We start from the raw sequence: 144,179 nt of genomic DNA, 5'->3' as shown, positions 1-144,179 counted from the left end.
TCAAACACTAGAGACTTGTCAAATTCCATTAGTACCAGGCAACGATATTTTCCAAAGATTACAATCATGTTCAAATCGCAAAGCATTGAGACAGACATTGAGTTGAAGCCAAGGGATTCAACAAACATGACTTTATCCATGTGTTGATCCTTTGAGATTGCAACTCTACCTAGACCCAATACCTTACTTTTACCAGTGTCAGCAAATGTGATGTGGCTCTTGTCAGATGGACGTAAGGTTGAGTCCATAAAGAGACTTCTTTTGCCAGTCATGTGATTTGTACACCCACTGTCAATAATCCATTCTGAAGACTGTGAAGTCGCTGGTGTCGTACCCTACAGTGCAGTTAGGGGGATAGGCTTCACGAAGAGTATTGTGAAGCAAAAACATTTGACGAACCAGTGGATTATGAAAACTTAGATCCAGATTAGGACTAGTAGGGAGAGTAGCATGCGATTCAGGTACGAAATACATAGTGATGCCATTCGGGCATTTGATCTTGCGCCCCACAAGATTTTTAAGGTCCCCAGCAATAGCGTAAGAAGATTTTGGTTTTCTGCTGGAGACCTTTCCCTGCAAAAGAGAGTTAAGCTTTCTTAACCACCCACACCTTCAAGGGTGGCTTAGAAGCAATAAGTCTAAGTGCAGCATCTGAGAATTTTGGCTTTGGAGCCCTGGCAAACAGTCTAGCAGGCGGGCAATAGTACTCATAAGAATAAGCAGAATAGTTCTTGGTCATATGAGCATGACGGTTTGAAGAACCGCTCTCATATGCCTTTGGACCATATGAAGCCTTTGGTCTGAGGTTTGTCTTCTTCATGTGAGGTGTCATGAGGACATTCACAGGAAGATTCTCCAGACACGTTTTTGGAACCCAGATCTTCTTCATAGGCGGTCCATTCCTGCAGTTAGTACCAATGTACCTGGCAAATACTTCACCATTCTGATTTTTAAATAGTTTATAGTTTGCATCAAATGATTCATCAATGATAATAGGATCAGCACAAGTGAAGCCAGATAGATTGGATGGATCTGCTGAGGATTCCTTTGCAGCAACCAATGTGGTTTTGGGGTACTGCTCAGGTTTCCGGTAAGATCCATGTGCATTAATTTTCCTCACGAACCCAACACCCTCTTGAAGGAAATATTCCCTAGAGGCAATAATAAAGTTATTATTTATTTCCTTATATCATGATAAATGTTTATTATTCATGCTAGAATTGTATTAACCGGAAACATAATACATGTGTGAATACATAGACAAACAGAGTGTCACTAGTATGCCTCTACTTGACTAGCTCGTTAATCAAAGATGGTTATGTTTCCTAACCATGAACAAAGAGTTGTTATTTGATTAACGAGGTCACATCATTAGTTGAATGATCTTATTGACATGACCCATTTCATTAGCTTAGCACCCGATCGTTTAGTATGTTGCTATTGCTTTCTTCATGACTTATACATGTTCCTATAACTATGAGATTATGCAACTCCCGTTTGCCGGAGGAACACTTTGGGTACTACCAAACGTCACAACGTAACTGGGTGATCATAAAGGAGTACTACAGGTGTCTCCAATGGTAGATGTTGGGTTGGCGTATTTCGAGATTAGGGTTTGTCACTCCGATTGTCGGAGAGGTATCTCTGGGCCCTCTCGGTAATACACATCACATAAGCCTTGCAAGCATTATAACTAAGATGTTAGTTGTGAGATGATGTATTACGGAACGAGTAAAGAGACTTGCCAGTAACGAGATTGAACTAGGTATTGGATACCGACGATCGAATCTCGGGCAAGTAACATACCGATGACAAAGGGAACAACGTATGTTGTTATGCAGTCTGACCGATAAAGATCTTTGTAGAATATGTAGGAGCCAATATGGGCATCCAGGTCCCGCTATTGGTTATTGACCGGAGACGTGTCTCGGTCATGTCTACATTGTTCTCGAACCGTAGGGTCCGCACGCTTAATGTTACGATGACAGTTATTATGAGTTTATGCATTTTGATGTACCGAAGGTTGTTCGGAGTCCCGGATGTGATCACGGACATGACGAGGAGTCTTGAAATGGTCGAGACATAAAGATTGATATATTGGAAGCCTATGTTTGGACACCGGAAGTGTTTCGGGTGAAATCGGGATTTTACCGGAATACCGGGAGGGTTACCGGAACCCCCCGGGAGCCAAATGGGCCTACATGGGCCTTAGTGGAAAGGTGAAAGGGGCTGCCATGGAGGGCTGCGCGCCTCCCCCCTCCCCTAGTCCTATTAGGACTAGGAGAGGTGGCCGGCCACCTCTCTCTCTCTTTCCCCTAGGACTCCAACTGCGCCTCCCTCCTTGGCCAGCCAGCCCCTCCCCTTGGATCCTTTATATACGGTGGCAGGGGGCACCTCTAGACACACAAGTTGATCCTTGAGATCGTTCCTTAGCCGTGTGCGGTGCCCCCTGCCACCATATTCCACCTCGGTCATATTGTAGCGGTGCTTAGGCGAAGCCCTGCGACAGTAGAACATCAAGATCGTCACCACGCCGTCGTGCTGACGGAACTCTTCCTCGACGCTTTGCTGGATCGGAGCCCGAGGATCGTCATCGAGCTGAACGTGTGCTAAGAACTCGGAGGTGCCGGAGTAACGGTGCTTGGATCGGTCGGATCGGGAAGAAGACGTACGACTACTTCCTCTACGTTGTGTCAACGCTTTAGTTGCGATCTACAAGGGTACGTAGATCAGACTCTCCCCCTCGTTGCTATGCATCACCATGATCTTGCGTGTGCGTAGGAAATTTTTTGAAATTACTACGTTCCCCAACAGTGGTATCAGAGCCGAGGTTTTATGGTTTGATGTTATTTGCACGAGTAGAACACAAGTGAGTTGTGGGCGATACAAGTCATACTGCCTACCAGCATGTCATACTTTGGTTCGGTGGTATTGTTGGACGAGACGACCCGGACCAACCTTACGCGTACGCTTACGCGAGACCGGTTCCCTCGACGTGCTTTGCACATAGATGGCTTGTGGGCGACTGTCTCTCCAACTTTAGTTGAACCAAGTGTGGCTACGCCCGGTCCTTGAGAAGGTTAAAACGGAGTCTATTTGACAAACTATCATTGTGGTTTTGATGCGTAGGTGAGATGAGTTCTTGCTTAAGCCCGTAGCAGCCACGTAAAACTTGCAACAACAAAGTAGAGGACGTCTAACTTGTTTTTGCAGGGCATGTTGTGATGTGATATGGTCAAGGCATGATGCTGATTTTATTGTATGAGATGATCATGTTTTGTAACCAAGTTATCGGCAACTGGCAGGAGCCATATGGTTGTCGCTTTATTGTATGCAATGCAATCGCGATGTAATGCTTTACTTTATTGCTAAGCGGTAGTGATAGTCGTGGAAGCATAAGATTGGCGAGACGACAACGATGCTACGATGGAGATCAAGGTGTCGCGCCGGTGATGATGGTGATCATGACGGTGCTTCGGAGATGGAGATCACAAGCACAAGATGATGATGGCCATATCATATCACTTATATTGATTGCATGTGATGTTTATCTTTTATGCATCTTATCTTGCTTTGATTGACGGTAGCATTATAAGATGATCTCTCACTAAATTATCAAGAAGTGTTCTCCCTGAGTATGCACCGTTGCCAAAGTTCGTCGTGCCCAGACACCACGTGATGATCGGGTGTGATAAGCTCTACGTCCATCTACAACGGGTGCAAGCCAGTTTTGCACACGCAGAATACTCAGGTTAAACTTGACGAGCCTAGCATATGCCGATATGGCCTCGGAACACAGAGACCGAAAGGTCGAGCGTGAATCATATAGTAGATATGATCAACATGACGATGTTCACCATTGAAAACTACTCCATCTCACGTGATGATCGGTTATGGTTTAGTTGATTTGGATCACGTGATCACTTAGAGGATTAGAGGGATATCTATCTAAGTGGGAGTTCTTAAGTAATATGATTAATTGAACTTAAATTTATCATGAACTTAGTCCTGGTAGTATTTTGCAAATTATGTTGTAGATCAATAGCTCGCGTTGTTGCTTCCCTGTGTTTATTTTGATATGTTCCTAGAGAAATTGTGTTGAAAGATGTTAGTAGCAATGATGCGGATTGGATCCGTGATCTGAGGTTTATCCTCATTGCTGCACAGAAGAATTATGTCCTTGATGCACCGCTGGGTGACAGACCTATTGCAGGAGCAGATGCAGACGTTATGAACGTTTGGCTAGCTCAATATGATGACTACTTGATAGTTTAGTGCACCATGCTTAATGGCTTAGAATCGGGACTTCAAAGACATTTTGAATGTCATGGACCATATGAGATGTTCCAGGAGTTGAAGTTAATATTTCAAGCAAATACCCGAGTTGAGAGATATGAAGTCTCCAACAAGTTCTATAGCTAAAAGATGGACGAGAATCGCTCAACTAGTGAGCATGTGCCCAGATTGTCTGAGTACTACAATCGCTTGAATCAAGTGGGAGTTAATCTTCCAGATAAGATAGTGATTGACAGAATTCTCTAGTCACCATGACCAAGTTAGTAGAACTTCGTGATGAACTATAGTATGCAAGGGATGACGAAAACGACTCCCAAGCTCTTCGTGATGCTGAAGTCAATGAAGGTAGAAATCAAGAAAAACATCAAGTGTTGATGGTTGACAAGTTTCAAGAAAAGGGCAAAGGGAAGAAGGGGAACTTCAAAAAGAACAACAAGCAAGTTGCTGCTCAAGTGAAGAAGCCCAAGTCTGGACCTAAGCCTGAGACTGAGTGCTTCTACTGCAAAGGGACTGGTCACTGGAAGCGGAACTACCCCAAGTAATTGGCGGATAAGAAGGATGGCAAAGTGAACATAAGTATATTTGATATACATGTTATTGATGTGTACTTTACTAGTGTTTATAGCAAACCCTCGGTATTTGATACTAGTTCAGTTGCTAAGATTAGTAACTCGAAACGGGAGTTGCAGAATAAACAAAGACTAGTTAAGGGTGAAGTGACGATGTGTGTGTTGGAAGTAGTTCCAAGATTGATATGATCATCATCGCACACTCCCCTATACTTTCGGGATTAGTGTTGAACCTAAATAAGTGTTATTTGGTGTTTGTGTTGAGCATGAATATGATTTGATCATGTTTATTGTAAAACGGTTATTCATTTAAGTAAAAGAATAAATTGTTGTTCTGTTTACATGAATAAAACCTTATATGGTTACACTCCCAATGAAAATAGTTCATTGGATCTCGATCTTAATAATACACATATTCATAATATTGAAACCAAAAGATGCAAAGTTAATAATGATAGTGCAACTTATTTGTGGCACTGCCGTTTAGGTCATATTGGTGTAAAGCGCATGAAGAAACTCCATGCTGATGGGATTTTGGAATCACTTGATTATGAATCACTTGATGCTTGCGAACCATGCCTTGTGGGCAACATGACTAAAACGCCGTTCTCCGGAACAATGGAGCAAGCAACAGATTTGTTGGAAATCATACATACTAATGTATGTGGTCCGATGAATATTTAAGACTTGCAGCGGGTATCATTATTTTCTGACCTTCACAGATGATTTGAGCAGATATGAGTATATCTACTTGATGAAACATAAAGTCTGAAACATTTGAAAAGTTCAAAGAATTTCAGAGTGAAGTAAAAAATCATCGTAACAAGAAAATAAAGTTTCTACGATCTGATCGCGGAGACAAATATTTGAGTTACGAGTTTGGTCTTCAGTTAAAACAATGTGAAATAGTTTCACTACTCACGCCACCTGGAACACCACATCATAATGGTGTGTCCGAACGTCATAACCGTACTTTATTGGATATAGTGCAATCTATGATGTCTCTTACCGATTTACCACTATTGTTTTTGGGGTCATGCATTAGAGACAGCTGCATTCATGTTAAAAAGGGGCACCATCTATATCCGTCGAGACGACGCCTTATGAACTATGGTTTGGCAAGAAACCAAAGTTGTCGTTTCTTAAAGTTTGGGGTTGCGATGCTTATATGAAAAAGTTTCATCCTGATAAGCTCAAAACTCAAATCGGAGAAGTGCATCTTCATAGGATATCCAAAGGAAACTATTGGATACACCTTCTATCACAGATCCGAAGGCAAGACTTTTGTTGCTAAATTCGGAAACTTTCTGGAGAAGGAGTTTCTCTCGAAAGAAGTGAGTGGGAGGAAAGTAGAACTTGACGAGGTAACTGTACCTGCTCCCTTATTGGAAAGTAGTACATCACAGAAAAATGTTTCTGTGACACCTACACCAGTTAGTGAGGAAGCTAATGATGATGATCATGAAACTTCAGAACAAGACACTACTGAACCTCGTAGATCAACCAGAGTAAGATCCGCACCAGAGTGGTACGGTAATCCAGTTCTGGAAATCATGCTACTAGATCATGATGAATCTACGAACTATGAAGAAGCGATGGTGAGCCCAGATTTCGCAAAGTGGCTTGAAGCCATGAAATCTGAGATATGATCCATGTATGAGAACAAAGTATGGACTTTGGTTGACTTGCCCGATGATCGGCAAGCCATAGAAAATAAATGGATCTTCAAGAGGAAAACGGACGCTGATAGTAGTGTTACTATCTACAAAGCTAGAATTGTCGCAAAAGGTTTTCGACAAGTTCAAGGTGTTGACTACGATGAGATTTTCTCATTCATATCTATGCTTAAGTCTAGCCGAATCATGTTAGCAATTGCCGCATTTTATGAAATCTGGCAAATGGATAAACAAAACTGCATTCCTTAATGGATTTGCTAAAGAAGAGTTGTATACGATGCAACTAGAAGGTTTTGTCGATCCTAAAGGTGTTAACTAAATATGCAAGCTCCAGCGATCTATCTGTGGACTGGTGCAAACATCTCGGAGTTGGAATATACGCTTTGATGAGTTGATCAAAGCATATAGTTTTATACAAACTTGCGGTGAAGCCTGTATTTACGATAAAGTGAGTGGGAGCACTACAACATTTCTGATAAGTATATGTGAATGACATATTGTTGATCGGAAATAATGTAGAATTATTCTGTAAAGCATAAAAGGAGTGTTTGAAAGGAGTTTTTTCAAAGAAAGACTTCGGTAAAGCTGCTTACATATTGAGCTTCAAGATCTATAGAGATAGATCAAGACGCTTGATAAGTTTTTTCAATGAGTACATACCTTGACAAGATTTTGAAGTAGTTCAAAATGGAGCAGTCAAAGAAAGAGTTCTTGCCTGTATTATAAGGTGTGAAGTTGAGTAAGACTCAAAGCCCGACCACGGCAGAAGATAGAAAGAGAATGAAAGTCATTCCCTATGCCTTGGCCATCGGTTCTATAAAGTATGTCATGCTGTATACCAGATCTATTGTATACCCTGCACTGATTTGGCAAGGGAGTACAATAGTGATCTAGGAGTAGATCACTGGACAGCGGTCAGAATTATCCTTAGTGAAATAAGGATATGTTTCTCGATTATGGACGTGACAAAAAAGTTCGTCGTAAAGGGTTACGTCGATGCAAGTTTTTGACACTGATCCAGATGAATCTAAAGTCTCAATCTGGATACATATTGAAAGTGGGAGCAATTAGCTAGAGTAGCTCCGTGCAGAGCATTATAGACAAAGAATTTTGCAAAATACTTACGGAACTGAATGTGACAGACCCGTTGACTAAAATTATCTCACAAGCAAAACATGATCACACCTTAGTACTCTTTGGGTGTTAATCACATAGAGATGTGAACTAGATTACTGACTCTAGTAAACCCTTTGAGTGTTGGTCACATGACGATGTGAACTATGGGTGTTAATCACATGGTGATGTGAACTATTGCTGCTAAATCACATGGCGATGTGAACTAGATTATTGACTCTAGTGCAAGTGGGAGACTGAAGGAAATATGCCCTAGAGGCAATAATAAAGTTATTATTTATTTCCTTATATCATGATAAATGTTTATTATTCATGCTAGAATTGTATTAACCGGAAACATAATACATGTGTGAATACATAGACAAACAGAGTGTCACTAGTATGCCTCTACTTGACTAGCTCGTTAATCAAAGATGGTTATGTTTCCTAACCATGAACAAAGAGTTGTTATTTGATTAACGAGGTCACATCATTAGTTGAATGATCTTATTGACATGACCCATTTCATTAGCTTAGCACCCGATCGTTTAGTATGTTGCTATTGCTTTCTTCATGACTTATACATGTTCCTATAACTATGAGATTATGCAACTCCCGTTTGCCGGAGGAACACTTTGGGTACTACCAAACGTCACAACGTAACTGGGTGATCATAAAGGAGTACTATAGGTGTCTCCAATGGTAGATGTTGGGTTGGCGTATTTCGAGATTAGGGTTTGTCACTCCGATTGTCGGAGAGGTATCTCTGGGCCCTCTCGGTAATACACATCACATAAGCCTTGCAAGCATTATAACTAAGATGTTAGTTGTGAGATGATGTCTTACGGAACGAGTAAAGAGACTTGCCAGTAACAAGATTGAACTAGGTATTGGATACCGACGATCGAATCTCGGGCAAGTAACATACCGATGACAAAGGGAACAACGTATGTTGTTATGCGGTCTGACCGATAAAGATCTTCGTAGAATATGTAGGAGCCAATATGGGCATCCAGGTCCCGCTATTGGTTATTGACCGGAGACGTGTCTCGGTCATGTCTACATTGTTCTCGAACCGTAGGGTCCGCACGCTTAACGTTACGATGACAGTTATTATGAGTTTATGCATTTTGATGTACCGAAGGTTGTTCGGAGTCCCGGATGTGATCACGGACATGACGAGGAGTCTCGAAATGGTCGAGACATAAAGATTGATATATTGGAAGCTTATGTTTGGACACCGGAAGTGTTCCGGGTGAAATCGGGATTTTACCGGAATACCGGGAGGGTTACCGGAACCCCCCGGGAGCCAAATGGGCCTACATGGGCCTTAGTGGAAAGGTGAAAGGGGCTGCCATGGAGGGCTGCGCGCCTCCCCCCTCCCCTAGTCCTATTAGGACTAGGAGAGGTGGCCGGCCACCTCTCTCTCTCTCTTTCCCCCTTGGAGTCCTAGTTGGAATAGGATTGGAGGGGGGAGTCCTACTCCCGGTAGGAGTAGGACTCCTCCTGCGCCTCCCTCCTTGGCCGGCCAGCCCCTCCCCTTGGATCCTTTATATACGGGGGCAGGGGGCACCTCTAGACACACAAGTTGATCCTTGAGATTGTTCCTTAGCCGTGTGCGGTGCCCCCTGCCACCATATTCCACCTCGGTCATATTGTAGCGGTGCTTAGGCGAAGCCCTGCGACAGTAGAACATCAAGATCGTCACCACGCCGTCGTGCTGACGGAACTCTTCCTCGACGCTTTGCTGGATCGGAGCCCGAGGATCGTCATCGAGCTGAACGTGTGCTAAGAACTCAGAGGTGCCGGAGTAACGGTGCTTGGATCGGTCGGATCGGGAAGAAGACGTACGACTACTTCCTCTACGTTGTGTCAACGCTTCCGTTGCGATCTACAAGGGTACGTAGATCAGACTCTCCCCCTCATTGCTATGCATCACCATGATCTTGCGTGTGCGTAGGAAATTGTTTGAAATTACTACGTTCCCCAACACCTCTTTCCTAGGGTTTCGATTCAGAATCTGCTTCTTGAGGACATCACACAATGTCTGATGTCCTTTGAGACTTTTGTACATCCCTGTTTCAAGCAATGTCTTCAACCTAGCATTCTCATCAGCAATAGCAGTGGTATCCTCAGCAGAGGGGTTAGTTACCACTTCAACAGTTGAAGATATCGCAATAGTAGCAGCAGTAGAACATCCAGCAACAGAAGTAGCGTTGTCATGCTCAATGCATTTAAGGCACGGTGGTTCAAATCCTTCCTGAGCGGAACTAATCTGTTCGGCTCGAAGTGACTCGTTTTCCTTTTGAAGATCTTCATGATTCGCTCTCAACTTCTCAAGATCTTGCTTCTTTTGAAGATAATCATAGGAAAGCTTTTCATGAGTAGTTGAGAGAGTCTCAAGACGATCTTCGAGTTCCTGATACTTAACATGAAGATTTTTTATGTCTTCAATTAAGGATTCAGAACGAGTCATTTCAGCACCCAACAGATCATCGCTTCTGTCTAACAGTTTTTGAATATGTTCCATGGCCTTTTGTTGTTCAGTTGCAATTTTAGCAAGTGTTTTGTAGCTGGGTTTTGAATCACAATCAGAGTCATCGTCACTGGATGTTTGATAGTGAGTAGTGCGTGTGTTTACCTTGGCACCACGTGCCATGAAGCAGTAGGTAGGAGTAGAGTCATCCTTGTCATTTGCATCGGTGTTGGTGATGAAGTCATTGTCTTCATTGTTGAAGATGGACTTGGCGACGTAGGCTGTAGCCAGACTCGCAATGCCAGAATCAGACTCCTCCTCAGACTCCACCTCTGCCTCCTCAGAAGCAGACTCCTCCTCTGAATCCATTTCCTTGCCAACAAACGCGCGAGCCTTGCTAGTTGAGCTCTTCTTGTGTGATGAAGACTTTGAGGAAGACTTGGAAGAAGACTTTGAGTATTTCTTCTTCTTGTCGTCGGAGTCATATTCCTTGCTCTTCTTCTTCTTTCTGCTCTCATTGTCCCACTGTGGACACTCAAAGATGAAGTGTCCAGTTTTCTTGCACTTGTGACATGTTTTCTTCTTGTAGTCATGAGCAGAAGCTTCATCATTCCTTGAGCTTGATCGTGAAGACTTCCTGAAGGCTTTCTTCTTGGTGAATTTCTGGAACTTCTTCACTAGCATTGCAAGTTCCCGTCCAATGTCTTCAGGATCATCAAAACAGCTGTCAGATTCTTCTTCAGATGAGGACACAGCTTTTTCCTTCAAGGCACGAGTTCGCCCATAGTTTGGACCGTAGATATCTCTTTTCTCAGAAAGCAGAAACTCATGTGTGTTGAGCCTCTCAAGTATGTCAGATGGATCAAGTGTCTTGAAATCTGGACGTTCTTGAATCATCAGGGCTAGGACGTCAAACGAACTGTCAAGTGATCTTAGCAGCGTCTTGACGATTTCATGTTTGGTGATCTCAGTGGCGCCGAGGGCTTGAAGCTCATTTGTGATGTCAGTGAGCCGGTCAAATGTGTGTTGGACATTCTCATTGTCATTTCGCTTGAAGCGGTTGAAGAGGTTGCGAAGAACACTGATTCTCTGATCTCTCTGGGTTGAGATGCCTTCATTGACTTTGGAGAGCCAGTCCCAGACCAGCTTGGATGTCTTCAAGGCACTCACACGGCCGTACTGTCCCTTGGTCAGATGACCACAGATGATATTCTTGGCAGTAGAGTCCAGTTGAGTGAATTTCTTGACATCAGCAGCAGTGACACCTTCTCCAGCCTTGGGAACGCCGTTTTCGACGACATACCATAGGTCGACGTCAATGGCTTCAAGATGCATGCGCATCTTATTCTTCCAGTAGGGATATTCAGTTCCATCGAAGACGGGGCACGCAGCGGAGACTTTAATTATCCCTGCAGTTGACATAGCTAAAACTCCAGGTGGTTAAACCAAATCACACAGAACAAGGGAGCACCTTGCTCTGATACCAATTGAAAGTGCGTTATATCGACTAGAGGGGGGGGGGTGAATAGGCGATTTTTATGAAAGTCTTCAAAACATGAAAGTTATGAAGACAAACAGAAAGGACAAGCCTATCACTATGCAGCGGAAGTTAGATTACACAAGGCAAGCCATGGTCAAGTATACAATATAGTGAAAGCACAGTGATAAACAGCTTCAGTGTAATGAGGATCAGATAGGAAGAAGTTATGAAGCCAAACAAATCATACAGTCAAGTTGTGAAGACAAAAGATAAAGCAAGCATGCAATGGCTTCACAATGTGTAATGGTAAGTAAAGGGAGGTGACGATGAAACCAGTGACACGCTGAAGACAATGATTTGTTGGATCAGTTCCAGTTGCTGTGACAACTGTACGTCTGGTTGGAGCGGCTAGGTATTTAAACCAAAGGACACATAGTCCCGGACACCCAGTCCTGAACACGCAGCTCAGGACACCCAGTCCTCATCGTTTTCTCCTTGAGCTAAGGTCACACAGACCTCGCCCAATCACTCTGGTAAGTCTTCAAGGTAGACTCCCAAACCTTCACAGACTTCGTTCACCGGCAATCCACAATTTCTCTTGGATGCTCAGAACGCGACGCCTAACCGGCTGGAGGATGCACAGTCCTCAAGTGTAATAAGTCTTCAGATCACTCAGACAAGAAGACTTAAGTGATGCCCAATTACTCTGGCTCTGGGTGGTTAGGGCTTTTCTCCTCGCTAGGGATTTTCTCTCAAAGGCTTCGAGGTGGGTTGCTCTCAAACGACAAAAGTCGTGCACTGAAATCTGAGCAGCCAACCGTTTATGGTTGTAGGGGCGGACTATTTATAGCCACTTGGCAACCCGACCTGATTTGTCCGAAATGACCCTGGGTCACTAAGGAACTGACACGTGTATCAACGGTCGAATTTCGAACTCACACGGCAACTTTACTTGGGCTACAAGTAAAGCTGACTTGTCTGACTCTGGACAAGATTTTCTCTCATTGTCTTCACTCGAAGACATAGGATTTGAATTAGGCATCACTTCAGTCATCCTGACTGGTTCTCTTGGACCCCACTTAACAGTACGGTGGTTCCTATGACACAACATGAATGAAGTAAAACTACGAAGAATCTAAGTCTTCGAGTTCCATAAGCTTCATGGGGAGTCTTCACATGTCATTGTCTTCAACATGAATGTCTTCATAAACCACCATTGTCTTCAATGTCTTCGTACATTTTTAGGGGTCATCTCTGGTAGCTAAACCGAATCAATGAGGGACTTCTACCTGTGTTATCCTGCAATTCTCACAAACACATTAGTCTCTCAACTAGGTTTGTCGTCAATACTCCAAAACCAACTAGGGGTGTCACTAGATGCACTTACAGTACCGTTTCAACTTCGAAGGTCTCCTCGAGCTTAATGCTGAAGCGCCGACCATCGTCCAGGTGAGGCCTGTCGCACTGACCTCGATCGTCGTGGCACCAGTCGCACTCCCCCGGGAGACTTCCGTCGTCCGATGATGACATTTCCTATACGTTCATAATTCAAAGACTAAATTAGATCATTATTATTCAACTAATCATATGCATATGCCTTGCATAGTGCTCTCCAATTTGAGCATTCAATAAGAAAAATCAAATCGCAAAATAAAGTAGTATTCAAATTAGGATGCATTCAATTATAAGAAAAACTACATCATCTCCATGTGTCCATACATCGAATATTATCACTAATACATGTCGAATACTATCATACATATCACCAGTACAGCTAGAACCGTAGCGCTCGACGGGTATCGGCGCGGGCGGTGGACACCCAAAGGGAAGGAACCATCACAGGATCATAGCTCCAGTGAGATCGCTGAAGAACCTGCCAGGTATTCTCGAACCTGCCCTCCAACGCAACCATGTAGCGACGGACGTGCTGGTCCTCCTTGCTGACTCGGTGACGTACCACCTCCGCGGTGTCCGGAAGCCTCGGCACCGTCACTGGCCCACGCAACCGCCACCAAACAAGGATCGGGTCAACGACGGGCTGGCTCCTCACCAAGCTACGCCCCCCGGAAGGTAGCGCCTCCCAGTACCACCCCGGCGGAGCCCAGTCCCGGACATGGCCCATCTGGTCAAGCAGGTGTCGTCCTCCGCCGACTCGACGACGAGGATGCGGGATAGGCATCGTCGATGCGGGAATAATTGCTTTAACTAAAGAAATAAACTAGTTCTATTAATTTTCTTGCTAAAAATAAACTACTTCTATAGTAAAATAAACCAGTTTTATTAAATCAACTAGTTCAACTACTAAGCACTTACTATAAATAGAATAATGTAGTACTTACTAAAAATAAACAAGTTTACCTAGTTCTAACTAATTCCATTAAACACTTTCTAAGTAGTACTAATTACTAAAAGTTATCGGGGAGGGGGGTATATCGACAACGACATACCCGATAACAAAAATAAGAAGAGAAAGAAGAAGAAAAAGAGGAGAAGAAGAAAGGAATAGAAGAGGAAGAAGAAAAAAGAAGAAGAAGAAGAAGGAATAATAGAGGAGAAGAAGAAGAATTCTTCTTCTTCTCCTCTCTTACTTCTTCTTCTCCTCTTTTTTTCTTCTTTTTCATCTTCTTATTTATTTCTCCTGTTATTCGTCTCCTCCTCTTCTTATTCTTCTTCTTCTTCTCCTTCTTCCTGTTCTTATTTTCCTTTTTTCTCTCCTTCTTTTTCTTCTAAATATGAGCATATACGTAAATTGACAGAGATAATTCTATGAACAAAAAAATCATAAAAATTCTATGAACAAAATAAAAATTCTATGAACAAAATTACAACAAAAAATTGATAAAAATTCTATGAAAAAATTGACATATTCTTTGCATATATATGAACACACAAACTTTTGCATATGCAACAATAATATCACCAAAAAAATGTATGAACAGTAAAAAATTCTAACTTCTGCATCTAAACTATACATCTAAATTAACTACAACAATTCAATTAACTATACATCTAAACTAAGCATCTAAATTAACTACAACAACTCAATTAACTCTACATCCTAAATTATGCATCTAAATTAACTACACATCTAAATTAGGAAATTACGCAACGGCGGGCCGGGGCGGCGATCGAGGCGCGGCGACGGTGACGGTGATGGGCGCAGAGACGGCGAAGGTGAGGGGGCACGGCGTCGGCGGCGAGGAGGCAGGGGGGCACGGGGCGGCGACGGGCGATTAGGAGGCAGGGGGCGGCGACAGCGACTGTGAGGGGCATGGCGTCGGCGGCGAGGAAGCAGGGGGGCATGGGGCGGCGACGGCGTCTGCGGCCGCGGGACGGCGTCGGAGGCAGGGGCGACGGCAAGGCGCAGCCTGACGGCGTCGTCGGGCGGGGAAGAACGAACTGAATGAAAAATTTCACAAGTGCTACTTATATAGACGAAGCATTGGTCCCGGTTCGTGACAGAAACCGGGACGAATGCCCCCCTTTAGTCCCGGTTGGTGCCACCAACCGGGACCAAAGGCCACTTTTCGGCATCCCAAAGGGCGGGAAGTGGCGGCCTTTGGTCCCGGTTGGTGGCACCAACCGGGACTAAAGAGGGGCAATGGTGCCGGTTCGTAGCACTAACCGGGACCAATATCATGCACCTGCCAAAACCGCGGTGCGGTGGGATGTTTAGTCCCACCTCTCTAGCTGAGGAGCGGCCACACCTGTTTATAAGCGCTGCCTCGCCATCTCCATCGAACTCCTCTAAACTGCAGGCCTATGGGCCTAATCTCACACCGCTATGCCTGTGGGCCTGCTGGGCCTTCTGCGGGCCTGAATCCTGGCCTGGCCCATGGATGGGCTTCTAGTCGTATTCAGGCCGTGGTGGCCCAGTAGGTGGCATTTTTTTCTTTTTTCCTATTTATTTTTTCATTTCTACTTAGAACTAAATACTTATAGTTTTTAGTGATTTCTTTTTTGTTTTAGGTCACAAAAATTATGAACTTTCTGTTAGTGCCATTAGTTTATGAATTTTTTAAATTTGAATAGTTTAAATTTGCTATTTATGTGAATAGTTTAAAGTTGAATAGTTTAAATTTGCTATTTAGGTCACAAAAATCACAAAAATTTGAATAGTTTAAATTTGAATTTTTTAAAATTTGCGTGAATCACTAGTTTATGAATAACTTTACTCAATTTGGTAATTTTAGTTAGTCATAACAAATATTATAGGCATTTTTTTGCTATTTATTTTTTCATTTCTACTTAGAACTAAATACTTATAGTTTTTTAGTGATTTCTTTTTTCTTTTAGGTCACAAAAAATAAAAACTTCTCTGTTAGTGAACATAGATGTACTTATAGAGAAAATTAAACATAAATTCATAATTCATTTCTATTTATGAATTTATGTCCAATTTTCTCTATAGATACATCTATTTTTACTTTGAGAGGAGCTCAACAACGCAGAGAGGGACGGGCTTATAAACAGGTGTGGGCGCCTTTCGGTTGGCGAGGTGGGACTAAACTCTGGACCAACCCTTTAGTCCCGGTTCGTGGCACGAACCGAAACTAAAGGGGAGTCTTTGGTCCCGGTTCGTGGCATGAACCGGGTCCAATAGTGGTGGACCAGGAGCCAGGCCCATTGGTCCCGGTTCGTCCCACCAACCGGGACCAAAAGGTCCAGACGAACCGGGACCAATGGCCCACGTGGCCCGGCCGGCCCCCTGGGCTCACGAACCGGGTCCAAAGCCTCCATTGGTCCCGGTTCTGGATTGAACCGGGACTAATGGGCTTACCCGGCCTGGACCGTTGCCCCTTTTTCTACTAGTGTATAGATGTCAATTTCTCCGGACACAAAGAAAGAAAGAAAGAAATGTCCAGCCAACCTTTGCATCGTTAAAATTCAACTCTGTTTTGCCATCGAGCAACACCAGTGGGGACATTAAAAGTAGAAAAAACACATGGTGTGTACACACTGTAACAAGAAACACACAAACATGATCACACCAGCAATGAAGGCAGTCTTCTACAAGGTTTCCTGTGGGCCGTGGCAGGGTACATCAAATTTCCGCCAAGTCGCCTCAGGTCGTTCGGTAAATTATTACAGTCCATAAGCCTGCGATGATCTGGTTCAGCTACGCTGCTATAATCCATTGTATTTTTATGTATAATATTACCATCAATGTTGGCACTGGCACTAGAGTAGACAGCATGTAAAGGAAAGCGCTGCTCAATAAACTGCGTGGCATGTATAGATCAGCACAGCGGGGACGGTCCTCCGTTCCATGTTCAAATCTGCCTGGCAAAGCAGCAGCAAGGGAGGGATACGAAGTACTCCGTCCGTTCTAAAAAGTTAGTGCTAGATATATTCATTTAAAGGACAAGCTTGTGACAAGCTTTTTCGGACGGAGGAAGTACTAAATTACTCACAAATTACTAGTGAATATTTTCAGAGGATGACCCAACTAGTTCAGAAAACTAAATCACTCACAAACAGAACCAAGTACATGAAGATGAAATATTAACTTTAACGCTAAAGTAAAGCAGGTGAACAAGGAGGAGACAGTACAGTTACTAATTCAAACAGCAACAGCTTCGTTCTCCAGAGCCATTTTCTTGGATGCACGATCAAGGTGGTTGTGTGTCATAACTCATGACTCCGGGCCCGTAAGTTGCCATTAGATTGAAGATAACCACTGGGTGTTGATTTCTTCAGTTAACAACATGACAAGTGTCAGTTTCTTCTTCAGAAGAAGATGCAGTCTGGTTGTTCCTGACAAGAAGGGAGATGTATAGGTAATTGGCATGGTTCTGCCTGCCAGGGTCAGAGTAGTTTGTGCTACACCAAATGCTGAATCACCGAAATACTAACCATTGCACGCGCGGTATGAATGTGAATGGTGTACTCATGGAAGCAATTTCTGAATGACATCACAAGGCTGACAGGCTTCAGATATACCACCCAGCTGCAGTCTACGCTTCAGTGTTTCTCTTCAGATATACCACCCAGCTGAAGAATGTGAATGATGTACTCAATGGAAGCAATTTCTGAATGACATCACAAGGCTGACACGCTGCATGGCTTCAGATATTACACGCACTGGTAGCAAGTCAATCCATCACCTCCTTCATAGCCGATTCTGAAACGTCTTCAAGCACTACTAGAAAACGGGCCTTTTGTCCCGGTTCGTAAGAGCCTTTTATCCCGCTTTCAGAACCGGGACTAAAGGGTCGTTACTAATGCCCTGACCCTTTAGTCCCGGTTCTAACCAGAACCGGGACAGATGGGCCTCCACATGGCCTGTGTGGTGAGCCCAGGCAGGAGGGCATTTGGTCCCGGTTGGTGGCACTAACCGGGACCAATAGGCCTCCACGCGTCAGCATTTCTGTGGCCGGGGTTTTTGTTTTTTTTGAAAGGGGCTTGTTTAGGGGTTTGGGGGTTAATTTAGTTTGTTATTAGCTAGCTAATAGAGAGAAGTGTCCTCTCTTATATCTCCGTGCTTGGTTTATACGTACCAACGTTATGCTATGCCTAAACATGGCTTAGATTGAAGTGAAGGCAACATATGTGGTGCATGTCGAAAGTAATACTAATTAATCCTAACTTGATCAAGTTTGGATTAGTACGACTTTCGACATGCACCACATGCATGTTGCCTTCACTTCAATCCAATCCATGTTCATTTCACCCACTGATATATATATATATATATATATATATATATATATATATATATATATATATATAATAACTCTTCATGCTCACATCATGCATCAATAATAATAAGTCCTACTAATCATCATGATAGAATTTCTACTCGTTATTATAATAACAAGTCATACGATCATCATCCTCATAGTCATCGAACCCAACCCTACTTAATTGTTCTTAGCACATGATCATCAGTATTAGGTAGGACCTAAATACCCTCTTTAAGGTAAAATAACATAAAACAGTATAGACCCTGACTCTCCATTATGGAGAATGAAGATCATCATGTCTTTAATTCTTGCGCCCCGCTTCCTTTTGCGTCGAAGAACCTCTTTACGAGTGTCCATACATTTTTTCCATTCTCTGATTTGCATGTCTCCACTTCTTTTAGAAATCCGGTATGGACAGTTGAGATTCATAGGATGACCTGGATATATGTTCAAAACATCAAGGCGACCATGCTCATACATCAGATGAGGCACACAATCCTCTGAGATTATCTGTTGAAAAACATAGTAATAACTTCATAGTTAGCAATGAAGTACTAGCTTTATATAGAAGTATGCAAAAGATGCACGCATGTCGTAATAGTAAAAAATCTTACCAGGGTATCTTCATAGTAGTTACCGTAGTTCAACACGTGCACTAGTGGCACGTATTGACCATAATGTTGAGCAGTTCGATTGTAGATATTGTAATTCTCAAGATCATTACAAAATCCAACCAGATGAGTTTTCTCCTTGTAAGTTAACTCAGAGCCATCAGTGTAGTAAGTTCTATCTACCATCTTCTGCACATTCTTTGATACTTCAAAATAAGCTGTCAACTATTTTGAAATGAACAATATAAATTAGTTAATAATTAACTATGTTTTAGAAACTCACATAGCGGTAGAACTGGAGGCGTATCAAAAAGGACCCAAATGTCCATATTGTCTTGCTCGATTTCAGGATCACCAAGATTCATGGTGACAAGCATACCCTCATCAAAACCATACAATTTGCAAAATGCTTCCCAATTTTTGCAATCAAAATGGGTTACGCTCTCAGCATTATACAACTTTACTTCAAAATCCACATCATGATGGGTCCTTAAGTGAATTTTCTTCGTTTTAAAATTTTCATGGTCTTCAAAATCCATCCTCTCCAAGACATAGCGTCTTGCATGGCATGGGATAAACTATACTCGAATTGTAAAAGATGAAAAGTCATGCTTAATTATGAAAAAAAACACTTGTCGTCGTTGCGTACCGTTTCAACTTCGAAGGTCTCCTCGAGCTTAATGCTGAAGCGCCGATCATCGTCCAGGTGAGGCCTGTCGCACAGACCTCGATCATCGTGGCACTAGTCGCACTCCCCCGGGAGACTTTTGTCGTCCGATGATGACATTTCCTATACGTTCATAATTCAAAGATCAAACATGTACAATTATATATATATATATATATATAGGGATTGACTATTCGTCACCCTGGGTGAGGAATAGTTATTCTTCACCCTCTCTATTTTACAATCAATGGACCGTAATTTTACGTTCTGTAAATTTTGCTTTATTTCCGAAGTAAAAAGAGACCGTAAGAAAATATATAATCGTCGGAAAAAATATTTTATGTTATGTAAAATTACAAATGTAAAAACATAGTGTAAAATACACATAAACTGTAATTTTTCTTGTCTTATAACCTATATTTTATTTTCTTATGTCAAATTTTACGTCGTGAATCGATAGGAATGTAACTATTTGAATTCCAAACGTAATTTAATTATGAAATGATCGTAATATTACCTTGGGTGAAGAATAACTTATTCTGCACCCTGGGTGATGAATAGTAACACTATATATATATATATATATATATATATATGTACTACAAAAACTAAATTAGATCATTATTATTCAACTAATCATATGCATATGCCTTGCATAGTGCTCTCCAATTTGAGCATTCAATAAGAAAAATCAAATCACAAAATAAAGTAGTATTCAAATTAGGATGCATTCAATTATAAGAAAAACTACATCATCTCCATGTGTCCGTACATCGAATATGATCACTAATACATGTCGAATACTATCATACATATCGCCGGTACAGCTAGAACCGTAGCGCCCGATGGGTATCGGCGCGGGCGGTGGACACCCAAAGGGAAGGAACCATCACAGGATCATAGCTTCAGTGAGATCCCTAAAGAACCTGCCAGGTATTCTCGAACCTGCCCTCCAACGCAACCATGTAGCGATGGACGTGCTGGTCCTCCTCGCTGACACGGTGACGTACCACCTCCGCGGTGTCCGGAAGCCTCGGCACCGTCACTGGCCCACGCGACCGCCACCAAACAAGGATCGGGTCAACGACGGGCTGGCTCCTCACCAAGCTACGCCCCCGGAAGGTAGCGCCTCCCAGTACCACCCCGGCGGAGCCCAGTCCCGGACATGGCCCATCTGGTCAAGCAGGTGTCGTCCTCCGCCGACTCGACGACGAGGATGCGGGATAGGTATCGTCCATGTCGATGCGGGAATAATTGCTTTAACTAAAAAAATAAAGTAGTTCTATTAATTTTATTGCTAAAAATAAACTACTTCTATAGTAAAATAAACCAATTTTATTAAATCAACTAGTTCAACTACTAAGCACTTACTATAAATAGAATAATGTAGTACTTACTAAAAATAAACAAGTTTACCTAGTTCTAACTAATTCCATTAAACACTTTCTAAGTAGTACTAATTACTAAAAGTTATCGGGGAGGGGGGTATATCGACGACATACCCGATAACAAAAATAAGAAGAGGAAGAAGAAGAAAAAAAGAGGACAAGAAGAAATGAATAGAGGAGGAGATCGAAGAAAAAAAAGAAAAAAAGAGGAGAAGAAGAAGGAATAATAGAGGAGAAGAAGAATTCTTCTTCTTCTTCTCCTTTATTCCTTCTTCTTCTCCTCTTTTTCTTCTTCTTTTTCATCTTCTTATTTATTTCTCCTGTTATTCCTCTCCTCTTCTTCTTATTCTTCTTCTTCTTCTCCTTCTTCCTCTTCTTATTTTTCTTTTTTCTCTCCTTCTTTTTCTTCTAAATATGAACATATACATAAATGACTTTGATCATACATAATTTTCAGATTCCTAAACAATATGAACATATACGTAAATTGACAAAGAAAATTCTATTAAAAAATCATACAAATTCTATGAACAAAATTACAACAGAAAAAAATCATAAAAAATCTATGAACAAAATTACAACAGAGAAAAATCATAAAAAATCTATAAACAAAATAAAAATTCTATGAACAAAATTACAACAAAAAAAATTCATAAAAATTCTATGAAAAAATTGACATATTCTTTGCATATATATGAACACACAAACTTTTGCATATGCAATAATAATATCACCAAAAAAATGTATGAACAGAAAAAAATTCTAACTTTTGCATCTAAACTATACATCTAAATTAACTACAACAACTCAATTAACTATACATATAAACTACGCATCTAAATTAACTACAACAACTCAATTAACTATACATCCTAAATTACGCATCTAAATTAACTACACATCTAAATTAGGAAATTACGCAACGGGCCGGGGCAGCGATCGACGAGGAGGCCGCCAGGACACGGGGGCGACGGTGAGGGGCGCGGCGACGGCGACGGTGAGAGGCGCGGAGACGGCGACGGTGAGGGGCACGGCGCGACGGGCGATGAGAGGAGGCAGGGGGCGGCGACGACGACGGTGAGGGGCACGGCGTCGGGCGGCGAGGAGGCAGGGGGCACGGGGCGGCGACGGCGTCTGGGCCGCGAGGGACAGCGTCGGAGGCAGGGGGCGACGGCGAGGCGCAGATCGAGGGGCAGCCTGGCGGCGTCGTCGGGCGGGGAAGACGAACTGAATGAAAATTTTCACAAGTCCTAGTTATATAGACAAAGCATTGGTTCCAGTTCGTGACAGAAACCGGGACCAAAGCCCCCTTTAGTCCCGGTTGGTGCCACCAACCGAGACCAAAGGCCACTTTTAGGCAGCCCAAATGGCGGGAAGCGGCGGGCTTTGGTCCCGGTTGGTGCCACCAGCCGGGACTAAAGGGGGGCATTGGTCCCAGTTGGTGCCACGAACCGGGACCAAAGCCCCCTTTAGTCCCGGTTGGTGGTACCAACCGGGACCAAAGGCCTTGTGCTGCCCTAGTTGCTGGGAGTTTAGTCCCACCTCGCTAGTTGACAGTGGCCAGCACCTGTTTATAAGCTCCGCTGCCTCTTCCCTCTCGAACTCCTCTGAAATGCAGGCTTATGGGCCTAATTGGACACTGCAATGCCTGTGGGCCAACTGGGCCTGCTGCGGGCCTGAATCCTGGCCCATGGTTGGGTTTCTAGTCGTATTCAGGCCGTCCTGGCCCAGTAGGTGGCATTTTTTCTCTTCTTTTCTATTTATTTTTTCATTTCTACTTAGAACTAAATACTTATAGTTTTTTAGTGATTTGTTTTTTTCTTTTAGGTCACAAAAATTGTAAACTTTCTGTTAGTGCCATTAGCTTTAAAATTTGAATAGTTTAAATTTGAATTTTTTAAAATTTGTGTGAATCACTAGTTTACTAAATTTGTGTGAAAACACTTTGTGTATTATATTTACTATGTACAATCTTTCTGCACAGAGATAGCAAAAATTATAAACTTTCTGTTAGTGCCATTAGTTTTCAAATTAGAATAGTTAAAATTTGAATTCTTTGAAATTTGTGTGAATCTGAAGTTTGTGATTAACTTTACTAGTGCCATTAGTTTTCAAATTAGAATAGTTAAAATTTGAATTCTTTGAAATTTGTGTGAATCTCAAGTTTGTGATTAACTTTACTAGTGCCGTTCGTTTTCAAATTAGAATAGTTAAAATTTGAATTCTTTGAAATTTGTGTGAATCTCAAGTTTGTGATTAACTTTACTAGTGTCATTATTTTTTCATTTCTACTTAGAACTAAATACTTATAGTTTTTTAGTGATTTCTTTTTTCTTTTAGGTCACAAAAATTATAAACTGTCTGTTAGTGCCATTAGCTTTAAAATTTGAATAGTTTAAATTTGAATTTTTTAAAATTTGTGTGAATCACTAGTTTATGAATCACTAGTTTACTAAATTTGTGTGAAAACACTTTGTGTATTATATTTACTATGTACAATCTATCGGCACAGAGATATCAAAAATTATAAACTTTTTGTTAGTGCCATTAGTTTTCAAATTAGAATAGTTAAAACTTGAATTCTTTGAAATTTGTGTGAACTCAAGTTTGTGATTAACTTTACTAGTGCCATTAATTTTCAATGAATAGTTAAAATTTGAATTCTTTGAAATTTGTGTGAATCTCAAGTTTGTGATTAACTTTACTAGTGCCATTAGTTTTCAAATTAGAATAGTTAAAATTTGAATTCTTTGAAATTTGTGTGAATCTAAAGTTTGTGATTAACTTTACTAGTGCCATTAGTTTTCAAATTAGAATAGTTAAAATTTGAATTCTTTGAAATTTGTGTGAATCTCAAGTTTGCGATTAAAATTACTAAAAAAATGAACATAGATGCGCCTATAGAGAAAATTCAACCTAAATTCATAATCAATTTCCATGAATTTCAGAGAAATTCATTATGAATTTAGGTCAAACTTCCTGTATAGGGGCATCTATTTTCATTTTGTGAGGAGCTCAACAATGCAGAGAGGGACGGGCTTATAAACCAGTGTGGGTGCCCTTCGGTTGGCGAGGTGGGACTAAACTGTGAATCGCAACGAGGACTGACCATTTAGTCCCGGTTCGTGGCATGAACTGGGACGAAAGGGGGGCCTTTGGTCCTGGTTCAGGCCACCAACCGGGGCCAATGGTGGTGGGCCAGGAGCCATGCCCATTGGTCCCGGTTCGTCCCGCCAACCGGGACCAAAAGGTCCAGACGAACCGGTACCAATGGCCCATGTGGCCTGGCCGGCCCGCTGGGCTCACGAACCGGGTCCAATGCCCCCATAGGTCCCGGTTCTGGACTGAACCGGGACTAATGGGCTGACCCGGCCTGGACCATTGCCCCCTTTTCTACTAGTGAAGTCAGTTAACCTAATAAGAACACGTAGCTATCTTGCAGAGTTGCGGTAGTTCACCGAGGACTATTTACCTTGCATGAATGAACGCTCAATCCAGGTGCTTGGAAAGAGGAGATCTTCTGAACTCTTAAAAGACAATGTCCTGGGCTGGGGGACAAAGCATTCTTTTGAGACGAAAAAATACATTCTTGACAGATATTCAGTATAGTGATTTGGTGAGGAAAGAAAGTGAAAAACTTAATAAAGTATATTTGCACAAAAATGCTATACCGAGATGGAACAACATAATAAACTAGTGTTAATTATGAATAGGCTGTTCCAACAAGACTTGGAGCCAATGCAGCAGCAGAATGGAAATAAACTAGCATTACCCCCAAAGTCTAATTTATTCCATATTTATGCGATAGTGGTATTCAGATCGTGACACCCAAAATACAGAAGTAGACTGCCACGTCTTGTGAAAGACAATAGCCCAGATTTAAATACAAAATATGAAGAAGCCTATAAGATCGAACAAACACCTGTAAAGAGAATCAAAACATATGGTGATCACAGATTACGTTGGTAATTACATCTAGGAAAGAGAAGAGAAACTTGCAGAAGGCACTGGTAGATAATTGCGTTGGTTTTCTCGACTTGTGGAAAGACAAAGGGCATAGAGAAGAAAATGAAAAAAAGCATATGTGGATATATCTTTTGCAGCAAATATAAGTCGAAGTGAATATATTTTTTCAACAAGTACAAGTCGAAGTGGATATAATTGATACTGTACAACAGAAGTAAAGTTACAGTTTAGATATGCTTACCAGATTAATGTACAGGTAGAACGATGGCGGCCACAAGATTCTCATGTCATGCATGTGGCAAGTGTGTTTGCATGAAAAAAGCAGAGCTCTACAAGGCTAGAAGAATGTACAAGGCAGAGTCCTGCATGGTGGGTGGGAACAAACACAATGCTCTTAAGCAGGATTGCAGGAACAACCACAAGGCAATGTGTGAAAAAGCATGAAAGCATGTTTGAGTTACCTTGGATCAATCTATTATGATTTCTGGGATGGTTCCCACTAACCCCATGCACTGTTGTGTTAGCTCCTTGCTACAGCAGTGGTAGACAACTAGCTCTTGCAGTGATCTAGGGAGGCCATCGTTGGGTAATGAAAAAACAGCCGGACAGTCGAAGAATGATAATATCTTGAGGTTGGTAAGGTTATGCAACCCTGAAGGGAGTTGCTGAAGATCATGGAAACCAGAAAACTGAAGTTGTCGGAGGGAGGAGAGGAGCTGAAGGGCGTCCTCTTGGTCCATCCTGAAGAGCTCCATCCCTTCTGACCCATATCCACTAAGTTCCAGCTCGGTGAGGGAGGAAGAGAGGAAGCTGCAAATGGGTGCAGCAAGAAGTCCGGCGACGTCATCCGTCTGGAGCACCCGCAATGCTGATGAAACAAGCTGTGTTTGCGGCTCTTCTCCTTCGACGTCCTCCAAAGCCTGTGTGGGATTGGGATCCCAACCAACGAAGAATCTAGGGCTGCCAAAGACTTTTAATATGTTGAGCTGGCCTCCGGTGGTAAGAAGAGACCGCAAGCCCTGACATTTTAGATCCTCTCCACAATTCCACAATTCTAATCTGGTTAGAGATGAGAGGTTTGAGAGGGGCTCTAGTGTCCCCATGCCTTCCACACGCACAAGGTTCAGAAACTGGAGGGAGGAAGGGAAAATGTGGCCGGAAAACGTGAAGTTGGATAGAAACTTCAGGGGAAACTCTATTCTTAATCTCTGGACGGATCGCAAGGCTAGAAGCCATCCTCCTCCAGAAACAAGAGTTGGTGAGTCCACTGTGACCAGCTCTGGGCATCCCAAGATGTCCAACTCCCTTATTTTCAATTTGGAGAGCTTTGGAAGGTGGGGGAGGAGCTGTGTCAATTCTCCCCTACTATCACCTTTTAAGCCATTGATGTTGAAATACTCAAAGGGGAGTTGTCGTTCTACATCACCCTGACCTACTAGTGCTCCAAACAGACCATCTAAACTTTTTACAATCAATCTTTTCAGCAAGGTGAGCATCAGAAGGTGCTTCAACTCCAGCGGTGGGCACCTATTGAGTGTCAACTTCTCAAGAACAGTTTCTTTGTTGAAAACTAACACTTGATGCAAGCTGTGTAGATCGCCTTTTCCAACAATTTCCAATTTTACTCCATCAAATGATTTTGAGTATACAAACTCCTCTAGTAGCTTCACACATTTTATCGTTAGGCAACGTAACCATTCAATCCAAGAGATGGGAGTCAATCCAAGAGATGGGAGTCACTGACAAGAACTGTGCACAGTTCAGTATCTCAAGCTCTTGTAGTTTGGGAAGCCAATCTGGGGAAATAGTGTGGTTTGAGAAAGGCAACCCCAAGAGTTCCGGACACTCTTTAATAATCAGCACTTCCAAAAGAGGGAACATATGATCATGTTCAGCTGGGAAAACTCATTTTTTAAAACTTCACAAGTCAATGAGTATAAGCTTTATTAGCATACAGAAGCTTTTCTCTATAAAGAACTCCTTTTGTTTGCCAATATCCTGCAACCTCAGTTCATGAAGATCCCATGCCTTCGCTACCCATGAAACACCATGAAGATAAAGAGATCTTAGAGATTCAACAATGAACTCATCACCCAGCCATGTTGGACAAGAAGGGGCTCCATGCCCTCTAATGCACAACATTTGAAGATTTTAATTTGGTTGAAGGCCCTCAAGAACCATTGCTTCCTCATCCGGATCAACACTAGATCGCTGACGATCCCAGTCCAATGTTAACCTTCTCAAGTAGGCTTTCCTAGTGAGGTTTCCTTCAGCTGCTTCTTTTGTTGTATGCATTTTCTCAAGGTTGTAGATGCCAAGCTCCCTTAGCTTGGTCAAAATCTCTAGTTTCTTTGGTTCAAATCCTTCACTATTTTTATTAACTCGAAATACCTTCAACTCTTGTAAGAGTTTAAGTTTTTCCAAATTATAAATATCAGAATGAAGCTCATCATAATGGGTATAAAAATGGCACAATTTTGTAAGGTTGCTTATTTCTCTAGGCAAATCACAATTGCCACACCACGAACGAAGATCTAGAATCTTTAAATGATAAAATTTAGAGATGTTAAGTGGTAAATGCATTTGTTCCTCCCATGTCCCTAAACACAGGTACCGTAGATGGATAGGTCCTGGAAAGTTATGTAACATGAACTCCACGGGATACATCATGTCAGGCAAATAAACAACACGAAGAGCGTTGGCTTCCCAAAACAAATCACCAAATATCTTGGCGAAATTTTCACTCATTTCTCCAAATAACATCAGACTTTGCAAATGTTCAACCTTCAATCTCGCCTTTAGTTCTTCCAACTCACCTTGAATTTTTTTACCAGACACATCATTATATTCACACAAGTCCTTTGTGATTATAGACAAGTGACGGGTGGATGGCTTAACTTCTACCGATCCAACATCAGAGAGACATAGACTGAGAAAATCATGAGATGCAACTTTCAATGCCAAATCATGTAGTAGGTCATGCATAACATACCACAGATCACCACAAGTTTCCTCTTCTTTGAAAAAACCATGGATGACTAATTCATTTAAATTGCACAAACCTATATCTTCAAATGTTTGATTTTGACCAGTGGTTATCAAAATATCTAACCCAATCCATAGGTTTATGAGCTCTTGGTTCCTGAAACGGTAATCTTCAGGAAACAATGCGGAATAAGAAAAACATTGTTGTAGATGGAAAGGGAGAAAATCATAGCTAAGCTTCAAGGAAGGCATGATTTCATATTTATCAAACTGCTTCTCTCATTCTTTACTTTTTAGGACCCTTCTCCAGTGACGCAAGCTAAGTTCTTTACTCAATAATCTACCAACTGTTTTTGCTGCAAGAGGGGAGCCCTTCAATTTTCCATTATCTTGTCTCCGGTCTCAAGCAAAAAATGTTTATCCCTTGCACATTGCTCATCACCAAAGACAAATGCAAAGAATAACTTTCTAAACTCTTTAGATTCTAAACCATTCAGTTCTATTGAATGTCCGGTTGTTTTCACCTTTTGTGCTAGTGCTTGAAACCGAGTTGTGACTAGAATCATGCATCCCTTTTCTTGTGATTGATTGAGTATCGACAACAAATTTTCCCAGTCAGCCCCATTACCAATCTGCCATATATCATCCAATACATGTAAAAACCTTTTAGATTTTAATCTTTGTGCAATCAGCTCCTCAGTTGTACTGTCATTTTTTTTCATTTTCAACGTTAGGGGTACATGTTTCAAGCTGTTCAAACACCTTAACTAGATTGAAATTTAGCGACACACATATCCAAATTCTGACTGGAAAATGATTCTGGACTTGTTGGTTGTGATATATATCACTAGTAGAAAAAGGGTCAAACGTGAAGCACATTAGTGCCGGTTTGTATTTGAGCCGGCACTAATGTGTACATTAGTGCCGGTTCGTGGCGGCGATCAATAGTACCGGTTCGTGGCGAACCTTTAGTATCGGTTCATGCCACGAACCGGTACTAAAGAGGCTATGTCATCCTGCGGTCAGGCTATGGCCCCACCATCACCATTTAGTGCTGGTTCGTACCACGAACCGGTACTAATGAGGTTATGGCAAGCTGTTTTTAGTCCCACCTCGCCAAGAGAGAGGCAGTATGAGCGGTTTATAAGCCGTGAGTGCACAGACAATGACGAAGAGTTGCAATGCTCACCTACATGTTGATTTGCTTGAAGCCTTGCGGAATAGCATAGATTGCACTGAGCTATGTGCAGTGGCTTAGTGCAATCTACACTATTCCGAATGGCTTGAAGCAAATTAACCAGCATTGCACCTCTTTTTTATTTTTAATAACTTATTTAAACTCCGGACTTCTTTTGTGTTTAGTATGCAACATTTAAAGCTTGTTATGCCTCAAGGTTGTTGTGGTTTGGAAATTATGGATTTGACAACCATGAATCATAGCTTTTTGTGTAAGTGACTTGGGAAACTCAAGTTTGGCAAACTCTATTGACTAGTAGAAAAACGGTCAAATGTGAAGCACATTATAGTGCCGGTTTGAATTTGAGCCGGCACGAATGTGACCATTAGTGCCGATTCCAACGGCTAGGCGGGCTGCTACCATTAGTACCGGTTCGTTGCCAATCTTTAGCACCGGTTCGTGGCACGAACCGATACTAATGTGCATCCCACCAATCAGGAAGAATCACACGGATCGTGTGTTTCTTTCTAGCTCTTGCGAGTCGTTGGATCAAGGGTGTGTTTCTTCCTAGCTCATGTGAGTCGTTGGATCGAAACTACCACAATCACTTTGTGAGCCAGACGACCCTATATATAGCCCATCTCTCGCCTTCCCTGCATAAGTCTTTCAGTTCATCGACTACATACATCTACCAGTTCATCGACTGCATACATCTACCAGTTCATCGACTGAATACAAATCATTCGGATTCGCCATCATACGCCCAACCGTACATTTGATATGCATATATATGCATCACGAGCCACGGTAGGGCTGTATGATGGCGATACCAATTGGTTTGTTCTAGATCCGACATAAAAGGTTTGATACAACTTCTTTTTTGTGACATAAGATCTAACATTGTTGCTTCTAGTAGTTCTCTTGATTCCACTAATGATTCTCTTAGCCAAGTTACACTTGAGCAAGAAAATAGCTTATTGAAGGGAATTATAGAGAAAGGAGTGTACAAAAGCCTTGCCGGGAGTAAGCAATTCGAGGAAATTGTGCGCAAGCAAGGAAGGCACCGGAAGAATCAAGGTGTTGGTTTTGAACGAAAGTTCAATGCCAATGGAGTTGAGTGGGAAGAAGATCAATACCCCAAGACAAAGTTTGTTCCTCAACAAGAGAAGTATCCTACTTCCTTCAAGGGGACACAAGCTCAAGATGATCTTCCACCACAAGACTACAAGCAAAAAGGCAAGGACAAGCTTCAAGAGGAAATTGATGAGGTTATGGCAAGTTGTTTTTAGTCCCACCTCGCCAAGAGAGAGGCAGTATGAGCGGTTTATAAGCCGTGAGTGCACAGACAATGACGAAGAGTTGCAATGCTCATCTACATGTTGATTAGCTTCAAGCCTTGCGGAATAGCATAGATTGCACTGAGCTATGTGCAGTGCAGTCTACACTATTCCGAATGGCTTGAAGCAAATTAACCAGCATTGCACCTCTGTTACATGGCCACTTCAATGTTTTTTAAACTTATTTGAACTCCGGACTTCTTTCGTGTTCAGTATGCAGCATTTAAAGCGACGTCATCAATTTCCAACATGTTCTGACATCATTTGTTGTTTTTCGGTCATTTACCTGATTGTTTAGAGAGCTAAATGACCGTGAAATTGAAAATCACTACAAAATAAATCCTGAAAATGTTGAAACTTGGCATGGTATCATCGTATCACCCGCATAGCATGCGCGAAAGAGTAGAGAGGGTCACGGCAAAAACTGGACGCACCTCGTGTACAAACTGGACAAACTCTTTCCGAGTATCAGGGTTTCGGACAAGAACTCATCTGTTACATGGCCACTTCAATGTTTTTTAAACTTATTTGAACTCCGGACTTCTTTTGTGTTCAGTATGCAGCATTTAAAGCGGCGTCATCAATTTTCAACATGTTCTGACATCATTTGTTGTTTTTCGGTCATTTACCTAATTGTTTAGAGAGCTAAATGACCGTGAAATTGAAAATCACTACAAAATGAATCCTGAAAATGTTGAAACTTGGCATGGTACCATCGTATCACCCGCATAGCATGCGCGAAAGAGTAGAGAGGGTCACGGCAAAAACTGGACGCACTTCGTGTACAAACTGAACAAACTCTTTCCGAGTATCAGGGTTTCGGACTATGCAAAAATAAGTAATGCAGAAAATAAAAGAACTATACAAAAAAAATTACTCAAAAATAAATAGAAGAAAATAAATAATGCAGAAAAGAAAAAACTATATAAAAAACTACTTAAAAATAAATAAATAAAAATAAGTAATGCAGAAAAGAAAAAACTATATAAAAAATTTGTTGGCGCACTGCCCTGTGGGTCTACCAGACCTAGGGTGTGTAAATGCAGGCCCAGAAGGGCCAGCAGACTCACAGGGCAGCGCACCCTAATTAATTAGGCCTAGAAGCCTGCTATATAGAGGAGTTCGAAGAGGTAGCCGCGACTGGGTTTATAAACCAGTGCGGCTGCCCTTCGCCGGGCGAGGTAGGACTAAATTTTGGAGTGGCAGCGCAAACTCTAAATACAGCAAAAAACAACTAAAAATAAATAAAACAAAATAAATAAAGCAGAAAAGAAAAAACTAAATGAAAAAAGCCCACCTACTAGGCCACAGCGGCCTGCATACGACTAGAAACCCAACCTGTTGTTGGGCCAGGATGCAGGCCCGCAAGCCCAATAGGCCTCACAGGGCAGAGTAGCAGAGGTAGGCCTAGAAGGCCTGCTTTAGAGAGGAGCTCGAGGCAGCAGCGGCGGCGGGGCTTATAAGCAGGTGTGTGCGCCCTTCGGCTAGCGAGGTGGGACTAAACTTCTGCGCCCCTCGCCTGGCAGCGCACACCCTTTAGTACCGGTTGGTGGCTCCAACCGGTACTAAAGGGGGGGTCTTTAGTACCGGTTCGTGGCACGAACCGGTACTAAAGGGGTCGTTTCCCGCCGCTTGGCCTGGGGAAAATAGGCCTTTAGTACCGGTTGGAGCCACGAACCGGTACTAAAGGCCAATCCTATATATACAGCACTTACAAAAATTTCAGTTTCAACTCCGCACTTCGTCTCCAACCTCCGCCACGCGCGCCGCTCGATCCCGTCGTCGCCGCCCGTCGCCCGTACCGTCGTCCGTCGTCATCGTCGTTGTCCCCGCCGCCGCCCGTCGTCGTCGTCGTCTCGCGCTGCCGCCCGGCCCGAACGCTGCCACCGTCCGTCGTCATCGCCGCGGCCGCACGTCGTCTCTCTCTCTCGCTCCCGCACACACACACACACACACACACACACACCTGCGCCCCCGCCCCCTACGCCGGCGCCCCCGCTCGTACGTACGGGGCGGCGGCATATGGGGCCGCACACACACACACATATACCACACACACACACACATACACACATACGTACACACATATACGTATATATACACACACATGCATACACACACATACACACACAATTTTTTTTACTTATTTTCTGTTTTTTAGAAAAGTTAATTAGATGATCGAATGTTAGATTAATGTCGAATGTTAGATGAATTAGCTAGGTAGATAGAAAAATTGTCGAACTAGAGATTAGAACTAGTTGAATAATTAATATAACTAGTTTATTTTTAATAAGAAACTTTAGGTATATGAGATTAGAACTAGTTGAATAATTAATATAACTAGTTTATTTTTAATAAGGAAATTTAGGTATATGAGATTAGAACTAGTTGAATAATTAATATAACTAGTTTATTCTTAGTAAGAAATTTAGGTATATGAGATTACAACTAGTTGAATAATTAATATAACTAGTTTATTTTTAGTAAGAAAATTTAGGTATATGAGATTAGAACTAGTTGAATAATTAATATAACTAGTTTATTTTTAATAAGGAAATTTAGGTATATGAGATTAGAACTAGTTGAATAATTAATATAACTAGTTGAATAATTAATATAACTAGTTTATTTTTAGTAAGCAAATTTAGGTATATGAGATTAGAACTAGTTGAATAATTAATATAACTAGTTTATTTTTAGTAAGAAAAATTAGGTATATGAGATTAGAACTAGTTAAATAATTAATATAACTAGTTTATTTTTAGTAAGAAAATTTAGGTATATGAGATTTGATGATCTAATTAAAATATTATTTGTTAATGAGTTTTTCTGTTTATTTAATTTTTTATATATTTTGAGTTTATATAAATGTTAGATTAATGTCGAATGTTAGATGAATTAGATAGAAAAGTTAAATATATAGTAATGTCAATTGAATATATAGTTAGATATATTAATGTCAAATGTTAGATGAATATATATTTGGCTAGATATAGGTGTTTAATGTTTCACCTAAATGAACATAGGAAATGTCATCTGGCGACGAAAAAGATTTTATTATGTGCGAACACTGTGAAGACCAGCGCGGCCTGTGCGACCAAAATTTCCTTGTTGATGGTAGGCGCTTCAGCATCAAGCTGGATGAGACATTCGAAGTTGATACAGTAAGTCACTTTGTCAATTATTATTTGAATGCAAAACTTATGCTTCATTTGCTTCAACTTATAATTTTAAATTTTCACTATTCTACTAGCGCATCCCCTGCCATGCAAGAATTTTTGTCTTGGATAAGATAGGTTTCAGTGCTATAGATGATATGGAGGTAAAGAGAGTTTACTTGAAGACGCAGCATGGGTATACTTTCAACGTCAAATTATATAATGGAGACACATACACCCATTTTGAATGCAAAACTTGGCAAGCACTATGCAAGGCTTATGCATTTGAGCCTGATATGGTTATCACCTTTGATATTCGTCCGGAAGATGATATTGAAGGTAATATAGACATCTGGGTCGATGTGCAAACGCCTCCAGTTCTACCATTTGGTGAGTTTTTCTCAACCATGCATGCATATGTTTATGTCTTTGATACAGTTTATTCAAAAATAGTTGACAACTAATTTGTATTGTCAGCTTATTTCGGTTCAAGCAAACATGTCCGACGCTTGGTAGACAGGACCTACTACTGCCCCGGGGCACAACTAAACTGCGAGGAGATAAGTCATTATGTTTCATGGCTTGAGGATCTTAATACTGTCAAGACAAATTTTTTCCCTACACTTAGAAATGTTAGTACTCAAAACGTGCGACCAATAGTGATCGTATTGAACTACGGTCACATCTATAATCAAAAGATGGTAAGATTTTAAATATTTGTCCTTAATTAGTGCATCTTTTGCATACATTATTTTTGAAGCTAAACTTTCATTGCTTAGTATATTAATTACTATACGATGTTGTTCAACAGGGACTTCCGATGACAGTTGTGCCTCAGTGGATCGAGACAAAAGGTCGCATGTCAATGGTTAGCTTACGACCAAGATTTCCTACATTGCACATGAGTGCATTCAGGATTTCTCAAAGCGAAGAATGCTTAATAGTGAAAGATTGGAGCAAAATTGTTAACGATCGCAGAGAAGTACTAGGGGCCAGTAAGGAGAAGCGCAACCCAAGATTAGGAGACAGATTCATCTGCATGCTCCAGTATGATGAATCAGGAGAGCTATACATGTTCTATGCTATTCTACCTGAGAGGGAGCAGCAGGATCAGTAGCTACTCTTCATGCTCTTAATTAGTACTTGTCTCATGGATCAATGTCCTGAACTTCGATGTTGGTGATGATTATGTTGAACTTGATGATATCTCTTTGCTTCTGTTACAAAGTGAATGTTTCCTCTTTAAGCTAGCCAACGTTGATGATGAATTACATAGCTAGCGGTAATGACTATGATGATTAAATAGTGGTAATTAGACGACCATGATGATTTTTAGCTAGCTATAGAGTTTATTTATTTATTAATATGCGATGATGATGATGATGATGATGATGATGATGATGACGACTACAACTCATTATAACGTAAAACAATCCTAAATTAAATTGATAACACAAATTTAATTGAAAAATACAAAATAAAACAAAAACCCACAACCATTTAGTACCGGTTGGTTTTACCAACCGGTACTAAAGGGCTCCCAGCCCCCGGAGCTGGCTCGTGCCACGTGGTACCCCTTTAGCACCGGTTCGTGCTGAACCGGTACTAAAGGGGGGGGGCTTTAGTGCCGAAATAATAGTGCCGGTTCCTAAACCGGCACTAAAGGGCCTTACGAACCGGTGCTATTGCCCGGTTTTCTACTAGTGTATGTTGTATTAGAGTTGTCTTGCCCATTCCTCCCGGACCAACAATCGAAAGCACAGTTAGACCCTTGTCACAGTATTGACCCTTGGTGATATCATGTATGATGCTATTCATGACACGGTCCCTCCCGTATAGTTTTGGCTCATCAATTCGACCTTTAGTGATGGGACGACTCTAGGCAATGTCTGGGGCAGTTATAGGGCCACAAACCTGCAGAATCTTGTTAACCTCATTGCGCATAAGTGTCAGGACCCCGATTCCAAGCCACATCGATCTAGCCGGTAACACCTCATATCACTTTGCGGCCTCACGCACGGTATCCCACGGTGTCGCCTTACCATGGCCCGGGACCGTTTGCGCCTTTTGGCTCACGTATATGACAATGTCGCTAGCATCCATATGACAGAGAACCCGGGCCGACATGGCTAGTCGTGAACCCAAAGCGGCACAGACCTATGGAGACAGGCATACATGAATCACATCGAACATGTCGGTCATCAACGAGTGATTCCAGGCTGTAGCACTGGGCTAACAGGACTCCGGGGGTTCCGGGCTGTAGCAGGCTAGGCAGGACTCCGGAAATCACCGCGTGACATTTCCCCGAAGGGACAGACATAGGGACGAAGTGAAACACATGCTAGCCAGTCAAGTGTCCTGAACAGTAGTACTGGGCTAGTAGGACTCCGGTGAACCGGGCTGTAGCGGACTACTATGGCTCGAGGAACACTAGACTACATTTCCCCATAAGAAAGGCTGCGAAGGATAAACAACTAGATTGTCGGATCCCACTCATACCAAGCATTTCAATCATACACACAAGATGCCCGATATGAGTACATACAACATGGCATCACAACAAAACTCTACAACTCAAGTACTTTATTTAAAGGCTTCAGGGAGCCATACATAACATATTCATACAGATAGGGGGTCACATGACCCGACACTCAAGTCATACAATCATACAAGCACATGCGGAAGCAACTAGTCTGAGTACAGACTCTAGAAAGAAAGAAGGCTTCTCGAAGCCTGTCTATCTACATAGGGCCCTCCATGGCCGGGATCACCGCCTGGGTGGCTAGTCACTCGTCGACGTCAAGGTCTACATAAAACCCATCGGAGGGGGCAGTGTTGTCGTCTGAAATAATAAATAAGCAAACATGAGTACAAAGGTACTCAGCAAGTCTTACATCAGAACCTACTATACATGCTCATTCTCAAGAAGGTGGTGGGGTTTATGCAGCAAGCCAGCTTTGACTCTTGGCTAAGCTATCCTACAGAACCTCTTTAGTGAAATAGTTTTCGCACACGAGTCCACTACTCACCAACACAATACTCCACCGTGGATCCTCCCTCGTATCCTGCGAGAGGGCCATCCTTGGTACTCACACTTATCTTGAGTCTTTTAGTAGTATCCATTAACTTGTCTATGAACTGTATAGGCAACCAAGTAGTCCTTTACCGCGGACGTGGCTATTCGAATAGTTTTATACCCTGCGGGGGTGTACTTCGTCACACATGTTTCCACCACTTAGCGTCTGCACACGAAATGTGCTCGGCAGACTTCAAGCGAAAACCGACGTGGGTGTAGACCACGACCTGACTAACCTCACAAGTCTCTAGTCCAGGGTCATCGCCTATTCAGGTTCCATCCGCAAGGAAATCCGGCCGGGGTGTCCTCAACGGCCCCGAACGATGTGAACAGGGTTCCCGAGACACCAAACGGGTGACTCGGTACACCGTGCCACGGTGTATCTAGCACAACATAGCCCACCCCTAGGGTCAGCGCTACGCACGGCCGCCAGCATTTAACCTACAAACACCAGAAACTAGTTGCAACTCCTGGACTGAGGCGAGAGGGGTCAGTAAGTCGAGCGGGGTCATATTTCAGGGCCCAATGTGTGGTAGTAGCTGAATCTTAAATCACGCATACATAACTCAGTTCTTAGGGACGGCCTCAATGAAACAACCCACCATGTACTCCTACATGGCCTCTCATCGATACCTTTACCAAAACATGTTCAACACATCCCACATATCACTGACAAAAGCATTTCACTCTAGCCCATCACCCAGATGAACCAGACCTAACACAACTCTAAGCATAGCAGGCATAGCCAGGTAGGAATCACAAAACATGGCTCAATCAACTCCTACACATGCTAGTGGGTTTCATCTAGTTACTGTGGCAATGACAGGTCATGCAGAGGCTAAGGGTTCAACTACCGTAGCACACAGCAGTTTGAATCGTGTTGTCTTAATGCAGTAAACAAGAGCAGGAGCGAGAACATGGTTTGTATTGGAATGATCAATGGTTGCTTGCCTGATGGAGTGGTAACGGAATACTGCCCTTCAGTTGGATACTCGTGAATATCCTCGGAGGCAGAACCTACCACGAAGAACACAACCGAGCACAATTAACACATGACGATATGCAACAATATGATGCATGCTATGACATGGCAATATGAATGTGTTTTGGCCTAATGCAAGCTAAAACAAAAAGGGGTGAACTCATTTGAATCCAAGATTCAAATATTAGCTCATTAATTATTGCATTTATAGGGCATTTCCTTATTCTGCTTAAATGGTAGGGTAAACTTGTTTTGTCATGCATGAAACCATTACAGATGGACAGATTGAATTTTTCTGATAATTTTTCATATATAATTTATCTCATTTGGAGTTATGGTTGAATTTCTATGAATTTTTGAAGTTTGAACTATTTTCTGGAATTTTCTGAATAAAAATAATTCCAGAAAAACAATTACTGCATCAGCAATGCGTCAGGGTGACATCAGCAAGTCAAAGGCGCCAGCCAGGTCAAACCTGACTGGTGGGGCCCCCTGGTTAGTGCCTCTGTGCACTAACCACGCTTAGTTAGCCTAATTAACAGGCGGGGCCCACTAGTCAATGACTATACTAATTAACTAACCTATTTAGTTAGCACTAACAGGGTAATTAGCCGGGCGGGGCCCGCATGTCAGTGAGAGGGGGGGAGTCAACCCACGTCAGCAGGTCAAACCCCCCGGTCAGTGAGTCAAAGCCTGCCGGCGTTTAGCCGCCGGCGAGGCCAGACGCGGTGGCGCGCTGCGGAAATCGCCCACGGGGTACCATTTGGTGCGCGGAGAGCAGCTACGGGTAGCTGGGGACAACCCGCGGCGGTTGGTGGTGGTGGTTGGGCTCGGGGTGGCCGGAAACATCGCCGGCGACGAGCCTTGCGGTCGCCGGGGTCGGGCGAAAGTGAGCCCGAGGCTACGGGGCACGTTGAGGCGCGTGGTGAGGTGCGTTGTGCCCCTAGGGATGCAGTGAAGATGATAGGCTAGGTGGCGTGGCCGGAGTTTGGCCAGAGACACGTCGGCGACGAGCTCCACGGTGGCGGGTGCGGGTGAGCTTCGTGTGCTCGCTGTGGTGCACGAGAAGAGGAACGGAGAGGTTGGGGAGGTGCAGTAGCTCACGGCGATCACGAAGAGGTAGACGGCGCGGTCGGGGACGAGTCGATGCAGCGGCGACGTCGAAGGGGATCTCCGGCGAGGCTCGGTGAAGATGAGGTCGAAGAAGACGTTGCAGACCGTGTGAGCGCTCGGGGCTTGGCTGCTCGAAGGAGTTGACGACGGCGGAGAGGATGGACACGGTGGTGCATCATGGGGACATCGGTGGACGGGGGTTTCACGATGGCGCGAGCTCAGCAGCGTCGGCCATGGCGGAGGGGAGCGAGAGAGGGAGAGGCAGGGGGCGAGTGAACGTGTCCAGGGGGTCGAGGCGGCGATGTGGTGCCGGTCCAGGGGGTCGAGGCGGCGAGGGAAGGAAGCAGGACGGCAGCCAGCTGCGTGGCGCGCGCGGGTGCCGCCGTCGAGCACCTGCTTGCCTGCGTGGCCAAGCCAAGCTGCTCGCTGGCGCGGCGGCTGGGCTGGGCCGGCAGGTGGGCCTGGTGGGTGGCGCCAGGTAAGATTCTTCTCCCCCTTTTTTTGATTTTGTTTTCTTTTCTATTATTCTGTAGCTTTAGGGCTTTAATTAAAATACCTAGGCACTTTCTAAAATCCTGAAAATATTTGTGAGCCCTATTGGGATTATTCCTAACAGCAAACAATTACTTTCAGAATTATTTGAGCACTTGAATTATTTAATATCATTTAAATGCCCAAATTCAAATATTTATGAATTAAATCAGTGACCTTCTGTTGACCTAGAAAAATGTGCACCTATTTTCCCAAAGGTTCTAACCCAAGGCAAAGAGGGTGAACATTTTAGAAGGGCATTTCAGGTTCATTGAATTTATTTTTAGTAAACCCTAGTTGATTTCAGGGGGGGGGGTTCTGTCTTCCCCATTTCAAGTTTCTGATGAAAGTAAACATGATGCACACTCTAATGCATGGAATAGCTAGGGTGTGACAACTCACCCCCACTCAATAGAATCTCGTCCCGAGATCTAGGATCATCTGGAAAGAAGGTGGGGTACTCGAGTCGAAGACGACCCTCCCTTTCCCAAGTGGCTTCTTCCTCGGAATGGTGTGACCATTGAACCTTGAGAAACTTGATATTATGACGTCGAGTGGTACGCTCGGCTTGATCAAGGATACGATACGGGGTATTCCCGATAAGAAAGGTTATCTTGTAAATCAAGCGTTTCGTGGTCCACTCCACGGATAGGATCCGCGAAGCAACGCCTGAGTTGCGAAACGTGGAAGACATCGTGAACTCTGGAAAGATGCGGAGGTAGTTCCAATTGGTAGGCAACTTCTCCTTGTTTGGCAAGAATGCGAAAGGGTCCAATGTAACGAGGAGCCAATTTGCCTTTGATACCGAAGCGATGGGTTCCCTTTAACGAGGTAACCCGAAGGTAAGCCTTCTCGTCAACTTCAAAGGTCATAGGCTTATGTTTACGATCATATTGACTCTTTTGGCGAGATTGGGCTGTTTTCAATTTCTCACGAATAACGCGAACCTGCTCTTCTGCTTCCTGAATCATATCCGGGCCAAAGAGTTGTCTTTCCCCGGTTTCTGACCAGTTAAGAGGCGTTCGACATTTTCGTCCATAGAGAACTTCGAAGGGAGCTTTGCCCAAACTAGCTTGATAACTATTGTTATAAGCAAACTCCGCGAATGGAAGGCATTTCTCCCAACTCATTCCGAACGAGATAACGGAAGCTCGGAGCATATCTTTCAGAATTTGATTGACTCGCTCTACTTGACCACTTGATTGAGGATGGAAGGCGGTGCTAAAGGAGAGATGAGTTCCCATAGCATTTTGGAAACTTTCCCAAAATCGAGAGGTGAAGAGACTTCCACGGTCTGAGTTAATTTCCAATGGGACACCATGAAGAGACACTATTCGAGAGATGTATAAGTCAGCTAGCTGGCTAGCGGTGATACTCTCCCGAATGGGTAGAAAGTGGGCTACTTTGGAAAGATGGTCAATCACGACGAAGATGGCATTATTCCCCCTCTTGGTCCTGGGAAACCCAGTGATGAAATCCATACTGATTTTATCCCATTTCCATTCAGGAATAGCCAAAGGTTGAAGGGTGCCAGCAGGCCGTTGATGCTCTGCTTTAACGCGACGACAAACATCGCAATTAGCAATGTATTGAGCGATTTCCCTCTTCATCCTAGTCCACCAAAACCTCTGGCGTAGGTCTTGATACATTTTAGTACTACCGGGATGAATGGTGAGAGGGGATTCATGAGCTTCCTTAAGGATCATCTGGCGTAGATGTTGTTTCTTAGGAACCACCAGGCGGTTCTCGAAGAAGACAGCACCTTGTTCATCCATGGAAAAACCTTTAGCTATTCCGCTAGCAATGTTTTCCTTAATCCGGGATATGCCCTTATCACGCTTTTGGGCAGCTATGATTTGATCCATAAGGGTAGGTTTCGCCACCAGAGTAGATAGGAATCCTCGAGGAACAATGTGAAGGTTAAGCTTACGAAATTCCTCATGGAGAAGTGGTTGACTTTGTTGTAACATTAGGTTGTTACAATAGGACTTACGGCTTAGCGCATCAGCCATGACATTGGCTTTGCCCGGGGTGTAAGTTATTCCTAAGTCGTAATACGAGATCAACTCGACCCAACGTCTTTGCCTGAGATTCAAATCTGGTTGGGTGAAGATATATTTCAAACTTTGGTGATCGGTGAAGATCTCGCAACGATTACCGAGAAGGTAATGTCGCCAGGTTTTGAGTGCATGGACTACAGCTGCAAGCTCTAGATCATGTGTGGGATAATTTTCCTCATGTGGGTGTAATTGCCGTGAAGCATAGGCAATTACCTAACGATCTTGCATGAGTATGCAACCTAGTCCTTGTCGCGAGGCATCGCAATAGATAATAAAGTCCTTGGAGAAATCTGGTGGTACCAGTACGGGGGCAGATGTCAGGCGTCTTTTCAGTTCCTGAAAACTGAACTCGCACTGTGGAGTCCACTCAAACTTTTTATCTTTCTTGAGGAGTTCAGTTAGAGGTTTAGCAACCTTGGAGAAATTCTCGACGAAGCGGCGGCAATAGCTCGCTAGGCCAAGGAAACTCCGAACTTGCTTGACCGTTTCAGGTGGAGTCCAATCAAGGACGGCTTGAACTCACTCGGGATTGACAGCAATACCCTTACCAGAGATTACATGGCCTAGATAGGTCACTTCTGACAACCAAATTTCACACTTGGAGAATTTGGCATAAAGGCGATGCTCTCGAAGTTTCATCAATACCAGCCTTAGATGTTCGGCATGTTCCTCTTCATTCTTGGAGTAGATGAGTATGTCATCGAGGTATACTACGACGAATTTGTCCAAGTACTCCATGAAGACTGAGTTCATTAACCGAGAAAAAGTAGCCGGGGAATTGGTTAAACCGAAGGACATGACGGTGTACTCGTATTGGCCGTAACGGGTAACAAAGGCTGTTTTGGGAATGTCTCCGTTTATGATTTTGATTTGATGGTAGCCCAACCGCAAATCCATCTTGGAGAAGACTGAGGATCCAGCGAGCTGATCATACAGGTCGTTGATCCTGGGAAGCGGGTATTTGTTCTTGATGGTGACCAGATTGACAGGTCGGTAATCCACAACCATTCGATCCGTTCCATCCTTCTTCTTGACGAAGAGGACGAGGCAAGCCCAAGGAGAGGAGCTAGGACGGATGAACCCCTTGTTCAAGGACTCATCGAGTTGGTTCTTAAGCTCGGCTAGTTCTAAGGGTGCCATCTTGTAGGGTCTTCTAGAAATTGGAACGGTTCCTGGAACAAGGTCTATTACAAACTCAACATCCCTGTCGGGTGGAACGCCTGGCAGTTCTTCTGGAAAGACATCCGGAAAGTCTCGGACTACCGGAACATCCTCAAGATCTGGAAGAGGGTTGGCATTTAGGGAGTAAAGTTGGCGCTTGGCCACTCGAGTTAAGACATTAACTGTCTTGCCCGAGGGGTGAGTAAGTTGAACGGTTCTAGTGGCACAATCGATCTTGGCATAATGAGCCGACATCCAGTCCATACCCAAGATGATGTTTATGTCAGAGGACTTGAGAGCTATTAAAGATGCAAGGAAGACAAGTCTATCGACAAGAATTTCGTTCCCATGGCTTACCCTAGAAGTTTGCCATTTGGAACCCGGAGTTTGAATTACCATGGAAGTGGGCATGTCACAGAATGTCGTGTTATGCAACCGAGCATAATTCTCGGATATGAATGAATGAGATGCTCCAGTATCGGAAAGAACAGATGCCGGATGGCAGTTAACAAGGAGCGTACCAAGGACGACGTTGGGATCCTCATGAGCCTCCTCGGCTGAAACATAATTGACATGGCCACGTGCAGTGGTGGCCGGCTTGGCGTGGAGAGTCTTTCCCGCGGGCTTACCACGGCCAACGGACTTTCCAGCTTGATTGGGGTTGTTCTGGGGACACTCTCGACTATAGTGACCCGGCTCTCCACACTTGAAGCATGTTACCCCAGTGGGGCGTGGAGCAGCATTAGCAGCGGGGCCACCATAGGGCTTGGGCGGTGCGAATTGTTGGTTGGGACGAGGCGCCTCAAAGGATGGCCTCGGGGTGAATCTGGGTGGCAGTGCTGTGCTTGGAATCCACACCCGGCGCTTTTGAGCTCCAGAGCCGGATGAAGACCCAAAATCACGGGAGTGCTTGCGTGAAGCGTCATAATCAGTCTGGCCTGTCTCAGCACTGATAGCTTTATTGACCAACTTCTGAAAGGATGTGCACTCGTGCAGACGGAGATCGCGGCGAAGCTCAGGGCTAAGTCCCTTGCGGAACCTTGCCTGTTTCTTGGCGTCAGTAGAAACCTCTTCAGGAGCATAGCATGCCAGGTTCCCAAACTCACGACTATATGCATCCACAGTCAACCTTCCTTGGGCGAAGTTGCAGAACTCCTCCCTCTTGCGATCCATGAGACCTTCCGGAATGTGATGCTCACGGAAAGCCTCGCTGAACTCAGCCCAGGTAGTGATTTGACCGACCGGGCGCATAGCTTTGTAGTTTTCCCACCAATGGCTAGCGGGGCCCTCGAGATGATAGGCAGCATAGGTAACCTTGTCGGCTTCGGCTACGTTGGCAGAACGTAGCTTGTGGGTGATGCTGCGAAGCCAATCATCCGCGTCGAGGGGCTCGACGGAATTGTTAAACTTTGGTGGGTACAGCTTGATAAAGTCATTGATTGACACCAAGTCATTTCGTGGGTGGCGTGCAGTGTTCTGCTCAATCCGCTCCAGCAGGCGGTTGGTCTCACGCTTGTTTCTTTCCGCCTCCAGCATCACTTCGGCCAGAGAAGGCGGGTGAGGCAGATTTTCACCTCTAGCTGCACTGGCTTCCCCCCGCTCCGGAACAGCAGGGTTGCCGCGGGTGTTGACCATCCTAGGAGGAAACAAGACAACGGTTTAGACAAGGATGGCTCAAACTTAACAAGGAAGTGCAGAATGTAAAGGATAACACGGAATGCAGAGATGCTCATTCGTATGCCGTGGTAATATAGAACTGCCATATATACACCAACGGTCATACACGTCATACAAAGTTTAGTACAAGCCCAGGCTACAGTACAACTATGGAGATAGACGTTACATCTCATCGGAGGCATTCCAAGTTCCTATACATTATTTGTCTACACCTCCGGAATCGATTACACGCCAAGTCATATTCCACAAGTCACGCAGGACAGTGGAGATACAACTACTACAATACTAGTGGTACTACTACTAACTCAAACAGCTCCGTAGTAGTCCTCATAGAAGTCACCTCCATAGCCTGGTTGTTCAATGTGATCATCCAGAAACAGACGGTCCCGAGGAGCCTGTGGACCATAAGGGCTAGGATGAGGTCTTGGACCAACAAACGGTGGCCTGCGGGGATCACGGGGTGGGGTGATGCCTCCCACATCACGCCAATCCACCATGTCTGGCAGAGCTGATCTCACAAGATACAGATCCCTTGTATCCATACATCCGGCTTGCACCGCAGGTGCAAACCGAGTCAATGTGGCCCAATGATCAGCACGGGTATTAAAAAGCTCCAGCCTCAAGGCCCGATTCTCTCGGTCCTTATCTTCGAGCATCTCCGCGGTGGTACGAGTTAATGAGTCCTCCTGAGTGGAGTCAGCATAGATAGCCTGAAGATACCCTTGCGCTCCCGGAAGTGAAGCTGGCATGTAACGGAAGTCAGTGTTCCGAAGCAGGCCAGTCCGGACTCGCAAGATGGTCATCATGGAGTAGGCAGCATCCTGCACAGCCATCTCAACGGTAACCCCGAGTCCATAGGAACAGTGAAGGGGCTCGGTAGATCCAGGATAGGAAGGAAATATCCTGACGGTGCAGAAATACTGGCTTTGATTAAAGTCGCGGAACTGCTCTTCGACAGTGTATTCGGGATACCAACGGTATCCTGTCTCGATCATGACCCGGACTAACATAGCAGTATGACCGGGCACGTCGAGGCACCTGGTCAGGTGAACCACTTGGTTTTGAGGACGGTTGGCCATCTGAAAGCACAACCACAAGACAAAGACATCAGAATTCCTAGGGAAAATTGGACAGCATAATGGCTGTAAATACTCAGAAAAAGACTTGAGACATCCACAACAGTTCACAATACCGCTCAACAGCATCATATCAAGGTTCTGATTCAAATAGCAACATACTAAAATAGTAGAAACTGGACTGGGACTCGTAGCAATAATCCTATAAACTACTATGGATTAGTAACACGTGAACCTGATAGAAGAAGAGAGCCTAGTCCTTAACCCATGTTGAATGAGAAGAGAATGACTCAAATCAGAGGCATAGGGTAAAGGAGTAAAAGAACCTTACGTTTCCCCCCCCCCCACAATCAATTCCCTTACATATAACTAAAGCATTTCTAGACTCGACATCGACCAGTTTGGCTCAACGAACCTACAGGTAGTCCGGCTCTGATGCCAACGCTGTCAGGACCCCGATTCCAAGCCACACCGATCTAGCCGGTAACACCTCATATAACTTTGCGGCCTCACGCACGGTATCCCACGGTGTCGCCTTACCATGGCCCGGGACCGTTTGCGCCTTTTGGCTCACGTATATGACAATGTCGCTAGCATCCATATGACAGAGAACCCGGGCCGACATGGCTAGTCGTGAACCCAAAGTGGCACAGACCTATGGTGACAGGCATACATGAATCACATCGAACATGTCGGTCATCAACGAGTGATTCCGGGCTGTAGCACTGGGCTAACAGGACTCCGGGGGTTCCGGGCTGTAGCGGGCTAGGCAGGACTCCGGAAATCACCGCGTGACATTTCCCCGAAGGGATAGACATAGGGACGAAGTGAAACACATGCTGGCCAGTCAAGTGTCCTGAACAGTAGTACTGAGCTAGCAGGACTCCGGTGAACCGGGCTGTAGCGGACTACTATGGCTCGAGGAACACTAGACTACATTTCCCCATAAGAAAGGCTGCGAAGGATAAACAACTAGATTGTCGGATCCCACTCATACCAAGCATTTCAATCATACACACAAGATGCCCGATATGAGTACATACAACATGGCATCACAACAAAACTCTACAACTCAAGTACTTTATTTAAAGGCTTCAGGGAGCCATGCATAACATATTCATACAGATAGGGGGTCACATGACCCGACACTCAAGTCATACAATCATACAAGCACATGCGGAAGCAACTAGTCTGAGTACAGACTCTAGAAAGAAAGAAGGCTTCTCGAAGCCTGTCTATCTACATAGGGCCCTCCATGGCCAGGATCACCGCCTGGGTGGCTAGTCACTCGTCGACGTCAAGGTCTACATAAAACCCATCGAAGGGGGCAGTGTTGTTGTCTGAAACAATAAATAAGCAAACATGAGTACAAAGGTACTCAGCAAGTCTTACATCAAAACCTACTATACATGCTCATTCTCAAGAAGGTGGTGTGGTTTATGCAGCAAGCCAGCTTTGACTCTTGGCTAAGCTATCCTACGGAACCTCTTTAGTGAAATAGTTTTCGCACACGAGTCCACTACTCACCAACACAATACTCCACCGTGGATCCTCCCTCGTATCCTGCGAGAGGGCCATCCTCGGTACTCACACTTATCTTGAGTCTTTTAGTAGTATCCATTAACTTGTCTATGAACTGTATAGGCAACCAAGTAGTCCTTTACCGCGGACGCGGCTATTCGAATAGTTTTATACCCTGCAGGGGTGTACTTCGTCACACATGTTTCCAGCACTTAGCGTCTGCACACGAAATGTGCTCGGCAGACTTCAAGCGAAAACCGACGTGGGTGTAGACCACGACCTGACTAACCTCACAAGTCTCTAGTCCAGGGTCATCGCCTATTCAGGTTCCATCCGCAAGGAAATCCGGCCGGGGTGTCCTCAACGGCCCCGAACGATGTGAACAGGGTTCCCGAGACACCAAACGGGTGACTCGGTACACCATGCCACGGTGTATCTACCGCAACATAGCCCACCCCTAGGGTCAGCGCTACGCACGGCCGCCAACACTTAACCTACAAACACCAGAAACTAGTTGCAACTCCTGGACTGAGGCGAGAGGGGTCAGTAAGTCGAGCGGGGTCATATTTCAGGGCCCAATGTGTGGTAGTAGCTGAATCTTAAATCACGCATACAGAACTCAGTTCTTAGGGATGGCCTCAATGAAACAACCCACCATGTACTCCTACTTGGCCTCTCATCGATACCTTTACCAAAACATGTTCAACACATCCCACATATCACTGACACAAGCATTCCACTCTAGCCCATCACCCAGATGAACCAGACCTGACACAACTCTACGCATAGCAGGCATAGCAAGGTAGGAATCACAAAACATGGCTCAATCAACTCCTACACATGCTAGTGGGTTTCATCTAGTTACTGTGGCAATGACAGGTCATGCAGAGGATAAGGGTTCAACTACCGTACCACACAGCAGTTTGAATCGTGTTGTCTTAATGCAGTAAACAAGAGCAGGAGGGAGAACATGGTTTGTATCGGAATGATCAATGGTTGCTTGCCTGATGGAGTGGTAACGGGATACTGCCCTTCAGTTGGATACTCATGAATATCCTCGGAGGTAGAACCTACCACGAAGAACACAACCAAGCACAATCAACACATGACGATATGCAACAATATGATGCATGTTATGACATGGCAATATGAATGTGTTTTGGCCTAATGCAAGCTAAAACAGAAAGGGGTGAACTCATTTGAATCCAAGATTCAAATATTAGCTCATTAATTATTGCATTTATAGGGCATTTCCTTATTCTGCTTAAATGGTAGGGTAAACTTATTTTGTCATGCATGAAACCATTACAGATGGATAGATTGAATTTTTCTGATAATTTTTCATATATAATTTATCTCATTTGGAGTTATGGTTGAATTTCTATGAATTTTTGATGTTTGAACTATTTTCTAGAATTTTCTGAATAAAAATAATTCCAGAAAAACAATTACTGCGTCAGCAATGCGTCAGGGTGACATCAGCAAGTCAAAGGCGCCAGCCAGGTCAAACCTGACTGGTGGGGCCCCTGGTCAGTGTCTCTGTGCACTAACCACGCTTAGTTAGCCTAATTAACAGGCGGGGCCCACTAGTCAGTGACTATACTAATTAACTAACCTATTTAGTTAGCACTAACAGGGTAATTAGCCGGGCGGGGCCCGCATGTCAGTGAGAGGGGGGGAGTCAACCCACGTCAGCAGGTCAAACCCCCCGGTCAGTGAGTCAAAGCCTGCCGGCGTTTAGCCGCTGGCGAGGCCAGACGCGGTGGCGCGCTGCGGAAATCGCCCACGGGGTACCATTTGGTGCGCGGAGAGCAGCTACGGGTAGCTGGGGACAACCCGCGGCGGTTGGTGGTGGTGGTTGGGCTCGAGGTGGCCGGAAACGTCGCCGGCGACGAGCCTTGCGGTCGCCGGAGTCGGGCGAAAGTGAGCCCGAGGCTACGGGGCATGTCGAGGCGCGTGGTGAGTTGCGTTGTGCCCCTAGGGATGCAGTGAAGATGATAGGCTAGGTGGCGTGGCCGGAGTTTGGCCGGAGACACGTCGGCGATGAGCTCCACGGTGGCGGGTGCGGGTGAGCTTCGTGTGCTCGCTGTGGTGCACGAGAAGAGGAACGGAGAGGTTGGGGAGGTGCAGTAGCTCACGGCGATCACGAAGAGGTAGACGGCGCGGTCGGGGACGAGTCGATGCGGCGGCGACGTCGAAGGGGATCTCCGGCGAGGCTCGGTGAAGACGAGGTCGAAGAAGAGGTTGCAGAGCGTGTGAGCACTCGGGGCTTGGCTGCTCGAAGGAGTTGACGACGGCGGAGAGGATGGACACGGTGGTGCATTACGGGGACATCGGTGGACGGGGGTTTCACGGTGGCGCGAGCTCAGCAGCGTCGGCCATGGCGGAGGGGAGCGAGAGAGAGGCAGGGGGCGAGTGAACGTGTCCAGGGGGTCGAGGCGGCGACGTGGTGCCGGTCCAGGGGGTCGAGGCGGCGAAGGGAGGAAGCAGGACGGCAGCCAGCTGCGTGGCGCGCGCGGGTGCCGCCGTCGAGCACCTGCCTGCCTGCCTGGCCAAGCCAAGCTGCTCGCTGGCGCGGCGGCTGGGCTGGGCCGGCAGGTGGGCCTGGTGGGTGGCGCCAGGTAAGATTCTTCTCCCCCTTTTTTGATTTTGTTTTCTTTTCTATTATTCTGTAGCTTTAGGGCTTTAATTAAAATACCTAGGCACTTTCTAAAATCCTGAAAATATTTGTGAGCCCTATTGGGATTATTCCTAACAGCAAACAATTACTTTCAGAATTATTTGAGCACTTGAATTATTTAATAGCATTTAAATACCCAAATTCAAATATTTGTGAATTAAATCAGTGACCTTCTTTTGACCTAGAAAAATGTGCACCTATTTTCCCAAAGGTTCTAACCCAAGGCAAAGAGGGTGAACATTTTAGAAGGGCATTTCAGGTTCATTGAATTTATTTTTAGTAAACCCTAGTTGATTTCAGGGGGGGTGCTGGGGGTTCTGTCTTCCCCATTTCAAGTTTCTGATGAAAGTAAACATGATGCACACTCTAATGCATGGACTAGCTAGGGTGTGACAATAAGCTGCAATTTCTCTACAGCATCCTTCATTCTATGAGAGAAATCAACCCTATTAAACTCAAGTGTTGGTGCTTCTCTCACATTGCCATGATCGTGATCATCAACATGTGGATGTGGGGAGCAAGGGAGGAGTTTACCAACCTTGGGCATGCAACCACTGACCTCCTGATTCGTGTTTGGCCCCGAGGAGGAACCACATCGTGATCTCTGTCGACACTCAGCACGCTGCCAAGGGAAACAATTGACCAGTTTGCCAATAGCTCTGGCATCACCAAGAGCACCCTCATCCCGATTCATGTTGATGCTGCAGTACAAGAGATGGTGGTCCGTGCGCTCGGATGCGCAGTTGGGTCCTTCCCCCAAACATACCTGGGTCTGCCTTTGTCGTGGGAGAAGCTGAGATTCAAGGATTTCCTCACAATGATTGGGAAAGTGGACAAATACCTAGCGGGCTGGGCGGCGCGCCTCCTCTCTCCTGCTGCTCGCCTGGTGTTGATTAATGCTGTCCTTGATGCCCTGCCAACATATGCATTGGCCGCGCTGCTCCTCCCCCCGAAGCTGCTCCGTGCACTTGATGCCATGAGAAGAGATTTCTTATGGAATGTGGCCGAAAGGGCGTGCATTCAATGATTTGTTTTGAGAACTAAATGACCTGGAAATTGAAAAGCACTACAAATGAACTTTGAAAAAGTTGAAACTTGGCATGGTATCATCATTTCACCCACATAGCATGTGCAAGAAAGTAGAGAGGCTTACGGCTAAAACTGGATGCACTTCGTTTACAAACTGAACAATCTCTTTCGAAGTAGTCAGGTTTCTGACGAAATTAAACTCATCTGTTACAAAGGCATTTTATTTTTTAAAACTTATTACAACTCCAGAATTTCTGTGCGTTCAGTATGCACCATTCAAAGCGACGCCATCAACTTTCAACCATTTCTGCCTTCATTTGCTATTTTTCATGCATTCAATGATTTGTTTTGAGAACTAAATGACCTGGAAATTGAAAAGCACTACAAATGAACTCAGAAAAAGTTGAAACTTGGCATGGTATCATCATTTCACCCACATAGCATGTGCAAGAAAGTAGAGAGGCTTACGGCTAAAACTGGATACACTTCGTTTACAAACTGAACAATCTCTTTCGAAGTAATCAGGTTTTTGACGAAATTAAACTCATCTGTTACAAAGGCATTTCATTTTTTTAAAACTTATTACAACTCCAGAATTTTTGTGCTGAACAAATAAATAGAAGAAACAGAAAAGAAAAAAAATATAAAAAAAATTGGGGCGCTGCCCTGTGGGCCTGCTACGCCACAGGTGTGCAATTATAGGCCCTAAAGGCCCAGCAGACTCACAGGGCAGCGCGCAGAAATTAGGCCCACAAGCCTGCTATATAGAGGAGTTCAAAGAGGCAGCCGCGGCTGGGCTTATAAACCAGTGCGGCTGCCCTTCGCCCGGCGAGGTGGGACTAAACTATGCGAACTACGGGGTGGCAGCGCAAGGCCTTTAGTACCGGTTGGTGGCTCCAACCGGTACTAAAGGGTGGTCTTTAGTACCGGTTGGAGCCACCAACCGGTACTAAAGGCCTGCTCTTCCCGCCTCTTGGCCTGGCCAAAGTTGGTCTTTAGTACCGGTTGGTGGCTCCAACCGGTACTAAAGGCCTCTCCTATATATACAACACTTACGAAAATTTCAGTTACATCTTCCCACTTCTTCGCGTCTCCAACCTCTCGCGCGCCGCTCCCGTCGTCGCCGCCCGTCGTCGTCCCCGCCGCCGCCCCGAACGCCGCGTGCCGCCGTCCGTCGTCGTCCCGCGCCATGGTCCCGTATACGTACGTATCTCGCTCTCCTCGCGTACCCGCCGCGCCGTCGTCCGTCGTCTCGTCGCGCGCACCCGGCCGGCCGGCCCGTACGCCAGCGCCCCCGCCCCGTACGTCGGCGCCCCCGCCCCGTACGCCGGCGCCCCCGCTCGTACGTACGGGGGGGCGGCGTACGGGGCCGCACACACACACATACCACACACGCATACACACACACATACGTACACACATACTATACGTATATATACACACATATACACACACACATACACACACACACACACATTTTTTACTTATTTTCTGTTTTTTTAGAAAAGTTAATTAGATGATCGAATGTTAGATTAATGTCGAATGTTAAATGAATTAGCTAGCTAGATAGAAAAATTGTCGAACTAGAGATTAGAACTATAGTTGAATAATTAATATAACTAGTTTATTTTTAGTTAAAATTTGAACTAGTTCAATAATTGATACAACTAGTTTAAGCAAATGAGATTTGATAATCTAATTACAATATTATTTTTAGTAATTAATATAATTGTCGAAGCAAATGAGATTTGAACTTATAATACAATAATTAATACACACACATACACACACACATACGTACACACATAATAATTAATATAATTGTCGAAGCAAATGAGATTTGAACTAGTTCAATAATTAATACAACTAGTTTATTTTTAGTAAGAAAATTTAAGTATCTGAGATTTGATGATCTAATTAAAATATTATTTATTAATGAGTTTTTTTGTTTATTTAATTTTTTATATATTTTGAGTTTATATAAATGTTAGATTAATGTTGAATGTTAGATGAATTAGATAGAAAAGTTAAATATATAGTAATGTCAATTGTTAGAGATGAATATAGTTAGATATATTAATATCAAATGTTAGATGAATATATATTTGGCTAGATATAGGTGTTTAATGTTTCACCTATATGAACATAGGAAATGTCATCTGACGACGAAAAAGATTTCATTATGTGCGAACACTGTGAAGACCAGCGCGGCCTGTGCAACAAAAATTTCCTTGTTGATGGTAGGCGCTTCAGCATCAAGCTAGATGAGACATTCAAAGTTGATACAGTAAGTCACTTTGTCAATTATTATTTGAATGCAAAACTTATGCTTCATTTGCTTCAACTTATAATTTTAAATTTTCACTATTCTACTAGCGCATCCCCTGCCATGCAAGAATTTTTGTCTTGGATAAGATAGGTTTTAGTGCTATATATGATATGGAGGTAAAGAAAGTTTACTTGAAGATGGAGCATGGGTATACTTTCAACGTCAAATTATATAATGGAGACACATACACCCATTTGGAATGCAAAACTTGGCAAGCACTATGCAAGGCTTATGCATTTGAGCCTGATATGGTTATCACCTTTGATATTCGTCCGGAAGATGATATTGAAGGTAATATAGACATCTGGGTCGATGTGCAAACGCCTCCAGTTCTACCATTTGGTGAGTTTTTCTCAACCATGCATGCATATGTTTATGTCTTTGATATAGTTTATTCAAAAATAGTTGACAACTAATTTGTATTGTCAGCTTATTTCGGTTCAAGCAAACATGTCCGGCGCTTGGTAGACAGGACCTACTACTGCCCCGGGGCTCAACTAAACTGCGAGGAGATAAGTCATTATGTTTCATGGCTTGAGGATCTTAATACTGTCAAGACAATTTTTTTTCCTGAACTTAGAAATGTTAGTACTCAAAACGTGCGACCAATGGTGATCGTATTGAACTACGGTCACATCTATAATCGAAAGATTGTAATATTTTAAATATTTGTCCTTAATTAGTGCATCTTTTGCATACATTATTTTTGAAGCTAAACTTTCATTGCTTAGTATATTAATTACTATACGATGTTCTTCAACAGGGATTTCCGATGACAGTTGTGCCTCAGTGGATCGAGACAAAAGGTCGCATGTCAATGGTTAGCTTACGACCAAGATTTCCTACATTGCACATGAGTGCATTCAGGATTTCTGAAAGCGAAGAATGCTTAATAATGAAAGATTGGAGCAAAATTGTTAACGATCGCAGAGAAGTACTAGGGGGCAGCAAGGAGAAGCGCAACCCAAGATTAGGAGACAGATTCATCTGCATGCTTCAGTATGATGAATCAGGAGAGCTATACATGTTCTATGCTATTCTACCTGAGAGGGAGCAGCAGGAGTAGCTACTAGTTCATGCTCTTAATTAGTACTTGTCTCATGTCCGTGTCCTGAGCTTCGATGTTGGTGATGATTATGTTGAACTTGATGATATCTTTGCTTCTGTTACAAAGTGAATGTTTCCTCTTTAAGCTAGCCAGCGTTCGTGATGATTAGATAGGTAGCGGTAATGACTATGATGATTAAATAGTGGTAATTAGACGACTATGATGATTTTTAGCTAGCTAGAGTTTATTTATTTATTAATATGCGATGATGATGATGATGACGACGACTACAACTCATTATAACGTAAAACAATCCTAAATTAAATTGATAACACAAATTTAATTGAAAATATAAAATAAAATAAAACCCACAAATATTTAGTACCGGTTGGTGTTACCAACCGGTACTAAAGGGCTCCCGGCCCCCGCACTAAAGGGCCTTCCGAACTGGACCGGTGCTATTGCCCGGTTCTGCACTAGTGTTTGTACATAAAGGAAGACGGTGGCCACAAGACCCTCATGTAATACAAGTGATAAGTGTGTACGCATGAAAAGAACAGAGCTCTACAGGGCTAGAAGAATGCACAAGGGAACTCCAAGGCAGAGTCCTGCACAGTGGATGGGAACAAATAAAGTGTTATTAAGCAGGTTTGCAGGAAAAGGGCAAGGTGGAAAAACACAAAATGGTACCTTGGATCACCAGTCTGTCATGATCACAAAATGTTACCTTGTATGCATGGTGCTGCTGTGGGCAACATCTACCCATCTATCTATATAAACCCAGCAACATCTCAGGCAATATCCAAGGGTGTAGGCAGGCACATACAGATACATACATGCCATGGAATTCATGCTAGCTGTGTTGCTACTTTCTCTTGTGTTGTGCATCAGCGCAGTTGCCGTCTTCCGGCGTCGTGCTTGGGCTTGGGCCGTCCATAACGGTCAACAGCCGATCATCGAGATCAGCGACCGTGCCATCGCCCGCCGAGCGCTCATGGACCACGCTGATGCCTTCTGCAACCGACCGCTGAACCTATTCCCCGTGGCCCTCGTCAGCGGGCGTCGCCGCAGTCACAGCGACAACCTCACGTCTGTGCCCTACGGCCCGCGTTGGCGTGTTCTCCGGTGCACCCTCAGCGCCGCGGTCCTCCACCCATCACGTCTTGGACACACGGACCCGCTGCGCCTCCAGGCCATGGATGCCCTCGTTGCTGACCTCCGCGTCCGGTGCGTCGGCGGCGGCGGCGAGATTGTCGTCCGCGACATCCTCAACGCCGCCGTGTTTCCGCTGGTGGCTCGCATGTGCTTCGGTAGCGGCGTGGACGAGGGTCACGTACGCGCCATGCGTGACTTGCTCCAGGCCTTTGTGCTGGCCGTTGATGGCAGCAAGGATTTTGCCAGCTCCAAGACGGCGAAGCTGCTGCACTGGAGGCGGTGGCGCCGGTTCCTCGCCTTCCGAGGCAAGCAGGCTGAGCTTTTCCTCCCTCTGGTCAACGCAAGACGGAACGCTAACCGTCACCCCAAGCTCAGCGGTGGCCTGCCGGCATATCTAGACCACCTCCTCGACGCCCGCGTCCCCGTCGACGACGACACAGCCGACGGCAAGGCCCTGCGCCCTCTCACAGACAACGAGCTGGTGAGCCTTCTCTCGGAGTTCCTCGGTGCTGGGCCAGGGACCGTGGTGTCCAGCATGGAGTGGACCCTCGCCCACCTCATGCTCCAGCAGGAGGTCCAGAACAAGATCCGCCGCGAGGTCGACGCCGTGGAGGGCGCACTGTCCGAGGCACGCGTCCGGCAGATGAAGTACATGCGCGGCGTCGTGCTCGAGAGCCTTCGGCTCCACCCGCCGATTCCGCTGTTGCTGCGCGACGTCCCCGATCAGGCGGTCGCAGGAATCCTGGGATGCACCGTCGCCGCCGTGCCGACCGAGGGTATGCGGGCGCACTTCAACCTGGGAGAGATCGGCAGGGACAAGAATGCGTGGACGGAACCCGACGCGTTCCGTCCGGAGCGCTTCCTCGCTGGGGGCGAGGGGGAGGGCGTGGGCCTGGTGCCGGGGCCCAAGGAGATCAAGATGATGCCGTTTGGCGCGGGGCGGAGGGCGTGCCCGGGAGGAGCGCTCGCCACCATGCATGTCAAAAGCTTCGTGGCGGCGCTCGTACGTGAGTTCGAGTGGGCGCCGCCGGCGGGGGGAGGCGTCGACCTCACAGAGCTGGATGGGTTCTTCAAGGTGATGAAGACCCCGCTCCGGGCGCGCGTGACGCCGCGGTAGCACGCCCCAGGATCCCAAAGCTCGCAAGCCGTGTAATGTTGGTAGCTTTCACGCCTGCACCATGCAGGACGTAGTACGAATAAGATCAAACGCACAAATTTGCTGTGTATTAGTTCCCTCCTCCTTCCTGTGTTATAGTCACTCATATAGATTTGCTGCGTACGTGCTCCCTATGTTTGTTGGATTGTACTCCCTCTCTTCATAAATATAACATGTTTTGGAGATTTTAATATAAACAAGACTACATACAGTTTGAAATTAGTGAAGAAACACAACATAGTAGCACTACTGGAAAATTCGTCGTTACCGAGTTCTTTGCTCTTTGCCGAGTACTAGAACATGGGATTGCAGTAAAAGGCAAGTAAGCCGAGTGTAGCTCTTGGCAAACAGTAGGATACGGCACATGGGAAGCTCTACCAAGCCCCGCCCGGTACATACTCGGCAAACATAAAGGAACTCGGCTTATGCACAGTATGCCGAGAGCCCTGTGGAGGGCACCCGGCAAATAGCAGCCAGGTGGCAAGGCTGTTTGCAGCTGACGGACCCGAGACCCCAATGAAGTTACTCGGCAATCTATGAGGTATTTCAACCGGCCCACTCTAGCCGTCGCTCCCATTGTATTCTCGAGCGGGGGCTAGGCTAGAATTCGATGAATTAATGAAAGAGAATGTGCCCTTTATGTGTCGTGGGGTCACTTACAACATTGAACAGTAGAAAGGACAAACAAGGACCCGTTTGGGAGGCGAAGATGGGTTCAGTTCATTACACATAACAGTCTGACCGGTGGAGAGATGATATGTTTTTCCTTAACAGGACCAGTTCCCACAATGCATGATGTCTATCTCGCCGATTCAAACGAGGATTGCCCATTTCATTCTTACATCTTCAACAGAAGAATCAGGCTCGGCGATGATGAGACTGGCCGCCTACTTGACATACTACCGCCAAATAATATCTGCATTGGGGTGCCATTTGTGACTGGCCTAACGAACACAAATCTTATGACCAAACACGTGATGGTATGTTCTCTTAAGTTATATCCATCTAGGTGATTCATGATGTTCCTTCACCCGGCCGTATTTAGGTGGTGGTGGGAAGCTCACGAGTTCTTGGTTCCCCGTCTCCGTCTAGCGGGAGGAGCAGTTGGATTTCGTTTGCTGGTAGTGATTGTCAGCATCGGGATTATTTTGTGGAAGATGAACTTCTCCACATTTTCTCAACGGCAGTGGCCCTGTCGTTTAGGGTGCTGGTCCAGCAGGACCGAAGGTCGAAAACTTCCTATCCGCGTAGGTGTCCTCCGAGAAAAGTTCAAGCCGGCTTCGGGTGAAGCGGAGGTAGCGGCGCGCCACCGTCTTAGCTCTTGTTGTTGAGGTGGTTAGTTGGTCTTTGGACATGGTTGTGATTCTTAGTTTCTTTGGGGCGCTATGTACTGTTGTTGAAATTTTAATATAGTTCTGGTTTTGGAGGCCTACTCCCTCTGTTCCCTAATATAATTTAAGACCTTATAGATATTTTTTGATTCGTATGTATCTAGACGCATTTTAGTATGTATGTTCACTTATTTTAGCATGTATGTAGTTAATATTTTGAAATACCTAAAAGTTCTTATATTTGGGAATAGATGGAGTACATGTGAAACTATACGGTAATGATAATTGACGAACCTCAGCTGGAAGGGGAATGCCAAGTGAACATATTTTCGTTGCAACTTTACCTGATAGCAGATATGGCAAATCCTGGCTTTTTTTTGCTGCAAAATTTCTCTTCTTTCCAGAAAGTAACATGCGTTTGTGAAGAAACTGACAACCGCATACAACCAAGCTTGTCATCCAAAATATCTGCTAATGCCAATCCCGCTCAAAGAACATTCGCCGGCTATTGCTGTGTGAAACTATACCATCAGCATATATATGACCCCCGATAGAGACATAATCGATGCGTTCCACATGGCGTACCGAGTTGGACGCAAATGCATATCACATGGCTGATACGTCCAGCGACACAGGACTGACAACGACTTGATTTTGTCCTCTGCGAATCTAGATACGTCGTCCCTTACAAAATCCCAGGATTGAAAGGTTCCCATGAGAGAGAGAAAGAGAGAGAATCTTGAAACAGTTGTGGTGCCAAGGGTTCCATGTCATTCACCAACAAAAGAAGACACTTAAATTCCATGTGCCAATTCTATTTTAGCTCTCTTGGCTGTTCCGCACTAGTGTTGCATTTCTGGAATGGCCCGTGAGAGAGATAGAGGAAAAGCTAGCCACCTAGAAAACTCTCGAATTACATGTCATTCTTCCCTGCAAGTGAGTCCACTAGTGTCGCATTCAAGTAAAGAATATTGTGTTGAAACATTATGGTGGGCCTACGGCCCATTTAACAATTTAAAAAAATCTCTAATGACCCATGTGGATTTAATTGGCACTAGGTGTAGTGAGAAGTTTAGCGTCACATCCCGAATGTTTGAGAGGAGTTGGACTGTCTTATAAGAGTTTTTTTCCACATGCTATTGAAGCTTGAGAATAGAAGAGGTCCTCGCTTACTCCTCAAGAAGAGGAAGATTTCTTCGACACTTATTCACCTGCGTAGATTGCTGAAATCATATGGCCTGAAACAAGCACTAATGGCAATGATAGTTTAATACAACTCTGACATCTGTTGGCTTCGTTGTTAATGACATACTAGAGATAATGAGGGTGGGATTACACTTCTGTAATCCCATTATGTTGAGAAGGTGTTGAGCTGTTTTGAATATTCAGACTGCGAACCCAGCTCCTGGCGTTAAGTCATCTCTGGGCTTAAATCACCCTGGCGTTAAGGTATTCTGGACTTAAGCAGACCTGTTAAGTCATAACCCGGTAGATTGTAACCCAGATCCTAACCTGGCATCTACTTAGCCATGAAAATGAGCCACTTGGAGATAAGAAAGAAGTCCACGTTAAGAAGCTTAGGGTTAATAAGCCAAAAATAGGCTAAGTCATAATCCTATTAGGATTCTACATTTAACCCATCCCTTCAACTTATATAAGCAGGGATAGGGCCCCAAGAGGATCAGGTTTTACAGGTTTACATGATCAAGGTAGATGCTCTCGAGATAGAAGTATCGAAAAACCACCCTTGTGACTAAGATCATCATCATCAATATCATTCAAGCAGGATGTAGGTTTTTACCTCTACCACGAGGGGCCGAACCTGAATAAAATCTCGCGTCTCTCGATTCCGATCAACTCCGTTCAAGCTACCGCGTAGTTGCGATGACCTCATGACTAAGTCCTCACACTAGGAGATCTGCCGTGACAAAACCACGACTGTTGGCGTCCATTGTGGGGCCAGCGCATGATGGTGTTGAGTTTTTGGAGGGAATTCTTAAAAGTTCGAGAAGCTCGTGATATGCCGGGCAAAGAAGAGAAGGCGCAAAAGGATCTACAGGCTCGAGGAGCAGTCGCAATGGCATGTACGAAATTGAGACCAACCGAGTTTAAGTTTGCAGTCTGTCCGCCGTCTCGCGTGCGATCCAGAAGACCCATGGGTTATTTTTTCCACCGTACCAACCTACGGCAGCGGTCAATCGGGCCCGTCGAGGAATTCCGCTGCAAATTCAATCTACGGCGGCTGTGTCTGAGTGCTACTGCATCTTCTCGTAAGGCTGGTCATAGTGGGGTAACTTAGATACTACTTCCGGTCGTCGGCGACCTCGCCACCACATCACTTCCCCGGCGCCCCGGCAAGCTACTACGCCAACCCCTCGCCACAGCCGCTCATCTACCCCGGCGCCTCGACGAGCTCCGTCTCCAATCCCTCGCTTGCATCGCTTGGCAATTCCTATTTCTCGTTCTGCTGGTGGATTTTGTGATTCAGCAGCCGTACGTGTTCAAGCAGAGACTCCCAAGTCTGTAGCAACCTCTCACCCTGAATTAACTAAATAATGAGCTCATGTGCAGGCCGTTGCTTGCTTGATTTGGTGACCTGAACATAGCTGCTCGATGCCCATAAAACGTACGGGATTAGTGTTGTTATATAGTAGATTCTGTTAATCCTGTACAAAATGCATATGCAAAGCGAACCATTAGCAGAGACTAGATTCAATTAACTAGGAGAGACTAGGTAAAATAATATGTGATATTCAGTTAATTGATGGCTAACTAGGCTATCCATGTAATGCTAAATATGTTTTATATTTTTAGTACGGAAATTTGCAATGGCTCCTAGGTGCATATGCACCCATTGTCTAAATACACATTTTAAAAAGTTGGAAAATTCTGAACAAAAATCCCGCGTGTATATCCGGATATTCTATGTGCGTGCACAAAGTTTTCGGTGAAAACGAGGTTTTTTGTGGCTTGTGTAAAAAAGAAAATTTCTGATGCTTCATTACAACTATTCATTTTCATTTCTTTATTTTTTTACACAAGCCACAAAGAACGTCGTTTTTCACCGAAACTTTGTGCATGCACATAGAATGTCTGGGTATACCCGCAAGATTTTTATTCCGAATTTTTCAACTTTCCAAAATGTGTAATTTAGACAATGGGTGCATATGCACCTAGGAACCAAAACACCGCGTCCTACTTTTTAGTACTATTATATATTGGCACTTTATTATGGATCAATTCTATGTTGAGTTGATGCATTTGCACAAACAAGCAAAAAATTAGATTGATACATGCCACACATAGATCACAGTGTTGAGGTATTACTATAGATCCTACAAAGTAATCAATGAGGATCCCTATGCTACCATATCTATGACACCCATCACTATGGAGATAGTACAGAGTGGTAACATATGCATGTGATCCCTAGTAACAATGAGAAGTGCATATGCCGACTCAGCCCGGAGACCCGGACTTCAAAACTGCCACATACACGTAGTCAGTGCAGATGCTAACAAAAAATAACCTTTTTGATTTGATTTTCTTTGGCTTGTTTATCAGTTGTCTCTTACTGCATCCTGACATTGCCTCAGTTTGGGCCTGAAATACTGATGTACTTTGGTTGTAGCAACTTCCAATGAATTTAATAGATGGTCGTGGTCTTTGCATCTATGAAATAGTTTCCAATTGAACAACTTCAATTGTAGGTGCCTACTATTCATTTGTTGACTTGCTTCAGACAATCTTTCACCGTGCTATATTTGTGAAGAGGTAATATTTAGTACATGTTGTCTGCACACATTATTAGCTCTTCTGTTCTAAATGTAAAGTCATTATGCAGGTAAAGACATATGAGAGGCGAAGAATAGCAAATGATTCCACATATTGGTGAGTGTGCCCTTGTGGCCCAATTCCATGTTTGAAGCCACCTATACGGAATGCTCTGATCATACTGGACCGCCATTACTGACATGGCAATTGTCTTAGGGTTTTATTTCAGCTGATATGGAGGGACTACTTGAGATTTCTTTCAGCAAAATATGGGAAGTCCATTTTCTTACAAGGTAAATAAGATACAGCTGTATCATTCTGAAATTTTGTCTTTCGTGTATACTTCTGAAATGATACACACATGTTTTTTTTCTTCTGAAAAAGGGCCATGTCCAGCAAAAGAGCATAATCCTTCTGTAAATATTAAGGTTCATCTTTCTGAATTTATTTTCTCAATATAAACTTAGAGCCTGGCATACAAAACCAAAAGCATGCTTATATATCAAGATGTAGTGCATTCCCGTATGGATGTACGTGGTTGTGATCTTCATTTTGTATTGGTCCAGTGGTTTAACTAGATCCTTGAGATGCCACTCAATTTGACCCGAATAAGGTTGAAATTTGAATCATAAATAAGCTAGGATAATATCATAATCTATATGCCAAACTTTTCTGAAGGGATTAGTGTCTTCCAGGTTGTAGGTGCTGACAATTCTTATTTTCTTCTTCAAAAAAATATAGGAAAGGCCAACCATTATTTTAGTTTTCATTATGAGCTAATCTGGATGATGTACAGAGTCGACCATAGTTCAAAAGATGTCTGTTGATGAAGGTTGGTTTAATTCCACTATTCCAGTTCACACATGTACATTGTTCTACTTTTTCTACAGTTTTCAGTGCATGTTTGGAGAAGCGGGTAAATTTTCATAAGAAAGAGGTCAAAGGAGCAAAAGGCACGAGCAGAAAGGAGAACGCCACAGGGACAACGCCGCATGTAGTGCCTTTGGAAGGATTCACTCTGGAGGAGTAGTGGTGGCCGGCCATCGCGCGGGGGAAGCAGAGAGGATGTCTGTCAAAATGCCTAGAAGGCCTAGAGGAGGATGGCCGCGAGCAGTTTTGTGCGACACTTGTCAACATGAGAGTGTAATTTCTCAAGGTACCAACACCCTTGTTTTCACCCGACGTTTCCTCAGCTAGCTATGCACAATCAGTAAGGACTATTTCATGCATCCGGGCGAGGGCTCTTGCCATCCACCTCGAAAGCAATAAGATAGCATCCATGTTGTCGTCTCTTGTTGTTAGTTTGGATTCCAATTTCCTCTGTGTGATGTTCCTTAATGCATGATTCAGTTTCAGTGTGGACAGGATTGACTTGTTGTTTCATTCAGTTTGCAAGGGTTACTCTGTGCAAATTCTTAACACAGTCATCATAATTGCATCTATAGCAAATAGCTATTTATCAAAATGATAGACGACTCCAAGATTATGGTTGTACTATGCCAAATTGCCAATTGCTATTACTAGGAGTAAAATAATCGTGTATCTCTAAAAAAACAACTACTAATGTACTCCCTCCGGAACAAATATAAGACTGTTTATATCACTAATTTAGTGATCTAAACGGTCTTATATTTGTTTACAAAGGGAGTATCATGCAAAAATTTGAGGCACACTAGCGAAGATGCATGGCAGCAGAAGCGGCACTCCGAGCACATGGTCGCCGCGAGAGCCTTGCTGGAGTAACGGAAAAAATTGTTGGATTTGAAGCACATCATGTAGGAGAGACAGGATAGGTCGGGGTATAGTGGCCGCGTGCAAGCATTTTCTTCTCCTCTGAAGGGAAGAACACTAATTACTTTTACATTAATAGTATTGTTTAACACTGAAGGGAGAAGAAAATGGCATATAATCCATCAAAATTCATGGTGTGGATGTGGAAGGTTGGGGGATTTTTAGACGGATGCACCATTGATGGTGGTTGCGAGCTTGGCAACAAGCTTCGATCGGGAAGATAGAGATAGTGAGTGAAGAGGAGGAGGAGAAGGAGTACGAACAAAACGAGTGCTATAAGGCTAGAAAAAAAAATCAACAATGCTGCTTAATGTGCATTAGGATCCTAAAGATATATGTTTGGGACAATTAAGCACTAGCATATTTATACACCTGTTGCAACACACAGGCTAATTAGTTCAAATTTATTTGGTTTAAGGGTTTTTGTAGGGATGATGTATGTTGCCCTTACAAAAACGCTCTAGAAATTAAGATTTTATCTTCATGTCTTGCTTGTGCATTGAATAATTATATTGTCCACAAAAAACATACAACAGTAATACATCTCTATCTACCAATGCATACTTGCACTTCAGTCTGTAAGAATTAGGTGTTGAGATATGGAGGAGCCGTCACATGCAAGGGGGGAGGTGGTGTTAGCCTACCATCAGAATGTGGGTGAAGACAATGGCAAGGAGTAATAGGATGCCACATGCAGAATTCAACTGTTGCGAAAATATGTAGACGAATGACATATGGTCCCTACCATAGCATTCACTAAATAAACTAATAAATGAATTATAAATATATATATATGGACATGTCACTTAATTATCTATTTAATTTATTCACTAATATCTGATTGAATCAAGCGTGTGCCAGAGGGAGGGAAGAGGAGAGAATCATTGACATTTTGCATGCTTTGGATGAACAATTTTATTCATTGCTTTCTTTTTCCGTGATAACACATGAGCGTGGGACTATCGTGGTAGAGTCCGGGATGAAGGGTGGGTCCAATATAGAACCAGGAGTTACTAGCACTAACATGGGTAGAGTGTCCACCGCGATGTTGATCACTAGCTCACTTAAAACACAAGTTAATGGATTTTGTGATAAGAGTGAGGGTTGAGAGTGAGTGGGATGGGGGTTAGGGTTGGTATGTAAAGTTATGGGTTCACCTTCTTGGCTCTGGGGGCGTCACAGACGGCACATACCTCCTCCCCCTTGATGGCGGTGATGGAACGACACAAACACGGGGGAGGCGATCATGGCGGCAAGCAGGGCAGGCACTACAGGGCACTCCTCCTTGACGGCCCGGGAGGAAGTACCGTATGAAGAAGAGAGGGTGCCATGGTGAAAGTGAGGTGGGTGTCATCCTATTTTAAAGGAGAGGGCTCCAGCATGAAATGTCCCGCTACGGCGGGAAACCAAGCGGGAGGGTCCGACGAGAAATAGAGAGGGTGCGTCGTGAGGGTGGGGTTTTGCGTTGCAACCGTGTATTGGAGATAACATCACAAATAGTCTGAATAGTCACATTACTTCCTCACATGTGTGTTGAATTTGGGGAACCCGGACTGTCTAGACGGTTGAATTTCGGGGAGCACGTTGGGTGCTCATCTGACATCGGAACACGTCTAAATATGTGAGGGAAAAATAAGTTTTGACTTTGAAGACGACTTTAATTATTTCTTTGATTCATTTACACGCATTGTTGCCCCTAGCAGTCCGTAGCAACGCACGGACATTCTACTAGTAAGGATAAGGACCACCCGCGTATAGTTATAGATATCTATACCCTATTTTTTTACTAATAATAAAGCAAGGTGCATTTTGCTAATTTTTTCATCCGTTCACCCTCGAAAAGAATTTTTTTCTATCCGAGGTGATACTAAATTTTATGTGTTTTCTTGCTAGAAAAAGAATTTTCGTACGTGGGCCACGCGCTATGGCCCATCGAAGCCATCCCACTTATTTTTCTGCCCATGCAGCTGGGAAAATTCTATTATCCGTGCTCGGCGTCAGATAGTCAAGTTTCCCACAAAGCAACCAATATTGGGCTTCTATTTTTATTTTTATTTTGCTATCTCTTTTTCCCTTCCAAGTTTACTTTCCTTTTAGAATTTACTTTTAAAATTAAAAATTCTCAAAAAACGTTCAGAATAAAAAAACAATTTTTGGAAAAATTTCAGAATTCCAAAATTTTGATGCTATTTTGAAAAATATTCGGAACTTCCAAAATGTTTCCAATTTTTTCACAAAAAATATTGTTTTTCAAAATTGTTCAATATGTCTAAACAGAAAATGGCATTTCAAAAAAAGCTCCAAATTCAAAAAATATTCGTGTTTTAGTGATTTTTTCAAAAGTAAAAATAATGTTCGTGTATAAAAGATACGCATTTTATAAAAATCTTATGAATTTTGAACACATGTTCACATTTTATAAAAAATGCTCACAAATTCAAATAATGTTCATGTTTTTTAGTCGGAGTTTCGCACAAGACAACCGATAATGGGCTGGCCTGTTTTTTGTGTGTTTTACTTCTATTTTTATTCTTCTGTCCCTATTTTTTCCCTTCCATTTTTACTTTTCTTTTAGAATTTATTTCGTAAATTAAAAATCTCAAAAGAAAATCGGACTTAATAAAAACAAAATTTTGAAAATGTTAAGAATTCCAAAATTTTGTTCCTACGTTAAAAAATATTCGAAACTTGCCAAACATTTCCCCTTTTTTCAAAAATTATTTTTTTCAAAATTGTTCTACATGTCTAAAAATAAAATGGCATTTAAAAAATGCTCCAAATTTAAAAATATTTTTCAGTTAAAATTTCACAATTATTTATTTTGTATAAAATATACACATTTTCTAAAATTCTTAAGAATTTTTAACACATGTTCGTGTTTTTAAAAAATGTTCAGAAAGTCAAATAATGCTAATGTTTGTATAAAAAAAGTTGGTGTTTTGAGAAAATGATTGTGAATTTAAAAGGATGTTCCCTTTCCTATTTTCTTCGCATTTTTCCAAAAGTGTTCATAATTTTTTAAAAACTATTCCAGATTAAAAGATTGTTCATGTTTCCTAGAATATTTAGAAACTTCATGCCTTAAAATCCCCTTGATTGAAAGGATTGAAAGGAAATGTAGATTGAATAACTCATGTGCCTTCTCTGGCGTATGATGACGTAACAAAACTCTTAAATGCCCTTGATCAATTAATGAAAAAAATATCGGATTGATTCCTTCACATGCGGCTAAACCGAGAAACTAAATGTTCCTTTTCTCATGTGCATATATAATTCTCACTGACTTTAAATACATACTATTTTATCTCTCGTTGCAACGCACGTGCATATGTGCTAGTATCTATCTATGAAACTACCTGGCTAATTATCTGATTTGAAAGAATGCGTACATACATAGTTTGTTACTCTACAAGATTCTTTAGGGCATCGACATCCACCAACGGGCATACCAACCTAGTTAGAGAGTTTCAACAGTTATGCGAAAACACCATCACAATCTTCGCCAACACTGACCTTTTCTCAAAGAATTATGTTTATATTAATTTGTGCACATAGAACGTTACAACCTCGATGGCCAAGACTCAGCACACAGGTCATTACTGACTACCTCGCAAAAACAAGGCATTACTGACTACCTCGCAAAAAACAAGGCATTACTGACTAACAACATTACTCGCATCTTCTCTATCAAAGTTACCTAGGGCATGGGAGACGCGAGTGCCACTCCTAGGAGTCATCGGCAGGTCGAAGCCATGAAGCAGGTTCAACAATTGTTCTTTCCTTTCACTTGTGTGTATAATGTCATCGCCTTCCTCATGACCCTAGGTTGCGATAGCAGCCGTGACCTTTTCTTGCAGGACGGATGAGAGAGGGAAGACATCAGTTTCTCCAATATAGTTTTTCTTTCCATCTTTCCGACCTTCTCAAGGGCTCAAGGGGCTTCATGTGGATCGTAACCAGCAGCGGCGAGTAGCATCATTCCGATATAATCTGCTTCTATCTCCTGCCTGCATGTATAGTTAACACGATCACTATATCAGTCAACTTGCATGGTTAATTTAATACGTGCAATGCAATTAATTAGGGTAATCTGGAAGCCTACATGTTCTAATACAAAGCCATCACATTGCTTTGGGGTTTTTTTATTTTCCTGGTCTGCACAAAGCGTCTTATATGACTTTGGTAGTTGCTGGTGTGTCTTTGTGTGTGTTCGTGCTGGCTGCATGCATTCTAGCTATGCAGGGTGACCGGGTTGATGCATGATTTTCAGCCAATAAAATTCACTATGTTGAAAAATATAAAAATGATATGAACGATTAATTAATTACGTACCTTCGTAGGAATGGGGCAGTGAGGAGGGCCGGACACCACTTGTTGTCGATCAAGTTTGCGATCATCTCTGACGTGTGCTTTGCAAGAACGTGTCCGAACTATACATAAAATATGTAGTAGTGCAAAAGAAAAGTTAATACTATGCATGCTCTGCCGGATGAACAGACGATCTGAGCTACGTACCTCGTGCCCAAGAACAGCGGCGATCTCGGCGTCGGTGTGGAGACGGCGGAGTAGCCCGGTGAAAACTACGATTTTGCCGGTGCACAGCACATAAGCGTTGACGCCGTCGTGTCTGAGAACAACCGCCTCCCAATTGAGGTTGTCCACCCAGTGGCGAGCTTTGTTGGCCAGGCTACGGTGGACGCCGCCGACAAGCTCCATGACGATGCGGTTAACGCGGACGTTGCGGTCGTCGTTCTCCTCGAGTATCCTTGATGCGTAGTGCTTCTTGAAAGCGGCGAAGTAGGAGTCGGTGGCATGGCGCTCGCGTGCGGCCCGGCCGGAGCGGGGGACGAGGTGGGCGCGGTTGGTGTAGGGCACCGTCTCGACGTGGTAGCCACGGTACATGGTGATCGCCGGCCGCCGTGGGCTACGTATACAGGAGATTCATCGGGGGTGTAATTTGTACTATATACTTTATAGCAGGGAGTTAGTTGAGGAGTAGGAGTCGGAATTGATCTATCGGAACCGATTATGAACACGTATAGCTATATGAGCCGCAGTTGCACTACGGAAAGGAAACGGCTGTTAATTCTGTCCATCCATCCGTCAGCAGGCTTCTTTTACATGAGATTTTTTTTTTCGAAAAGAGGGGTCTCCTCGGTCTCTGCATCAGAACGATGCATACGGCCATCTTATTAACCAAAAAAAGGCAAAAGTGCCAATAAGGTTCCACAGTCTCCAGGTAAACAAAAAAGAAAAAGAGAAATGCAGTTCACACAGAGCTACAAACGGCTAGATATACAAAATAGTCCAAAAAAGATGCCACAACCGGCTGGCTAACAATAGATAGGGAAACTAATTGCCTATCCTATTACATGACCGCCATCCAAACCGGTTGAAGATATCCCGAGCGACCATCTCCCAACGGATAGATCCAGTAACCAAATGCTCCCTGACCTCCATCGGAGTGAGTAGCGACCACGAACGGATCAGTGCCGTAGCTCGGAAAATAACCTGCAAAAAATGAATCCGTGATGTTCTCTTAAAAAACAAACCATTTCTGCAATTCCAGATAGTCCATAACAAAGTGCAAACTCCAACCCGAATATGTCGTGCGAGAACAGGCTCAACCCCATTAAGCCATGTCCCAAATAAAGCATTGACAGAAGTCGGCGGAGTAAGATTAAAAGCAATATGGATTGTCCGCCAAAGAACTCTAGCCAACGGGCAATCAAAGAATAAATGCTTAATCGTCTCATCCCGATCACAGAAACTACACCTAGTAGGTCCTGTCCAATTGCGTTTAATCAAGTTGTCCTTTGTTAAAATAACTTGTTTATGGACAAATCACATAAACACTTTAATTTTTAAAGACACCTTGACAGCCCAAACAAACTTGGAAGTTGGAATAGCAGTCGAATTAATAACATCAATATACATTGATTTAATTGTTAATACTCCAGAACTAGTCAACTTCCAACGCAATATATCGGGTTGGTGAGAAAGTTGAACCTCCATCAGTCTCCTAACTAGATGAAGCCATTCTTCCCAACGATTGCCCGCTAGCGACCGTCGAAACTGAATATTAAGGGGGATAGATTGGAATACCGTTGCCACGAACACCTCACGTCGTTGAGCAATCCGATATAAAGACGGATACTAAATGGCTAAAGGTGATTCACCAAGCCAAGTATCCTCCCAGAAACGGGTACTTGTACCGTTTCCAATAACAAATCTCGTCCTATTGAAATTGTTTGACTTTCAGTAGTCCTTTCCAGAAAGGCGAATCAGTCGGCCTGACTGTGACCTGGGACAATGTTTTAGTTTGGAGGTACTTGTTGCGGAGGATCTGCGCCCACATGGCCTCAGTCCCGGAAGACAGCTTCCACAACCACTTACTAAGAAGACATCTGTTCTTGACTTCAAGATTTTCAATACCAAGACCCCCTTGGTCTTTCGGTCTACATATGATGTCCCATTTAGCAAGCCGGTATTTTCTTTTAAGTTCATCACCCTGCCAAAAGAAGCGCGACCAATAGAAGTCCAGTCGTTTCCTAACACCAACTGGGATCTCAAAGAAAGATAAGAGAAACATAGGCATACTCGTGAGCACCGAATTAATCAATATCGAACGGCCTCCGTATGACATGAGCTTACCCTTCCAACAGCTCAGTTTTTTCTCAAATCGATCCTCGATGCACTTCCATTCTCTGTTTGTTAGCATACGATGGTGAATCGGGATACCAAGGTAAGAGAGGGGTAAACTCCCCAACTCGCACCCAAACAATTGCCGATAAGACTCCTGGTCGTCTTTGGCTCTACCAAAGCAGAACAATTCGCTCTTATGGAAGTTAATCTTTAACCCGGTCAATTGTTCAAATAGACATAACACAAGCTTCATATTTCTCACCTTGGCCAAATCATGCTCCATAAAGATGATTGTATCATCGGCGTACTGAAGGATGGAAACACCTCCCTCAACAAGATGAGGAACCAACCCCACCCACTTGACCATTCTCCTTAGCCCGGCCTATCAAAATTGCTAACATATCCACCACAATGTTAAATAGGATAGGGGACATCGGATCTCCTTGTCTTAGGCCTTTATGTGTCTGGAAATAATGACCTATGTCGTCATTCACTTTAGTTCCCACACTCCCTTTTTGCATAAATGATTCGACCTGTCGGCGCCAGGCTTCATCAAAACCTTTCATATGCAATGCCTGTTGGAGGAATGGCCACTTAACCTTATCGTACGCTTTTTCGAAATCCACCTTAAAAATTACTCCATCTAATTTTTTGGAATGGATTTCATGGAGCGTTTCATGAAGGACAATCACCCCTTCAAGGATGTTCCTGTCCGGCATGAAAGCAGTTTGGGATTGCTGCACCACAGATTGCGCAATCTGTGTGAGCCTATTAGTCCCGACCTTGGTGAAGATTTTGAAACTAGCATTGAGGAGGCAGATCGGCCTGAACTGCTCAATCCTCGCAGCATCCGTTTTCTTCGGAAGCAATGTGATAGTTCCAAAATTCAAGTGAAATAATTGAAGCTGTCCAGAGAATAGATCATGAAACATAGGTAGTAAATCCCCCTTAATAATGTGCCAGCACTTTTTATAGAACTCAGCTGGGAACCCATCCGGACCGGGAGCCTTATTGTTTTTCATTTGTGCAATAGCATCGAACACCTCCTTTTCTGAGAACGGGGCAACCAGGATATCATTATCAGTAGCAGTCAATTGAGGCACGTCCTCAACCCTTGACTCATCGAGGGACACACAATTGGCCTCCGGCGGTCCAAATAGTTGTCTATAGTACTCGGTAATATAGGTTTTGAGATTATCCTGCCCTAAAATAGTACCCTCATCCTGCTCTAGCTGAAAGATCCGCTTCTTTCTGTGTTTACCATTAGCAATGAGGTGGAAAAAATGAGTATTCGCGTCCCCTTGGACTACTTTGCGGACCTTGGCACGCAAAGCCCACTTCAATTCTTCTTCGCGGAGAAGTTCTGTCAGCCTCTTCTCCGCCTCATTTTTAACTTGGAGCTCGGCGGGCAGCAACAACGCGGACTCAGCTTTTACGTCCAAGGCTTGTACAAGAGAGAGGACCCTATCCTTCTCAATCTTATACACCCCACTGAGATGCTTAGCCCAACCCCGTAAGAAACTTCTCAAATGCCTAATTTTATTCTGCCAGCGCTCGACCGCCGTCCTTCCTCCAACACCCTTAGCCCACTCCCTGGCTATGATGTCTAAGAATCCCTCGTGTTCGAACCAGGCCATCTCAAAAGAGAAGGTGTTTTTGTTGTCTATATGGTTCAGCTCCCCTGAGTCCACGAACAAAGGTGTGTGATCGGAGATTCCCCGCGTGAGAGCTTGCACCGTAACAAGAGGGAACTTCTGTTCCCACTCCACGCTGGCGAGAACCCGATCAAGCTTTTCATATGTCGGGTTTGGCATAGCATTAGCCCAGGTAAACTGTCTACCAGTAAGCTCTATCTCCCTTAGATCTAAGCTTTCAATAATAGTATTGAACATAACCTGCCGTCGAAGTTATCATTGTTTTTCTCCTCTCTCTTTCTAATGCTATTGAAATCACCCCCGACCAAAATCAGAAGCTGTTCGGACCCACATATCCGAAAAAGATCCACCAGAAACTCCGGTTTAAGCTTGGGTTGTTGGGGAACGTAGTAATTTCAAAAAAATTCCTACGCACACGCAAGATCATGGTGATGCATAGCAACGAGAGGGGAGAGTGTTGTCTACGTACCAACGCAGACCGACTGCGGAAGCGATCACACAACATAGAGGAAGTAGTCGTACGTCTTCTTCCCGATCCGACCGATCCAAGCACCGTTGCTCCGGCACCTTCGAGTTCTTAGCACACGTACAGCTCGATGACGATCCCCGGGCTCCGATCCAGCAAAGCTTCGGGGAGGAGTTCCGTCAGCACGACGGCGTGGTGACGATCTTGATGTACTACCGACGCAGGGCTTCGCCTAAGCACTACAACGGTATGATCAAGGTGGAATTTGGTGGCAGGGGGCACCGCACACGGCTAAGGAACGATCTCAAGGATCAACTTGTGTGTCTTGGGGTGTCCCCTGCCCCCGTATATAAAGGATGGAGGGGGGGAGGCTGGCCGGCCAAAGGAGGGAGGCGCAGGAGGAGTCCTACTCCTACCGGGAGTAGGACTCCCCCCCCCAATCCTATTCCAACTAGGAGTCCTTGGGAAAAAGAGAGAGGAAAAGAGAGAGAGGTGGCCGGCCACCTCTCCTAGTCCTAATAGGACTAGGGGAGGGGGGGAGGCGCGCATCCCTCCTTGGCAGCCCCTTTCACCTTTCCACAATGGCCCATGTAGGCCCATTTGGCTCCCGGGGGGTTCCGGTAACCCTCCCGGTAATCCGGTAAAATCCCGATTTCACCCGGAACACTTCCGATGTCCAAACATAGGCTTCCAATATAACAATCTTTATGTCTCGACCATTTCGAGACTCCTCGTCATGTCCGTGATCACATCCGGGACTCCGAACTACCTTCGGTACATCAAAATGCATAAACTCATAATAACTGTCATCGTAACGTTAAGCGTGCGGACCCTACGGTTTGAGAACAATGTAGACATGACCGAGACACGTCTCCGGTCAATAACCAATAGTGGGACCTGGATGCCCATATTGGCTCCTACATATTCTACGAAGATCTTTATCGGTCAGACCGCATAACAACATACGTTGTTCCCTTTGTCATCGGTATGTTACTTGCCCGAGATTCGATCGTCGGTATCCAATACCTAGTTCAATCTCGTTACTGGCAAGTCTCTTTACTCGTTCCGTAATACATCATCTCATAACTAACATCTTAGTTATTATGCTTGCAAGGCTTATGTGATGTGTATTACCGAGAGGGCCCAGAGATACCTCTCCGACAATCGGAGTGACAAACCCTAATCTCGAAATACGCCAACCCAACATCCACCATTGGAGACACCTGTAGTACTCCTTTATAATCACCCAGTTACGTTGTGACGTTTGGTAGTACCCAAAGTGTTCCTCCGGTAAACGGGAGTTGCATAATCTCATAGTTATAGGAACATGTATAAGTCATGAAGAAAGCAATAGCAACATACTAAACGATCGGGTGCTAAGCTAATGGAATGGGTCATGTCAATCAGATCATTCAACTAATGATGTGACCTCGTTAATCAAATAACAACTCTTTGTTCATGGTCAGGAAACATAACCATCTTTGATTAACGAGCTAGTCTAGTAGAGGCATACTAGTGACACTCTGTTTGTCTATGTATTCACACATGTATTATGTTTCCGGTTAATACAATTCTAGCATGAATAATAAACATTTATCATGATATAAGGAAATAAATAATAAACATTCATCGCCGGATTGATATTGTCGATGACAACCGAGAAGTCTTCATGTACGTGCCCCTAATGACTAATGCCCTGGCGTCACCATTATTGTTGTGGGACGCTTGAATTGATCCAAAGCACCTGCTATCAGATCTCACCATTGTGCAAGCACGTTGAGAAACCCTATCATCGGTGCCCCAAGGAGATAACAGGAATCTACACTTGAGCTCCATCAACTTCGTCATGATGGACAAACTCGAGGAGGATCAAAAGACCAAGTCATAAAAGAATCGATGCCATTCATCCGAGTGCAAGGACTAAAAAAATCTTAATCTATACTACTAGCCTTGGTGGAGGCTCCGGGATTCCCCACGCTGCCACCAGCAGATGGGGTGGCAGACATAGGGAAAGCGAATCCATGGCACCACTAGCGAAGTCTGACGGGAAAAAGTTTTCCCTAGCCACCGTTTATGAGGGGAAGGGTTGACAATTAATGACCATGACTCACAAAAAATTCTTGTTTTATGGATATTTCTTGGTTCTAGGATTTTAGGCGTACACTAAAAAATTAATAACCACTAGTAACGCGCATCTCACTCGCAGTGGGAGCGAAATACTGCGGTCGCAACAGGAGTGAAACATCAAAAGGGATCGATGAAGACAAACTTAATTACATCCAGAAAAAAGATGAATAACAAAGACGAAGTGTTGCATGAGGCATGGAGCCTAACAATGGAAACCATTGTCTTATACTTGGGCTCATTACGGCGATTATAATAAATCCGGCTTATCTAAACCAGCGTGAGTGTGCACGTGCGGCCGAAACGGTTTGATGTATGGGTCACCAGAGTAGAAGCAACTTGTCGACTAACCGCTCTCCTTGCAGGTATCCGTGGTGCCGGTGAACGAGCATAGCAATGAGGATGCCGAGGATGCAGGCAGCCAGGCCGAGGGCCAGGCAAAGGAGGAGCGTGAGCGCGACGAGCTTGAGAGCGTTATCGTAGTCATCGTGGCCGCTGCTGATGGAGGCGCACAGATTCCCGAGGACGATGGCGACGGAGATGGCGATGGAGACGAGCACGGCCACGGCGCAGCCCACAAGGAAGATCACCGCCGACCGGCTGCACTCCTCAGGTTCCGCCGCCACAACCTGCTGCTGCTCCGCATCGGCCATCGAATACCCGCGTTAACTCTTTTTTATTAAGGACTAGTAGAGTGCCCGTGCGTTGCCACAGGCTTTTGAAATAGTTTATCAGAGTTATATGTTAAAATCCACACATACAAACAATATAACACAAACTGAAGTCCATTATTGCAATGTAACAAGCTGAGTGATGTTACAACTTAACATCTATTACAAAAAAATTAATATCTAAATGATGCGCTTAAGAAATTCTTTCACAATATCAGGAAAGTTTCTTCTAGCTTCATTCCCGCGATGTTTTAGCAAGTATAATAAAAATTGCTTCCTCAATTCATACCCATCCTGCAGAAAAAATAAATGTAGTTAGTATGAAAAATTCACGGAGAAGGTCTTAAAACATCTAACCCACAATACTCAAGTTTTTATCCTCTGACAGTAACCCACGGAGAAGGTCTTAATTTTAGTGAATGCCTTAAGCTTTTATCCTTTGACAATTGTGATGATTGAATAGGATCCATAATATGTAGACGACGTGCCTCTTTGTCGATGATGTACAGGATGTATCGGCCGATGGATACATAGGGAAGATAAATCTACAAGTGGAGCTATTAGAAACAAAAACAAACCATGATAACAATATATTTGAACTAAGACATCTTCTCTTATAAAGGGAGAATTATTTTAACAAAGTTAACATTCATATGTACAACCAAGCGCTAATTTTTTATTGGTATATTGTTTCAGTTCACCAAAAACCAAATTTCTCCTTAAGATATCTTGAATGAAATTAACGGGGGGGAGGGGGCATTCATTAGATGGATATGGAGATATCATAGTTCGAGAAATTCTGAAACATAATAGATAATCCAAATACTTGTAAAGCAAACAAAGAGTAAGAGTAAACAAGGTATTAATCATTACTCAAGTTTATTTTACAATGTACGTGCACACACGTCAAGACCAGCACATCCATATAATTTAGCATGCTAATGGCTTTCAAACTTCAAGCAGAAGGTATCCGGCTACTTCGTGAATTGACCGTATAATATAATCAACCTGTGTATGAGTGAAATTAGTCTGTCTATTTGTTCCGGTGAGATGCCCATGCGCCTACCCATCTCAATCGTGTTTTCCAAAATAAAGGCACCGTCTTGATCACAACGAAATTTACTTCTACTTGGTCATGTTAGTCATATGTTGTTGGACGTAGTCAGTAATCAGTTGAGCCTGAAAAGCAGTCGCTAACCAATCAAGCACTGTAAGGGCTGATGGGCCTTTCTTCTATCATAAGACTAACTTTCTTCTATGAAGCTGATAGGCGTTTCAATTTTTATGGTGTACTCTTGAAGATCTGATAGCTAGATATGTTCTCAAGAAATAAGATGAAGCTAAGATGCTACTACATGACTAATTATACCCACCACCAAAGTAACAATAGTAAGAATCAAGCCGCTACTAAGAGTTTAATTGCAAACGTACGACAATTTGTGTTTGGGTCACTCTTATTTGTGAGCCTTTTTTCCTGGTAAATTTTTGACGTCTGTTGCTCCAGTCCAAGGTGACATCCTCCCATGACGAACTTAGGTTTGCTGTGTGGCTAAGTCGTCAGAGATGTCTTGTCCGACGACCGGCAGCCACACATGAGGGCGTTCTTGGGGATCAGGAACTTGTCATCCTCTCATGATCACGAGGTATGCCAGTTCATAGTAGTATTGCCAGAACCAGAACCAGGATTCTAAGTAATTTTTAAAAAATGGAACACAACTCAATCTTGTCGACAGTCCAGAGTTTTCAGAAGAAAGCACAATATCCTTACCTAAACAATGTACCGCAAAATGCCATCTATCAAGGTGTAGATCTACCTGCTTTCCGGCAACCATTTTCCTCCTTTCACACTGCACCAAAATTTAAGACTCGCTCAGATTCAGATCACATAAAATAAAGCCGGTGGGAATAGCTGGGAGTGGGAGGTGGGAGGGAGGACGAAAAAAACGGTGTTGGTGGGACGAAATTTAACCGGTGAGCGGAGACTACCAACAAAGACATTAGGAGTACAGATGACCGGATGACGGCTACCTCACCTTCGCCATGGCGCCCCCTCTGCTTCACACCGTACTTTCCCATGAACTGCCAAGGATGAGTCCCCTGCCAACCACCCTGCTCTCCGCCCTGATCCCCCCTCGTGTTCATGTCCATCCACCACGGCCATCAAGGGGGTCGAGGCGTGCGCCACCCATAACGCCCCCAGCCAAGAAGGTAGATCTGATATCTCTTGAGCCATTGTCATAGTGTCTGTTATTAAGTCTTGAAGCAACCAACCAGTACATTTACCCTTATGTCATAACCAAGAAAATGTACGACTTGATGAAAAATGCATGAACCACTCGCTCATGCAATTTGCTGTAAATCAATCTCTAATGAAATGCAATTTGCCATATTTTCTGAAGTAGGGAAATAATTTCACGCATACAACAGACCAATCCCAACCCCGTCCCTCTCACTCTCGGCCCTCGCCCTTATCACAAAATCCACTAACTATTGTTCTAAATAAGCCAGTGATTGACGCCACCGTGGCAACACAGCAGCAAGGGACAAGGGCGGCAACAGCCTTCCTATCTTAATGCTAGTCACCCGAGGCTCTACGATCCCTTACCATCAAAATCCTTCATTGCACAATCTCGAAGAAAGTAGCTTATTGGAAACAAAGAGGAAAAGTTAGAGCTTCCATCCAGAGATGTTGAATAGAACCTTTAGTCTGCCAATCCATGAATGATGTGTGTAGAAAGGGTGGTGCACTGGTTTTGTGAAAAAAAACTTCCGGTCACAATTTACTAAAATCTGAATGAGTAAATCAAATCATGTACCACAGATTCTTTAGTTTTTCAAACTTCCTATACAAAATTAGATCGATGGATATCATAATTCAGTATACTTCTTAAGTAATCAATCACCTGAGGATAGAGCCTCTCCAACCGGTAGTAGTAAGACTCTTTGTTGATGGACACGATTCTACAACATTCTTCATCTTCTTAGTAAAAGCCTTCAGGCCATCGATCCAGTTGTAGCCGACGCCGTCACTGAGCTGCATTCCTTCTGCCTACACAAGATACAATGTGAAGGGGAACATTGCAGTTGCAGAAAGCATTAGTTCAGAACGCAGCCGATGTGCAGGCGACCAGCGTCGCGCCTGCTTTAGCAGCTGCTCCACTCATCCTCGGCGGCGCCACAAAGAGAAAAAACGAAAAAGAGGAATCAGGGGAAGAAGCAGAGCAATGAAGGGGAGAAGAGGAGAAGAGGCAGCGGAACATATTTTAAAGTGCTTTTGCCTCTGGTTTAAGTACAAAAAGACATGCAATGCATTAGTCTGAGTGTACTATCTCAACCGTTTCTCTAATAAAAATAAAGAAGGTATACAGAGAGAATAATATTTAGTAAAGCACATATGCATATATAATTTGCTGATTTCATGATGATCATGTCCCTCTCAGAAAGAGTAATATGTATGAAGCAGGCGTATATTATCTAATTCTAAGCAAGAAAGCTTGGATAAAAAAAACGCTAGTAGCTTATTTTAGATGATTTGTTGTAGCGACCGCGGCACAAATAATCACTTGAATCTCGGACTAACTGTAAGCATAAAGTGGGATTATATAATCCTCGTCTTTTGTTTTCTTTTCTTCTCGAACAATGCAGGAGAGCTGCTTGTCATTTCATCTCTGACTAACTGTACAAACATTCATGAAGTCAGGTATATTTGTTCAGCAAGATCCCTCCTAGACTCTCAATCAGGGCATACTTTTCAAATACAATCAAAAAAATATTTGCAAGCATGAAAAGAATTCATGGCCTCTGACACACTGATCATGAAACCAGAAAAACACTACACTGAACAATACTTTTTGTTAGACCTCAAGTCCAGAACCGTCATCAGGTGTCCCTTTCCTTGCTGCACCCACGACCTAACCAACCATCTAAGGAAGCAACTTCTTTCTATTATTGGTCCCCACCACTGAAACAACAACCAATGTTTTAGCATGCCAATTATTTATGAAGCAAAACCACAACAGCTTAATCTCCCAAGAGCAGGACCGTAACATACTTTCAGAAAAGCGCAGTCCAGATCATACACTCATGAATAAGTGTTTTGGTTTTCAACTGCCACAATGATATCCCCCCTACTGCAAGCCCCTGCCTATAGCTTTAAACTGAACCAGCAAGTTAGCATGTCATTTATTTACAAAGTAATGCTTAGCAACCTAATTCCCCAAAGGCAGGAGTCTAGATAATTTCAGGATGTGCGTTTAGATTATCTTTTCTATTACCAATTCTGAACATGGCACAACAGTTTAGCTCTTGTTATTTAAGCTCACAGTATCTAAATTGAGAATTGCTCACATGTCATGAATTTTGTTTGCAGTCATAATCCCAGTAGGTTTACTTGCACATTAGGAATGCTAGTAGCTTACTCTTTCTGTATTCTGAAAGAAAACAAAAAAACAGACATTAGAAACGTCCAAGTAGCACCAAAAGAATAAAACAGGGGAGGTTAGAAAATACTCAAGCATGAGGATGGATGGGTAATTATCAAATAGAACGAAAGGGAAAAAGAAAAGCAAGAAGCTCCCTTCTCCCATTCTTTTTTGTTCCCTTTCACTTATATACATCACAGCAACACACATGCACTTTAACTATAGAAAAACATAATTCCCAATTGAGGAACAAAGTTATATTACAGCACCACATTTTATAAGCACTATACATCTATAGTGACCTTACTTGGGTATGACCTAAGTAGGCTTGACATTCACCATGATTCATACACACAATGTGCTACATCTGAGATAGAACATGAAAATGCAAATGAAGAAATTCTCCGTTTTTATGGTGATCCATTAATCATAAGCAGGCATTTATAGTTCAACTCCTGACATTGTGTACTGTTTGGAGGTATAAATAAGGAATAAAAAAAATAAGAAACAGTGACTTAATTAGTCTTTAACTAATATTTGAAGGTATAAATAAGACAGCCAACACGAGGATAGCTCACTAATTGATGTTCAGAACAGTACCTAGACAAACAAGACAGCCAACACGAGGATCTCCATGCCACTAACGCCACCTCATTTGTGTTGTCCAGTTCAAGATCTACCCAATAAATCAGCAAACAAACAGCAGATGCATAGGGGATTTAATCAGCTTTGTTTCTTCTTTTCAGAACTAAGTTGTGTTTCGTAGCAAATCTGATGTGTTGCCACCACGGTTCTCTTCATGTGTAACAGAAAGAGAGGGTCAGAGGAAGAGAGAAACAGGGGACAAAGGGAAGCGGGGGAGCACCTGAGTGTGGAGGGGACGCTGGCCTCACCAGGCATCCACCCGTGGTGGAGAGGAGGAGCTTCAGGAGGAGCACGTGGACGACGGCGCCGCACCACCGCACGAGCCGCCGTCCGCCGCACCACCGCACTGACCCTCTACCATTCGACGCCGCCTCCTTCTCCTATTTCCTCTCTCTTTCTCCCTCCTCTCCTTCTTCTCCCTCTCATCTTCTCTATCCCAGCAGATCGAACCGAGGCCGCCGCCGTCGCCCTTTGCTTGTAGGTTGCCGCTGCCGCCGGGGAAGCGCGCCTCCGTGCCTGCACACCTCGGATCTCGGGGTGGAACGCGAAGAGAAGGGAGGGGCTCGCGGCGCGCGGGGGGTGGGGGGGGCATGGTCTTTGTGGTGAACGACGGATTGATCCCAGTTGTTTTCGATAGGATGATGAAAATAAACCGGAATGCGATGACGAAAAAAACCGGTGGTGGGAGTATGACGAAAAAAAACCAGCGAAAATTGACCAGACGACTATTCATCAAGTCGTCCATTAGGAGTAGAGATAAGGATCTCCTGCTCCTGCGTATAACTATGCAGCTAACTTAGGGTTTCCCTGATCTGATGGAAGAGTACGTACTTGTACTAAGTACTTGTTCTTTTTTAGGGGAACATAGTACGTAGTTAGGCTTTTTTATATTTTTTTGGGAATAACATTCGTAGTTTGTTACTCTATAAGATTCCTTGGGTTGTTCGATCCGATAGTCTGGGAGTACTAAACGGCTGGCTAACTAGATGCCGCCCTAAGCTGACTTCTTTTTTACTTTTTTTTCCTTTTATTTATTCACATTTCTTGTTAAAAAACTTAAATCTGATAACATCTTTATCATGTATTAAAAATGTCATGAAATATTTTTGAAAAATTTCCTGCAACTTAAAAACTTCCATGTGACATTTATAATATGTTCAGGTATTCCAATAAAGTATTCATAAAGTTAGAAAAATTGTTTATACAATTTTAGAAAATGTTCGCATAGTTCAAAATTATTCTGTGCCATTATAAGAAAGTTTGTGACATTTACAAAAATGTTCACACGTTTCCAAAAAGATCCGGATTTTTAAACTATATACAATGTAACCAAATGTTTGCATAATTAACAAAAAGCATTTCTGACTATTTAAATAATACACATGGCATTTAAAAACAATGTTCACACATTTCAAAAATATGGTCATGACAATTATTAAAAAGTTTAGAATGGAAAATAAATGTTTGTGTAGTTTAAAAAAATGTTATGTGTAATTAAAAAATGTTCAATGTGTATTTGAAAATATTTAGCACGTATTCAAATAAATGATTAAAACATGTGTATTGTAAAAAATATTCAACATGTATTAGAAAAATGTTGAACATGTATAATTGTTTCCATAGTTATATAATAAAACTACAAAATTTATTAAAGAAGAGAAAGAAGAAAACCCAGAAAAACCAGAAGAAAAACAGTAAAGAAGCACTGAAAAAGAAAAAACCAAAAAAAAAACAAGAGAAGCTTCTAAAACTGCCCCGTACTGGCCATCGAGCTTCCTTAAACTGCTCCCCCAGGGAGACCGATGGTCCTCTTGCAAGGGGCAAGATATAGCTCTCGCGTCTGCAGGTTGTCGTCGTTGTCGTTTGTCGCTAAGCGAAGTAGCGAGCCCAGAAGGTTGTAGGTGGGCCATGTGTGCTTTTGGGGTTTTAACCCCTGTTTTGTTTTGGTTCCGTAGATCTGCCATTTCTCTTTTTCTTTAAGCACCACTACTTTTTGTTAATGAATCATACATGTGTTTTTAGTCCCACACACAATGCTTTTGAGTAGTATTTAGGCCACATTTTTTTAAATTTTTTTGAAGCTTTGTTTTTTTTTACCTTTTTGTTTTCATCCTTAGCGTGCAAACAAAACCCTAAGCTATAACAACGAAAATGTCTTTTTGCGCCAATCTACTATATCTAAATAGCTAGCCCTCACTATTAGGAATTCTCTTGCTTCTCCTTGAGCCATATCACCTGAATTAGTTTAGCCGTTGGATATACTCGATGGGACTACATTAGCTATTGGATCTACCCATTAAGAGCCACCAACGCATGCATGCAGTGCATATAGTAAATGATGCCTAAAGAGTATTTTAATCAATTAAAAACTGATGCATGCATGCGGCTCATACTCCAATACTAGCACTATGAAAGAAAGTGACGCATGCACGCATATTTGGTTTTGTTTTCATCCAATTCTTCACTTACACATAGAGATGTAAATTTATTTATTTATTTTAAAAATATTGATAAACAAATTATCCTTATAGGAGAAATTGTAAAGCCACTAGCTTGGTTGATTAGTCCATACCACTTTTTATTTCATACAAACTCCCGCAGCAACGCGCGGGGCATTCTTCTAGTTAGTTAAATGTCCGCCCCCAATGCGCATATGCACGGTTCACAACCCACATGCAACTAGACATGTCTCACCTCAGACGTATGCGCACCTAGGAAGATTGTTAGCCAGTTGCATGTCCACCACTAGACTTGCAACCCCACTGCAACCGTGTGGCCCCCGATGCGACTATAACTGGGCTAGTAAGGGTTGTCCTACTAGGGGTTGTGGTCTAGTAGGGGCTATGCTTGCTAATTATAAACACACTCACGGGGAGACCAGCTAATTGGATGCTATCGGTGCGGTCCTAAACTGCAGCACATCTTTCACTGCACGCATGTTACTAACAGAATAAAGCAATTATACAGTCAATGTTTATATATCATAGAAATGTACCAACACATACCTACTCTCATACAATGGAGAAAAACATCGCGTCTCGATGCCTTTGGACTCATGTTTCATACAACGGGGTAATAACTGCCAACAAGTTGGTTCTCTTTCGTAAAAGAAAGATACATTTTTATTCATAGAGCCCTTTATTATTCGATAATAATATGTCTGTGTGGGAAACATAAAATTGTTCTGGTAGTCCGTAAGTACGTTTACATATGACCATAATCTAATGTTACATCTGTCGCTTCTTTAGCGTAACTATGAGCCCGTTTTTCATCGACAGTATACAAGATGGCTTGGGTTGGATACTTTGCCCTTCTATCACCTCCACATCAAAGTTCCACAACACTGAGGCGATGACGGTCTTCATCTGCATAACCGCAATTTCCTTGCCAAGGCATATCCTTGGGCCCGAGTTGAATGCCAAGAACTTGTGAGATGGTACATACCTCAGATTGTTGCCATCTTCCGAGAGCCACCTATCTGGGTTAAAGTTGAGACAGTCGTTACCCCACACGCCCTCCATTCTCCCCAGTGAGTACAGAGAAATAAGGATGGTATCACCGGTGCGCACCTCATGGCCACTCGGCATTATATCATCGGCGGCCACCGTCTTGCGCTCTAAAGGTCCCGGTGGGTACAACCTAAGAGTTTCGTACAAGACGGCTCTCAGATAGATTAGTGATTTGGTTTCATGCGGCTCAAAGATCATCATGGCATCCACACTGGCTGCTACTTTGCATGATGCAATAGGTGAGAGTTCACTACGGATGATTGACACAACGTTTGGGTTCTGGGCGAGGTTGTAGAAAATCCATGTCAGGGTCGTTCCAATTGTGTCCCTTGCAGCAAGCATGTAGCCAATGTTCTTGGCATAGGACAAGTCATTGTCAACATAGTCTGGGTAGGAAGACATAATATCCACACCATCTTGTTCCTCGTCATTACCAACATGACATGTGTTGATCTTCCTCTCCATCATCTCCATCTTCCTCCTGTCCATCATCTCCACAAGGAACCTTCGTAGCACTTTCTGCGTTGTGTAGAGCTTTCTTTCGGGGCCGATGTTTAGCCACCTCATTAATTTCCAGCAAGAGGTTGGCATGGCGTGCCGGAAAAATCCCACCTCCATGACTGTGTCCAGAGCAACCACGACGTCCATGGGTGGTTTGTCTAATGATAGGAGGCCAGGATCCACACCAAAGAGAGACATAGTAGCCAGGTCAAACATAAACCTCGACATCAGTTCTTGCATGTCAAAAGGAGTGTCGGTGCTCGCCATGTAGGCGAGCAAAGGAAGGAGGATGTTCTCCACCTTGTTGCGGCAGCAAGCCTCCATACTGGCAATCATCCGCGGGTTGCTGAGCACGCTCTTCAATTTGCCACGCTGGGTTGCAGCGTCTTCGCCATCGACAGTAAAGAGGCTGCCACCCATGGCGTCGAAAATGGCAGCGAACTCAACACCCTTGGGGAAGTTGGTGTAGTTGGTCGTGAAGATGTGCCGGACATTAGCAGGGTCGGACGTGACGAAGAACCGCATCCCGGTCCCGGGTGGGCCATGCGCCCTGAAGTTGTGGCCTAATCCGGCGAGGACCAGTGTGAGATAGTCATGCAAATTGTGGGCATTGACCATGAAGGAACGGAACATGTGCAAGATTGGCCAGTTTGTGGGAAGCACTGATGTGTTCTTAGATCTACTGCTAGCCTTGAGATACAAGTATAGGGGAACAAGTAGCACAAGTAGCATGGAAATGAACATAATTGCCATTGTTGGCAGTAGTGTGTGATATGCTACCTTTATAATGGACGTGGCTATGGCTTCATATATATACAGGTTCCCTCGATGACATCCCAATCTATTGGTGCTAATAGTGTCAACATAACTACAGTTAATTGGGCTCAAAAGCAGGTGGCAGTTGGCAGATTTTGCGATAATAAGAAGATTTGGCAAGTTGGCCGTGCAGTACTTGATAAGTTCTCATCCAAGAGTAGATCAATCCTAACCTAGCTCTTGAGTCCTTTCCTTGTCATTCCTGTTCACATCTTTTGCGTACATAGTTTCGCAAGCCATGTGCACATAGTTAGCAAAATGTGGTGCACAATCGTAATAGTAGTTTCTTCAGCAGAGACGCTTGTAATTAGGAAGATGCTAGAAATGTGCATGTCATGTGTGGTTCTACTCCAACTAAGTAGAGTGACATCTATCGAGACATTTACTCCAACTTATATTAGATACATTTAGTTAATTTGAAATGCTTAGAATTTTGTTTCGTGCATTGGCTCAAACTTTTGGGCGGGTGGGCTCATAGCCCAGTGGTGAAAGCGTTGTGGTGTCTCCTTCCCGACTTGAATTCTCCATGCCCACCATCCGGCGTCAGAGCTCCGACGATGCCGGGGCTCCCGGCTGCTCATCACGTCAAGAAAAAGAAAAAAGAGGTCGACCTTGAACGTTGATCGCCAGCCAAGCCACACCACAGTCTCGGTCAAGTACACCCTCGAGCGATGTGGCCATAAGACTGCCATGGTTTAGGCCTATGGGCAAGGCTAGAATATATTTGCAATCGACCCAAGTGGCTGCATGCATATTTTTCTCATTTGTACGGCGCTAACTTATATTTTCTTATGTGTACAGGCCTGATTTATAATTTTCTCAATTGTCTGGCCTGACTTATTTTTCTCATTGGTACGGCAGTACTGTGTGCCTGGCTGGCTGAAGTAAATTGCAAGGCACGTACGTCATCTATTCGTATGTGCATGTACGCGGCAAGAGATGAAATACACCATCGGCACATTGCATTCGCAATAGATGCTTTGGACTTCCAATTTCTCCACGAGCACCAGAATTCCCTATTTCGTATGAGAAAACAAGATGTAAGCAACATTGGTTCTCAACCACATACTCCCTCCACTTTTGTTATTTCATATATTAATTTTGTCTTAAGCCAGAAGAGTGTGGTTTTTATGCATTCATGGACATTGCACCCACGATTAAAAACTTAGCAAATATACTTTTTAAAATCTGATTTTTTTTTTGTATCCAATATCCTTCGGGTGTCCTTTAACCCTAGGTTGAATTGTCAATATTAAGTTGACCCGCATTTACTGTTTGAGAATTCCTTATTCCCTTCGGACGCTTCCTTGAAGCTTTGTCCTCTTGTGTCCAGACTCCTCACCCTCTTGGGTGGCCAAGTGGACTTATAGGTCATATCTACTTTCTCCAACACATTAACTACGGGAACATTTTACTTTGTGACACCTTTACACTTAATAAATGCAACTGGCAGATTATTTGCGATACTTTGCAAATTGATAATCTTCTGAACCTCCAGTTCAGATTCATTCATACATGGATCTAAGGACTAGATATCTATTCACATCTCATTCTATTTCCAGGCATATTCAATGTGGTTCTTACCTCCCTTTAGTGCCGAAAAAATGTCCGCATCAAAATACAACCAGCATACCAAGCCATAAACAAGTTCCCTTCACGAACTTTAGGTACTTTATGATCGACGGAGAATTGTACCTCACATATAGAACCCCATTTCTCTACGAGGGCCTATATTTATACACTCCGGTGGTGAAATCGGTTTGTACCCAACGCAACCAAAATATCGCAGATGAGAAATACTTTTGACTTTCATGTATTAATTGCAACAGGGAGACCGTATAATACGCAGTTCGTCGAATTTGTATATGCAGTACGTAAAATTGCATGTCCGCAACCAAATGTTGGGAGATTACAATTCTGTAGGAGCAACTTGCTATCAACTTGTCCTCTTAACAAGTCATTCCACAAGACTAATCTGGGTATGTACATAAAGTATCAATATGCTCCACAACTATGCCCTAATCTAGGCAGTAATCATCAAATGCTCACAAACTAAATATCATAGCATTATCCATTCTGATGGATTTTATCCCATTCTTAGGATGATTTGCTCTCAAATTAACTATCTTAGCAAACAACTTTGTAAAAGCATGGTTCGTTACGGAACTAAGACATACATTGGATCATCTCGTTGATGCACCCGAAAGCACTATGGAATATCTGCAATCGACCTATCTGGCCGCGTGCATATTTTCTCATTTGTACGGCGCTGAATTATAATTTTCTCAATTGTCCGGCCTGACTTTCATTGGCACGGCAGTACCGTGTGCCTGGCTGGCTGAAGTAAATTGCAAGGAACGTACGTCATCTATTCGTACGTGCATGTACGAGGCAAGAGATGAAATAAACCATCGGCACGCATACGCAATAGTCTGTCATGTATGCTTTGGATTTTCAATTTGACTTCTTCATGCACGCGGCACGCCAAAGATGCATGTTTCTCCACGAGCACAAGGTGTAAGCACTATTGGTTCGCAACCACATACTCCCTCCGTTTTCTTTGTTTCATATATTAATGTTGTCTTAAGCAAGAATCTATAATGTTTGATTAACTTTATATTAAAAAAATATGAGCATGCTCCGCCTCCTCCTCCTCCTTCAAGAAAGAAAGTTAGGGTTCGTGCCTCTCGCCGGCGCCGGCGCAGGTCCGCCTCGTCTCTGGTGGCCCTAGGGCAATGGAGGCGCGGTGGATCCTGGCAAGGGCTGGCGGGAGGGCTCCGTTTTTAGTCTTTTTTTCAATCTTGCTAGGGTTTGTGTCCTACGCGGCTCCCTGAAAATGGAATAAAGGTCTCCCCGCCTAGCCTCTGTTCCGGCGGTGCGTCTAGTATCGTTGATGGGCGTGTGAAGGTGTGTCTCCGTCAGATCTATCTTTGGTGGATTTGCTCGGATCTCGTCGTTGTTCGTCTACGTTCGTGTGTCTTCGGTTTGGATCCTTCCGTTCTACGTTATTTTTCATCGGCGGTGGTTGTTATTCTGAGGTGCTGGTCCTATACGGGGCCTTAGCATGACGACTTTCCCGACTGTCTACTACAACAAGTTGTGCCCGGCTCTGGCGATGAAGGGACGATGACAGCGGCGCGCCTCCAGCTCGCTTCGGTGCTTGTGGTCGTTGCTAGGTGGTTTACGAATCTGGATGTGATTTTTATTGCTGGTGTTTGTTGTACTGCCATATTTGAAGATGAATAGATTGAAAGTTTTTCCGCAAAACAAAAAATATAAGCATCTACAATACCAAATAAATATAATATAAAAAAGAATGTCCCATCATGGATCTAATGATATTAATGATGTAGAGTGAATGTTGATATTTTTAGCCATAAACTCGGTCACACCTCAAAAAAGATATATTAAGATCAAACGAATGTATGCAAAGTAGAGGAAAGAGTACATAGCAAGAAGAAATCAATTACTACATTTTTCGACGAAGGGTAGATTTTATTGACTTAAAATAAAGCATCAAAGATACAAACATAGTGAGCCCGCACCTCCGATGAAGTGTTCACACACGCATGTTTTCATAAATCAGATTTATTTAGTTTTTTGGCTACTTTTTTTCTTGTAGCACGACCAAATATTCTTGATTACAGTCGCCGAATAGCTCTCAAGGACAAAGTGGTCTTCAGAAAACTGAACCACCAGATTCAACATTTCGCACACTTCCTGACAGAGCTTCTTGGGCTTGTCCCTCGGCAATGGCATGCACCAGAGCAGACCGCCATGTGTCCCGCACTCGCCCATCTGACCATTTATTTTCAGAGAAGAAGAAACAACGCTGCAGCAAAGGAGTGAACAGAACCCAACTAGTTGAGAATACTAGCCGTGCACTCTCAGATCACACCAAGTAGGTAGCCCCGCCGAAGCCCAGGTTGGTAGCCTATTTTTGGTGCCAATGGAATGAAATGTATTTCACCAGCTGTACTGCATTTTTTTACAGTGAAAACACACAATGGTGAATTGGTGATGGTGAGCAATTTAGTTCGAGAGATAACACCTGCCCTCTTATAATAGCTAGTTAGAGCTGAAAAACAGAGTATTCATGTAGGAATAGATAAGCATGTACCATTCACTGTACATTATAATAAACACAGTACTACAAATTTTAGTCTCAGACAGTTCAAAACTGCAAACCCAAAGAGACAAGGATTGTATGATGCCATATAGCATTACAAATTCTGATCAACTCATAAACTTACTGTGCAGCTCTGCCAGTCTCTGGTGACATGTAGTAGTCCTTGGAAAGAAGAGATCTTCTGAAATCTTAAAAGACACTGTCCTGGGGTATCAGTAGAATGTAGAATGGATACGAAAATACAAACCTTAAAAGACACTGTCGTGGGGTATCGGCAAAACACTGAGAACTGAGTGCTTTCCATTATTATGCCATGATGTCCTTTTGAAAACCAAAACTGAACTTTCCAGATACACCATCAAGTCTTCATGAGCTTTGAAGAAATATAAACACAAGCGGTACTGATAGCAAAGTAGCAGAAAGCCATCAGAAGCACAAGAACACCTGAACAGCAAGCCATCAGAAATTAGAATGCATCAACACCTGGTATTGACAATAACGTACAGTGGATGAAAACATCTTATAACCTTAATATGAGTTTCTTCAGTTTCTTCAGGGATTTGCTGAAGATGGTGGAAATGCCTAAACTCGAGTTTCTGGAGGGAGGAGAGGAGCTGAAGGGCGTCCTCTTGCTCCTTGCTGAAGCGCTCCATCCCTTCAGGCCCATACCCATGAAGTTTCAGCTTGGTGAGAGAGGAAGAAAGGAAGTGGATCAAAGAAAGCAAGACGCAACTTGTCGTTCTACAAGCTTGTTCGCCACTGCAGTGATCGCGCTGGGTATTGCCTCCCCCATGGGGCTCTGGCACTGGCGGAGATTGGTACAAATTGGGCCAATGCAAAATCATGAGTATTTGAGGTTGTAAATTGCTAAAAAAAAGATCTCATCTAACCTCTCCCTAAATTTTTTCCTTCAGAGTTTGGTCCAAGGTGTGTGTGTGTGTGTGTGTGTGTGTGGGGGGGGGGGGGGGGGGGAGGGGCGGGGGGCGGCGGCCCCCCTCGGCCTCAACATAGCTCCGCAGTGGGCTCTGGAAGACGACCTCACCGGGCGGGAGGCCAGAAGAGCCCGTCATGATCCGCAACTGCAGGCCCAATTATTTCCGGTTTAAATTGGCCTCCGACGTTTGCTTCCTTGTGTCAATCTTGATCATGCTCATGCTTTCAAAGGAGATGTTTTACCAAACCAGCCCTCGAATGCGCGCGCTCAAGTTTATAGCCTTCGTCGACATGTGTTGACTCGTCTTCGCATACACTGCCGCCACGAACCCACGGTACATCCTCCGTGGTAGTATCTTTAACTACATGGTCAACAGATGCAGAGGCATCAAGAAGACACGATAGACAGAGCGGCCACGAAGCAGAGGAGGATCAGCAGGGGCTGCCCCCCTGGAAGGCAATCTGTCCCATTAGTCATCTAAGTGCATTAGGTTGTGTATCTTCAATACAAGAATGCAGATGTACTGAAATCATCTAACTAGTAGTAAGCTGAGTAGTTATAGGTATTTGTGTGCAGTGCTGTGCACGGTCTGGATATCACCACCCTTGTAGTATCCAGCCCAATCCGCAGCGTCCGCCAGATCCGCAAACAGGCTGGCGTGCGGATTTGGAGTCCTTATCACCATGTTTCTACTTATCAGGTTGTTGAATCAAACCATTCTGCAAGCACCATTTCAGTAATGGCTCTTGTTCAGTATAACTACGGAGTATGTTGTAGATACATTTTTTTGATAAAAAAAAGGATAGAAGACAAAGCAAAAACCTGCCCGAAATCATCTACATGATTAATCCCATGAACAACAGGCCAAGAACAGCCATACATTAAAATTCCCTCTGTGTTAAAAACATGATCAGTTAAGAACCAATAGAATCTTGTGCTTTACAAGTCCGGCAAAACTGCATTTCTTTCCACATCTTAAACTGTATGGACAATATGAGCATTTCTGGTTCACAGACTCATTCTTTAGCATCCCATGAGCCTTCATCACCCCCACGGATCTAGCTATCACCGTCACCGCCGATGGCTAGCCCCGGCAAATCAGTAACATCCGGGATGCTGACCGGGGGCAGAGGCGACGCCTCATTTATCATCTGCTCCCCTCTCTTGGAGTATTTAACCAAAAACTACCACATTTGCCGGAAACGTGACAGAAAACTATCACTCTACGTTTTTGTGCGAAAAACTACCAAATTTTTCCTAAGCCGTGGCAAAAAACTACCAACTCGCAAAATCGCTCGCTTCGCCCGCGCTAACCCCTATTCTGACCGGTTGGGCCCGCCAACAGTTGCCACGCGGGCTAACTGACGCCCGGCGCGCGCTGACGGCCGTTAATGGCCCGTCCCCTGCGGAACGGCCGCTATCGGTGGGCCAATAAGTGAGAGCGAGCGAGCTCAGCCACTCGCTCATTCTCTTCCTCCTCGCTCTCTCTCACTCGTCCTCATCCTCTCCCCTCTCCCTGGTGCTCTGAGCTAGGTCAGCCTATCGCCGTCGCCGCCGCGGCCATTGCTGCCGGTAGAAGTTGAGGATGCCATCCTAGAATGACGAGGAGAGCTCGGACGAGGACATCAACATGGTTTCAATGGATCCTCAGCTCTTTGTAAGTGCATAATGGTGGAACAGAGTTAGGGTTAGGGTTAGTTCATCCAAGTTGGAGATTCCAAGTTGCTTTAGGTTTGATTCGAAGTTTTTTTTGCAGGAAACCCCTGACAGTGTGGTGGAACCATCTTTCTGTGGTTCTTACACTGAATCTCAGCCGACGTGCATGATGCATCATCAGAGGCCGAAGAAGATGGTGGCTTTTGAAGGTGCTTTGACTGGGAGGCGATTCCTGGGTTGTCCTGTGCAGCAGGTATTAAATCTTGTTTTGCTGGTGGAGATGTGTGATGTGCTTTGCTGCTGGAGATGTGTGGTGCAGCATGTGGTGCAGAGATGTGTGATATGCAGAGATGTGTGTTGTAGTTAACTGAATTCAATACATGACTGAACCTGAGAACACCTACATGCAGAGATCTTTAGTGTACTGTGAACTGGATGTATTAGTTAGGTGTTTACTGAATATAGCTGTTACCTAAAAAAGAACAGATTTAAATGAATTTATATCTACTGCTAAATATAGCTGTTAACTGAATTTATGTCTGATGCTAATTCAGAGAGCATATTGATGTAGGTGTGAACTTTGGTTATCTGTACTAAGTTTGTTACTAAGTGATTTGTGCTTAATTATAAATAATTGCTTCTGTAGGATGTAGGTGTGAACTGTGGGGTTGTGGAGTGGGTGGATGGTCCTTGGCCAGAGATTCTACAAAGGTGCCTAACAAGAATTTGGGACATGTACCATGAGCAGAACTTGGGGAGGGTGAAGGACAAACAAGCCCATGAGAAAGAGGTGACCAAGCTACAGAAGGAAATTGATTTCCTGTCAAACAACTACAGCCAGTTGGTGGAAGATGTATCCAAGCTTTTTGGCTATCAAGATGGCAAGATGTCTCATGACATGGACTATACCAGTCAGGCAATCAATGATCTAAATGCAAAGAAGAAACAACTTGAGGATCAGGCAAAGATTGAGATAAGTATGGAAAAGATGAAGCTTGCCAAGGAGCAAAGGTGCATTCTTCAAAGCCAAGCAGATATCATTCAGAACATGAGGAAGGCCATGAAGGAAGTGGAGGGGGACAGGGACCTACTTAAGAAAGAGAAGAAGAAGCTGGAGTATCTGATTGCTGATCTGGTCAATGCTGGGCATGCCAGCAAAGATAAGCTGGAGAGGATCAAGGCAATTATGAATGAGTAAAGTGCTTGGTGTGTGGGTTAAGTAATTAGTAGGCCTATATATAGCTGGCCTTGGAATGTCATGCATGTTAGGTGTATATTTTGGGAAAGTTTTATGTGCTTTCAGAATGGTATGAGGGAGGGAGGTACTCTTATGGTTTAAGAACTAGTTGGTTTTATCTATGATGTAATGACTTTTATGTTAAGACCTACTATGCTAAGTGAGTACTCATGCTAAGTTAATTAAGTAAGAATGTTTTATCTATGATGAGTCTGTTTTACTCTGCATATATCATGTGTGGATAACTGACAGTAGTGACATAGTTGGAAGTAGAAAGCAGCAAGTAACATATATAGCAAGTAGCTTAGATAGTCTGACAAATAACTTAACATATGTAGCAAGTAGCAACTAACATATATAGATAATCTGACATAGATAGATAGTACTACCATTCATAGTCTGACATAGATAGCAACTAGTAGTAGATAGTGCCTGACATAGATAGCAAGTAGATAGTGCTGACGAAACTGAACCTAGGAACTTACTGACCTTATGAAAGTTCAGGACTGACGAAACTGAATTTCTTTGCACTGAACTAACTGAAGGCAGCACTTCACTCCTCCTTCTTCAGCATCTTCAGGCACTGGGAGCGGCGCACTGCAGTCATGGCCGCCCTCTTCTTCTTGCCCGGCGCCGGCTCCACCACATCTTCCTCGCCGCCATCTTGTTCTTGCTTCACCACGACGCCGTCTGGGAGATCGACCTCCGGCAGCGCATCCACGTGGATTGGGAGGTTCATGTCCCCCTCCACGGCGTCGAGGACGGGAGCCAGCAGCTGCACTTCAGGCTCATCATCGGAGAGGACGACGACCTCATCCACCTCGTCAGATTCATCAGACGACTCATCCTCATCATCTTCACTGGACTCGTCGTCAGAGGACTCGTCGTCTGAAGACTCGCCGTCAGAGTCGTCAGAGGGGCCAAGGACCCATGGATTGCGCCTGTCCCAGTAGGCGTTGTTGATTGGGGCTGGGAGCGCGAGGACGGCGTCGGTGACGTGGTCCGCGGCGGCCGGCGGCGTGGTGGATGAGCGGTACATCCACCATCGGGCGCGTTGCCTGGGGTCGGGGGAGCACTGCACCTCGCGCATCGCTCACAGCAGAAGGGACGGCGGCGGGATGGTGCGGCCGGCAGGGAAGGCGCGCTAATATCCCTGGTTCTGCAGTGGATGCTCTTGGTGCATTGAATGTTCTTGTTGATGCTGATCCTCTTGGAGCTCTTGTTGATGCTGATCCTGTTGGAGGTGCTGGTGAAGACCTGGCTGCTCCTGCAGAAACAGTTGATGCTGAAGCTCTCTTAGCTGCTGCTGTTTTTTCTGTTCCTCACTGCTTTAGGAGGTGGAGCAGATGAGGCCGGCCTCTGTGAAGTTTGGTGTTGATGTGGTGGTTCTGGAGGTGGGTGACTAGCACTAGAGGAACCCCTAAAAATTTCTCTATTCTTCTGCATGACAGAATTAAGATAGTTAGTACATAATTAAACAACTATTAACTAAACAAAGAATGCAACATTTTTAAATGACCTGGTATAAGTTCTTTCTCATCTGAAGACTTGGGTTTAGAGCTTTCCCACAGTAAGTAAATCTATGGCCCTGTAGACCACAATTGCTGCATGTAATTGTTCCCATCCTGCTTGTGTCTTTTGGTGCAGGCACCTCAAACTGGCCCTTTCTCCTAACTGTTTGTTTCTTCCCTGCTTTTTCTTTGAACACTGGTGGCTCAATATCCTGAGTATGGGTGTCAGGCCGGAATCCAGGACCAGGGACAAGGTACACTATGTCTTTGTATGCTTCAATATATAGTGGTTTTTTGAAAAATTCATGCACATAGTCCTCTGGGTGCATGTGAATCTTGCTCATTGCTGCTATTGCATGACTGCATGTCACACCTGTCATGTCCCACCTCCTGCAGTCACATGAGTTAGTAGCTAGGTTGACACAGTACTGATTTTCCTTACTAGACACTTGCCAAATGTTAGGACCAGCCTTATGTGCCTCATAAAATTTGGCATACTTCTTATTCTCCTCTAGTTTCTCTGAATAATTGGGTGTGATCATCCACCTGCTGTTCTCTGTTTTTTCCCTGGTCTTCTGCCTTTTGATCATTTGCTTAGTCCTTATTCCTTCAAACATAGTTCTAATTGGTTTGGCCCTAACATCAAGGATCATTTTGTTGAAAACCTCACTCAGGTTGTTCACAACAAGATCGGTTTTGCAATTGTAATCCATTGAAGACCTACACCAAGTCTCCTTTGGAATTTTTGAAAGCCACTTCCAGGCATCCTCACACTCTGCTTTAAGCTCTGCCATTGCTAATTCATGGCCATGTTTGGTGAATGAGTAGCTAGCCTTATCTACTAGCTTTTTTAGTTCTGCTCCTCTGAAACCAGCTGACTGAAAATTTGCATAGATGTGCCTGAGGCAGTATCTCTGAGGGGAATCAGGGAACACCTCATTTATAGCCTTAAGAAGACCCTGATTGTAAATTAATAACCATGGTCATGAACAAAAACAAATAAAGCCAGTAATAACTATATTTATGTGAACTACTGGCTAAGATAGGTTGCATACCTTTTGCCTGTCAGAAATAATGGTATAGGTTCCAAATTTGCTTCCACTTCCAATGCAACATCTTAGCTGGGTTAAGAACCATGTCCAACTTTCTGAATCTTCCTTATCAACCACACCAAAGGCTATGGGGTAGATGTTGTTGTTGCCATCTCTTCCTGTGGCTGCAAGAATTTGCTGTCCAGTGGTTAGCTTGATGAAGCAACCATCAAGCCCTGCATCCATACCCAAATTAGCTACCAAAAAATTACAACAAGATATTTTGAACAAAATGCAGTTATATATTTACCTATAAAGGGCCTACAACCATTAAGAAATCCTTGCTTTCATGCATGCAAGCAGTAGAACATGTACTTAAATCTAGGAGTTGGGGCAGGGTTTTCTGGTCCTCAAATGTTGTAACTACACACCTGCTACCAGGGTTTGTGTCAAGAACTGCTTGTAGGTAGTCCCTCAGTCTATAGTACTGCTCCTTCTGGTCACCTTGTACAACCTTAATAGCCTTCCTCCTTGCCCTATAGGCCACACTCTTTGATACATCAACTGAAAACTTGACTTTGCTGTTTTTAATAAGTGAATCCACAGGTGCTTTAGGATCTACTCTAAGAGATGGCTCAACTGCTTTGAAAAGCCACTTAGTAGTAACTTTTGTGTTCTCTGCTGATGCTGGACAAGTGTGCTCCATGTTACACTTCTTAATGCAAAATGTTCTTTCATGAGCTATCCTGGAGGCACAGATGTAAAATTCACATCCATGCTCTCTCTGTGAACACCAAACAATAATTCTTGTTGGAGTGTTCCTGTGGTAGTGAAAAGACCTCAAAGTCCTTATATGAAAATCTCTTAATGCTTCTCTGAACTGGTAAACAGAATCAAAACACAAGCTCTTGCACAAGAGTAAATGTGAATTGGGAATTGAAGGATCAAAATATACTCTTTCCTTCATCTTTTTCTTACTACTCTTTGTCTTTGCCTTCTTCATGATGTATGGTAGTTCAACTTCATCTTCTTCTTCCTCATCACTTATGCCTGGATCACCAGCAAAACAAAACTCATCTGCTTCAGGAAATCAATCTTCAAAACGTTTTTTCTCTACCTCATTGTGACATCTGCTAGTTGGCCCAGGGTTCTTCACATGTTTCACAATAGCAGTACTTTGCAATGGTGTTTCCTCTTCAGAGGCACACTCTATTTCTATTTGTTGAACAGCTTCAGCACTACCATCTGAATGAACTGAATCATCAGAACAAAATTCAGACACTTCAGTGTCTCCTTCAAAGTGGTTCAAATCTGCCTCTCTTTGAATCCTGCTCCTCTCAAGCTGAGCCTTTCTATCATCTATCTCATTCTGAAGCTCAGATTGCTCCACAACCTTTTGCACACAGCAACTCTCTTGAGTGTTCATGTAATTCTGAATAGCCTGTGTACTTAGTTTTTTTTAGACAAGGGAGCGCTTCTTTAGGGAAGAGTAATAGCGAACGACATATTTTCAGCAGTGTTAACGTGCGCTACAGGAAGAGTGCGCTACAGGATCCCAAAACCGGTTTTGGGAACTGTCTAGAACCGGGTTTTCTCGGATTTTCGCTTCTTTTGTTATCTTTTTTTCTGTCTCTGTTTCTTTTTTCTTTTTCAAGTTTATTTTCCTTTTCCTTTTCCTGCTTCTGCTTTTGTTTCTTTTCCTTTCCTTTTCTTGTTTGCTTTTTCAAATTCATCTTTCTTTTAAGAAAAAGTTTAAAATTTTATTTTTTTCCTTTTCCAAATTTTGTTCATGAATCGAGAAAATGTTTTGTGTTTAAAAAATGATCATTTTTTTGTTTTTTTAATTTTATTTCAGAAGTTTTCATAATGGTTCTGTTTTATAAATTTGTTCATAAATTGAAAAAGTGTCCGGAACTTAAAAAAATCATGTTTTCAAAAATTGTGCAGAATTAAAAAAAAAATCATTTTTTCCAAATTTGTTCAGAAATTGAAAAATGTTCTGGTTTCATTTTTAGGAATTTGAAACAAGGTTCCTGTTTTTCAAATTTTGTTGTCAAACTCAAAAAATGTTCGAGATTTTCTAACAATGTTCGTTGTTTCAAAAAATTGTGCAGATATTTCCGAATTTGTTCCGAATTTTAAAATTCTTTATAATAAAAAAAATAGATTTTTAAATATTTCGTAGTGTCAAAAATGTTCACTTTTCTTAAAATATTGTTCGCACATGTCCAAAAAAATCGAAAATTTTAAGTGTATTAACGTTGTTAGAAAAATGATCACAATTTGAAAAAATGTTTGAAATTCTAGAAAATTTTAAAAAATTCTCATCTTTCATAAATTTTTAAGATTTTCCGAAATTACTTGTCTTCTGTTCTTTTACAATTTGCATGAAAATGTTCAAATTTTTTTAAAAGGTGTTCATATCTAGCGCTCTGTGATTAGTTCTTTCCTTTGGCGCTGGCCTATAGTAACATGCAATTGTTAAGTGCGGTAGTTAGCGATGGTGTTCTGTAATTGACTGTTCTGGGATTCGATTCCACTTGACAGCGCATGCTATTGTAATTTTTTTTCCGTGTGCTAAAGTACAAGCGTTATGAACGCGCGCTATTGACATCGCTTGTTATTTTGATTTATTTTTTCCATTGCGCTACAGTATGAGCGTTACGAACGCGCACCCACGCTAATGGGCAGGCCCATTCGGGACTCCTGTATGCATCGTGACCCCAATTTGACGCGGAACACGTCTAATAGGAGCTCCCCTTAATTAGGGCGGCAACTGTTTCTCGCTTTAAGCGAGGTGGGAAAGATCGCTCTCTTAAGGGGAATACGCTAATCGGGCCGACCCATTCACGACGAAGAACGCCCTTCGAGAAAATGGAGCGCGGTGGGGATTCCAGACGTGGTCTCCTGGTTTAGAGCGACTGCGTCAAGCCACTAGACTAGCTTTCTGTTCATGATAGTAGTAGGGCGAACCATACTTGTAGAGAAATAGAGTCGGGTTTTCTCTTTTTTAAATTTTTTTGCTTTCTTTTTGTTTTTTTTGTTCTCCGAGTTTTCTCATTTGTTTTTTCAGTTTTTTTCATTTCCTTTTTTCCTTTGGTTTTCATTTTTTTTGGTTTATCTTTGTTTCTTTTTGTTTCTCATTCTACATTGTTATATACATGATCAACATTTTTTAAATATTTGTTCAACATTTTTTGAATACCTGTTTAACACTTTTTATATATATGATCAACATTTTTTCAACTACTTGTTCAACATTTTTCAAATACTTATTCAACATTTCTTAAATACTCGTTCAACATTTTTAATACTTACTAGTTCAACATTTTTCAAATACTTGTTCAACATTTTTTAATACTTGTTTAACATTTTTCATATACTCTTTCAACATTTCTTAAATAATCGTTCAACATTTTTTAATATTTAAAACACTTGTTCTACATTTTTGTTTGAATGCTTGATCATCAATTTTCAAATAGTTGTTCAACATTTTCCGAATGCGTCATTAACATTTTTCAAATATGTGTTCAACATTTTTCAAATAGTTGTTCACCATTTTTCAATTAGTTATTCAACATTTTCCATTTGTTTTTGTAGAATTTTTTGTAATATGTATGCTTAAAATATTTTAAAGTATAAACAAAAGTACAAAAAAAAACTCGCTGAAGGCGAGGAATAGAAGCGCCTCGTATTTAGTGCCTTTAGGGCTGGCGCGTCACTAGCTTAATGGGCGACGGCCTGGTAGCAGCGCTAGTAGGCCGTTGCCCATTAATCATGAATTATGAAAAATGTTCTCTATTTTAGAAAATTGTCTTGAATTTTACAAATATTCATTTTTTTGGAAAAATATTTATGAATTTGAAAATACTTATTGCCACCCGCAGCAGCAGTCGCCGCTCTGAAACCATGCAGCAACAAGGCAAGCACTCCGTAGCCGTGCACAATACCACTATCAATTATTTCCTGAGATGATGCCAGTCAGGCCCCGTCTACTGCCACTCATATTTCATCGTCAGGGTAAAAACTAATTAAGCTCTGTTTTTTTGTGGTGATCGAGCAACAACAACAACAAGGGAAATTTTGAAGAAACAACCCCCAAACCCGTTTTTGGTTTTTTACACACAATGGTAATATACATAGCATGTCTATCATGTACAATGGTAATATAGTACAACACCTTTTTTTATGAAGGAATGTACACTTCAACAGAGAAATTTCACTTTGTACAACATCACAGGTTCAACAACTGCATCAAGGCCTGATGGTAAACCAGACCTTGTTCACAGCTGGGATGAGCAGCTAGCATTCTTCTGCTGAGAAGAACACAAGCTGGCCATTTATTTCACCAACAGGGGAGGTGATCACAGCTGCAGAGACCAAGTAGGTGAATTCACAGCTGCTAGGGTTAACCCCAAGTAGAGGAACATGAGCTCAATTTGACATGAACCACTGGGTGTCGATTTCTTCAGTTAACAACATGACAAGTGTCGATTTTCTTCAGTTAGCAACATGACAAGTGTCGATTTCTTCAGTTAGCAACATGACAAGCGTCGATTTCTTCAGAAGACGCTTCAGATATTCCACAGACTGGTTGTAAGTCAATTCATCACCCTCCTTGGCAGCCTATTCTGAAATGTGTTGAAGCCAGTTAACCGCCGCCGTCTACCGCCCGCCGAAGAAGACAACCTTCCAGCAGATACTACTCAAGCAAGCAAGCATCGGGTCTGTATGGTTGAAAAGCAGGGGAGATGGTCACCTCCCACGTCTTCTCATCGCCTCATAAAGCCAACAAATCATCCTTTTTTTGGGGGGGAAATCTTCCAGGATTATTATGACTGCGTCGATAAGGAAGAAATGCGAGTATTATTACTTTGGCACGGTTCTGCCGGCTAGGGTCAGAATAAATTTGCCATATTACTAATACCGAATGAACAAAATGCTAACCATCTGTAGTGCACACATTGAGTAATTGATGTGCTCAATCATCATGGAAATTTAGTTCCGGGCGACGTACCAAGCTGCGATCACATACGTACCAAGCTGCAGGCTACGCTTCTGCTATGCTAGCCAATGTGTCACTCTGCTTCTTCCTTAGCATGGCTCCAGCAAGCATACTGCATCTCTATAGATCTGCATAACTCCTACTCCATGGACTTCTTGCAAGCCAATTCTGAAATATTTTGATGTCAGTTCATGCATAACTATCTTGCAGAGTTGGAGATCACTTGGGCCTATTTACCTCACATGAATCAATGTTCTGCAGTGTTTCAGGTGCACACATTGCTGGAGCCATCGAGTACGAGTGTGGCACTCCTTGCATACCATCATGATTATGGGATAAACTGGCTCAAGGACAAGCTGAACATTTTGCCAGCAGGCAGGGTAGGGTACCTTCCATTCCATGTTATGTTGGCTGGCAAAGGTTCAGTAAACAAAATGTGTAAGTGCTTGGCATGGTTCTGCCGGCCAGAGTCTGAATACTTTGCAATACATTGTCCTGAATGAAGGAAAATACAAACCATGCAGCAATTTAAGTCAGTCTGAGCGACGTTACCGGGCGACAAGCTTCAGACATCCATCAGAAGCACAAGAACACCTGAACAGCAAGCCATCAGAAATTAGAATGCATCAACACCTGGTATTGACAATAACGTAGAGTGGATGAAAACATTTTATAACCTTAATATGAGTTTCTTCAGTTTCTTCACTCATATTCTCATTTATTCCATAATTCTGATTGTGAAACCCAAATTATGCAAGTAGACTACCGCGTCTTGATGAATAACAATAACCCAAATTTAAAATGCAAATATGAAGAAGCCTACGAGATCAAACGAACACCTGCACAGAGAACCAAAACAAGTGAGTTACGTTGGTAATTACATCTAGGTAGAAAAGAAAAGAGACTTGCAGAAGGTATTAGCTGCTAGTGACGTTGGTTTCTCGCAATGTGGAAAGATAAGGGGCGTTGACAAACAAATCTGAAATACTTTCACTGTTGTTGAGAAGAAAATGAAAATCTGAAGTATAAGTGGATTTCATTTTAACTTTTTGCGGCGAGTATAACTGGAAGTACAGCAGGAGCCATGCTCGAAACTCACCAGATAATTTGTACAGGAAGGAAGACAGCGTCCACAAGACCCTCATGTCATGCATGTGGCAAGTGTGTATGTATGGAAAGAGCAGAGCACTACATGGCTAGAAGAATGTACAAGGGAACTCCAAGGCATTGTCCTGCTCATTGGATGGGAATAAATGCAGTGTTATTAAGCAGGGTCGCAGGAAAAGGGCAACATGGAAGAACACGAGAAAGTATGTGTTTGTTACCTTGGATCATCCTCTTATGGTTTTGGGGATGGTTCCCAACATCCACCTGCACTGCCGTTTTAGCACCTCGCTGCAGTCATAGACATCTAGCTTTTCCAGTGATTTGGGGAGGCCATCGCTGGGCAATGACGAGACGGCAGTACAGTGGTTGATTGATAACATCTTGAGGCTGGTAAGGTTGCACAACCCTGCAGGGATTTGCTGAAGATGGTGGAAATGCCTAAACTCAAGTTTCTGGAGGGAGGAGAGGAGCTGAAGGGCGTCCTCTTTCTCCTTGCTGAAGCGATCCATCCCTTCAGGCCCATACCCATGAAGTTTCAGCTTGGTGAGAGAGGAAGAAAGGAAGCTGCAGATGGGTGCAGCAAGGAGTCCAGCTGCGTCGTCTGTGCAAAGCTTCCGCAGCGTGGATGAAACAAGCTGTGTTGGCTGCTCTTGTCCTCCTTCAACATCCTCCAAAGCCCGTCTGGGATTTGGATCCCAATTAGCAAAGAATCCATGGCTGCCCCTGACTTCCAATTCCTTGAGCTGGCCGCCGGTGGTAAGGAGAGACTGCAGTCCCTGACATTTCAGGTCCTTTCCACAAAATTCCAATACTAATCTGGTAAGAGAAGAAAGGTTTGAGAGAGGCTCTAGTGTCCCCATCCCTTCTAGTTTCGTAAGCTCCAGGAATTGCAGGGAGGAAGGGAAAATGTGAGTGGAAAACGAGAAGGCAGATAGAAACTTTGGGCAATACTTTATGCTTAATCTCTGGAGGGATCGCAAGGCTTGGAGCCATCCTCCTCCAGGAACAAGAGTTGGCGGGTCCACCAGGACCAGCTCTGGGCATGAAAGGAACTTCAATTTCTGTAGTGAGTCACAGAGATGAGCTGGGAAGAGCAGCACTCCATCGTCCTCTTCCTCCGTTGCTGCTGTTATTTCACCTCCCCCCATCTCTGGTGTTGTTTGTCGCAGATCCACCCCCACTACCAGCTGTTTTATGTTTTTACAATCCCGTATCTCCAATTTGGAGAGCTTTGGGAGGTGTGGGAAGAGCTCTGTCAATTCATTCCAACTATTACCATGTAAGTGGCAGATCTCGATGTGCTCAACAGGGAGCTGCCATTCCACATCACCCTGACCTCCTAGTAGTCCAGCCAGACCAGCCAGACCAGCTGAATGCTTTAAAATCAGTGTCTTCAGCGAGGTTAGCATCAGAAGGTGCTTCAACTCCAAAGGTGGGCATCTCTCGAGTGTCAGCTTCTCAAGACCTGTTTCTTTATCGAAAACTAACACTTGGTCTAACCTTTGCAGATCACCCCATCCAATGATTTCCAGTTGTGCTCCATGTGATGATTTTGAGTATGCAAACCTCTTTAGTAGCTTGACACCTTCAATCGAGACGCGACGCAAACTCTCAATCCAGGAGGTGGGAATCACAGACGAGAATTCTGGACAATCTTGTATCTCAAGCTCACAAAGATCCCCCATGTTCCGTAAAGATGGGAAAACCTTCCAAGAAACACCATCAAGACGAAGAAATTGTAGAGCTTCAACAGCAAGCTCATCACCCAGCCATCTTGGACAAGTGGGGCCTCTGTGCCCTCTAATGCACAACACTTCAAGATTTTCATGTGGTCGAAGGCACTCAAGAACCATTGCTTCCACACCAGGCTCATCACTAGATCGCTTACTATCCCAATCCAATGTTAACCTCCTCAAGTATTTCTTCTCAATCAGTTTTGCTTGAGCTGCTTCTTTTTTTGTATGTATTTTCTCAAGGTTGTAGATGCCAAGCTCCCATAGCTTGGTCAGTGGCTCTAGTTGCTTTGGTTCAAATCCTTCATTTTTTTTATTGACCCGAAATACCTTCAACTTTTCCAAGAGCTGAATTTTTCCCACATTACAAATATCATAATGAAGCTTATCATCTCTTGGGGTATAATAATGGCACAATTTTGCAAGGTTGCTTGTGTCTTCAGGAAAATCACCACTGCTAGACCATGACTTAAGATCTAGAACCCTTAGATGATAAAATTTAGAGATGTTAATTGGTAAACACCCTAGACATAGGAATCGTAGGTGGACAAGTCCTGAAAAATTATGTGCCATGGACTCCACGGGATACTTCAGGAGGGGCAAATAAAGAACACGAAGAGCATTTGCTTCCCCGAGAAAATCACCAAATATCTTAGCAGAACCTTCATCCATTGCTCCAAATAACATCAGTGTTTGCAAATGTTCAACCTTCAATCTTGTCTTCAGTTTTTCCAATTCCCTCTTTAATTTTTGACCATTATATCCACCCAAGTTCTCTATGCTTATAGACAAGTGTCGGGTGGATGGCTTAATTTCTACCGATCCAACATCAGGGAGACGAAGACGAAGACAGTCATGTGATGCAACCTTCAATGCCAACTCATGCAGTAGGTCATGCATAACATACCGCAGACCACCATCAGTTTTATATTCTCTGAAAAATCCATGGATGACTAGATCATTCAAAATGCTCAGACCTATGCCTTCAAAGGTTGGGTTTTGATCAGAAGGTGTCAAAATATCTAGTCCGATCCATAGGCTGATGAGCTCACGGCTTCTGAAACGGTAATCTTCAGGAAATAATGCAGAATAGGAAAAACACCGCTGCAAATGGAAAGGGAGAAAGCCATAGCTAAGCTCCAAGGCAAGCATAATTCCATTGGACTGTTTCGCCCATTGTTTGCTGTTTAGGACCCTTTTCCAATGAGCCAAACTAGGGTCTGTCCTCAGTAATCTACCAACGGTCTTTGCTGCAAGAGGGGAGCCCTTCAGTTTTCCCATTATCTTATCTCCAGTGTCAAGCAAAAAACATTTATCCCCTGGACATTGCTCAACATCAAAGACATATACAAGGAATAACTTCTTAAACTCTCCAGGTTCTAAACCGTTCAGTTCTTTTGGCTCTGCACTTTTCTTAACCTGGTCTGCTATTTCTTTTTGCCGAGTTGTGACTAGAATCACGGAACCCTTCTCTTGTGACTTGCCGAGTATCAACAATAGTTTTTTCCAGTCATCCACATCAGTAAACTGCCATATATCATCCAATACAAGTAAGAACCTTTTGTGTTTCAATCTGTGTTCAATCAGCTCTTGTGTTGTGCTACACCCATTCTCACCTTCAACCGTAAGGGTATCTTCTTTAATCTGCTCCAGCACCTTATCCAGGTTGAAATTGAACGACACACATATCCAAATCCTGACTGGAAAATGATTCTGCACTTGTTGGTTGTTATATATGTGTTGTATCATGGTTGTCTTCCCCATTCCCCCCGGACCAATAACCGGAAGCACGGTTAGACCCTTGTCACAGTATTGACCCTCGGTGATATCATGTATGATATTATTCATGACATGGTCCCTCCCATACAGTTTTGGCTCTGCACTCTGAGGTGTGGTGGTGGCACGACGCTGGGAAATGTCTAGGACAGTTCTGTGGCCACAAGTCTGCAGAATATCCTTAACATCAATACGCATAAGCTTTAGTTGCTCTACAGTGTCCTTCATCCTTTGGGAGAAATCAGCCCTGTTAAACTCAGGCATCGGTGTTTCTTGCGCAATGCCACGATCTTCATCACCACGAACATGTGGATGTGGGGAACATGAGGAAAGGAGCAGTTTACCGAGGCTGGGCATGCATCCGCTGAACTCCTGGATGATGCTGGTTGGCCTCTGCTGGAGCTCAGCACGCTGCCATGGGAAACAGTTGACCAGTTTGCCAAGAGCTTTGATGGTGTGGCGGGCATCAAAGGCGAGGTTGCGGAGGGCATCGTCCCCGTGCTGGTCGGCAGCGTCGTACGTGCCGTGGAGCTCGTCGTGGATGCGGAAGTAGTCCAGCTCGTCCAGCAAGTCCTCGGCATTGTGCGCCGAGTCCCACAACTTCTGCAGCATCTTCTCCGTGGCCAGCCCGGGGAGCTCCTTGGTGGCGGCTATTTCGAGCGTGGCCTGCACCTTCTCCAGTTCAGTTTTGAGGGCCTGGATGTTGAGGCCAAATGCCCTGGTGGCCGCCCAAGCCTCCAGCACGCCATCCGCGACGGGGGCTAGCGCCTTGCTCACCACCCATTGTGCGGCGCCGAGGGCGGTCTCGGCCATCCCGTGGCCGGATGCAGGGATGGACAAGGGCGCCTGCATCAAGGAATCAAAAGGAAATAGATGGTAAACAGGCTGTTGGTAGCTGCAAATTAAAGGAGAGGAGTGTGCACTAGTACATACCTTGATGGTTCGCCGGTGATGGATGCCGCTGCCGCCTGCCTGATCTTAGCTAGCTGCAAAAGGGGGGTTGAGTTGGGCTGAGTCGTGAGAGAGTCCTGAAGTTATGTGGGTTTGAGAAGTCTGGCCAAATTATTTTTTCTTGTGAAAAGAAAACCTGGCTGATGATGCAGAGTGTGTGTAGTTTGGGCTAACGCAAGTAAGCTGACGTAGAGGGAGAGAAGCATTGGTGGCGTGTTGGTACAGTAGAGCAGCATGGGATGGAATGGGCAGTCTGGCCCGGACCTTTTTCTTGTGCTGGGCTGAGAGCAGAGCTGGAGGCGCCGGCATCGCACATGAGCTCCGTCCCAACATACTTATTTGTTAGCATGCAGGATGATAAGTTGGATGGCAGCTGCATCCGTCCAATCTAGACTTCTAGAGTAGTTTGTGCTATGACAGGGAGCTAGGTAGGTCGCGGCGGAACGAACCTTTCCATGGGCATAAGCATAAGCACAAGCACATGGTGGGCATGCGGGTGGGAAGCTGACCTGACCTGAGTACCTGACCTGAGCCTGCGGCGCTTGCTTCCAGCTCCAGCACCAGCGACGGAGGAGAGGCCATGCCGATGCCGGTGCGATAAACTTTACACACACACACACACACACACACACACACACACACACACACACACACACACACAATGTCTTGCATTGCTATAAACTATATTCTCTACCAAATATTAGTAGCTTCGTTCAAAAAAGAAAACAAATAAGTACTCCCACCGTTTGAAATTACAAGATGTTCTAAACCTTTGTATTATGGAACTATATAATTGAATTGTGTATTTCTTATTCATCATTGTTTTATTTATTTAATCCAATTTCCAGCTGATATATAATTGCACTTTGCACTTTAGTCCTTAAGTCATATACTTATTTGAATTGTGATACAAAACTCTAAAATTACGCAAAGGTCATACCCAAATTTCTAATATGGTCAAATTCATCCAAGTTTAATTGAAAGTTTAAATTGACCCCAAAATTGTATGCACGAATGCAATGCACAACAAAAAACAAATCCCCGCCTCTTCTGGACTACGGGTCATTACAAGTGAGCATGTCTCGGGAAAAAGAGAGAGTGAGCATAAAAAGATAAGAAATTATCAATATAGTAGTAATGCATTCATTGGTAGAATAGTGATGCACATGAATGCTGGTATAGTCATGCTACCAAGATTAACTGATAGAAATTAAAATTTATTACTGGTTCAAAAAGGCATCGACTCATTAGACAGGACATATAAAAATCTTGTATGCAAGGCAAATCAGTTTTCACATAACTAAATGAGATCACGATTAACATAGATTAAAGTTCTCATGATATGCATCTGTAATGAAATGTGAATTTCTGTCCGCGCCCATACGGTATAATTGGTGCAACAAACCCAAATTGCAAGTACCATGCCTTGAACCTAGGTGGGTGAGAAGGCATCAGCCCCTTCCCACCACTAGGATATGCCTTAGTCTGCTTCTGTCCGCTGTGTTATTGTACGTAAGGCATTAAGTTATGTTATCGCCATGGATATGTTTGTTTAGTTTCATGTTTGATCTGTCTCTGCCCAAAGATTAAATCATTATGTACGAATCTCTTACTTACATGTACTTAGCATATGCATGGAGGTTATTCCTATACATCTTTTTCTTCAAATAACAAAGTGGGTTGATAAAGCTTATTTGTTAGATTTGGCTTTCATTTGCTTTGTTCCCCAAATGGTTTACCACCGTCAGTCTATGGAGTGGTTTACCGAATGACAAACAATGCAAAAGGAGGGTGAAAGCGTGTGGCCCGCAGCATGCCGCATGAACCTAGTACAATGAATTTGCTTGCAAGGAAAACATCAATTTCCCATGGCATGGAGGTAGTGATCCGTTTACAGGTTTTTGCTTTATTGGGAACGTGGACTGATTGGGTTGGGGTATTTGGGAACAGTAGGACAAGCTAACAGGCTAGAAGAAAATTACTCAGCCTTAACATGTTCTATGGATTTCTTAGTTAACTAGGTAATTGCCTGTTGCAATATGGGTATAAATATGGAAGTGGTTCAACGTCAATCATATATATACGATCCTCATGCTCATTAAGCAACATTGTTGGGTTTTTTAGCGTTAAATCACTCTTCTTCTTCCTCCTAGAAGAATGAATAGACACCTGCACAGAGAAGCACAACAAATGAATGTTGGTCACTGGTTTCGATGGCACTTATAGCCGGGAAGAAAGGAAGAGAGACTTGCTACGAGACGGCGAAGAAGCCTCGCCCCAACAACAAGGGGGCCGAGGCGTGGGCTCTCTGGTTGGACCCATCAGGCTCCAACTCGGAGATAATAACCCCCACAGGCTAGAAGCCCAGAGGAACGATGTCAACCAGCCCATCCAGAGCCCGGGTGACTCCATGAGCGAAACATTGAATCCACGACGACTTTATCTCGCCTTTAGGGAACCTGCAGGATGTCTCGCTGAAGCAGCTACAGTAGTCGGGCTGGCCTATTTCGCGCACAGTTAATAAAAATAGAAGAAAAAGGGGAGAATGAGGGATCAGGAAGACAACGAACGCTGCTAACCATTGCGCCAGCCGACTGTTCGTGTTAAGTAGAGGCGGCGCGACCTACTTGAAGCAAGTCGAGCCGATTTTCTCCAGATTTTCCCTTTTTTGTTTTCTTTTGTTTCTTTTCTATTTTTTTTCCTTTTTTCTTCCCCGATTATTTAATTTTCCTTTAGTTTTTTATTCCGTTTTTCTTTGGTTTATTTTTTTCATTTTTGGTTTTCTTGGTTCTTTTGTTTTTCATTTATACAATTATCCGTATATGTCAACAACAATTTTCTACCGTATGTCTAACATTTTTTCAATACAAATTTAACATTCTTTTAATACATGGTCAAGATTTTTATACACATTTTAAATATTTTTTAGATGATTGATAAAGATTTTTTTTAACACATGGTCAACATTCTTTCTATACTTTTTTTAACATTTTCCAAATGCTTGATTAACATTTTTCAAATACTTGTTCAACATTTTTTAAAATGCTTGAATAAAATTTTTTATGTACATAATAAAAAATCATATTTTTTTAATACATGGTCAGCACTTTTTCTATACACATTTAACATTTGTGAAATGGTTGATCAACATTTTACAAATAATTGTTCAATTTTTTTTTCAAATGTTTGATTAACATTTCCATATACAAGATAAAAATATTCGTCTTTTTTAATACATGAGCAACATTTTTTCTACACATATTTAGCATTTTTAAAATACTTACTCAAATTTTTTTGAAATGCTTGATTAACATTTTTATATACATGATAAAAGCATTTCATCATTTTTTTATACATGGTGAAATTTTTTTATACACATTTAACATTTTTCAAATGCTTGATCAACATTTTTCGAATACTTTTTGAAAAAAAAATCAAATGCTAGAATATTATTTTTTTAAATACATGATCATGTTTTTTTATACATTTTTTGTATACATCATAAACATTTTTTATACACATTTGGTATTTTTCAATTGCTTGGTCGACATTTTTAAAATGTTTTTTATAGAGTGTTTTTGGAATATATATTTAGAATATTAAAAGTATAAATAAAGTTAAAAAATAAAGCAAAAAACGAAAGTCTGGGCCGACCAATATCGGTCTCCCCTGTAGCGACTCGCTTAAGGCCAGATATAGGGGCGCCCCATCGAATCAGCTGTGTGATTTTTATCTTAGCAATTTTTATTTTTTAGTTCAAAACAATTTCCGTTATTTTTTCGTGTGCTCGTTACTTAGCTCGATCATATAGAAGTCTTGAATAAAGGTGTTCCACACAAACCACTTTGTTCCGTCCAATTCTTTTGCGTATGATTGCTGAGACACGCACAGGAACTGCTGCGGAAAGTTTAGATTAATTTTTTCATGTCGTTTGTGCATAAGAGTGTGATTCTTACCAAGAAAAATTTGGCAAAGCGCAGGTGGAAAGGTAGTAAACGTTGTTGTTTCTTTGACCATGAGGAAACAATTCGACACTTATTCCTTAATTCCCAACTTGCCAAGCTCATGCGGCCAACAATACACGAGTCCTTTAACATACCTCCACCTAATAGTATATCAAATTTATTTGGTAATTGGTTAGGAAGGGTGGAGTGCATTACTTTGGGCTATTTAGAACTGTCTGAACGATTGTGTATTTAACAGAACAAATATTCAAAAGTTCTATAGGTTATCTACCGAGCGTCTGGATGAGTCCATACGTGGTCATTACTACACCATGCAAGAGCGAGGGAGCTCATGACCTTTGGGTGGAACCGACGTGCTACGTTTAACCTGCTTAGATGACGGTCCGATAATAGGGTATTTGTGTAGGCACAGTGGCTTATTTTACTGGTTGTGGCTCTTTGTCCTGTTTATACTCCCCCCGTCCCAAAATTCTTGTCTTATATTTGTCTAGATATGGATGTATCTAATATTAAAACGTGACTTGATACATCCATATTTAGACAAATCTAAGACAAGAATTTTAGGACGGAGGGAGTATTTTATTTTACCCGACTTGTTCTTGCACTTTGATACTTGGATCATTTTAATAAATGGTTGTGTACATCGTTTGATGCAGAGGCCCGAGATAATCCTCCTTTTCGAAGAAAGCACACAAGTTGGTTAGAAATCACCCAAATACACAGGAAAAAAGGTTGCCTATTGTATTGCTGCTCTCGCATATTTAGAACTTGTATGGTCCTTGTTCGTCCATCTTTATACAATATAACTTCGTTATGCTACTGGATTTCTGGCCGGTTGACTCGACAAACAAGAAATGACAGGCGCTTGTAATAAACTAGGCCCTTTTTAGTTAAAATTTCAAATCCTGGGGGGTTTGCCATAATCAAACGTGTATTCTTGGAAGTTTCATGAAAATTAATACCGGAGTGCCTGGGCAGCTCAGCGTCACATGGGTTGGATAAGTCGTGCAGATCAGATCACGGAAAGTTTAATTAGTTTAATTAGGCGCCGTGATTAACGCTTGAGTCTAGTGAAGCCGTCTGTTTTTGTGTACCTGGGGTTCATAAGATATATAATATACTGCTCGTCTTGGTAGAAGCACGGAGTCAACTTTCTTACCTGACGTTGTATACTAACTAAATCAACAACTTGGCAAACTAAACTATCCGCGTTTCAATGTGCTCGTGGATGGAGGGAGGACATAGTGAAGTGTGCACATTGATGAGTGTATAAACTGCACGTGCATATACTGGAGTAGTTGATTACATTGGCCCATGCCCATGGGAGATTCACCGTGTGTTGCGTGCTGCTGCCAGAATGCACATGCATGCAAACGCGTATGCTCTCCCTAGAATCAAAGCCTTAGCTTCCTTGGTTGGCGAGGCGAGGTGAGCAGTTGCCCGATCGAGAACCAAACGCGCCCTTAGTTATCGTCAGTTTGTCCTGCTTGTGGACAGATCGATTTGCTTCTGAGATAATAGGTCCATGTCTTAGAATTTTGTCAGTCCCGCTAGAACTAAAATTTGAAATGAAAATACAAGATTGAATTGGAATCCTTTTTGTGTTAGTCTCATGAGATGTAGTACTTGATGGAAGACCGATCTTCACATACATACATGCTTATTTGCTGGCCATGGATAGAGGGAGATGATCACCGTGTAGATTGATGAGTGTAAATTGCGTGCTACCAAAGTGCACATGGATCCTGATCTTCTTATAGGAAGGTGTGCACATTGATGAGTGTAAATTGCATGCACATGCCTATACTAGTAGACCGTGCTAGATTTACCGTGTCTTGCGTGCTACCAAAGTGCATATGGATCCCGATCGTGGTGAGGCAAACAGCTGTGTCAATATTTTGTTTTAGTTATTAGCTACAAGTGGAGTACACCTCCTCTGCAACTCCCTCTATTTAAGAGCAGCTCGATATGGATCTAGCACCACACTCATTTCGTTCACACAAACACACAGACACGCGTGCCCCGTCCCTCGAGCTAGCTAGCAGCCGGCTATATCAATCTCCAGGTATGTATGTCCAAGTGCTGCAACTCTTGCCTGCTAATCTCTTCTGTATACTACTTTTTATATCTTGTTCTTTTGTTGGTTACTTCAGAAATGCCCGTTGTAGGCGTCCTCATATATGTCAATCTGTTGCGAGGTAGGTCCTGATATAGCATGCGTTGATCATTAAACTATATCACAAATGAAAATCACTAGCTAGGTAGTACTATTTTCAAAAACTATCCTTTCAAACTAGAACCAAACAACTTCACAGGAAGCAGATACAGCAATGGAAGTAGAAACTATGTCATAAATCTACTACTAGCTAGCTTGCATGAAGAAACAAGTCCACGTAATCAAAGTTTGCATACCTTTTTTTTGTGGGAAAAATCTATTCATCAACTGTCAAAAAAGGGCTGAAGTAAAAATTACATCTAGATCCCTAGACCACCTCGCGACGACTACATAACATGTAGGATGCCTTATATGCCGGTAAAAAATATCGCTAAAGAAAAACTTTAGTTAACCCCAGTTTTTCTCATTTCTTAATCACATGTCACCTAACTTTTATTTAATTGTGCAAATTTCAGCAAAACTACAGGACAATTTCTTTGCAAATTAAAATAGTTTTTCTGTTACCATCCAATAGTATTAGGTGAATAGAGTTTTACTATATTTTACTCGCTACATGAATATACAGCTCATACTTCTATATGATAAACATGTAGTTGACTAATAAATATTAATCCAGGCCAAAGTAACATCAAGTGCAAATATGTCCATTAGCAAGATATTAATATTAATGAGCATATTGTATATTTCCTTATTTAACACCATGGTTTAATTAATTATTATTACCTTACTTTTTTGTACATAGAGAAAAGTCTGCATTGACCCCCACAAACTTGTCGACAACCTCATACCTTCGAAGAGGTAATAAATCTACTAGCCATTGAATTGCAGAAATCAAATGTTCGCATTTGCCGGGACCATCTCAGAATTTCTTTCAAATTAGAACCAAACAACTTGACAGGAAGCAGAGCAATGGAAGTAGAAAAGATGTCATAAATCTAGCTAGCTAGCTCGCATAAAGAAGCAAGGCCACCATAAACCTTTCTGGTATTTCTTGTGTTTTCTGTATCGTATTATATATATAAACGTTAAAGCAAGTGTGTTGTGTTGACAAAGAGAGCGCAACTGCCAAGTTAATATGGTATTAGATGACATGACAAAAACACTTTAGTTTTAAATTTAAAGAATGTACATGTGTCACTTACCTGCTTAATGGAGAAACATTTTCATCTAAATTAATTTTTAAGGCCGCATCAACTTCTCAATGTATGATCTATTTAGACCATCTACTACCTCCGTCCTGGTTTATTGGTCTACATTGTATTTTGTGCCAAATCCTGACCATAAATTTAACTAACAAAATGTTAATGGATGTGAACAAAAATTATATCACAACGACGATATAATTTTTGTTCACATCCATTAACATTTTGTTAGTTAAATATTTGTTCAAATTACAATGAGGACCAATAAACCAAGACGGAGGTAGTACATTTGGGTTTAGAATTTTTCCACAAAAAAGTGTACGTCTATCTTCCCAATACACTTAAAGTGAAAAAAAAGCTTCTCTCTCATCACGCGGTAATCAAGACCAATTACATTCTACACATGGTCTCCTTAATTTCTACATGCACTTAGCTCATCGGGGTTGGATAATTAAAGAGGACAGAGATGGTGGCTTGCATCTTTCCAATGCATTTTTTACTTCATTCCATAATTTGTCCTAAAATTTCTATATGTACACTTTTCACCGGACGGAGGGAGTAGCTGAGAATGAACAAACATATTATTGTACAAGATAAACCCCAAAGCATTTGTGTGTAGCAAGAAATGGATTTTCCTGATTGCTACATGAAAATAATACGCTACTTGTTTAGTGTGAATGACAATCAATATATCCTAGAGGGCTCAGCTCATTATGTATCTTTGGTCTTATAAGGATCTCAGATGGTGGCGGCACGTTCACTCTTAGGGATTACCTCTTAAGTTGCTAAAATTATCATAGATTCATGACCTTTTGATTAGTTAATTATTGATGTAGTTTTTTTATTCGCATAAAATTAGGGACTGCAATGACACACACAAAATTCATGCAAGAGCATACATTTAAAACATAGTTCTCCCTCAATACCTTTTTTATAAGGTTTATTATTATTATTCAAAAGTCAAACATCTCTATCTTTGACCAAGTTTGTTGGAAAGTATCAACATCTACACTATCAAATCTGTAATCATTAAGTATATTTTCATTTAGTAATATGGACATTTATAGTTTGCTATAAAGTTGGTCAAATAGAAAAGTTTGATTTCAAAAACATACTAATAAATATGTGTGTGTGTGTGGGGGGGGGGGGGTTACAAGTTTACTCAGCAGTTCATTCATAAGGAAACTAAGGTCAATATAGAAAGAGGTGGTTGTGAATATAAGAACTTGTATCTTCTGTGCACTTACATTTTTATGTGCAGCTACGTACACACATTGATGAAAAATTACATATTATGTGTGTCTGTGGCTCTCTTTTTGCTCGATTTCCCTTACACATGAGTCAAAAAAAGTTGACACACTACATCTACACATGCATGCAGTTAATTCCCATCACCCACTATGAGTGAACCAGTGGATGGACGTACAGAGAAGGTGCCACTGGCCGTGGTGATTGTGTATGCATTTGACTGCACCACATCGACACCGGACTGGTATAAGGTAGATAGTGTCTTTTGGTTGGTTCAAGAGAAGCTCACCCGCATTAGGGGTAGCAGCCTCGGCTACGCATATGTCATGTCAACCCCTAATACTTACACGTCAGATATGAAATCAGTTGACTCTGCTGAGATAAACGGAAATGGCTACAAAAGTAGCCCGTCCTGGAAAAGGACCGCCTGTGTCAAATACATGACAGGACTCTATGAAGCACATAGACTAATCAAAGATCATGGGAACATGAATGCAATCATCTTGTTCTTTTCTGATGGGTTGGTCAACAAAGGCGACTTCTTTGACGGAGCTGAGGACTTCCTCTCCAGTGTGCCCGTCTACACGTTTACCCTCGGCGGAGATGCATATAACCATGTATGTATCTGACTTGAGCTAAGCCAGTCCATATAATATATATTTTTAAAAATAATTAATTTCATTTTTATCTATATCATGTGTATATGCTACAGGGTCTTCGCACCATTGCAGCAAATTCCCCAGGCGGGATGTTCAGCCCCCTCCCTGTTCCGGACTTGCCAAGCCTATCTGTGCCCTTCTCCCAACTCTTGGATAACATCCTTAATGATACCACGATGCACAGTGAGAAGAATCCTAGTCCCACTTCAGGTATATATGCAAAACCATCCGATCCAATCGCAATATAGGAGTATTCCCTAAAACATGCTTCCTAGGAAACAAACATATGATTGACTGAATGATGAATGGTCAATATTATGTGCAGGGAGGTGGCCTTTAAATGTAGTGATTGTGTCGGCATTTGATTGCACTACCTTGACACCGGCTAGGGACAAGGTGAATCGTGAGGTTTATTGGTTGGTGCAAAAGAAGCTAACCCAATTTGTGAATAGTTGCCTTGGCTACACATACGTCATGTCGACCCCTAACATGTACACATCTGAGATGAAACTAGTTGACCGCACAGAGATAGAGGCAAATGGGTACACAAGAAGCTCAGCTTGGCGAAGGGATTCATGCAAGAACAACATGGCAGCTGGCCTCGTTGAGGCACATAGACTGATCAGCGACCACGGGCACCTGAATGGCATCATCTTGCTCTTCTCTGATGGGTTGATTAACAAGGGCGACTTCTTTGATGGAGTTCAGGGCTTCATCTCCAAAGTTCCAGTGCACACATTTACTCTTGGTGGAGATGCATATAACCAAGTAAGTATTTGACCAGATTTACTCTAATCCAAATTATGTCCATCTTATTAATCAATTCAATTTGCGCACATATCATGTGTATATGCTATAGGATCTTCTCACCATCGCAATAAATTCACCGGGAGGCACGTTTCACACCCTCCCCGTCCCGGAAAAACCGAGTCTATCGGTGCCTTTTTCGAGGCTGGTGGATACCATCCTCAGTGGCGCAGGTATATGTAACAACAAATATTCGACCCAATCTGAATTCAAGAGTAATCATAATATATGCTTGCTAGGAACATATATATAATTGAATGAATGGCATATTGATTTGTAGGGAAGTGGCCACTAGACATGGTGATTGTGTATGCATTTGACAGTACCACCTCAACCCCAGATTATAAAACTGTGGACAATATCTTTTGGTTGGTGCAAGAGAAGCTCATCCGTCTCGTGGATAGCTGCCTTGGTTACACTTATGTCATGTCAACCCCGAACACGTGCACGTCTGATATGAAAATAGTTGATTCGACCGATACAGAGTTAAAAGGCTACAGAAAAAGCCCGTCCTGGAGACGGTCCGCCTGCACGAAGAACATGGCGTCTGGCCTCTCCGAGGCCCACAAACTGATCAGCTACCGTGGACACTGGAATAGCATCATCTTGCTCTTCTCCGATGGGCTCATCAACAAGGGGGACTACTTTGATGGAGCCAAGGACTTCGTCTCAAAAGTACCTGTCCACACGTTTACTCTCGGCGGAGACGCGAACAACCACGTAAGTATAAGATTGGAGATACACTAATCCAAGTTTCATGACAATTTAGTAATTACATCAACTCACTCATGCGCGACGCCTATATGCTATAGGTTCTTCATGCCATGGCAAAGAATTCCCCTGGTGGGATGTTTCACCCCCTCCAGGTCCCTGATAAGCCGAATCTACCGGCACCCTTCTCGCAACTGCTGGACAACATCCTCAACGGTACCACGAGATCCACCTAGTCCAAGATTCCCTATTCAGGTAATATCAAACATCATTATATATTCTCCGCAAAGAAAATAGAGTAGTATATATTAACTGGCTACATATTCATGAGTGTGCCAATAAATGAATGGTTACTGATGTGTGACGGACATTCATGCAGCTAGGAGAAACAAGGAGGGGCACGTGATGATGAAACCGCCCAGCAGTTGCTGAGGCTGCGAGTCGTCGCCACCTTTGCCACCAAGCCGTAGCTACTCTACCTCCGCCATTTCGAATCGTCACCACTCTCATGGCTCACCTACATAGCAATAAATTTGTAATTTAAATTTTCGGCCCGTATCGAATACGGCAGTCCTAATTTTCTTCTGCATAACTTTTTTTTTCCAATAATAATGTATTAGTTGCATGAGTTTCCTTTGGTTTTCTTGTAATCACGCTTTACTCTATCAAGTTTCCCCTTAATTTGAACCGTGTTCGCTAGAACTCCATACATACAGTTCTAATATTGGTCCGATAGGGTCAAGAATGATGGTCCATACATACAGTTCTAACCTTGTTTTGTACTTGCTTGCTGCTAACCGCAACCATGACAATTTTTACTTCTCAGATTGCTATTAATTTCGAAGTCAGCGCCTTGGCGTACATGTTAGGTTAGCTAGCTGCTGTCTGGCCAAGATGAACATCAACATGTGAATATAAAATGGAGTCAGCTAAACCAGCGCTGAGCGGGTGGTCATGCCAAGAAATTGACTAGCAGAGGAGAGATTAACGCGGAGTGATTATTTCCGCACAAATCACACGCAGACGAGAGATCTTGGCGGCCGCCGGGATACTAGAAGAGAGAATTATACTTTTTCTCCGTTTTTATTTTTATGATAAAAGCATATCTTTAGTTCCTTAAGTTTACAAGAAGTCCACATCTTGCCCCTCAACTTTTTTGGGATGAATTTTAGTCCCTCATATTTCAAAACAAAAGGCATTTTGTGTAAAAAGAAAGAAGGGGTAAACCACTGACATGTCACCGGTTCTGGAATCCCACTTCAGGTGGCCGTTAAATTAGCTCCACTGGCATTTCGTCAATGCTACTTTTTATGTCTGTGTGGGGTGTGCATTCTGGCAACACCTTGTGCGCCGCCGTGTCACTATGCATATAGACTCCGGCCGGCCTCTTGCCGCTTACCAGCACCCACCACGATGTCGATGCTTGGTTCCTCCCCTGCCGCTCCTGCTCGCCCTTGCCGGAGCATGTTCTTGCATCGGCGCGGACTAGGTAGCAACGACGACGACCATCGCCTCTGCTTCGCCATGCACCAAACCACGCCTACGCGGCCAAACACACCTATGGCCGTGGAATCTTGCATCCCCGTGTGTTGGCCTGTGCCACTCCACTCTCTCCTCTTTCCTCTTCCTATCTTTTTATGAGTGCCACATGCACAAAGACAAGCTCCCGCTCCATGAAAACTGCGTCCGCGCTAAACCTGCTCCCACGTTTCTCCATTCGCCTTCTCTGCATCCGTTGAGCGTAGCAGCGTTGCCCCAACATGCCATTCTCACCCCCATTGCCGCCTTCAAGCTTCACCATAGACGTCGTCCATGGTACATGGCCGTGCGCCCCTATAAGTTGGTCACTCTAGCCTCTCCCATCTTGCTACCCACCTTCTAAACCTCCCGATTGAGCCCGAGCGAGCCAAACCCCTCCCAAAACCCTCATTCTTTCTCTCTAACATATCTATAATTTTTGATTGTTTCATGCTATTATATTATCAATCTTGTATGCTTTATATGCAATTTTATATCATTTTCTAAAACTAGCCTATTAACCTAGTGGCCAGCGCCAGTTCCCGTTTTTTCCTATTTTATTGTTTCCCAGAAAAAACCATACCAAATGAAGTCCACACACGATGAACTTTACGGTGATCTTTTCTGGATTAGAAGGGACCCTAGAAGCTTCGGGGGCAGACCAGACGCCGCACTACAGAGGCACAAGCGCACACGATGCGAGCCTATGTTCTTCTGTTATGAGAAACAATTTTATCGCCGCCGCAAGCATCTGTTCTTCCGCAATCCGCCGGTACACTGCCGAAGGGGGGAATCAATCATGGAGGCCATCTTCATCAACCTTACTGCATCCATGATGTTTGATCTTCAATACAATATTCTCTTCATAGATCGATTCATTGTAATCCTTTTGTGGTGTGTTTGTTGGGATCCGATGAATTGTGAGTTTATCATCAGATTATTCATTGAAAGTAACCGAGCCTTTTCTGAACTTTATTATGTGTGGTTTTATAGCCTTGTATTTCTCTCTGATCTATTCGTCTAATTTGGTCAATTAGATTGATTTATCTTCAGTGAGGGAGGTGCTTGGTAGTAGGTTCAATCTTGCGGTCTCCTCACTCTGTGACATGAGAAGCAGCGAGGCACATTTGTATTGTTGCTACTAAGGGTAAAATGACGGGGTTCGAACATACTATTTGGCATTACTTTGTCCACATTATGTCATCATACTCCAAGCATTACTCCATTTGTTATGACCGTAATACCTTAAGATGCATGCTGGATAGCGGTCGAGAGGTGCAGTAATAGTAGTACATGCAGATGGATGTCGGTCTACTTGTCTCAGACGTAATACCTATATATTGATCATGCCATGAATAATGTCATAACTATGTGTTTTCTTTAATTTCCCAATAGTAATTATATCCACCATTACTACGCAGATGAGATAGATGCCTCTAGTGAAAGCTATGGCCCTCGGGTCCATTCACTTCATATTATTAAAACCCTAAACACCTTGCTGTATTTTTTTATCTTTTATTTTACTTCACAATTTATCTATATATCGCTATCAGAATTAATCCTTACAATTAACGAGTATAAGGGGGTTGACAACCCTCTTGCCCGAGTTGGATGAAAGTATTTATTTTGTGTGTGCGGGTACAGCTTACATTTTTGCGTGAGTCTCCTACTGGTTCGATAAACCTTGATTCTTAACTGAGGGAAATACTATCTGCTGCTATACTACATCACCCTTCCTCTTTGAAAAAATCCCAACGCCTATCACAAGTAGCACGGTGCTGAGCCTGATCCCATCGACATGATTACCCTTGCTCTGATTCCTCTCATCTCCGCCAACCCTGGTCTCTCTAGAGCCAATTCTCAACAGGGTCCAACTAAACAGGGACCAGCAAGACAACGAAGCCGTGGCGCGACAAGATTTGAGTTGTCCCTACTATCGGCGCGGAGTAGCCAATTCCTAATTGCGCTTCGAACACCTAGGCTTGGGCACCCGCGATGAGGACGTGTTAGCTTCCTGTGCGTGCAACGAACATGGTGGGAGGGGGGGGGGGGGCAACAATGCTACAGCTACGGGCATTTTTCTACAGACTTATGCCTACAGACTGAGCTGCCATCAATTGGTTGGGGGAAGGAGGGGCCCATCCTGAAATTCAGCGGGGGATGGATGAATTACAATAGAACACGCACGCCTATAGGATTCTTTCCGTGAGGAACGTCCGTAGGTGTATCATTTTCGGGGGGGGGGGGGGGGGGGATTTCAAAACCAGTGATATGTCAGCATCAAAAACATTTCGCTCCAGTTTTGGACGGAGGTTATCTGCTTATCAGACATGAGGCACTAAATGTTGTGTCTCAAAAATATACTTTTCTCTTTTTATAGAAGTGGAGAGGTTTTGGAGGAGTTGTGAAATGATATGCCATTTTATTCATCATCTTTTGATTGGCATCAATGAGAAATTATGTGTGGAAATTTTGAGAGATTTTTATTTTATTGTTTGCTTGATTAGTACAGTATGAATTGGTGATGGTGGGGCATAGAATTTGCCTTCTATGGTGACACACAAATACTTCTTTTTAGCAAACGATTATGTTTTATTAATAATCTAAAGTAAGTACATCGGATTTGATAAATCAAAAAGTACATGAACAATTAATATTCTTGGCTTTTATCCAACACTCTAGTTTCCCTTGCCGTTGTAGGAGGGAGACCGAACAGTTGTTGCCTCCTCTTCTCTCCCTGCGGCCACGACCTCCTCCCTTCCCCATAATTTCCACCGAAGAAGAAGTGTTAACATGTCTATTACCTCTCGTAGTAGGTATAGATCAACACCGTAATTAATCCCTTGGAACGTAGAAGATGGAGAGGCTTGACGCACTCTTTATAAGCCATCCTCCTTCACTTAGGCAAAGGTTCACACACACTGTAATCCGACATCCATACGGAGAGAAAAAGCTCCTGGAGCACAGGACATAAGGCCTTTACCTCCGCCGCAAGAGGTCTGAACCTGCAAATCCTTCTGTTTGTGACACGCCTAGTGTGATCCAGCTTACCCCTCTCTCGTACTGTCAGGATATCCCCAGTGATGGCGGTGGTGTTTCCGGCCCAAAAGGCGGTCTCTGATGGCAAGGCATCGGTGGCCATGGTATGGGCGGCAGCAATGACCTTCTACATCCTAGCAAGGTGGGCATCCACTCGGCAAAGTGGCCGATTCTGATAGAATGTGCTGGCTCCTGGGCTCTCTTCTCTGATAAAAATAGATCCATGAATTTTCTAAAATATTCTGAGCTCCGAAACAATATTCGGCTCATGCCCATTTTCGGTTGCAACATGTATGTCGAAATAAAGTTTGTTTTCCTCCATGTCGACCTCATCCAAATGAAAAGAAAGAGATTGCCAGCCACACAAGCCTTGAACGTGCACGTGCTGGCTGGTAAGGGCATCTCCAGTGACAATCCATAAATTTTCTCCCGCATTTGTCCATGGACAAGGGACCAGTCCACGGACATGGATACGGGAAACCTCTGTCCAACGCTATCCTCATATATTTCAAATGGTTTATGAATCAACCGGATAAAATTCATGCAAACCAGACAGATTTCATTCAAGTTCTAATGTAATTTACATAAACAGACGATATCTCGACCATTTTATTGAAAACTATAATTTTTTTACTAAACCCTATATCGGATGACCATCTCATAAGCATGGCCACCCTCCCCTACTGCACCGCCGTCGGCGTCCATGCTGTCGTCGTCGTCGTTGTTGTTCCTCCAGCGGCGCAAGGATGCAGGAGGGCCACAGCAGACCTGTCTGGCGGCTGCCTGACCCTCACGGAGGTGCCCTTCCGCCTCCTGTTGTGCGGTGCGGAGGGCCCCCTGGCAAACGCCGAAGGTGGTGGTGGCGCCCTGGCGGCGGCCTTGCCCCTGCCGGCGTTGGCGAAGCAATCGCCAAGTGACCACTCCTCGCCGATCTTGGCCAGCTCGCCGTCAAGGCGGTGCCTGGCGGCCATCTCCGCTGTGCTGATGGAGCGGTCGAGCGCCCACACTGCGGCGAGGTCCGGGTCATTGCGGACCCATTCCGGCACCATGCCCGTCTTGGAGAACGCGAAGCGATGACCAACATGGCGCCGATTGTACCTCTCCTTCTATTGCGCCGCCCGTTCGGCCTCAGATATCGCGTCGCGGGAACCGGAGGCACCGCCGTAACTACCACCTCTGAATAGTGGAGGATGAGGCCACATGCCTTGGCGATCCTGGGTGGCAGCTCCTCCTTTATCGGGCGGTGGTGACGTCGCGATGGCGAGGAGGGCCCATCGATCCACGCGTTGTTGTCGCTCTCTAGCTGGTCGCTTCTCAGTCTTTTTCTAGCCTTCACTTGTACTAAGCGGGAATACTGCTTGTGCATCCAATTCCATAAACCCCAAAGTTATTCCATATGAGTCCACCATACCTACCTATACACGGTATCTACCCACCGTTCCAAGTAATTTGTATGTGCCAAACTCTAAACCTTCAAATAAATATTCTATTTTGTATGCTCGAATAGCTCATGTATCAACTAGGGCTGTCTGTATCCTCCATGCTAGGTGGGTTATTCTCAAGAGGAATGGACTCCGCTCCTCATTCACGAGAAAATGGCTGGTCACCGGGATGCCCAGTCCCATGCTCAAATCAAATCAAAATAATTGCAAATAAAACTACCCCATGATTGTTGTTAGTTGGAGGCACCCGTTGTTTCGGGCGAGCCATGGATTGATGCTTGTTGGTGGTGGGGGAGTATAAACTTAACATTCTGCTTGGGAACCGCCCATAATGTGTGTAGCATCGAAGATATCGAGATCTCTCGGTTGTTATGTTGACAATGAAATTATACCGCTCAAAATATTATTCATATCTATTTCAAAATCGAGCTCTGGCACCTCTACAAATCCCTGCTTCCCTCTGCGAAGGGCTTATCTATTTACTTTTATGTTGAGTCATCATCCTCTTATTAAAAAGCACCAGTTGGAGAGCTCCTCTGTCATTTGCATCAATTATTGTTAGTTTACATTGAGTATGACTGTGACTGGATCTCTTTTACCATGAATTACAATGTATAGCCAGTCCTTGATCTTTAAAGGTGCTCTGCATTTATGTTTTGCGGTCTCAGAAAGGGCTAGCGAGATACCATCTTGTTATATCATATCATGATTGTTTTAAGAAAGTGTTGTCATCAGAGATTTGTTATTATTGCTCGCTAGCTGATTATGCCATTGATATGAGTAAACATGAGACCTAAATGTTCTTGTGAATATGGTTAGTTCATAATCTTTGCTGAAAACTTGAATGCTGGCTTTACATATTTACAACAACAAGAGCAAACAGAGTTTGTAAATTTTTTTCTTTATCACTTTCAGTTTATCAACTGAATTGCTTGAGGACAAGCAAAGGTTTAAGCTTGGGGGAGTTGATACGTCTCCGTCATATCTACTTTTCCAAACACTTTTGCCCTTGTTTTGGACTCTAACTTGCATGATTTGAATGAGACTAAACCGGACTGACGCTATTTTCAGCAGAATTGCCATGGTGTTATTTTTGTGCAAAAATAAAAGTTCTCGGAATGACCTGAAAATCAACGGAGATTATTTTTGTAATATACAAAAAATACTGGAAGAAGAATCCACGTCACGGGGCCCACACCCTGTCCACGAGGGTGGGGGCGCACCTACCCCCTGGGTGCGCCCCCTACCTCATGGGCACCGTGACGCTCCACCGACCTCAATTCCAACTCCATATATTCGTGTTCGGGGAGAAAAAATCAGAGAGAAGGATTCATCCCATTTTACGATACGGAGCCGCCGCCAAGCCCTAAACTCTCACAGGAGGGCTGATCTGGAGTCCGTTCGGGGCTCCGGAGAGGGCAATCCGTCGCCATCGTCATCATCAACCTTCCTCCATCACCAATTTCATGATGCTCACCGCCGTGCGTGAGTAATTCCGTCGTAGGCTTGCTGGACGGTGATGGGTTGGATGAGATTTATCATGTAATCGAGTTAGTTTTGTTAGGGTTTGATCCCTAGTATCCACTATGTTCTGAGATTGATTTTGCTATGACTTTGCTATGCTTAATGCTTGTCACTAGGGCCCGAGTGCCATGATTTTAGATCTGAACCTATTATGTTTTCATGAATATATGTGAGTTCTTGATCCTATCTTGCAAGTCTATAGTCACCTATTATGTGTTATGATCCGTTAACCCCAAAGTGAAAATAATCGGGACCATTACCAGTGATGACCGTAGTTTGAGGAGTTCATGTATTCACTATGTGTTAATGCTTTGGTCCGGTACTCTATTAAAAGGAGGCCTTAATATCCCTTAGTTTCCAATAGGACCCCGCTGCCATGGGAGGGTAGGACAAAAGATGTCATGCAAGTTCTTTTCCATAAGCATGTATGACTATATTCGGAATACATGCCTACATTACATTGATGAACTAGAGCTAGTTCTGTGTCACCCTATGTTATAATTGTTGCATGATCAATCGCATCCGACATAATTCTCCATCACCGATCCAATGCCTACGAGCTTTTCGTATATTGTTCTTCGCTTATTTACTTTACCGTTGCTACTGCTACAATCACTACAAAACCCAAAAACATTACTTTTGCTACCGTTGCCACTACTATCATATTACTTTACTACTAAATACTTTGCTGCAGATATTAAGTTTCCAGGTGTGGTTGAATTGACAACTCAACTGCTAATACTTGAGAACATTCTTTGGCTCCCCTTGTGTCGAATCAATAAATTTGGGTTGAATACTCTACCCTCGAAAATTGTTGCGATCCCCTATACTTGTGGTTATCAGCTTTTCATATATTGACCTTTGCTTAGTTATTTTTCCGTTGCCACTGTTACAATCACTACAAAACCAATACTATTACTTTTGCCACAGTTACCGTTACTTCCATATTACTTTGCTACTAAATACTTTGCTACAGATATTAAGTCTTCCAGGTGCGGTTGAATTGACAACTCAACTATTACTACTTGAGAATATTCTTTGGCTCCCCTTGTGTCGAATCAATAAATTTGGGTTGAATACTCTACCCTCGAAAACTGTTGCGATCCCTGTCGGTGTCAAAACCGGCGGATCTCGGATAGGGGGTCCCGAACTGTGTGTCTAAGGCAGATGGTAACTGGAGGTGGGGGACACAATGTTTACCTAGGTTCGGGCCCTCTCGATGGAGGTAATACCCTACTTCCTGCTTGATTGCTAGGGTTAGAGAGAATGAAATTATTGAAACTGATAATATTGATGTAAGCGATGATGAAGATTCTCCCCCTAGATATGAATTGCCTGTTGTGCCTGAGGGTTATGTTATGGAGGAAGAAACAGCTAGAGACTTTTTAGCTTGCAATGATAGATATGATATTAAGAAATTATTATCTAAGCTTAAAGAAAAATCTTTGAATGCTAGAATGAAATATGACCCTGCTTTTGCTACCTCACCTATCTGTATTTCCGATAAGGATTATGATTTCTCTGTCGACCCTGAGTTAATTACTTTGGTTGAATCTGATCCTTTTTATGGCTATGAATCTGGAACTATTGTGGCACATCTTACTAAATTAAATGATATAGCCACCCCGTTCACTAATGATGAGAAAACTCGCTATTACTTTATCCTTAAGTTGTTTCCGTTCTCATTAAAGGGTGATGCTAAAATATGGTTTAATTCTCTTGATCCTTGTTGTGTGCGTAGTCCCCGGGATATGATTTATTACATCTCTACTAAATATTTTCCCGCTCATAAGAAACAAGCTGCCTTAAGGGAAATATATAACTTTGTGCAAATTGAAGAAGAGAGTCTCCCACAAGCTTGGGGGAGGCTTATCCAATTACTTAATGCTTTGCCTTATCATCCTCTCAAGAAAAATGAAATACTTGATATCTTTTATAATGGACTAACTAATGCTTCCAGAGACCACCTGGATAGTTGTGCTGCTTGTGTTTTCAGGGAAAGAACTATTGATCAAGCTGAATTGCTATTGAATAATATGTTGAATAATGAAAATGATTGGACACTTCCTGAACCAACTCCTAAGCCAACTCTGAAGAAAAGGGGTATTCTATTTTTCAGTCCTGAAGATATGCAGAGGCAAAGAAATCTAAGAAAGAAAAAGGTATTAAAGCTGAATATGTTAAGAATTTACCACCTATTGAAGAAATACATGGTCTTGATAACCCGACACAGGTAGTAAAGGCAAACTCTCTCTATAGATTTGATATAGGTGATATTCCTCGTTATAAGTCTGCTAGACAATGCTTAGAAGAGTTTGATAATTTTATTGTTAAACAAGAAAACGTCAATGCTTATGTTGGTAGACAATTGAAACGTAATGCTTATATGATTGCACACTTGAGTGATTATATGTCTATAGTTAAAGGTGAACTTAAACTTATTAGTAAACATGCTTCTATGGTTACCACTCAAGTAGAACAAGTACTTAAAGCTCAGAATGATTTTATCAATGAATCAGGAACCTTTGTATCCTGAAGGTCACCTTAAGAGAATTGAGCAAGATTCTCAGAGAACTAATATTGATACACCTAGTTCTTCTAAGAAGAAGAAAAATAAAAATGATAGGACTTTGCATGCTTCTAGTGAACCTGTTGTTGACACACCTGAGAATCCCAATGATATTTCTAATTTTTTTGTTGAAACACAATCTGGTGATGAACATGAACCTAGTGATGATGTTAATAATGATGTTCATGTTGATGCTCAACCTAGCAATAATAATTATGTAGAGATTGAACCTGCTGTTGATCTTGATAACCCACAATCAAAGAATCAACGTTACGATAAGAGAGACTTTGTTGCTAGAAAGCAAGGTAAAGAAAGAGAACCATGGGTTCAGAAACCCATGCCCTTTCCTCCTATACCATCCAAGAAAAAGGATGATGAGGATTTTGAGCGCTTTGCTAAAATGATTAGACCTATCGTTTTGCGTATGCGTTTGACTGATATGCTTAAAGTGAACCCTTATGCTAAGTACATGAAAGATATTGTTACTAATAAAAGAAAGATATCGGAAGCTGGAATTTCCACCATGCTTGCTAATTATACTTTTAAAGGTGGAATACCAAAGAAACTAGGAGATCCAGGAGTACCAACTATACCATGCTCCATCAAAAGAAACTATGTTAAAACTGCTTTATGTGATCTCGGAGCCGGTGTTAGTGTTATGCCTCTTTCTTTATATCGTAGACTTGATTTGAATAAGTTGACACCTACTGAAATATCTTTGCAAATGGCTGATAAATCAACTACTATACATGTCGGTATTTGTGAGGATGTGCCTGTTGTGGCTGCAAACGTTACTATTTTAACGGACTTTGTTATTCTTGATATTCCCGAGGATGATAGTATGTCTATTATTCTTGGTAGACCCTTTCTGAATACTGCAGGGGCTGTTATTGATTGCAACAAAGGCAATGTCACATTTCATGTTAATGGTAATGAGCATACGATACACTTTCCGAGGAAACAATCTCAAGTCCATAGTATCAATTCTATTGGAAAATTTTCAACGATTATTATTGGAGGTTTTGAATTTTCTCTTCCTACTGTCAAGAAGAAATATGATATTCTTATTGTTGGGGATGTGCATATCCCAGTTGAGGTAACCTAGTGTTATTCGAAATTTCTCCGGTTTCATGCGATCCATAATGAGTTTGTTAACAAGACTTGATCAACCTTGTTAGTGGATTCCTTTTGATGAGCATGAGATGGATGAAGTTAGAAAGCGCAACTCTCTGTACCCTCCTTTTACTTTCTATTAATTAGATTAAATAAAGTAAAAATAGTATTTTCTGTCTGTTTTCTGAATAATCCTTGCAATAAAAAGTACCCCGAAAATAAAAGTTCTCCAAATGCCCTAAAAATTTAATATGATTTTTTCTGAAATATTTAAGAATTATTGGCACTGAGAACACACTAGGGGGACTCACCATATGCCCACGAGGGTGGAAGGCACGCCCTACCCCCTGGGCGCGCCCCCTGCCTTGTGGACCCCACGTGGGCCCCCTCCACTTATTCTTGCACCCACACACTTCGTCTTCCTCCAGAGAAAATCATGCACCAGCTCAAACACGAGTTCTAGCTCATCTTGCTGCCATTTTCGATCTCCTTGCTCAAAGCTCCATTCACAAAACTGCTTTAGGGGATTGTTCTTTGGTATGTGACTCCTCCAATGGTCCAATTACTTTTTGTTCTAGTGCTTTATTTATTGTAAATTATTGCTGCTTAGGTGACCCTGTTCTTGAGCTTGCATGTCAAATTTATGTGGTCAAATGTAGTTTTAATGCATGATATCGCCTCTAAGCACTTGTAGGAGTAGTTGCTATCAATTTTGTTGAGTTTGTTCACTTTTATTTTGAGTCACTCAAAATTTCAGAAATTTTTCAAAGGAAGAAATATGTTTAGGAAAATGTACCAAGGTGGTTCCTCAAGGAAGCAAGGACCCAGGCCCGCGATACGTGAGCCGGACTATGAACTACCAAGAGAAGCTCAAGTGCGGCCTTGTGAATGGCTGTCAGAAGATTTTATGGTCCAAGCGGGAATTAAGGAAGAATTTGACGCGTATGTGCGTAATGCTGAACTTGAGGGCTTCATGTCAGATAAGTGCCCCCAATATTATCACTTAACTGATTCCTTTGTGAGAAGGTTTAAATTTACATCGTCACGCAATTCTCACACTGTCCTATTTGATCTCTATGATAAATCTTATACCATGTACTTCGAAGATTTTAATACTACTTGTAAACTCCCGCAATGGGGTAGTGTTAGTGAACCTCGCAAATCTGAATTTAAAGAATTCCTTGCTGGTATCACTGTGGGGGAATCTAGAGAAATAACACAAGCTACCATAGGGAGCATTCATTTTCCTCCCATACATTATTTTGCTCTCTTCGTGGGTAGATGCATTAACGGTAAAGATGAGGCTTGCAACATGTGCGTTCCAGATCTTAGTGTCCTCAAGAGTGCGGTATTGGGTGATAAACAATACAACTTGGGGGCTATTGTTGCACGTAGGTTGCATCTTAGTAGTTTAAGTGGAGACTTGTTTGGTAGAATTTATGCAACTCGTGTAGCTAATTTTCTTGAGATACCCATACATGAGAATGATATTGAATTGCCTCCTGCTTATCTAGATTATAATGCTATGGTTCATCATCAGTTTGTTGAGAGGAACGATCAGTTCCTCCAGTACCGACTAATCTTTGACAGACGGCACACCGTCCATGTTGCTCTCCCTACTCCTGCTTTCTTTGACTTTTAAACAAAAGGGAGATATGTTATAACCAGGGAGGAGGCGAATGAGTACGAGAGGAGGATGGAGGCAGCACGCCTCCAGGCTGCAGCTCTTCAGGAAGTAGCTGCTGCATCTCAGTACGACCCAAGCTTGAACTTCGGATATCCACCAGGCCAGCCATGGTCATAGACCAACTTAGGCCAAAAGCCTAAGCTTGGGGGAGTACGTACTTCTCACCGACATTACATTCATGTTCACACACTCATGCCAGTTGTTGGTGCTCATACTTTTTCATTGTATCATCCATGCTAGTTTAATTTATTTTTAAGCTTTCTTCTTGTGTGTTTAAAAAACCTTAAGAAAACCAAAAAATTATTAGTTGTAGCTTTTAGCTAGTTTACTTTCCATGCCTGTAGTAGTAGTAATTAAAAAGAAAACCCAAAAAGGTTTCTCGTTCTTCTTTTGCTTGTTGGGAGCTTTCTCGTGTAAATTGTTTTATTTCTTTTCTTTTCTTTGGGGGTCGAGAGGAGAAGACCATGATGAAAATGTTGAGTGGCTCTCATATGCATTGTTGTTGATCCAACCAAGAGCCCATATTACCTTGTCTTCTCCCTTGTATTGAATGCTTGTAGATGCCAGCTTAGTCCAATGCACGTGCACTATTATTATTATCCACACCGTTCGGTCATGCAAGTGAAAGGTAATAATGACGATATATGATGAAATGATTGAGATGAGAAAAGCTGGTATGAACTCGACCTCTTTTGTTTTTGTAAATATGATTAGTTCACCGTTCCTGATTCAGCCTATTATGAATGAAATATGTTTGCGATGACAATTAGAGATTATAGTTGCTCATGCCATACTTAATTTGCTAGGAGTTTATAATGGTTTACCTTGCATGCCAACATGTTATTAAAATGGTTGTGATGTGGTATGATAGGGTGGTATCCTCCTTTGAACGATTCGAGTGGCTTGACTTGGCACATGTTCACACATGTAGTTGAAACAAATCAACATAGCCTCCACGATATTTATGTTCATGGTGAATTATATCCTACTCATGCTTGCATTCAATGTTAATTAATTTTAATGCATGTTCATGACTTTTGTCTCTCTCTTGCTGGTCACTTCCTAGTCTCTTTCTAGCCTTCACTTGTACTAAGCGGGAATACTGCTCGTGCATCCACCTCCATAAACCCCAAAAGTTATTCCATATGAGTCCACCGTACCTTCCTATATGCGGTATCCACCCGCCGTTCCAAGTAAATTTGTATGTGCCAATCTCTAAACCTTCAAATGAAATTCTGTTTTGTATGCTCAAATAGCTCATGTATCAACTAGGGTTGTATGTATCCTCCATGCTAGGCGGGTTATTCTCAAGAGGAGTGGACTCCGCTCCACACTCACGAGAAAATGGCTGGTCACCGGGATACCCAGTCCCATGCTCAAATCAAATCAAAATAATTGCAAACAAAACTCCCCAGGATTGTTGTTAGTTGGAGTCACCCGTTGTTTCGGACAAGCCATGGTTTGATGTTTGTTGGTGGTAGGGGGAGTATAAACTTTACCATTCTGCTTGGGAACCGCCTATAATGTGTGTAGCATGGATGATATCGAGATCTCTCGGTTGTTATGTTGACAATGAAAGTATACCGCTCAAAATATTATTCATCTCTATTTCAAAATCGAGCTCTGGCACCTCTACAAATCCCTGCTTCCCTCTGTGAAGGGCCTATTTATTTACTTTTATGTTGAGTCATCATCCTCTTATTAAAGAGCACCAGTTGGAGAGCACCACTGTCATTTGCATGCATTACTATTAGTTTACATTGAGTATGACTGTGACTGGATCTCTTTTACCATGAATTACAATTTCTAGTCAGCCCTTGATCTTCAGAGGTGCTCTACATTTATGTTTTGCGGTCTCAGAAAGGGCTAGCGAGATACCATCTTGTTATATCATATTATGATTGTTTTGAGATAGTGTTGTCATCCGAGATTTATTATTATTGCTCGCTAGTTGATTATGCCATTGATATGAGTAAACATGAGACCTAAGTGTTATTGTGAATATGGTTAGTTCATAATCTTTACTGAGAACTTGAATGCTGGCTCTACATATTTACAACAACAAGAGCAAACAGAGTTTGTAAAAGTTTTTCTTTATCACTTTCAATTTATCAACGTATCTACTTTTCCAAACACTTTTCCCCTTGTTTTGGACTTTAACTTGCATGATTTGAATGGAACTAACCCAGACTGATGCTGTTTTTAGCAGAATTGCCATGGTGTTATTTTTATGCAGAAATAAAAGTTCCTGGAATGACCTAAAAATCAACGGAGAATATTTTTGGAATATATAAAAAATATTGGCAAAAGAATCAGGGCCAGGGGCCCACACCCTGTCCACGAGGGTGGGGGGCACGCCTACCCCCTAGGCGTGCCCCTGCCTTGTGGGCCCCCTGGTGCTACACCGACCTCAACACCAACTATATACATTCACGTTCGGGGAGAAAAAAAATCAGAGAGAAGGATTCATCGCGTTTTATAATACGGAGCCGCCGCCAAGCCCTAATCTCTCTCAGGAGGGCTGATCTGGAGTACGTTCGGGGCTCCGGAGAGGGGAATCTGTCGCCATCGTCATCATCAACCTTCCTCCATCACCAATTTCATGGTGCTCACCGCCGTGCGTGAGTAATTCCATCGTAGGCTTGCTGGACGATGATGGGTTGGATGAGATTTATCATGTAATCGAGTTAGTTTTGTTAGGGTTTGATCCCTAGTATCCATTATGTTCTGAGATTGATGTTGCTATGAGTTTGCTATGCTTAATGCTTGTCACTAGGGCCTGAGTGCCATGATTTCAGATCTGAACCTATTATGTTTTCATGAATATATGTGAGTTCTTGATCCTATCTTGCAAGTCTATATTTACCTATTATGTGTTATGATCCGTTAACCCCGAAGTGACAATAATCGGGATACTTACCGGTGATGACCATAGTTTGAGGAGTTCATGTATTCACTAAGTGTTAATGCTTTGGTCCGGTACTCTATTAAAAGGAGGCCTTAATATCCCTTAGTTTCCAATAGGACCCCGCTGCCACGGGAGGGTAGGACAAAATATGTCATGCAAGTTATTTTCCATAAGCACGTATGACTATATTCGGAATACATGCCTACATTAAATTAATGAACTGGATCTAGTTCTGTGTCACTCTATGTTATAACTGTTGCATGAGGAATCACATCCGACATAATTATCCATCACTGATCCATTCCCTACCAGCTTTTCATATATTGATCTTTGCTTAGTTACTTTTCCGTTGCCACTGTTACAATCACTATAAAACCAATACTATTACTTTTGCCACCGTTACTGTTAATTCCATATTACTTTGCTACTAAATACTTTGCTGCAGATATTAAGTCTTTCAGGTGTGGTTGAATTGACAACTCAACTATTAATACTTGAGAATATTCCTTGGCTCCCCTTGTGTCGAATCAATAAATTTGGGTTGAATACTCAACCCTCGAAAACTATTGCGATCCCCAATACTTGTGGGTTATCAATCACCCTTTCCCCTTCAAGGGAAAACCAACGCATGCTCAAGAGGTAGCAGTCTCGTGAAGGAAATATGCCCTAGAGGCAATAATAAAGTTATTATTTATTTCCTTATATCATGATAAATGTTTATTATTCATGCTAGAATTGTATTAACCGGAAACATAATACATGTGTGAATACATAGACAAACAGAGTGTCACTAGTATGCCTCTACTTGACTAGCTCGTTGATCAAAGATGGTTATGTTTCCTAACCATAGACATGAGATGTCATTTGATTAACGGGATCACATCATTAGGAGAATGATGTGATTGACTTGACCCATTCCATTAGCATAGCACTTGATCGTTTAGTATGTTGCTATTGCTTTCTTCATGACTTATACATGTTCCTATGACTATGAGATTATGCAACTCCCGTTTACCGAAGGAACACTTTATGTGCTACCAAACGTCACAACGTAACTGGGTGATTATAAAGGTGCTCTACAGGTGTCTCCAAAGGTACATGTTGGGTTGGCGTATTTCGAGATTAGGATTTGTCGCTCCGATTGTCGGAGAGGTATCTCTGGGCCCTCTCGGTAATACACATCACTTAAGCCTTGCAAGCAATGCAACTAATAAGTTAGTTGCAAGATGATGTATTACAGAATGAGTAAAGAGACTTGCCGGTAACGAGATTGAACTAGGTATTGAGATACCGACGATCGAATCTCGGGCAAGTAACATACCGATGACAAAGGGAACAACGTATGTTGTTATGCGGTCTGACCGATAAAGATCTTTGTAGAATATGTAGGAGCCAATATGAGCATCCAGGTTCCGCTATTGGTTATTGACCGGAGACGTGTCTCGGTCATGTCTACATTGTTCTTGAACCCGTAGGGTCCGCACGCTTAACGTTACGATGACAATTTCATGATGAGTTTATATATTTTGATGTACCGAAGGTTGTTCGGAGTCCCGGATGTGATCTCGGACTTGACGAGGAGTCTCGAAATGGTCGATACATAAAGATCGATATATTGGACGACTATATTTGGACACCGGAAAGGTTCCGGGTAAGATTGGGACAATACCGGATCACCGAGAGGTTATCGGAACCCCCCGGGAGGTATATGGGCCTTATTGGGCCTTAGTGGAAAGGAGGGGAAAGGAGAAAGGGATGGGGCGCCACCCCCAAGCCCAATCCGAATTGGGAAGGGGGCCGGCCCCCCTTTCCTTCCTCCCTCCTTCCTCTTGCTTCCCTCTCCTACTCTTAATAGGAAAAAGGGGAGTCCTACTCCCGGTGGGAGTTGGACTCCCCCCCTTGGGCGCGCCACCCTCCTTGGCCGGCCCGCTCCTCCACTCCTTTATATACGGGGGCAAGGGGGCACGCCAGAGACACAACAATTGATCATTGATCTCTTAGCCGTGTGCGGTGCCCCCCTCCACCATAATCCTCGATAATATTGTAGCGGTGCTTAGGCGAAGCCCTGCGACGGTAGAACATCAAGATCGTCACCACGCCGTCGTGCTGACGGAACTCATCCCCGACACTTTGCTGGATTGGAGTCCGGGGATCGTCATCGAGCTGAACGTGTGCAAAAACTCGGAGGTGCCGTAGTTTCGGTGCTTGATCAGTCGGGCCGTGAAGACGTACGACTACATCAACCGCTATGTTATAACGCTTCCGCTTCCGGTCTACGAGGGTACGTAGACAACACTCTCCCCTCTCGTTGCTGTGCATCACCATGATCTTGCGTGTGCGTAGGAATTTTTTTGAAATTACTACGTTCCCCAACATCTCCAACGTATCTATAATTTTTGATTGTTCCATGCTGTTATATTATCAATCTTGGATGTTTTATAATCATTTTATAGCCATTTTATACCATTTTTGGTATAGCACTTGTTGGGAGGCAACCCAATGAATAAAATTTATTTTTGATTTTTTATTCCTGTTTTTGTGTGTTAGCACAATTATTCTACTGTTATGATTGTGTTTTTTTGTGTTTTAATTAGTGTTTGTGCCAAGTAAAGCCTTTAGGATCGTCTTGGGTCATAGTTGTTTGATCTTGCTGAAAAAACAGAAACTTTTATGCTGACAAAATTAATTTTCATTTTTTACTAGAGAGTGATAAAATACCCATTCCACTTGCAGTAGATCAATATAGAAATTCCTCAGGTCGTCCTAAATTTTCACAGTTTTTGGAGTTACAGAAGTATTTGAAATAGTCAGATTGCTACAGACTGTTCTTTTTTGACAAATTTTGTTTTTCTTTGTGTTGTGTGCTTATTGATGGCTCTATGGTTTTCTTTGATGAGTTTTTTCCATAGAAAAGTTGGAATACAGTAGATATAATACAAAAACAAAATATGAATTGGTTTGATACATCACTTATAGTAGTGGTTTATTATTCTTATACTAACGGATCTCATGAAGGTTTTGTTGAGTTTTGTGTGATTGAAGTTTTCAAGTTTTGGGTTATCTTACGATGGATGAAGGAAGGATGGAAGAGCCCAAGCTTGGGGATGCCCCGGCATCCCAAGCTATTATCCAAGAATGAGCAACCAACTAAGCTTGGGGATGCCCCCGAGTGGCATCCCTGCTTTCTTCCAACAACTATCGGTATTTTACTCGAGACTATATTTTTACTCGTCACATGATATGTGTTTTGCTTGGAGCGTCTTGTATGATATGAGTCTTTGCTTGCTTTATTTTCTATTTTAAGTCATCAATCCTTGCTGGACACACCTATTCGAGAGAGCCAAAATTATGGCATGACTTGTTAGAATTGCTCTCTATGCTTCACTTAAATCTTTTATGAGCTAGGACTTTCTCTAGTGCTTCACTTATATCTTTTTGAGCACGGTGTCCTTAGTATTTTTGAAGAAATGCTCTCTTGCTTCACTTAGATTTATTTGAGAGTTAGTAAAATTTTGAAGAAATTCTCTCTTGCTTCACTTAAATTATTTTGAGAGAAAGAAATATTATGCTCATGATCTTCACTTATATTTGTTTGAGATTATGAAAAGCAACACATAAAAATTAGTCTCAAAGTGATAGATATCCAAGAAGGATAAAGAAAAGAAAAATGTCATGAAGATCACTGGACAAAATAAACTTGATCTTAGTAATAGTTTTGAGATATGATGATGTGATATGTGAGTTATGTTGATGAGTAATTGTGCTCTAGTAAGAATATTGGTGTTAAGGTTTGTGATTCCCTATGCAAGTACGAAAGTCAATAGTCATGCAATGAAAATTATATCCTTCTTATGGTGCAATATTCGGTGTTATTTATGCTTAATGCTTTCTTATGAGATTATTCGTTTCTTAGTTGGTCGCTTCCCAATCTTTTGCTAACCTTCATTTTGCACTAAGTATGATCACTACTTGTGCATCCAAAATCCTTTAAACCAGTTTTGCCACTTGAGTCCACTATATCTACCTATATGCAGTATTATTTTGCCCTTCAAAGCAAATTTGCATGTGTCATCTCTAATTTTCAAAATAAACTTCTCTTTTGTGTGTTTGTTTCGCTCACGGAACGGTAACGGGTGGCTACTATTTTCCATGCTGGATGGGTTATTCTCAAGACGAGTGTTTATTCAATTGTCATTGCACGAGAGTAAGGCAAAGGTCTTAGGGATGCCCAGTCCCGAAATGCAAAAAAATTTAATTTACTTTATGTTGTCAAATAATAAATTCCTTGGAAAGTGTTGGTATGGAGGGCACCCATGGATACGGTTAGCCATGGAAAGTGAAAGTCATGGTGGAAAAAGGAATAAACTTTATTTTCTATTTGGGAACCGCCTATGGCATATCTAGCATGGAAAGTAGGAATTCTAAGTCGTTTTCGTTGGTGGGATGGATACACCTCCCAAAATGTTTTTTATCTCTAAGTTTTTCGCTTTGAACTCTAGCACCTCTAGAAATCCCTACTTCCCTCTGCGAAGGGCCCTTCTTTTACTTTATGCAATTTTTATTTTGAGTCTCCATCTTCTCTTATGAAAGCACCAACTAGAAGGCAATATGATCGTACTTAAGTATTGGGTGTAGCTAATATTCGAGTGTGTTTCATGAATGGATCAATATTTGAGCATGATGGGCTAGGGACAACTTATTTTAGCGTTGATATTTTGAAAGACATGGTTGCTTGTTGATATGCTTGAGTATCTAAATTATCATGTCAAAACTAGACTATTGCTTTGAATCACATAAGAAGTCCAATTGTCCATGCTATAAAGAAAAGAATATGATATGACATGTTAAACAGCAGTCCACATCAAAAATTCTGTTTTTATCACTTACCTACTCGAGGACGAGTAGGAGTTAAGCTTAGGGATGCTGATACATCTCCAACGTATCTATAATTTTAATTGTTTTATGCTGTTATATTATCAATCTTGGATGTTTTATAATCATTTTATAGTCATTTTATATCATTTTTTGGTACTAACCTATTGACATAGTGCCAAGTGCCCGTTCATGTTGTTTCCGTGTTTTTTACATCATAGAAAATCAATATCAGACGGAGTCCAAATGCCATGAAACTTTACAGAGTTTTTTTATGGACCAGAAGGAACATGTTGGCCCCTGGTTGCACCTGGGGGGAGTCCCGAGGAGGGGACAACCCACCAGGGCGCGCCAGGAGGCCCATGCGCGCCCTGCTGGGTTGTGCCCACCTCCGGTGCCCCCTGTCGGTGTCAAAACCGGCGGATCTCGGGTAGGGGGTCCCGAACTATGCGTCTAAGGCAGATGGTAACAGGAGGCAGGGGACACGATGTTTTACCCAGGTTCGGGCCCTCTTGATGGAGGTAAAACCCTACGTCCTGCTTGATTATTCTTGATAATATGAGTAGTACAAGAGTTGATCTACCACGAGATCAGAGAGGCTAAACCCTAGAAGCTAGCCTATGGTATGATTGAATGTTGTCCTACGGACTAAAACCCTTTGGTTTATATAGACACCGGAGGGGGCTAGGGCTACACAGAGTCGGTTACAAGGAAGGAGATCTACATATCCGTATTGCCAAGCTTGCCTTCCACGCTAAGGAGAGTCCCATCCGGACACGGGGCGAAGTCTTCAATCTTGTATCTTCATAGTGCAACAGTCCGGCCAAAGGATATAATCCAGCTGTCCGGATACCACCTAATCCAGGACTCCCTCAGTAGCCCCTGAACCAGGCTTCAATGACGATATGTTTGGTGTGCAGATTGTCTTCGGTATTGCAAGGCGGGTTCCTCCTCCGAATGCTTCATAGAAGATCTTGAACACGAGGATCGTGTCCGGCACTGCAAAATAAGTTCCACATACCACCGTAGAGGGAATAATATTTACAGAAATCTAATCTGCTGACGTACCCCATAGTGTGACACCATAGCCAGGTCTTTATTCGAATCGTTTTTCATAACCTATCTCAGCGTGTTTCGCGAGGAGGTTTCCTTGGCACGTCTTGTCGAAGGAGAGATCGTGTCCCCTTATTACGGGATTCCTATTAATACGGACGTGGGTAACCCAACCGTGCCTATTAGTAGGACTCCTAAATCTTAGGCAAGTCCCAAACGGCCATGAGGAGGACGCTTGATATTCACCCTCTTTATAAAGGGGACAAGGCCTTTTCCTCTCGATCTTAATCGAATCCGCCTCTCGCATCGAGTTCCAACACCCAAAGCTCAGGTTTAGGCACCTCGGACCTTCAACTATGTCCGGATCCAACCTTCAAGGTCGGTGGATGCCTTCCTCCGTCATAGAGGAGGACATCAAGAAGTTGAGAGAGGCCAGATATCTGACCGCCAAAATTTCGCATCGGCTGCCTGCCCGAGCGCAGGTCGTCCCTACTCCCGAACCCAACGAGAGCATCATGTTCGTCTCCCACTTCCTCCGAGGACTAGGCCTCGCTCTGGATCCCTTTGTTAGGGGTCTCATGTTCTATTACGGGCTAGATTTTCACGATCTGGCCCCGGATTCCCTTCTTCACATCTCAACATTTATTGTTGTATGTGAGGCCTTTGTCGGTGTCAAAACCGGCGGATCTCGGGTACGGGGTCCCGAACTGTGTGTCAAGGCCGGATGGTAACAGGAGACAAGGGACACGATGTTTTGACCCAGGTTCGGGCCCTCTCGATGGAGGTAATACCCTACTCCTGCTTGATTAATATTGATAATATGGGTAGTACAAGAGTAGATCTACCACGAGATCAAGGAGGCTAAACCCTAGAAGCTAGCCTATGGTATGATTGTTGTATATGGAGTTGTATATTCTATCGACTAGCCTGGCCCTGGTTTATATAATGCACCAGAGGCCTAGGTTAACAAGAGTCCTAGCCGAATACGCCGGTGGGGAGAAGTCCTTGTCTTGATTGCCAAGTCTTTGTGGAATCTTCCTTGTATGCGGTAGCTGTCCGAACTGGCCCATGAGTATACGGCCATGGGGGCCTCGGCCCAATCTAATAGATCAGGAGACGACGTGGTGAGTACCCCCTAGTTCAGGACACCATCAGTAGCCCCCTGAACCGGTCTTCAAGTTAGGTACGCTCCTCGATTCTTCCGAACTGTTCTTCATCTTCGGTCGTCGGTCTTGAAAACTGGTTCAACAAATCTTCTCATCTTCGATCTTGAGGATCGCCGAAATGCATTCGATGAGTTTATACGCCGGGTATCCGAGGAGCCCCTTTAAGTTTCCGGCCTTTATCAATGCCTTATTATTTTATGCCACACCTCGGGTTTGAAGTTGTTCCCGGGAGGCAGTGTCCTCTTGTGTCTGAGCTCTAACGCCGGACTGTATTCGAGGTATCTTTTGCAGCCGAGCACCAATGTCGGACTGCTTCCCAGCTCTAACACCGGAATGTATCCGAGCTCCAACGCCAGACTATGTATCCGAGCTCCAATGCCGGACTATATCCGAGGTGTCATATCACCTTGGTTCAAAAAAGTTTGAAGGAGTTTAGCCGAGCTTAACGCCGGAAATGCCCTCTACGGAGCCAGCCACTAGCGCCCGAGCTTTATGCCGGACTGCTTCCGAGGTGGTGCACCACCCCGAATGTGGGCCGATTTTTGTAAATATTTTTTGTTGGTGCAACTTATTCTCTGCCGAGATATAGAGCCAGTAGCCCTCAAGGTGTGTATCGGTCTAAAACCCGAGATGCACCTGAAGGATGACGTAAGACCGCTGATCCTAGTAGCCGATGAGACTCTGGTTGATTTGCAAAATCGGCCTAAGGATCAAGTCCAAGCTCGGCAGAATACTTCGGGACACTAAAAGCGGCCAGTCCTCGAGACTCAGGTTGGGTGCGGCCGACCAACCTGAGGATCAAAATCTCCTCGGAAACTATATTGCACATAAAATTTTCTGCATTGGACAAGCAATGCAGTAGCCCCCGAGACACTGGTCGGGTGGCAACACCAGATCAGGGGATCGATGTGCCCCTTTAATATTTGTAAATAATAAGCCCGAAGCCCAGTAGTCCCCGAGCCTTAATGCGGGCACGGGTGGCCGAATTAAGGATCAATATCCATAGTAAAATCACAAATTATGTGTAATGACTCTATGTATCCAAGTACTTTACGTCATTAATGCTCAGATCCACATTGTACAAAACTTTGTTAACCGACCATCGGCTTCCACCTCCTCGGCCAGTAGCCGAGGAGTGTTTGTCCTACTTTATCAAACCTTTATGAGGGCAAAGATTTACAACAAACAAGGCAATCTGGCCATACGGTTTTATAAACAAAGGTACGCAGAGAGTTATATTACTGTTTAACAGAAGAAATGTCTTCCAAAGAAAATAGTCCCGCTATCGGTTCCTTTCTTTGGGTTGTCATGCTAAGAATGATCATTAAACCTCAGCTCTAATATAAGAGCAAAATATCGAGGATTTAGTTTGGGAGGTCAGTTAATAGCCCTCGGTAGTGTTCGGCGACAGTCGGGGTCAAGCCGTAAACACTTCGGCCAATGTTATGAACGGCCCGTCATTTAACATAGTCATCGGATCGCTGACCAGTTTACGCTTATTGTGACAGTTAGTTTTCGGCTTTCTCCACTGAGGTGCTTAACCACGTGAGCTGGAAGCACAATCGTAGTGGTTCTCCCTTTGCACGCCTAGCCGAACAAAACGGAACATAGGAAGCAAGTGCAGGAGCTGGGCAACCCAACTATTGACCGAAGACACAATTCGAAACCGATGCATATATAGCAATATCTGAGAATGTTTTTGCCGAATCCCTAAAGGTGTCCGGCGTTGCACTGCGAGACTAATGCTGGAAAAGCACAAATAGTTTAAAAGTGCCAAAAAGCTTGGAAAACCAAGAAACGTCAGTAAAAACATGACGTCCGAACAAGATCAAGTGTTCGGTGCCAATCCGAAAATTGGTCTTAGAAAAAAGAAGTGCTTCTGTCGTGCTTTAACATGATACATCCTATCTCAAGACTTCGAGCGGGTCAGCCTACGGCTTCAACCTCCTATCCCGAGGGCGGAGTACTTCTCATTAGGCCAGTTTAGCAAACTAAACTCTAGCGGCTTTGAGAGAGAAATTAGGCTCCCCGGCTAGTGACCGCACACTCGCGTCGAAAAAAGGAGTGATAAATAATAATAATAATAAAACTTTGCAATGACTAAGAAGAAGAACACTTATTATAAAACGGCTCAAATAAACTTAAGAGCCCCCAAGTGACTTGAGTAAAAGAATGATTCCATGTACCGAAGTACTTATATCATATCTATGTTCAACCGAACTTTAAACGCGTCTTAACCGACCGTCGGCTTCTCCCTCTTTGGTCAAGGACCGAAAAGTGTTATGTACTCCATCTGTCGAGAATATCGATGGTGTTTCCAGTTACCAGGCAATCAGGCCATAAGGCTGTAACAGACAAAGAGCGCTCAGGGAACTTACGCTATATTACTGCAAAGTGTAAGAAGCATCTTCGAAGAAAATAGTAACCCCACCGATACCTTTCTTCCGCGCTCATTGTTTTTATGATACTTGTGCAATACATTTTTTGTACTCATGAGTTCCGTTGTGTGCCGACCATCATTGAAAACAATAAGAGCGCTAGCTTTCGGCTTCACCCAGTCTGAGGTCCGGCTCGGGTGACCCGATCGTGACAATCGCAGAGGTGCTCCCTTTACTCCCTAGCCGAACAATCGGGAACGTAGGGGTAAACACAGGAGCGAGGCAACCCAGCTTGCAAATCGCTTAAGTCAATATGGTGCATATTGTGGCGTAATACACGAACAAGGAACGAAGCCGTACAAGTATAATCATATGCAAGAGGAAAAGCTTCATAAAGGAAGCCCCCAAGTAAATGGGGTATTTGAATTTATGCATCACAAACAAAGTTTGGACAAGGAAATTTTTTACAAGCAATTTTTTTCCAAAAAAGTATAATTCTTGGTCGAATCGAACACAAGTTAGAAATTAAAGCTTTGAGCATGAAAGCGACTTAGCTGGTTAATGTGTTCGGTATTGACGACGCGGTCCGAGCTTGATGCGGGGCAAGGTTCCATCCCCCAAGCCGGTCCCGAGGTGGCAGAGCGGAGAGCTCGACACGCCAAAGTGGTGACATAGCACGATCAATGCAGACCGGCAGAGTGACGCCGGAGTCCCCGGATCATTTTCCTGTGCACAAAAATAGTGCAAACCGGAGATAATAGTAATAATGATAATTAAAAAAAATATTGCATAATAACTAATTTATGCAAAGTGAGGAATAGAAGAAATATGGCCTGACGCCGAAGTCAATGTCGATGCAGGGCGTCGGCGTGATGTAGTAAAGGCGTGGCAAAGTCTGAATTCACAGGTCGGTCCGAGCTCCGGATGCGGCGTTCGCCGGACTATGTACGGAAACTGATCGAACCACCACGCGGCCGTCGTTAATGCGGTCACCATTTGATAGACCTGTGTACATATCATGGACAAACCAGATTAATAATTCCTTGGGAAAAATGAACCCAAACAAGCAAAAATACTGAGATTAATAGCACCTGGTTTATTTGTTGTAGCAATTCGAAGGAAGATGATTCCCAAAATTGGGACTCGCTCCGCACACCCATTGCCTGATGGGCGATAAAACGACGGCATGGCAATGCTGGTAAAGGTTGACTCGCCGAGGCAAAGCCCTCGGCCCAGCTAACGTGACGGAGCTGGTCGGCTAGTGACGCCGAAGCGTCCGGAGTAGGTTGATGAAGAGATGGCGAAGCCCCCGGTCCAGCCGAGATGTCGAAGTAGGTCGGCGTGATGGACACCAGCTTGAAGAAGCAATAGTGCGGCCCTGTCGATGCAGGTCGTGACGTGGTCGATGCCGGCTTGATGAAGCGACCGTGCGGCGATGCCGGTATGCCCGCTCCGTGTAATCCGTGGGGCGGCGATGTTGATGATGATTTATCCTTCGCGATGCCGGACTCTTGTTCGGCTTGCCGAGATGATGGTCCGAAGAAGTTGAGCTCGGCTAAAGTGACGACGTGTCTAGCGCAGGTTGGCAGCCGTGGAGTAATATTGCCGGACTGGTTTGACACCAGCATGATGTTGAAGATCATGTTCAAAAGATCTTAAAGTTAGTGGGGTGTGTTCGAGAACAAAACACAATACCCCATACAAAACTTCCTTCAAAAGGGATGTCCGAAATCACGTTCATAAAAAAGATGAACTCGGGTCGGATTCGTTTTCGCGCAGAAAATAGATCCGAAAAGTTATGCACTAATCGGAAGGTTCCCGGAGTTTGGACGGTCGGATCGAGCTGAAATTTTGAGAGGTGGTAGATATAGGAATTCCGCAGCCGATCAACGGTTGGATCTTCCAAAGGACGTCTGAGCTAGAAGCTGGACACCACACCCTAAACTCATCCAAATTCCCATCCAGATTTGACAGGGCTCCGGTATATCGTGGATTGCCAGAGATTCCTCCATCGGAACTCGACGAAATTTTCCAGGGTTGTTATAGACCCAATTCCGCACTTCCACCAAAGTGATCGTTAAAGCGATACTCGAGGAGGTGGTGGCGACAGATACGAGTTTGCTGTCCAAAAAAAATCAGCACGGTGGCTTGAGGGCAATGTTGACGTTGAGCCCCCGAGCTCCATAGATAATTCCTCCATGATCTTGATAGAGATCGAAGTTAATGTTTGATGTAGGCCCTCGTCCGAACATGGTGATCCGAACACGGGGCGCAATTCTTGGTCGAACCAAGGTGACCAGTCGAACTGGTGACGAAGACGCCGAAGTCGCAGTTGATCTGCAGGCGAGCCATCGATCCTTTTGTCAATCACACAGCGGAACTCTCAATGAAAGCACCAATGTCGGTGTCAAAACTGGCGGATCTCAGGTAGGGGGTCCCGAACTGTGCGTCAAGGCCGGATGGTAACATGAGACAAGGGACACGATGTTTTTACCCAGGTTCGGGCCCTCTCGATGGAGGTAATACCCTACCCCTGCTTGATTAATATTGATAATATGGGTAGTACAAGAGTAGATCTACCACGAGATCAAGGAGGCTAAACCC

General features: G+C 43.2%; 8 protein-coding genes, 1 long non-coding RNA gene and 1 pseudogene across 14 annotated transcripts; 3 read left to right on the top strand and 7 right to left on the bottom strand.

The window, feature by feature from the left end:
• Positions 1-25,395: 25,395 nt before the first annotated feature.
• LOC147982689 (uncharacterized) lies at positions 25,396-26,046 on the bottom strand. Its single transcript, XM_087539316.1, has one exon. The coding sequence runs from the start codon at positions 26,029-26,031 to the stop codon at positions 25,396-25,398; it is 636 nt and encodes a 211-aa protein (XP_087395442.1). The 5' UTR covers positions 26,032-26,046.
• Positions 26,047-26,279: 233 nt separating this feature from the next.
• Positions 26,280-50,156, bottom strand: LOC147982688 (putative disease resistance protein RGA3; annotated as a pseudogene).
• Positions 50,157-54,656: 4,500 nt separating this feature from the next.
• LOC125534955 (cytochrome P450 89A2-like) lies at positions 54,657-56,398 on the top strand. Its single transcript, XM_048698014.2, has one exon. It carries the CDS (start codon positions 54,710-54,712, stop codon positions 56,138-56,140), a length of 1,431 nt encoding a protein of 476 aa, XP_048553971.2. The 5' UTR covers positions 54,657-54,709; the 3' UTR covers positions 56,141-56,398.
• A 10,608-nt stretch (positions 56,399-67,006) lies between these two features.
• LOC147982687 (mitochondrial metalloendopeptidase OMA1-like) lies at positions 67,007-67,977 on the bottom strand. The gene is made up of 3 exons (XM_087540528.1): positions 67,591-67,977; positions 67,408-67,505; positions 67,007-67,082 (listed from the first exon to the last, which is right to left on the bottom strand). The coding sequence occupies exons 1-3, from the start codon at positions 67,975-67,977 to the stop codon at positions 67,007-67,009; spliced, it is 561 nt and encodes a 186-aa protein (XP_087396654.1).
• Positions 67,978-74,888: 6,911 nt separating this feature from the next.
• LOC125546191 (uncharacterized) lies at positions 74,889-80,250 on the bottom strand. The gene is made up of 3 exons (XR_015615481.1): positions 79,923-80,250; positions 76,670-79,733; positions 74,889-76,483 (listed from the first exon to the last, which is right to left on the bottom strand). It is a non-coding gene; the product is annotated as an uncharacterized LOC125546191 (long non-coding RNA).
• A 2,679-nt stretch (positions 80,251-82,929) lies between these two features.
• On the bottom strand, positions 82,930-84,465 carry LOC125534952 (noroxomaritidine synthase 1-like). Of its 2 annotated transcripts, XM_087539315.1 has the most exons (2): positions 84,160-84,465; positions 82,930-84,069 (listed from the first exon to the last, which is right to left on the bottom strand). In XM_087539315.1, exons 1-2 carry the CDS (start codon positions 84,463-84,465, stop codon positions 82,930-82,932), a joined length of 1,446 nt encoding a protein of 481 aa, XP_087395441.1. The 2 variants fall into 2 exon arrangements, with proteins under 2 accessions (XP_087395441.1, XP_048553970.2); XM_048698013.2 differs by having other exon boundaries at positions 82,930-84,465.
• A 6,756-nt stretch (positions 84,466-91,221) lies between these two features.
• LOC147982686 (uncharacterized) lies at positions 91,222-92,445 on the top strand. The gene is made up of 3 exons (XM_087542643.1): positions 91,222-91,248; positions 91,348-91,500; positions 91,894-92,445. Exons 1-3 carry the CDS (start codon positions 91,222-91,224, stop codon positions 92,443-92,445), a joined length of 732 nt encoding a protein of 243 aa, XP_087398769.1.
• A 1,183-nt stretch (positions 92,446-93,628) lies between these two features.
• Positions 93,629-96,452, bottom strand: LOC147982685 (uncharacterized). The gene is made up of 6 exons (XM_087540527.1): positions 96,203-96,452; positions 95,866-96,076; positions 95,402-95,772; positions 95,051-95,283; positions 94,004-94,954; positions 93,629-93,751 (listed from the first exon to the last, which is right to left on the bottom strand). Exons 1-6 carry the CDS (start codon positions 96,450-96,452, stop codon positions 93,629-93,631), a joined length of 2,139 nt encoding a protein of 712 aa, XP_087396653.1.
• A 3,685-nt stretch (positions 96,453-100,137) lies between these two features.
• Positions 100,138-105,947, bottom strand: LOC125534949 (disease resistance protein RGA2). Its single transcript, XM_087542634.1, has 6 exons — positions 105,581-105,947; positions 101,357-105,493; positions 101,131-101,263; positions 100,709-100,870; positions 100,269-100,625; positions 100,138-100,199 (listed from the first exon to the last, which is right to left on the bottom strand). The coding sequence occupies exon 2, from the start codon at positions 105,458-105,460 to the stop codon at positions 101,363-101,365; it is 4,098 nt and encodes a 1,365-aa protein (XP_087398760.1). The 5' UTR covers positions 105,461-105,493; positions 105,581-105,947; the 3' UTR covers positions 100,138-100,199; positions 100,269-100,625; positions 100,709-100,870; positions 101,131-101,263; positions 101,357-101,362.
• A 5,599-nt stretch (positions 105,948-111,546) lies between these two features.
• On the top strand, positions 111,547-117,013 carry LOC125540553 (uncharacterized). Of its 5 annotated transcripts, none has more exons than XM_087542637.1 (10): positions 111,557-111,628; positions 112,482-112,537; positions 112,638-112,723; positions 114,263-114,746; positions 114,842-114,998; positions 115,114-115,556; positions 115,648-115,768; positions 115,876-116,315; positions 116,408-116,561; positions 116,686-117,013. In XM_087542637.1, exons 4-9 carry the CDS (start codon positions 114,282-114,284, stop codon positions 116,540-116,542), a joined length of 1,761 nt encoding a protein of 586 aa, XP_087398763.1. In that variant the 5' UTR covers positions 111,557-111,628; positions 112,482-112,537; positions 112,638-112,723; positions 114,263-114,281; the 3' UTR covers positions 116,543-116,561; positions 116,686-117,013. The 5 variants fall into 5 exon arrangements, with proteins under 5 accessions (XP_048560126.1, XP_048560125.1, XP_087398763.1 ...); XM_087542635.1 differs by having other exon boundaries at positions 112,620-112,723; XM_048704168.2 differs by lacking the exon at positions 112,638-112,723 and having other exon boundaries at positions 111,553-111,628.
• The last annotated feature ends 27,166 nt before the right edge of the window (positions 117,014-144,179 follow it).

The sequence above is a fragment of the Triticum urartu genome, chromosome 2A (assembly GCF_056163025.1).
Source record: "Triticum urartu cultivar PI428250 chromosome 2A, HENAU_Tu73, whole genome shotgun sequence".
In the NCBI taxonomy this organism is placed as follows: domain Eukaryota; kingdom Viridiplantae; phylum Streptophyta; class Magnoliopsida; order Poales; family Poaceae; genus Triticum; species Triticum urartu.
Note: the sequence above shows the minus strand (reverse complement) of the source record. Positions and strands in the feature narration are given on the sequence as shown.

Bases quoted from the DNA above. Each gene is read 5' to 3' on its own strand.
- LOC125534952 (XM_048698013.2), bottom strand. From the start codon at position 84,465: ATGGCAATTATGTTCATTTCCATGCTACTTGTGCTACTTGTTCCCCTA.
- LOC125534955 (XM_048698014.2), top strand. From the start codon at position 54,710: ATGGAATTCATGCTAGCTGTGTTGCTACTTTCTCTTGTGTTGTGCATC.
- LOC147982685 (XM_087540527.1), bottom strand. From the start codon at position 96,452: ATGAACACTCAAGAGAGTTGCTGTGTGCAAAAGGTTGTGGAGCAATCT. The intron at 96,077-96,202 runs GTACTGCTATTG...CTGGTGATCCAG, and splicing joins AGAGGAAACACCATTGCAAA to GCATAAGTGATGAGGAAGAA. The intron at 94,955-95,050 runs GTATGCAACCTA...ATTTACAATCAG, and splicing joins TTATTTCTGACAGGCAAAAG to GGTCTTCTTAAGGCTATAAA.
- LOC125540553 (XM_048704169.2), top strand. From the start codon at position 114,282: ATGAGTGAACCAGTGGATGGACGTACAGAGAAGGTGCCACTGGCCGTG. The intron at 115,769-115,875 runs GTATATGTAACA...ATTGATTTGTAG, and splicing joins TACCATCCTCAGTGGCGCAG to GGAAGTGGCCACTAGACATG. The intron at 116,316-116,407 runs GTAAGTATAAGA...TATATGCTATAG, and splicing joins GCGGAGACGCGAACAACCAC to GTTCTTCATGCCATGGCAAA.
- LOC147982686 (XM_087542643.1), top strand. From the start codon at position 91,222: ATGGTTTCAATGGATCCTCAGCTCTTT. The intron at 91,249-91,347 runs GTAAGTGCATAA...TTTTTTTTGCAG, and splicing joins CAATGGATCCTCAGCTCTTT to GAAACCCCTGACAGTGTGGT. The intron at 91,501-91,893 runs GTATTAAATCTT...TTGCTTCTGTAG, and splicing joins TGGGTTGTCCTGTGCAGCAG to GATGTAGGTGTGAACTGTGG.
- LOC147982689 (XM_087539316.1), bottom strand. From the start codon at position 26,031: ATGGGGACACTAGAGCCCCTCTCAAACCTCTCATCTCTAACCAGATTA.
- LOC125534949 (XM_087542634.1), bottom strand. From the start codon at position 105,460: ATGGCCGAGACCGCCCTCGGCGCCGCACAATGGGTGGTGAGCAAGGCG.
- LOC147982687 (XM_087540528.1), bottom strand. From the start codon at position 67,977: ATGTACCGTGGCTACCACGTCGAGACGGTGCCCTACACCAACCGCGCC. The intron at 67,506-67,590 runs GTACGTAGCTCA...TTTTATGTATAG, and splicing joins CCGCTGTTCTTGGGCACGAG to TTCGGACACGTTCTTGCAAA. The intron at 67,083-67,407 runs GTACGTAATTAA...CTATACATGCAG, and splicing joins ACTGCCCCATTCCTACGAAG to GCAGGAGATAGAAGCAGATT.